At 37.6% G+C, this 144,179-nt stretch overlaps 1 protein-coding gene across 1 annotated transcript; it reads right to left on the bottom strand.

Annotated features, from left to right (window-relative positions):
* Positions 1-26,337: 26,337 nt before the first annotated feature.
* On the bottom strand, positions 26,338-117,563 carry LOC126082428 (uncharacterized). The gene is made up of 4 exons (XM_049894955.1): positions 117,342-117,563; positions 116,534-116,656; positions 30,716-30,827; positions 26,338-26,504 (listed from the first exon to the last, which is right to left on the bottom strand). Exons 1-4 carry the CDS (start codon positions 117,561-117,563, stop codon positions 26,338-26,340), a joined length of 624 nt encoding a protein of 207 aa, XP_049750912.1.
* Positions 117,564-144,179: the final 26,616 nt, after the last annotated feature.

The following is a 144,179-nucleotide window of genomic DNA, read 5'->3' on the forward strand; positions in this document are numbered from 1 at the left end:
AGTATAGTTAAACCGAAAAACCAACTCATAGTAACACTATAGGACAGAGTAGAACTGACCCATAGAGTTTTCAAGGAGCACCTGGTGGATTTGAACTGCCGACCTTTTGGTTAGCAGACGTAGCTCTTAACCTCTACACCACCAGGGTTTCCAAATGGATAGAGCGCGGCATGAACTTTGTAGTTTCCAGGACCTTAGCAGCCTGGGTATTAATACAGAGAAGGAAGATGTGTTCTATGGGAGAATCACTTATTTTTTTTTTTTTCTGCTTCTATAGACCACCCATACTCCTTGGCTCATGGCCTCTTTCCTCTGTGTTCAAAGCCAGCAATGTAGCATCTCTGTGATCCTTCTTCCATATCACATCTCCCTCTCTAAACACAGCCTTGAAAGATTCCTTACTGTTAAGGACACACATGGTAAGACTGGGCCTACACAAGTAATCCAAACCAGGTTCCCCATATCATGCAAGTCACATACCCTTAATCATATCTACAATGTCCCTTCTGCCATGTAAGGTAATATATTCACAAGCTCTGTTGATGAGACTATGGATATCTTTGGGTGACACCTACCATTTCATTTTGTATTGAGTGCCTTTCTGATAAAGGACATGTATTATAGAGGTTTCTTTTCCACCCCGAGATATAAGAGTCATTCTCTTTTAATAGGCGTCTTTATTTATTTTATTTATGTTGGCTCTTGTATCTGTCATCTTATTTCAGATTTTCTCCTTCTTCACCCAAGTGTATACACAAGACGATATTTGAAAATAAGCAAGAATATATCTTCAAGTGTTTTGTGGTTCTCATTATTGTGATAGTTGTGCCCAAGTTTCTGGTTTTTCTTTTTAATTTCAGAAAAATAATTGGATGATAAATATCCTGAGTCCTAATGTATTGTAGACTATATTTCTGTTAACTTCACATATGTACAGATGAGACTGGTTGGGAATTCTTGTATCAGAATTTTTCTTCCCAAAACTTGGTACAAATTATTACATTTTTTGGTTTCTAATATTAAAGTGGACACATTTAAACCCTGATTTTTATATTACATTTTATCTGTTTATTTTACTCAGATACTTGTGTGATTCTTTCTTGTCCTTAAAATTCAATAACCTTTTGACAATATGTATCTGCTTGATTGGTTTTCATTATGTGTACCTGTCACAAATAATTTTTATATGTGATTTTTATCTTCCATCACTTTAGGTATTGTTTTCTTCAGCTTTTGAATAGTGATAGTGTAGGTGAATTTTTTCTGATATATTTGATTTTTCCTTTGTAGTGATTAGTTTCTGAGAGCCTCATGAGAACTGAACCTAAGCCACAACCAGCCACTGCCCATACCCAGTGAACAGATCATGCCTAACTAACCATGCCTAGTCTTTCCCTATTTCCCAAACGATGATACTGTCGTAGGTGCAGTAGAATCAGTTCTGACTTATAGTGACCCTGTGTACAACAGAACAAACACTGCCCCATCCTCACAATCGTTGTTATGCATGAGCCCATTGTTGTAGCCACTGTGTCTGTCTCTCTTGTTGAGGGTCTCCCTCTTTTTCGCTGACCCTCTACAAAGCGTGATGTCCTCCTCCAGGGACTAGTCCATCCTGATTACATGTCCAAAGTACGAGAGATGAAGTCTCACCATTCTCACTTCAAAGAAGACTCTGGCTGTATTTTTCCCAAGACAGAATTGTTTGTATGGTAGTCCACTGTATATTCAATATTCTTCACCAACACCATAATTCAAAGGCTTCAATTTTTCTTTCGTCTTCCAAATTCGTTGTCCAGCTTTGGCATGAGTATGAGGCAATTGAAAATAATATGGCTTGGGTCAGGCTCACGTTAGTCCTCAAAGTGACATCTTTGCTTCTTAACACTTTAAAGAAGTCTTTTGCAGCAGATTTGCCAAATACAATGCATCCTTTCATTTCCTGACTGCTGCTTCCACGATTATTGATTATGAATCCAAGTAAAATGAAATCCTTTACAACGTCAGTCCTTTCTCCTTTTATTATGATGTTACTTATTGGTCCAGTTGTGAGGATTTTTGTCGTATGTTGAGGTGTAATCCATACTGAAGGCTGTAGTCTCTGATCTTCATCAGTAAATGCTTCAAGTCCTCCTCACTTTCAGCAAGCAAGGTTGTGTCATCTGCGTATCACAGGTTATCAATGAGTCTTCCACCAATACTAACACCACATTCTTCATATAGTTCAGCTTCTCAGATTATTTGCTCAGCATACAGACTGAATACTTATATTGAAAGGATACAACCCTGACACACAGCTGTTTTGATTTTAAACCATGCAGTATCCCCTTGCTCTGTTCCAACAACTGCCTCTTGGTCTATATACAGGTTCTACATGAGCACAATTAAATGTTCGGAATTCCCATTCTTCACAATGTGATCCATAATTTGTTATGATCTACAAAGGCCAATGCCTTTGCATAGTCAGTAAAACACAGGTAAACATCTTTTTTGGTATGCTCTTCTTTCAGCCAAGATTCATCTGACATCAGCAATGATATCTCTCCTTCCACATCTTCTTCTGAATCCAGCTTGAATTTCTGTCAGTTCCCCGTTGATGTACTGCTGCAACCACTTTTGAATGATCTTCAGCAGAATTTTATTTGTGTGTGATATTAATGATATTGTTCAGCAATTTCCGCATTCAGTGGGATCGCCTCTCTTTAGAATAGGCACAAATATAGATTTCTTCCAATTGGTTGGCCAGGTAGCTGTCTTCTAAATTTCTTGCACAGATGAGTGAGCACTTCCAGCTCTGCACTGGTTTGTTGAAACAGCTCAATTGGTATTCTGTCAATTACTGGAGCCTTTTTGTTATTGTTGTTGTTTTTTGCCAAGGCCTTCAGTGCAGCTTGGACTTCTTCCTTCAGTACCATCAGTTCTTGATCGTATGCTACCTCCTGAAATGGTTGAATGTCCATCAATTCTATTTGGTACAGTGACTCTGTGTATTCCTTACACCTTTTGATGCTTCCTGTGCCATTCGACATTTTGCCCCTAGAATTCTTTAAAATGGCAACTAGAGGCTTGAATTTTTTCTTCAATTCTTTCAGCTTGAGAAACGCCAAGTGCATTCTTCTCTTTTGGTTTTCTAGCTCCAGGTCTGTACATATTTCATGAAAATATTTTACTTTGTCTTCTAGAGCTGCCCTTTGGAATCTTCTGTTCAGCTCTTTTACTTCATTATTTCTTCCATTCGCTTTAGCTACTCGACATTCAAGAGCAAGTTTCAGATTCTCTTCTGACATCCATTTGGTCTTTTCTTTCTTCCCTGCCTTTTTAAGGATCTTTTACTTTCTTCATGTATGATATCCTTATGTCATCCCACAACTCATCTGGTCTTCAGTCACTAGTGTTCAATTTGTCAAATCTTTTCTTGAGATGGCCTACTAATTCAGGTCGGCTATACTCAGGGACCTATCTTAGCTCTTGTGGACTTGTTTTAATTTTCTTCAGCTTCAACTTGAACTTGCATCTGAGCAATTGATGAGCTGTTCTGCAGTTGGTCCCTGGTCTTGTTCTGACTGATGATATTGAGCTTTTTCATTGTCTCTTTCCACAGAAGTAGTCAATTTGATTTTTGGATATTCCATCTGATGAGGTCCACATGTATAGTTGCCGTTTATGTTGTTGAAAGAAGTCATTAGTCTTGCAAAATTCTATCATATGATCCCGGGTAAGTTTCTGTCATCAAGGCCATATTTTCCAACTACTGATCCTTCTTCGTTTCCAACTTTCACATTCCAATCACCAGTAATTATCACGCATCTCGATTTCAGACTGCAAAAGTTGGTAAAGCCTTCAATTTCCTCACCTTTGAAATTAATGTTTGGTGCATAAATTAGAATAATAGTCATATTAACTGATCTTCCTTATAGTTCTATGGATATTATCCTATCACTGGCAGCACTGTACTTCAAGATAGATCTTTGAAATTTTTTTTTTTTTTTTTTTTTTGACAATGAACGCGACACCGTTCCTCTTCAATTTGTCACTCCCGGCATAGTAGACCATATGATTGCCTGATTCAAAATGGCCAGTATAAGTCCATTTAACCTCCTAGGATCTTCATGCATTCCATTTCATTTTTGACAACTTCCAATATTTCTAGATTCATACTTTGTACATTCCATGTTCCAATTATTAATAGATGTTACAGCTGCTTCTTCTCATTTTGAGTAGCACCACATCAGAAAATGAAGGTCCTGAAAGTTTGATTCCATCCACGTCATTAAGATTGACTCTGCTTTGAGAAGGCAGCTTTTCCCCAGTTGTATTTTGAGTGCTTTCCAACCTGAAGGGGTCATCTTCTGGCACTATATCAGACAATGTTCCATTGCTATTCATAAAGTTTTTACTAGCCAGTTTTTCCAGAAGTAGACTGCCAGGTCCTTTTTCCTAGTCTGTCTTTTAACTTGGCTCAGCCACAATTAGATGGAGTATGTGGTTGGCACTATTTCATAATTTCAGCCCTGGTGAAGTCTTTTTTTTTTTTTTTTTCTCATTTCTCTTTAGTTGTTTTGATCAGTTTCTTCTATGTAACCTACTATACTATTATCTTTCTCATAATTCCTTTCTGCATGCTCTTTCATCTTTAAAATATGTATATAACCTACCAAGGCAACTCTGGGAAAACAAACAGGTCTAGAGGAAAGAAACTGGCAAGCTGCCTTAGTAACAGCATCTGGCAGTAGCAGCCAGCTGGGACTTACAATGTTCTGTCAGAGAACATATCAAGCAAACTTCGGAAAGCTGAGAGCACAGTGTTGGCTCGTGACTCCCTCACCCGGGGCCTAGGTAGTTTGTCTGAATCCCTGTGCTACTTTAGCGTCCTGTTGAATATGGGACAGAATGTGCTGTTTGACCTGAAACAGTTGTTCTTATTGCATCATCACATAAAGTTACTGCAGGGCCAAGAGAACAAATAGACTTGGGGAAGTGTAGTAAACCTTGGGTGAAGTAATTGTAAAGCTGCAAGGGCAGGCTAGAATAATAAACCGAGTCCTTCGATCATTTAACATTCTGCTATAATCACCTTTGCGGTGATCTATGATAATAAGTCATCAGAGCCGGCAAAGGCAGCTACTCCTAGGGTGAGACAAGATTAGTGTCAGGGCGTGACAAGTAAATGTGCTCATTTATGGGATGGAGACGACCCTCCTTCCACACTTGAAAACGATGGACATTCAAGAAATAAGGGAGCTATGCAAGTATTGTAGGAGACAAAGAGTGCACATTGGAGATTACTAAAAAAAAAGAAAAAAAGTCTTACTTTTTTTTAGAGAGAAAAACACATTCAGTCTATTTATCTTTCTGAAGGAATATGGTATCTCTTAGGTCCCCGGAATGTTGCCTGGTAAAAACCCCAGGTTTTGTTCCGTGTGACTTGTTACAGCCAATAAACAAAAGGCTGAGGTGGGAGATCAGAAAGATGCCTTTATTTCTTTGTACAAAGAAAGAAGCAATCAGGGTTTACATGGGCTAAAGACCTCTGCAAAATGGCTTGAGCTATCTCTATAGCACCCACTCAGGAAAGAGTCTTCCTGAGATGGGAACACCAGCTTAGGGAGGTGGGCTTTTACAGAGAGCAGGCAAGGAAGTGCAAATTCATCATGAATATTCAGGATTGACTTTCACCAGACACTCAGGGCTTGGGGATGATTATGCATTTTCTCCAGACAAGGGTTCGATTCTCCAGTGGGATGCTTGTATGTATTTTGCACTTATTAATGAGCTAATAGGTCACTTGAAGCTTTGAGATAGCATAGACAGCCTGCTAAGACTGGTTGGGCCCACTATGGCTGTTCTGTGGTTATCTTGTCAAGAACAGTTTCAGAAGAATGTATAGCCTATTTTGCTTAATGTAGGAGGATAAGCCAGAGCAGGTGTCTCTTAGAAGTGCTGAGCTCTGAGGCTGCCTGTCTCAGGAAGAGTAACCAAAAATTATAAAGTGAAACCATTAATACGATGGCTCTTGATGAAAATCATATTTTATGCAACTCTGCAAAAAATCCCAGTGTACATATACAGGTTCTTGGATGCTTTTTACCATGAAATTATCTAGTGAATAGACTTTATCATGCAGGGAAATAAAGTACGAAATGATCTTGGTTTTCCTAAGTAATTATTGTAAAATTAAATTTGATTGTTGAACCTTTTTGTATATTTAATTAAATCCAGGGAGTAATTTTCTTAATTTATTCATTAAAATTGATAACTATGTATTGAGTACCTACACTAATAACTCTCTTAGGAGTTTGGCATAGACAGTTGAATAAAAAATTTTCACAGTAGATGAGGCAAATGCTATCAACTAACAATTACAAGGGAATGCAGTAACTAGCTATCTAGGGCTTTTAAGGGAGACCTTGTAGAGATGACAAGTAGGCTGGGTATAGAAGGATAATTAGGAGTTCATGAGCAGAAGGGCATTTCAGGATTATAGCCAGAAGGAATAAAATGAACAACAACAAAAAAAAAAAACAAAGGCATAGATGAATTCACAGCTTAGGGAACAGTGAATCTTTCAGTGATACTGAAGTGCAGAGCACATGAGAAGTGCCACGAAATTAAAATGAAAAGAGATCTCATGCCTGATAATGGAGTGCTCTGTGCGCCATACTGAGGAGTGTTAATTTTGTAGAGAAGGCAAATGCCAACCATTGAATGTTTTTAAAATAAAGATAAGCATGAGCAGATTTTCATTTCATAATAATGTGAAGGCTAATGGAAGTAACAGAAGGAAACTTTTTATAAGTAAAGTCATACTTATTCAAATATTTTTTCTTGTTTTCCAAATTTAAGAAACAATATCCCTTCTATTTAACCAAATAATTTTCAAAGCTGGGTAATAATTCTACACCCAAAGACCAATCTGAAACACACGTATCTATACTGAACACTTTGGAGAGCCTCGTCACTTAAATATTCCTAACATCCTCTTTTGTATTAAAATACTTTACAATCTCCTTTTATGACTAAATGTTGTGCTAAGTCTCTGGGGGAGCAATTTTTTCTTCTGGAATCAAAATACAGAGAGTTTTCTGCTTTTGAGTTGATGGGCTAAAATTTGAAAGCTCACTATTATCCCGGGGAAGTTAAGTGAAAGCCGTAGGATGAACATGTCCTGTGTTTCCTGGAATTTGGAAGCATCCCATCTGTGAACATCAAGAAGATGTATCTGTCCCTTCTGAGGAATTCTTCAGGCAAAGCCTGGCTGAAGCGCACTAAATCATGGCAGGGTAGGAGAGGAGGGTAGTAGTGGAAGCAGGTTGATTCCCACCATGTTGGAGTTTACATGGGCTAAATGACCTCTCCAAAATGGCTTGAGCTGTCTCTATAGCACCCACCCAGGAAAGAGTCTTCCCGAGATGGAAACATCAGAAATAGGAAGCTGTGGATGTGCTATCAAGAGCAGAAACTAATGCAGGGATTCAGGGAGGTCACAAAAAATTGGCCAGTGATCGCTTCACCTGTATCAGAGAACTGTGCTATGTTGAAGCAACTGCAGAACTTCAAAGAAGCTGCACATTTGTGCTCAGTACCAAGCTAGGATCAAATTTCAGTAGCACAACGTTGAGTCAAAAATATGACTCAGAACATTATATTCACACAAGCTCCTTTTATGAAGTACAAAATTAAGCCAAACTAAACAATATGTCAATATACATTTATTTGTGATAACTATTTCCTTTCAAAAACGGCAAAAGAATAGCAAACATAAAATTAATATAGTAGTCACCTCCCGGAATGATGAAAGGAGACAAAATATCAGAGGACTACCTAGGTAGCCAGGAAAGGTTTGTGTCAGGGTAGAATCCTTTCATCGTCTGTATTCTATCTGTATCCTCAACAAATAATCCAAGAAGCTGGACAATATGAAGAAGAACATGACACCAGGATTGGAGTAAGAGATCCATATTTATGCCTATTCCAAACAAAAGTGATCCATTGGAATGCGGAAATTATAGAACAATATCATTAATATCACATGCAAGTATAATTTTGCTGAAGATCATGTAAAAGTGGCTGCAATAGTACATTGACAGGGAACTCACAGAAATTCAAGCCGAATTCAGAAGAAGACGTGGAATCAGGGATAGTACATGCTGCCTCCTTAATGATATGGACAGTGTCAAGTTTCGGGACCTTCATTTGCTTACGTGGAATGACTCAAAATGAGAAGAAACAGCTGCAAACATCCATTAACAACTGTAACATGGGATGTACAAAGTATGAATCTAGGAAAGTTGGAAGTCATCAAAATGAAATGGAATGCATAAAGATCGATATCCTAGGCATTAGTGAGATGAAATGGACTGGTATTGGCCATTTTGAATCAAAGAATCATATGGTCTACAATGCTGGGAATTGAAGGGGAATAACGTTGCCTTCATAGCCAAGAAGAACATTTCTAGATCTATTCTGAAGTACAGTGCTGTCAGTGATAAGATGGTATCCATATGCTTACAAGGAAGACCAGTTAATACGACTATTATTAAATTTACACACCGACCACTAATGCCAAACATGAGAAAATTGAAGATTATTACCAACTTCTGCAGTCTAAAATTGATCAAACATACAATCAAGAAGCATTGATAATTATGGGTGATTGGAACGTGAAAGTTGTAAACAAAGCAGAAAGATCAGTAGTTGGAAAATACGGCCTTGGTGGTAGAAATGATGCAAGAGATTGCTTGATAAAATTTTGCAAGACCAAGGACTTAATTTATCAAAAATAACTTTTTTCAACAGCATAAACAGTGACTATACACATGGACCTCACTGGATGGAAAACACAAGAATCAAGTTGGAAAAGACAACGGAGAAGCTCAATATTAGCAGTAAGAATAAGGCCAGAGGCCAGCTGCAGAACAGACCCTCAATTGCTCATGTGCAAGCTAAAGTTGAAGCTGAAGAAGTTGAAGTAAGTCCACAAGAGCCAAAGTATTACCTTGAGTATATTCCACTTGAATTTAGAGACCATCTCAAGAGAAGATTTGATGCATTGAACACTAATGGCCAAACACCAGAAGAGTTGTGGAATGACATCAGGGACATCGTACATGAAGAAAGCAAAAGATCATTAAAAAGACATGAAAGAAAGGAAAGATCAAATTGGATGTCAGAAAAGACTCTGAAACTTGCTCTTCAACATAGAGTAGCTGAAGTGAATGGAAGAAATAATGATGTAAAAGAGCTGACCAGAAGATTTCAAAGGGCTGCTTGAGAAGAAAAAGCAAAGTATTACAATGAAATGTTCAAAGACCTAGAGTTAGAAAACCAAAAGGGAAGAACACACACAGCACTTCTGAAACTGAAATAACAAAAGAAAAAATTCAAGCCTCAAGTTGCAATTTTGAAGGATTCTTGGGAAAAATATTGACTGACACAGGAAGCATTAAAAGAAGATGGAAGGCTCCCAGACACCATTTTAACTCAGTAATGAAGTCACTCCTGAGGTTCACCCTTCAGCCAAAGATTAGGCAGGCCTATAAAACAAACAATGAGATATGTAGTTCAGCCATGTATCTAAGACTACACAGGCACATCAGCCCAGGGGCATGGACAGGAAGTCAGGAGGGGACAGGAAAGCTGGGTGAATGGGAATGGGGAACCAGAGGTCAAGAAAAGGAGAGTGTTGACAGATTGGAGGGTTGGCATCAATCTCACAAAACAATATGTGTATTAATTGTTTAACATGAAACTAATTTGTTCTGTAAATCTTCACCGAAAGCACAATAAATAAAAATTTAAGAAAAGAAGATAGAAAGAATACACAGAATCACTGTACCAAAAAGAATTGGTCGACATTTAATTATTTTAGGAGTTAGCATATGATCACGAAGCAATGGTACTGAAGAAAGAAGTCCAAGAGGCACTAAAGGCATCGGCGAAAAACAAGGCTCCAGGAATTGACAGAATACCAATTGAGATGTTTCAGCAAACAGATGCAATGCTGGAGGTGCTCACTGGTCTATGCCAAGAAATTTGGAAGACAGCTACCAGCCAACAGGCTGGAAGAGATCCATGTTTGTGTCCATTCCAAAGAAAGGTGATCCAACAGAATGTGGAAACTATCGAGCAATATAATTAATATCACGCACACGTAAAATTTTGTTAAAGATCAAAAATGGTTGCAGCACCACAATGACAAGGAACGGCCAGTAATTCCAGCTGGATTCAGAAGAGGATGTGGAACAAGGGATACCACTGCTGATGTCAGATGGATCCTGGCTGAAAGCAGAGAATACCAGAAAGATGTTCACCTGAGTTTTACTGATTATGCAAAGGTATTTGACTGTGTGAATATTAACAAATTACAGACAACATTGCGAAGAATGGGAATTCCAGAACACTTAATTTTGCTCATGAGGAACCTGTACTTAGACCAAGAGGCAGTCATTAAAATAGAACAAGGAGATAACGAGTGGTTTAAAATCAGGAAAGGTGTACGTCAGGGTTGTATCTCTTCACCATACTTATTCAATCTGTATGCTGAGCAAATAACCCAAGAAGCTGTACTATATGAAGAAAACTCGGCATCGGGATTGCAGGAAGACTCATTAACAATCTGTGATATGCAGATGACACAACCTTGCGTTCTGTAACCTAGCATTACTGATGAAGACCAAAGACTACAGCCTTCAGTATGGATTACACCTCAACATGAAGAAAACAAAAATCCTCACAACTGGACCAATAAGCAACATCATGATAAATGGAGAAAAGATTAATGTTGAAAAGGATTTCATTTTACTTGATTCCACAATCAACGCCCATGGAAAGAGCACTCAAGATATCAAATGATGTCTTGCATTGGGCAAATCTCCTGCCAAAGACCTCTTTAAAGTGTTGAAAAGCAAAGATATCACTTTAAGGACTAAGGTGCACCTGACCCAAACCATGATGTTTTCAATTACCTCATATGCCTGAGAAAGCTGGACAACGAACAAGGAAGAGGGAAGAAGAATTGATGACTTTGAATTACTGTGTTGGCAATGAATATTGACTATACCATGGACTGCCAGAAGAATGAACAAATCTGTCTTGGAAGATGTACATCCAGACTGCTCCTTGGAAATGAGAATGGTGAGACTTTGTTTCACGTACTTTGGACATGTTATCAGAAGGGACCGGTCCTAGAGAAGGACATCATGCTTGGTAAAATAAAGGGTTATCAACAAAGAGGAAGACCCTTAACAAGACGGATTGACACAGTGGCTACAATAATGAGCTCAAGCATAGCAACAATTGTGAGGATGGCACAGGACCTGGTAGCGTTTCATTCTGTTGTACATAGGGTCACTGTGATTCAGAACCAATTGGACAGCACCTAACAACAACAACTATATGTTGAGACTGAGCACTGGGGCATTCAGAGGATGTGCTACCCACTAGCTGCCCCTCAGACAGCTTCAAACATAGAGTTATAATTGAAATATGCTAATTTCACTTATTTGCCTTATATAATTTGCATTTGATGAATATATGGGTTGCATGACTTTTCCTTAGAACCAATCTTGCCTGCTGTATGTCTTATAGAGTTCCTTCAAAAACTTTCACTGATTTTCAGTGCTGACATAGATGTCCTCATATTTCCTTGATCATTTATTGACATTTTGAAAGATGGAGTAAGTTGAAACCACGGGCTAAAATCACTATATTTGGAGCAGAAGTAATCTGGATGCAAGTTTTATTAATTTTAACATTTTCTTTCTTCATAAAGGCTCAGTTTCATAGATCCAAGAACTAATCAATTATTATTGAATTCTTATGAAAATAAGTAAGACATTTTCTATTCTGTCCTTCTTTTGAGTAAATCTATTTCAAAGGAGTTTTTTTTTTTAAACTAAATATGCTAAATACTGCTCTGATATTACTGTTGTTGCCTAGCACATGGTTCTATAACTTATGAAGGGTTAGCAGGTGTCCACTGGGTTCTTCTCCAATTATTTGTTTTGGGTTGGACAAGGAAAGTAGTGTGGTCAGTGTGTCCTCTTGTTTGGGCCATGGTATTAATTTATGAGAAAATCTTCAAATTAAAGTCCTGGGCTGCTAACCAGAAGGTTGACCATTTTAACGCACCAGCTGCTCCGTGGGAGAAAGATAAGCAGTCTGCTCCCATAAATTTTACAGTTTTGGAAACACTATGGGGGCAATTCTATGCTGTCCTACAGGGTCACTATGAGTTGGAATCAAGTTGATGGCAATGAATTTAAAAGCTTCAATCTAGCTAGTCCCTCTAGCTGGGGTGCATACCCTCCCCCACCACCCCCAGATACATTTGCCTAACTCCCTTTCCTCTTTTAAGTCTTGGCTTAATTTTTGCTTTCTCAGTGAAACCTACCATGGCCTCCCTATTTGATACGACAGATTGCCCAGGACTCCTGTTACCTCTTACCCTGCTCAAATTTCTCTCTTTTCCAAGGACTTACCACTTTCTAACATGATATATTATTTACTTATTTGTATGCTTACTTTTTTTCTGACTCCCCCACTAGAGCGTAAGCTCCATGAGGGCAGGAATTTGGGGCTCTTTTATTCTCTGATGTATCCCAAGCATTGAGAGATATCCCTAGCCTCTAGCGGGCACTTAAGTAGTTGGCATGGAATAAATAGATGAAGTTTGTAACATGTTCGTGGTAACTTTCCCAGTTCCTAATGCCTTTTTTTTAATTTTTTCATATTTTATATTGAATACTCATTTCAATAGGAGTCTAGAGTGGGATAGTTAGATCACTGAGTTTACATTACCATCTTACTAAAATGTCTCATAATTTTACAATGAGAATTATTAGTCCAGAAGAACCAACAAATCATCTGTCTTGGAAGAAGTACAGTCAGAATGCTCCTTAGAAGCAATTTTGGGCATGGTATCAGGAGGATCCAGTTCCTGGAAAAAGACATAGTGCTTGGTAAAGTAGGGGATCAGCAAAAAACAGGAAGACCCTCAGTGAGATGGACTGACACAGTGGCTGCAACAATAGGCTCCAGCCCAGCAACCACTGTGAGAACAGCTCAGGACTTGGCAGTATTTTGTCGTGTTGTACGAAGGGTCGCATGAATTGGAACCCACAAAATCAACAACATCATTCCTAAGCCTACTTAAAAGGTCTAAATGCCTGATAAGACCTTTCCCTTTCCATTGAAACATACAGGTTAAGCCAATTTATTATCGAAATAGGAGGCTATCTTGTTAGCATGAAAACAGAACCAGAGGTGTAAATTGAATGACTTTAATTGCCTGTCCATCAAACAATGTTAGCCTGATGCATCCAATCTTCCTCAAAGAGAGAGACAGAAGTAAATAATTGCACTGGTTCATCAGAAAAACCTCTTCCAGGCATAGTGGTACAAACATACTGTGATTTTCGGCTCGTCTGGCCATGCACTTAGAGATTCCATGCAGAACCTCACCTTGTTATCACAGTCTTGCTTAGTTAAAATCATGTTGTAGTCATGCCTTCTAGGGTGATGCAGACAGGGCACCTTTGATTAGCTTTTGAGTATTCTCTAAAGTCTTCAATCATACATTTACAGTCTTATGGATTGTGTCATTTCTGCAACCAGATGACCTCATCCATTGCATTTGTACTCTCTTCAATTTCATTTTTAGAGGGTAATCTTAACTTTTGTTTGGAAGAGGCATGTCACCATTGTCATTCTGATGTCATTTATCTACCTTAAGGGCTTGTATGAGGGTCAGGTCAACTAAAGTATAAAGAGATGTCCTAAAAAAATGCCGTCTAAATATAACATGGCATTTTACCTTCTGGTGTTAAACTTTTATTGATACATCTCCCAACTTCTATGATAGGAATGTTATGCCACCATGAGTCAGAATCAACTTGACAGCAACTAACAACAACATATAAGTTGGCAAATATTTGCAGAACCATCATTAATTAAGTCATACCAAATTCCGTATCATCTATTTTAATAACTTCAGTAAAATTCAATTAAAATGTTTATCATTTGGAGCAAATCACTGAATTTAAGAATAAGAAATATTTTATCAGCAAGATTTTCATCTTATAATAACCCTGTATCTAATATTAACCTTGGACTTTTCTGAGCAGAGGTAGTAACATTAAACCTCTTAAACTTTTCTTCTTTTTAAGCCAAAAGTTGTCCAAATTATTTATAATTCCTAGATTTTAATAAACAAGTCCAAATAAATCTCTCTGTGGTTTAATCACATTTTTCACACTATTTACTGCTTCCTGTTTTTTTTTTTTATTGTGTTTATTCTAGCTTTCAGATCTCAGTTACCTTATACATAATGATGTAAAATTCAGATATATAAATGACAGGATGTAAATTTCATAGGGGTAGGCATGGGGTTGAGAATAATTCCAGTTTTATATCTAAATTTATGGATCAACTTTTCACTGACAATAGAGATTAAAAATAAAAAAAACCTTCAGTGACAAAGTAGAATACTTTGTTCGCGTTTAGGAAACTGAAATCTTCAAGGCTTTCTGAAGTAAGGATGTTGGAAATTTCCCAAATAGCTAAAGAGTAATTTGTAAAATCAAGAATCATTTGTGAAGTTCGGTGGTAAGAGCTTTGAGATAAGATGGAAGCACAGTATTTTTCCAAACCTGGAAAAGTGTAAAAATGATCAAAGATATTTAGCAAATTATTTTCAGTATGAACTGTGGACCTCAAGAACACAACAGGAGATATGAAAAGTGCTGTGAGCAATATTATCTGTACCTCAGTGGATAAGCTGACATCAAAGTCGTCTCTAAAGTATTGATCCCTTACTGAAAGCCGTTACCTTAGTTGCTGTGCTATAATACTGCTTTAGGTCAGAAGGCTTGAACTTCTTGCTTTCAGAGGTTCTGAAGTGCAGTCATTAATAAAGATGTAGAAAGGTGTTCTTATCATATTCCCTATTAAACCTCATGAGAAATGTTATGCACAAATATAAATGTTTCCTGCTACTACTAAAGTGAAGTGGCGGATATTTAACTTTTTCTGTTATCATGATGTATTATTATAGCTGGCTCCACACACAGGACTATGTGCCTGGGGCCCATCTATACGCAAAGCGTCAGAAGAGCCTGACCCAAGTTCTGAGAGCTGCATAGGCCATTATTTCTAACCCGAGCACAGTGGTAAAGCACGCCCAAGGCGGTAAAACACGCCCGAGAAGGTAAACCACGCCCAAGGAAAAACCAATTTAACTCCTTTATGTTGCCTTTTAGATAAATCAAAACCAAGACTGCTAAACCTGAATCTCTTACAAGTAAAAAAAAATAAAAATTGTAAATAACATTTTGCACCTGAAAAGGACAAAACTGGAAGATGCAGTTGCCTTTACGGAACGCGTAGCTTTAAAAACACAGGAAAAAATTGTATGCGATTGTATGCAGCTGAGGCCGGTGGGGGGTTGGTTAGCACTGAAATTCATATTTGCTAGATATACACATCTTTTGGGTCACTTGAGTCATTTTTCTTGGCTTCTTTGACCTGATTTGCTTCCATTTAATTCTAGCCTAAAATTTAATGTAAAGAAATAGGTTTCTCTGTTGTCATAGAGTAAAATCAGTTTAAAAAAACCCCAGCGTCCTCGAGTTGATTCCGACTCATAGCGACCCTAGAGGACAGATTAGAACTGCCCCATAGAGCTTCCAAGGAGCGCCTTAAGGCAAACAAGAAATATCAGGGTCCAATAGATAGAGCATAAAATTAAGAGTGTGAAGGATTGGATTTAAATCTCACTGCTACAATGTTTAGTTGTGGGAAAAACAAGGTACTGAAATGAATTTCACCGATACTCGCATTTGTAAAAAATAAAGTTACACTCTAAATACAAGATTTTTAAAAAGTCTTTTAAAACCTTTAGTATTTCAATACTAACAATCTCTTCTCTTATTTTTATTTTTTTAACTATAGGACAATGTTTTGTTCTGTTGTACACAAGGTTGCCACGAGTTGGAGCTGACTCCATGACAGCTAACAACAACGTGGACAATACAGGTAGAAATATTCTGATACCCAATTGATAAAAGGATTTTATACTATGAAGTGAATTTTTTTTTTTAGAAAGAAGACAAGCAAAAAGTAAAATTAAAATACATATTTCTGACAAGTACAACACAGTGTATGTAGGTTATTTTAAAGGGCCAGATGCTTACAGAATGTTTTTTTTTTTTTTAATAATTTTTATTGAGCTTTAAGTGAACATTTACAGATCAAGTCAGTCTGTCACATATAAGCTTATATACACCTTACTCCATACTCCCACTTACTCTCCCCTTAATGAGTCAGCCCTTCCAGTCTCTCCTTTCATGACAATTTTGCCAGTTTCTAACCCCCTCTACCCTCCTATCTACCCTCCAGACAGGAGATGCCAACACAGTCTCAAGTGTCTACCTGATAGAAGTACCTCACTCTTCATCAGCATCTCCCTCCAACCCGTTGTCCAGTCCCTTCCATGTCTGATAAGTTGTCTTCGGGAATGGTTGCTGTCCTGGGCCAAGAGAAGGTTTGGGGACCATGACCGCTGGGATTCTTCTACTCTCGGTCAGACCATTAAGTCTGGTCTTTTTATGAGAATGTGGGGTCTGCATCCCACTGTTCTCCAGCTGCCTCAGGGGTTCTCTGTTGTGCTCCCTATCAGGGCAGTCTTCACTTGTGGCCGGGCACCATCTAGTTCTTCTGGTCTCAGGATGATGTAAGTCTCTGGTTCATGGGGCCCTTTCTGTCTCTTGGGCCCATAGTTATCATGTGACCTTGGTGTTCTTCATTCTCCTTTGATCCAGGTGGGTTGAGACCAATTGATGAGTCTTAGATGGCCACTTGTTAGCATTTAAGACCCCAGAAGCCTCATTTTAAAGTGGGATGCAGAATGTTTTCATAATAGAATTATTTTGCCAATTGACTTAGAAGTCCCCTTAAGCCATAGTCCCCAAACCCCCGCCCTTGTTCCCCTGACCTTTGAAGCATTCAGTTTATCCCAGAAACTTCTTTGCTTTTGGTCCAGTCCAGTTGAGCTGACCTTCCCTGTATTGAGTAGTGTCCTTCCCTTCACCTAAAGTAGTTCTTATCTACTAACTAATCAGTAAATAACCCTCTCCCACCTTCCCTCCCTCCCCCCCTTGTAATCACAAAAGTATGTGTTCTTCTCAGTTTATACTATTTCTCAAGATCTTATAATAGTGGTCTTATACAATATTTGTCCTTTTGTTTCTGACTAATTTCACTCAGCATAATGCCTTCCAGGTTCCTCCATGTTATGAAATGTTACACTGATTTGTCACTGTTCTTTATCGATGCATAGTATTCCATTGTGTGAATATACCACAATTTATTTAACCATTCATCCGTTGATGGACACCTTGGTTGCTTCCAGCTTTTTGCTATTGTTAACAGAGCTGCAATAAACATGGGTGTGCATATATCTGTTCGTGTGAAGGCTCTTATTTCTCTAGGGTATATTCCGAGGAGTGGGATTTCTGGGTTGTATGGTAGTTCTATTTCTAACTTTTTAAGAAAACGCCAGATAGATTTCCAAAGTGGTTGTACCATTTTACATTCCCACCAGCAGCACATAAGAGTTCCAATCTCTCCACAGCCTCTCCAACATTTATTATTTTGTGTTTTTTGGATTAATGCCAGCCTTGTTGGAGTGAGATGGAATCTCATCATAGTTTTAATTTGCATTTCTCTGACGGCTAATGATCGAGAGCATTTTCTCATGTATCTGTTAGCTGCCTGAATATCTTCTTTAGTGAAGTGCGTGTTCATATCCTTTGCCCACTTTTTTACTGGGTTGTTTGTCTTTCTGTAGCTGAGTTTTAACAGAATCATATAGATTTTAGAGATCAGGCGCTGGTCGGAGATGTCATAGCTGAAAATTCTTTCCCAGTCTGTAGGTGGTCTTTTTACTCTTTTGGTGAAGTCTTTAGATGAGCATAGGTGTTTGATTTTTAGGAGCTCCCAGTTATCTGGTTTCTCTTCGTCCTTTTTGATAATGTTTTGTATTCTGTTTATGCCTTGTATTAGGGCTCCTAACATTGTCCCTATTTTTTCTTCCATGATCTTTATCGTTTTAGTCTTTATGTTTAGGTCTTTGATCCACTTGGAGTTAGTTTTTGTGCATGGTGTGAGGTATGGGTCCTGTTTCATTCTTTTGCAAATGGATATCCAGTTATGCCAGCACCATTTGTTAAAAAGACTATCTTTTCCCCAATTAACTGACACTGGTCCTTTGTCAAATATCAGCTGCTCATATGTGGATGGATTTATATCTGGGTTCTCAATTCTGTTCCATTGGTCTATATGCCTGTTGTTGTACCAGTACTAGGCTGTTTTGACTACTGTGGCTGTATAATAGGTTCTAAAATCAGGTAGAGTGAGGCCTCCCACTTTCTTCTTCTTTTTCAGTAATGCTTTACTTATCCGAGGCTTCTTTCCCTTCCATATGAAGTTGGTGATTTGTTTCTCCATCACATTAAAAAAAGTCATTGGAATTTGAATCGGAAGTGCATTGTATGTATAGATGGCTTTTGGTAGAATAGACATTTTTACTATGTTGTCTTCCTATCCATGAGCAAGGTATGTTTTTCCACTTAAGTAGGGCCTTTTTAGTTTCTTGTAGTAGTACTTTGTAGTTTTCTTTATATAAATCTTTTACATCTTTGGTAAGATTTATTTGTAAGTATTTCATCTTCTTGGGGGCTACTGCCAATGGTCTTGATTTGGTTATTTCCTCTTCGATGTTCTTTTTGTTGACGTAGAGGAATCCAAGTGATTTTTGTATGTTTATATTACAACCTGAGACTCTGCCAAACTCCTCTATTAGTGTCAGTAGTTTTCTGAAGGATTCCTTAGGGTTTTCTGTGTATAAGATCATGTCATCTGCAAATGGAGATAATTTTACTTCCTCCTTGCCAATCCGGATGCCCTTTATTTCTTTGTCTAGCCTAATTGCTCTGGCTAGGACCTCTAGCACAATGTTGAATAAGAGCGGTGATAATGGGCATCCTTCTCTGGTTCCTGTTCTCAAGGGAAATGCTTTCAGGCTCTCTCCATTTAGAGTGATGTTGGCTGTTGGCTTTGTATATAATAAAAAATAGATGCCCTTTATTATGTTGAGGAATTTTCCTTCAATTCCTATTTTGCTGAGAGTTTTTATCATAAATGGGTGTTGGACTTTGTCAAATGCGTTTTCTGCATCAATTGATAAGACCATGTGCTTTTTGTCTTTTGTTTTATTTATATGGTGGATTATATTAATGGTTTTTCTAATATTAAACCAGCCTTGCATACCTGGTATAAATCCCACTTGGTCGTGGTGGATTATTTTTTTGATATGTTGTTCAATTCTATTGGCTGGAATTTTGTTGAGGATTTTTGCATCTATGTTCATGAGGGATATAGGTCTGTGATTTTCTTTTTTTGTGATGTCTTTACCTGGTTTGGGTATCAGGGAAATGGTGGCTTCACAGAATGAGTTAGGTAGTATTCCGTCATTTTCTATGCTTTGAAATACCTTTAGTAGTAGTGGTGTTAACTCTTCTCTGAAAGTTTGGTAGAACTCTGTAGTAAGGCCGTCTGGGCCAGGGCTTTTTTTGTTGGGAGTTTTTTGATTACCGTTTCAATCTCTTTTTTTGTTATGGGTCTATTTAGTTGTTCTACTTCTGATTGTGTTAGTTTAGGTAGGTAGTGTTTTTCTAGGAATTCATCCATTTCTTCTAGGTTTGCAAATTTGTTAGAGTACAATTTTTCATAATAATCTGATATGATTCTTTTAATTTCAGTTGGGTCTGTTGTGATGTGGCCCATCTCGTTTCTTATTCGGGTTATTTGTTTCCTTTCCTGTATTTCTTTAGTCAGCCTGGCCAATGGTTTATCGATTTTGTTACTTTTTTCAAAGAACCAGCTTTTGGCTTTGTTAATTCTTTCAATTGTTTTTCTGTTGTCTAATTCATTTAGTTCAGCTCTAATTTTTATTATTTGTTTTCTTCTGGTGCCTGATGGGTTCTTTTGTTGCTCACTTTCTATTTGTTCAAGTTGTTGGGACAGTTCTCTGATTTTGGCTCTTTCTTCTTTTTGTATGTGTGCATTTATCGATATAAATTGGCCTCTGAGCACTGCTTTTGCTGTGTCCCAGAGGTTTTGATAGGAAGTATTTTCATTCTTGTTGCATTCTATAAATTTCTTTATTCCCTCCTTAATGTCTTCTATAACCCAGTCTTTTTTCAGCAGAGTATTGTTCAGTTTCCAAGTTTTTGATTTCTTTTCCCTAATTTTCCTGTTATTGATTTCCACTTTTATGGCCTTATGGTCTGAGAAGATGCTTTGTAATATTTTGATGTTTTGGATTCTGCAGAGGTTTGTTTTATGACCTAATATGTGGTCTATTCTAGAGAATGTTCCATGTGCGTTAGAAAAAAAAGTATACTTTGCAGCAGTTGGGTGGAGTGTTCTGTATAAGTCACTGAGGTCAAGTTGGTTGATTGTAGCAATTAGGTCTTCCGTGTCTCTACTGAGCTTCTTACTGGATGTCATGTCCTTCTCCGAAAGTGGTGTGTTGAAGTCTCCTACTATAATTGTGGAGGTGTCTATCTCACTTTTCAGTTCTGTTAAAGTTTGTTTTACGTATCTTGCAGCCCTGTCATTGGGTGCATAAATATTTAGTATGGTTATATCTTCCTGGTCAATTGTCCCCTTTATCATTATGTAGTGTCCTTCTTTATCCTTTGTGGTGGATTTAAGTTTAAAGTCTATTTTGTCAGAAATTAATATTGCTACTCCTGCTCTTTTTCGCTTATTGTTTGCTTGATATATTTTTTTCCATCCTTTGAGTTTTAGTTTGTTTGTGTCTCTAAGTCTAAGGTGTGTCTCTTGTAGGCAGCATATAGACGGATCGTGTTTCTTTATCCAGTCCATGACTCTCTGTCTCTTTATGGGTGCATTTACTCCATTTACTTTTAGCATAATTATAGATAAGTATGTGTTTAGTGCTGTCATTTTGATGCCTTTTTATGTGTGTTGTTGACAATTTCATTTTTCCACTTACTTTTTTGTGGTGAGATGTTTTTCTTTGCAAATTGTGTGTTCCTCATTTCCATAGTATTTGACTTTATGTTTGCTGAGTCGTCATGTTTTTCTTGGTTTTTATTCTGAGTTATGGAGTTGTTATACCTTTTTGTGGTTACCTTAATATTTACCCCTATTTTTCTAAGTAAAAACCTAACTTGTCCTATATTGCCTTGTATCCCTCTCCATATGGCAGTTCTATGCCACCTGCATTTAGTCCCTCTTTTTGATTATTGTGATCTTTTACATATTGACTTCAATGATTCCCTGTTCTGAGCGTTTTTTTCTTTTTAAAATTAATCTTAATTTGTTTTTGTGATTTCCGTATTTGAGTTGATATCAGGATGCTCTGTTCTGTGACCATGTGTTGTGCTGGTATCTGATATTATTGGTTTTCTGACCAAAAAATTTCCTTTAGTATTTCTTGTAGCTTTGGTTTGGTTTTTGCAAATTCTCTAAGCTTGTGTTTATCTGTAAACGTCTTCATTTCGCCTTCATATTTCAGAGAGTTTTGTTGGATATATGATCTTTGTCTGGCAGTTTTTCTCCTTCAGTACTCTATATGTGTCATCCCATTGGCTTCTTGCCTGCATGGTTTCTGCTGAGTAGTCTGAACTTATTGATTCTCCTTTGTAGGAGACCTTTCTTTTATCCCTGGCTGCTTTTAAAATTTTCTCTTTATCTTTGGTTTTGGCAGGTTTGATGATAATATGTCTTGGTGATTTTCTTTTTGGATCAATCTTAAATGGGGTTCGATGAGCATCTTGGATAGATATCCTTTCATCTTTCATAATGTCAGGGAAGTTTTCTGCCAACAGATCTTCAAGTATTCTCTCTGTGTTTTCTGTTATCCCTCCCTGTTCTGGGACTCCAATCACACGCAAGTTATTCTTTTTGGTAGAGTCCCATATGATTCTTAGGGTTTCTTCATTTTTTTTAATTCTTTTATCTGATTTTTTTTTCAGCTATATTGGTGTCAATTCCCTGGTCCTCCAGATCTCCCACTCTGCATTCCAATTGCTCGAGTCTGCTCCTCTGACTTCCTATTGCATTGTCTAATTATGTAATTTTATTGTTAATCTCTTGGATTCCTGAATGCTGTCTCTCTACGGATTCTTGCAACTTATTCATTTTTCCAGTATGTTCTTGAATAATCTTTTTTAGTTCTTCAGCTGCTTTATCAGTGTGTTCCTTGGCTTTTTCTGTAGATTGCCTTATTTCATTTCTGAGGTCATCCCTGATGTCTTGAAGCATTCTGTAAATTAATTTTTTATATTCTATATCTGGCAATTCCAGGATCGTATCTTCATTTGGGAAAGATTTTGATTCTTTAGTTTGGGGAGTTGTAGAAGCAATCATGGTCTGCTTCTTTATGTGGCTTGATATTGACTGCTGTCTCTGAGCCATCACTAAGATATTGTAGTGATTTATTCTATATTTGCTCACTGAGTCTTATCTTGTTTTGTTTTCTTTCAATATATGTAGATGGGCTACTAGATTGTGCTATCTTGATTGTTGTAGCCCTTGAATCACTTATGTCCTATTACCAGCTGGTTTGGGCTGTTACCAGATATAAAAGCCTGAGTCCATTCACTATTCTTGAGTGAATCTGATTTGGGGTCATCAAGTGTGTGGTGCAGACTGTCACCTATCCACCTAGAGAAGTTGTGGTGATAGTTTGGTGCACCATATTCCAGTAGCAGCAGGGGTTCACACTCCAGGGGGGGCAGGACTCTGACAGGCTTCCCCCAAGTGCCAGTGAGGTAGGTGTGTCTCTATTCCTAAAGCACTTTGGTGGGTGGGCTCTGCAGCTGTACCTTAGGCCCCCAATGCAAGTACCTCTACAGATTGGTAGGTGTCACCCTCCTTAGACCCCTAAGGCAGGAGGCTGGGTGGTCTCGGGGGAGCTTCAGCCCTCAGTTTCCTGATGTGGTTCAGTGAGGGCTCTGTTGAATACGCAGAGATATCAGACCTGGGAAACTTATCTTTCCGGTAATCCACTAAAGCAATTACAGTCAGATCCCTATCAGAAATGCCTTTGCATTATAATAGCCACCTTGTTCCCTGTAGGGATGAAAGCCCAAGACTGTGGATCACATATGCTTGGCTAGAGCTGGTTCTGTGTTTTTAGTCCAATTAGGGAAGGATTTTTGGTCCCTGGGTATTTTGTAGCTGCTTCTCTCAGGCCAGGAGAATGAGTTAGGAAAAGACCAAAAAAAAAAAAAAAGAAAGGAAAACCACAGCACAGTTCACTCTCTGGCTCAGGAAATTCCAATGTTAATGAAGCCACCTGGGAAGGGGAGGGGAGGGTTCAGATAAATAGGAGAGAGTAGCACCCTGGAATATAGAGAAAGTTACTTATCTTGCTTGGGGTGACTGTTTTATCTGAGATTCCCGAGGGGTGCGTTGACTGTGTGTGCTGGCTGGGTAGAGATTGCCCCCAAGGGTCAGGCCCACGTCCCGTGCTTGCGCCGTCTCAGAAGCTGTGGTCAGTTCCTCCGCTCCCAGTCCAAAGCCCGGCGCCAAGGTTTCCTGACTGGGATGCTGGCTCCAGGCTCCAAAAACAGTCACTGCTTCCCCATGGTTGTTCGTTTTCAGTCTCTGTCACTCAGGTCAACTCTTTAGATCTGTGTTTGATGGTCAGGGTTTGTAGATTGTCATGTATGTGATCGATTTACTTGTTTTTCTGAGTCTTTGTTGCAAGAGGGATCCGAGGTAGCTTCTACCTAGTCAGCCATCTTGGCCCCACCTCCTTGTTTTCGTTTTAAGAAAATAAATCTACTTTTGGTCACCCAGGCTTGAGGTATTGCCTATAAGTTGCTCCAGGCATTCTGAGTAAATGTGAAAAGGGACAGGAAAACAGAGGGAATTCAATGAAAAAAGGCCTGCAAGAAACAAGGTGGGGGCAGTGATTTACACTTTCTAATGAGTTTGGAAGGGAAATTAAAGCTGTTGAAAAACAAAGCCATTTGCCAATGCTGTTGGAGTCCTGACACCTAAAGATATCAGAGGTACCAGCCACATTTCTTATGACAGAATATAGGATTAGGTACTGCTTGTGCATAACTGCAAACCCTTAGATGTCTGTGTTACCCACCCAACACTACAGTACCAAAGAGGCAGAATTTTATTATCACCTTATACTTGGTTTGCTCAATGTCAATCGCCCTGCTGGGATAATCAATTTCTACCAGCACTGCTGGATTCTGTTATGTGGCTATAGACAGCCCAAACTTCCACTTTCCTTTTTTCCCCATCAGTTTTTTAAAAGTGTTCATATCAGCTACTTCTATCATTCCTCTGGCAATTGAGGAGGTTTTGAGATGAAACTTTCAGGACAAAAAATCTCTTTTGCACTTACGGCAGAAAGCACTGAATTATCTTGTAGTGATCAAAGGGATCACCTGTTTGTCCATGGAGCCATCATAACTAAATTGTATAGTAATGTATAGTAATTTTTTAAAGGAGACGTCATTGTGGAGTAGAAGGAGTGTGTGGAGGTGGAGTCAGAACGTCTTCTGTTTGTGTCCTGGATCTTTATCTTGTTGTTGTTGTTGTTGTTAGATGCTCTTGACTCAATTCTGACTCATAGTGATGCCATGAGACACAATAGAATGGCCCCACATAGTTTGCTAGGCTGTAATCTTTATGGGAGTAGATCTCCTGGTCTTTCTCCCACAGAGCCACTGGGTGGGTTCAAACTACCAACCTTTTGGGTACCAGCTAAATGATTAACTGCTGTGCCATCACTTAAGCATTCTATTTTCATCTTTAAAATGCATATATTAATACAAATAATTTACAAGATTAGCGGAGCCTAAAATGAGGGCAAATGAAAAGGCTTTGTAAATGAAAAATCATGATAGAATCATTGTTTTGCAATATGACTAAATTTTATTTTATCTAGTTTATCTGTAAAATAATCCTTATTGCTCATAATTTATTGAATATTTTGTAGTGATCAATTGTATAACATAACACATTATATGCATCATCCTTAACTTTTAAGACTAACCCAAATACAGCCAACTAAAACACATATCCATTATTTTAAATTATGTGAGGAAGGTATTTTCTGCGTCTCACAATTGGCTCTGATAGAACTTGAATCCACGTCTTCCAACACCAAGACTGTTCTCTCCACTGACAGCATTGTACTTCCCCAGAGATGCTCTTCTACTGGCTGTTTTAGATAGGTGTGGAACAGAAACAAAGATTAAGGCCAAAGACCTACTAGTGTTCAGGTACAGAAGTGGGCACAAGCAGTCAGAAACTTCAGCTCTGTGGAATAATAAGGATGGGAAATGTCCCAATTTGATGGGAGACTGCAAGCAGTCTCGTTACAAAAAGCTGACGGATGAAGCAAAATTCTCCCATGTGGACTTACAAAAAACTGTAGTAAGAAGCAGGGATGGCCTTACCTCTGAACCACAGCCAAGCTGGCCACAGCCTTCTAACTCCTGAATTGACCCAATAATGCTAATTCTGTTTTTGATTAGTGGTCTCAGCAGACAATGTCAAAACCCAAATGCCACCAGATAGAGTAGCAGTTTCACTTCTACCTAGGATGTAGAAAACTAGAAATAGGTTTCTCTAACTCTAACAACAAGAAAAAGCCAGATAATCTACAAAATCCTCACTATTTTTAAACTCAACAGGTATCTGAGATAAAAAGACAACCAAGTGGCCTGAAATCGAACCCTCCAAAGACACAAGATGCATCGGTGTCTTCACCATGGCAAGCTATGGGAGGAAGGAATGTCAGGTGCCTTACTAAAAGACAAGATTTCAGCTAACATTTTTAACGTACTGCTAAAGGCTGGATGTGGGCTAACGTAAGAGTACAGAACCCCAGGGAGCTGTAGATGCAAGAATAGTTTGCACCCATTTGTAGGTTGTTCTCCACAGACTGCCACTAGGTGTTCACAAGAAGGTTGGGGAAAAGATGAGAGAGGCAGGAGAAAACCTACCACAAGGAGCAGGCCGAGAGGAAGAGAGTGATCAGCACTGTCATAAAGGCACAGAGCCCTGCCTGAACCTTGTTCTTCAAAAACAAACACATATCATGCCCCTGGGGAAATAACAGTGTTATGTATGGTTTCTGTATGCTCTCAGATCATATCTGATTCGCTAATGTTCTTAAAACACAGATTTGTAAGTTACTATTCTGTATGCTTCTATAATGCTTTTTACACTGTCATAATGTTTTTATAATGCTTTTAAACACCTATGCATACGTCACTTATAATGTAAAGTTCTAAATAGAGAATTTCTGAACTTGGAATTAGTCTCTTTTACCATTAACTGTAAGTCATTAGAAAGCTGTTCTAACCTTGAAATTAAGGTAACAAACATGTGAAGTGGGTCGTAAATAACTTCCTGATATTGGGCTGTGCACCTGCGGTCTATGATAACAAAATGTAACATTAGTCAAATTTCTATAAATTAACAAAACATAAATGTGTCACTAAACAATTCCCATAATTTTTAATTAATTAACTTGGCCTTGAAACATGCAGTAACAAGAATATAAATATGTCATACAATTCTTTAATTGGCAATAAAACATAATATAAATTAACAAAACATAAATCTGGCATACGACAATTCTTTAATTGGCAATGTCTGTTGCCGTCAAGTCGATTGCGACTTACAGTGACCCTACAAGAGAGTAGAATTTTCCCATAGGGTTTCCAAGAAAGGGCTGGTAGATTCAAACTGCCGACGTTTTGGTTAGCAGCCATGCTGTTAACCACTATGCTGCCCAATTATAGTTGAATATGACAGCATACAGGGTATATAAACCTGTAGATTTCTGCTCATTTTCAGAGAAGACAGGAGCAAGAGTTCTCTTGCTCTTTTTCTGAAGACTGAGAAGCCTGCTGAGATACTACACGTACAACTGACCTCTGGCCCTAGCTACAGGGGACCTCCTCTGAGTTCCAGGGGCAATCAAGTCTCCTTCCTGAGACCACTCATTGAAGGTAAAAGCCTGAAGTGTAAAGATTTGGACTCTAGCATTTAAACTAACATTGTAATTGTCAATTCTGATTCTCCAATGATAAATGAATGTCTTGAAGTCTTACCTGTGTGCCTTGACTACCTCGCAATAAACTGAATGAATTTATGCATGACGAACCTGAGCATTTCTTTATTTACCAAGATAAAATCCTCCAGGACAAACAGCAAACTCTTTCATAACCAGGGCATAGATGAAGAGCCATCGTGGCTGGAGGAAGGTTGAAAGAAAAACCCTCTATCCTTGAAAAAGGAGCAAGAAACTATCCTGTGTCTATAAAAAAAAAAAAATTTTTTTTTTTTTTTTAGAAAACCAAAAAAAGAGGGCTGGTCTAGAACATGGAGAAAAACCCTCAAGAAACATGTTGTTGTTAAGCTTAGAGAACCACCAAGCAGGATGAATACTCCTCCCCAAAATATACTTAACCAGTTACTGTCAAGTCTATTCCAACTCATAGTGACCCCACGTGTGTCAGATCAGAACTATGCTTTACTGGTCATGGCTGATTTTTTTTAAGTAGATTGATTGCCAAGCCTTTCTTCTGAGGTATTTCCGCGTAGACTCAAGCCTTGAACCTTTAGATAGCAGCCAGGTGTGTTAACTGTTTGTATCACCCTGGAACTCCAGTTTGAGATCTTGCTGTTCTCATTAAGGAACCTAGAACAATGGCTGTAAGAACTGATAAAAAAAATTGCCATGTTTATGTTCTAAATTTGTTGTGTCCTGTCTGTTTTTCCAGTAAAATTTTGTGTTAAAAACCTTTTGCCAGCCAGTTTTGGGAATATTACATGACGCAGCAGGTGGTGTTATGAATAAAAAAGAAAGGAAGACAGGCTTAGGCAATGGAACTCGCAGCAGGAAAGAAAGGGAGAAAACTCCACACTGGACTTGGTTTGCCCTGAGAAATACTCTAAGTTCAGGAACACAGAACTGTGCAAGTCCCCAACAGTAACTTATATTTTCCAAGGATGAGTTTTCTCTACTGTATCAGCAAAAATACAACAGCTGCTAGTACAAATTATCAGTAGGTACTATGAAAAAAAATTTTTTAGTCCCTCCCCCTCCCCCCCCAAAAAATATTGAGTCAGCATTGAATAGCAATGTGCACAGGTCAGCAGGTGCTCCCTAGGTTTTAATAGATTCATTTGCAAGAGAGAAGTATACAGTCTGAAATCAGCTTAGCATGTAACTTCCTTTTCACTCTGAGTTCCCCAGGGGAAAAGGAACAGTAAACAATAGCTTCCAGTGCTGTCCCTGGTTGAATCCACATTTCAAAAGGCATTTCCTCATGGTTGGTCATATGGTTGCCTCTATCGCTAGGGCAGTAAGGATGGTGCATGTGGCTTGGCTGACTAGTCCTGATGTACTCTCCCCAACATTTTCAGTGTTCATGAAAAAGAAAAGAAATATGGAGATTTTCATGGCAGGAAAAGTTAAGGATAGCCATAAAAATTTTTCTATCTTTTAAGGAAGTGTTTTTCAAACTAGAGTTTACAACCCAGTGATGAGTTGTGAAATCAATTTAGTGGCTTGCAACCAGAAGTTTTATTTTAATAAAATAGAATTAATTTGAGTTAAATTAGCAAAGAGACTGGACTAGAACAGAAATAAATCCCAAAGAGTAAGGGTTAGTATTATTTCTTAAAACCTTTGTTTCAGTTGTGAACATTTTTGAGTGTATATATGTGTGTATGTATGCTGCATAAGAAATGTAACATGTATTTTTACTATGCATTGTGATAAAAATATTTGAAGAACACTCTTTTAGAATGATTACCTTTAAATAAAGTATAGCTGGGGTAGATTAGTAAACATCTTTGACTAACTCATGTCTAGACCTCTAAAACAGCTACATGACCAGAAAGGAAAGGGACTGGAAAAGATTTCTGTTCTTTTTTAAAACCAACAAAAATTTTGCACTAGAATGTAGGCCCACAAAAAGAAGTCCTGTGTTTATCCACTACTGAGTACACAAATTGTAGCATAACGCATGGTTCATAGAAGGCTCTCAACAAATGTTATGTGAATAAATGAATAAATGATTGCCTAGCCTAATAGCAGATTCTTACAGCCTTCATCATGAATCTCAAACCCTGTAAACCTGTCATCATACTACAAAGGGGAAACAACTTGCACAGATATCTCCTCTCCAGGCTGCACCTGGTTCATCCCCAGTCCCACTCCATCTGGAGAGAACAGAGATGAGAAGAGGAGCATCAGATCAGCGGCCTGTAGGGGTAGAGGAATGTGCTGGGATTGTACCTTCTACTTGAGAAACACTAAGGATACATCAAATGACAGAAATTATCAGAGGATTTTTTTTTAAGTAAAACTCTGACTTTTACGCAAATAAAAACAAATACCTCTAAAAAATTCTCTTTAAACTATTATTATGAATGAACCATTGTGATATAAAAGCCAGTTCCAAGGAGAATTCAAAGAGTGGACACATATCAAAGCAAGCAGGGATACGAAGTAAAAAATTTTAATAGATGCAAAACTGGCTTCTTTTGGTGGAGGATCAATTGTACCTCCAAGGGACTAAACTTTATACGTGCTGCTATCAGGTTTTACAGAAACCCTGGTGGCATAGTGGTTAAGTGCTAGGGCTGCTAACCAAAGGGTCGGCAGTTTGAATCCATCAGGCGCTCCTTGGAAACTCTATGGGGCAGTTCTACTCTGTCCTATACGGTCGCTATGAGTCGGAATCGACTCGACGGCACTGGGTTTGGTTTCGTTTTTTTGGATAGGGTTTTGCAATTCCTAAAGTTTAAAATGGCTTAAAGACAATGAAAGGCTCAAATCCACATAACCAGTTGCCCTGAAAGGGTGCAATAGACAATGCTTAGTTTTCCATTGAAAAGGCAAACAGTAATCTTTTTGTTATGTTTTACTCATTTCATGCCCTTTTACTATTTCTTCGTGACAGTCTTCTCCTGACCCGTGATCATAATACTTTCAAAGATTATCCTTGATAACAACAACAAAAAAAGCTGATCTCATTAATTTCTCTGGAAGGACTTTCTAGGCATTTGTCTCCATATATAAAGCCAAACTCTTGCTTTATGAGTTGTCATACCTGATTAAAAGAGCATTGTCCTCAAATGTGACGCTCCAGGCAATGCCTCGGTTACAGAATTTATAGAAATACGATATGACACATTCTTAATGGAACTCTTAAAATACCTATAATGCCATAAAATTCTGAATTTGGGTGGAAGGGCTCAGTGAGAAACATATATTACCTAAAAATGTTTCAATTCAGTTTACCAAAATAGGCTTTACTAAATTGTAATGAGTTACAGATCACTTGAGAAGAAATAGCTTTCTCATACAGCTAGAAAATTAGAACAATAAAACAACATCAACAATATTTCAAACAAATAACTACAATAAAATTTTCCTTATTAGTTCATTTAGTCCTATGCAATTAATCCTTGTTCCCTGGATCTTAGATTAGCCGTCTGTGTTCATTAAACTGTTTGCTTTTGGTCTGAAATTCCTGACTTAGTCCACTGTTCTGAAAATTGTCTAAGCAAAATAAACTCAGAAACCTAAACCAAAATGTCCGTTTAAGTACCAAGAATTGAAATGTACCTGGCATAGTACTCCTCTGTGACACCGTGATGTTGAAGATACAGATCCTGTCCTGTTGCTCATGGCAAAGTCTTATGCAGCAAGGGTTGAAGTAAAACAAACAAAAAAAACCCTGTAGGTTACAGAGATATAATGGCTGCAGTTAATTTATTCCTGTAGGCAATAATATCACCATGTAGGAAAATAAAATTCTCTACTGAAGTACAATACATAACATAACTATTTCATAAGACGTTTGATGAGTGTTTCGCTGAGAATAAAAACATGTTATAGACAATGAGAAGCATTGACAAATCCCTAGGAATTTCCCATAAGATACACAGTTTCTGAACTATTTACGTTGAAAACATTCTACCTACACCCATTTAGCCTGGGAAAGCTGAAAATTTCTCCTAATCAAACAACTCTTGCAGTGCAATTCTTATGATAGTAACACAACAGACAAACTGAATTATTTTTAATATCTCTTTATGAAGTAAAAAAAGAAACAAAACTTTGTGAGTTTTCGGAAGTTCTCCAGGGAATAACAATGATAGTTTTATGTGTAAAAGAGACTCTGAATTTTTCTTTTTTCCTAAATTTAGAGCTTTATTTTGGGAAAGTGACATCAAAGGTACAATCACAGGAGATTTGGGCATTTGGTTAATTTAAGAGTGTACGTGACTGAGAAACTACTGGTCACCTGTTTAATCAACATGGCAGTAAAACATTTTAAAATAAACATAGAAGATAACACTATTGTAAAGTATCTTAGTCCTTACATAAGTGAAAAACCTTAGTTCTTTGTGAGGTTTTTTTTTTCTTTTTTTCCTCCTGAAATTTCAAGGACATAATAACTATGACATAAAGCATAATAGATTATTCTAGTTAAAAAAAAAAAAAGAAAGAAAAAACCCCAAAGAAAGTCTTTCCTATCCAGGCAGATTTCACAAAAGATAATAACAACCATCCATACTATAAGTGAATGCGTTAATTAGTAAACCAAATAAGTCATCCCAGCAAAACTGAACAACTTTTGCTAAAATTTTAATATATTTTGTAGTTTCTTTGTACACTCAGTTATTCTAAACCAAAGCAAATAAAATTCATTTCCAAATTGTTCTTCGTTGTGCCCTTTCATATTCTAGAACAAAACAGACACTTTAAAACTGCAATTCTTAGTGATCTGTACAGTCAACACCATTTTCATTACTGCACAAGGATATTTGCCTTTTCAACCCTTTTTCTCAAGAGCGTACAATGGAGGTTACAAGAGGCTACATGACTAGTGATATTGCAGAAAAACCAAATGCAGAAGCAGACATGAGAACCCAGCTCTCTTCTACTTGTAGCAAGTCGGGCTTTTAAGAGATTAGCAAAAACGATACTGCATTCATAATATTTTTGATTTTCAAAATAGTTATTTTTCTTGAAAATGTTACTATGTTAATATGAAATGTGTTTGTCTTGGTTATTTCTAAATGAATCGATAAATATTTTAAATATTCTCTCAATTTTAATTTTAAGCACTTGGCTGCTAACCATAAGATTGAGAGCCCACCAGCTGCTCTCGGGAGAAAGGTATGGCAGTCTGCTTCCTTAAAGATTTACAGCCTTGGAAACCGTGTGGGGCAGTTCTACCCTGTCCTACAGAGTCTCTATGAGTTGAAATCGACACTGCAGCAATGGCTTCATAATCCACATAATAACACACAAAAAACAAATTTTTTAGGAGTTCTCAATAATTTTTAATTTTATGAAGTAGTCCAGAGACCAAAAAAAAAAAAAGCCAAGACATTGTTGTTGTGTTACTTGCCATCGAGTCCCTTCCAACTCATAGCAACCCCGTGTACAACAAAACAAAACACTGCCTGACGCTGCACCATCCTCACAATCATTGCTATGTTTGAGCCCATTGTTACAGCCAACGTATCAATCCATCTTGTGAAGGGTCTTCCTCTTTTTTGCTGACCCTTCTACCTTACTAAACATGAAATGATGTCCTTCTCCAGGGATAGATCCCTCCTGATAACATGCCCAAAGTACATGAGTCAAAGTCTCGCCATCCTCGCTTCTAAGGAGCATTCTGCCTGTACTTCTTCCATGACAGACCTGTTCATCCTTCTGGCAGTATGTGGTATAGTCAAGATTCTTCACCAGCACCATAATTCAAAGACATCAGTTCTTCTTCGGTCTTCCTTATTCATTGTCTAGGTTTCACATGCAACCAGGACATATATAGTTGAATTTCTCTGTCACAGTTGCTTGTCTCAACTATTCATATTAATTATAACTTCTACCCAAAGTCACTAACTTCTATTTCCCAGAGAAAACTGGAGGGTAGATAATTGAGAACTGTTTGTCAAATATAAGCATAACAGTCAGTAAACCTCATGAAAACAATAACACATTTTCTACAGCTGTATACATTGTCTCTTCACATTCTTCAAGTAGCAAAACCAAATACATTCATTAACATGACCCAAAGATACAGCCTCTCTGTAGCATATAAAGGAGTCCTGGGGTGGTGCAACTGGTCTCCAGGTGAGGCAAACAGTTTGCACTGAACTACTTGCTGCAGAAGAAAGGCCTGGTGATCTGCTTCCATAAAGACTACAGCCAAAACCCTATGGAGCAGTTCTCCTCTGTAATACCTAGGAGAGCCATGGGCGGAATTGACTCCACGGCAACAGGTTTGGTTTTTGCTTTTGGGTGGTGCAAATGGCTAATGTCTTGGCTTCTGACTGAAATCTGAAAGGCTCTAATTCATCCAGAGGTACCTCAGAAGAAAGCCCTGCTCATCTACTTCTGAAGAATCAGTCACTGAAAGCCCTGTGGAGCACAACTCTACTCGGATACACATGGCGTTGCCATGAGTCAGAATCACGTCTATGGAAACTGGTTTTGGTTTAGGACTTAGAAAACCGTATGAGTCAAAAGTGGAAGGACTGCTCCTCAGAAGGACACATGATTAACCAACATTAGTCTCCTTGATGAGAATTTCAATAAAAATGTGGGGAAGTCGAGGCGAGATGCACACTGCTCTCAATTCCCTGGTGCCTGCCTTCATAAAATCTACCATCTATCAGGATTAGTACCAGAATGTGTGTGTGTCTAAATATCTGTATATAAATCTCACTCATAGGTTGGCTTTGAGTCAAAATTGACTCAATGGCACACAACAACAATCTTTCTACCTACCTACCTATATTTATGGAAACCAGGAACAGGGGAGTTGAAATGCACTAAGTAAATTCCAGTGGTCTCCTTATATAACAATCTGACTTCAATTAATAAATTTTAAGTGTCACTAAAATTTGTATTCCAGCCAACTAGTAGTTACTAAATACCATCAGGATAAGCCCCTTGGGCCTGTGACACAAAATGTAATGGTAAAAACATAAAGTACGTCTTTGGGTCTGACTTGGGGCTCTGGATTCAGCAGTAAAAGAGTCACCTATGGGGTTCACCACAGTGTTACCAATTATTTTAATTTGCCCAAGCCTTTATTCATCTGACAAAGTAAAAATTTTACCTAGGATAATATTAAAAACTGCTTTATAATATCATCATCAGCTTACGCTCCTTCCAAAATAGCTTTCTGCTATTTCACGTAAAACAGAGGAGTTTGCTCCTAATTTATATCATATGCATATTCCATCCTCCCATATTCCTGATTCTAATTGTCTGCTTGGGCAAAACACAATCTCTTGATTTTCTTGAAATCCTTATTCATGGCATAGCATCTCTTACGTTTATTTATTGATCACCTACACTGTGAAGGCATTTTCGGTTCTGAAGATGCAATGACGAACAAAAAAGAGCAAAGGTCCTACCTTCCTGGAGCTCACATCTCATGAGGGAACACATAATAAATCAAAGCAACACACAAATAAATGCCAAGTTACAACTGTTACGATTTGTGTAAAAGGAGCATAATGCTATGAGGAGAGAGAGGTTGATTTTAAGGGGTTGAGAAACTGATAAAAAAATGTTGTGAAGTGAACCAGCATTTGGATAGATATTTGAATGGACGTAAGAAAAAACACATTCCCTTAAAGTAGAAAACAAATAAGGCATTAAAAAAAAATCTATAATCAAATCTCAGCATTCTGCAACATGATCTTTTGTTAATATGATTGAAGCACATAATTTTATTAAACTAATTATAATAGCCTGGTTCGTCTTAAATAGCCATTACCATTTTTTTTTTTAATCTTGCTTTTTGATTATGTTTTACTCCTTCCAGGTTGTACTTACGTTGCTTCCTTATCTTCTGAAATTCTAATGTATATTATCAGCATTTAATAATAATTCCATCTGTTGGCTATGAATTCATAAATGTAAGTAATAGATTTATTTCCTTATATTAACGAGGTCAGTGAATAACATGAGGGATTGTAAACATCTGGATTGAAAATTCAAGACCTTTGAATCAAAGTGTTTAGTTTTTACTTGATGTAAATCTTAGTAAATCAGAACCCTAGGCTATTTGCACAAGTAACATGTCTCTGAACAAATTGATGGCATAAGTATGATAAACTGTTTGTATGCATAAAAGTTCTGAATATTTACTGGAATTAACTACAGCAGATGTCACATTAACATTTGGCAAGAAACAGCCCGTATGAATGATTGGAGAAAGTAAATAGTCTCCAGGGTTTTAATAGACTGTGTGTACAGACCAGAGACTTCAGAAAGCTATTGAATATGGAAATATATGAGCTGGCATTGTGCCTGTTAACTGTATCTTGAATGAATGAGTCAAAGTAAAAACCAATGATTCATGAAAGTTGGGGTTTTTCTTCTTCTTTATAAATCCCAGAAATATGTGTTTCATCAAAAAGATGTTAATATTTCTTTGGGATTTGTGGAAAATGTTAGAAAAATAATAGGAAAACAATCTAAATGCAGAAAAAAGTTATTAAATATCTGAGACACAAAGACCCATAATATACACAAATATTCCATATTTTTACTACCAATTGCTGTTGAGTTGATTCTGATTTGTGGGGACCCCCTATGTGTCAGAGTAGAACTGTGTTCCATAGGATTTTCAGTGGTTGACTTTTTAGAAGTAAATCGCCAGGCTTTTCTTTCAAAGTGCCTCTGGGTGGATTTGAACCACCTTTCAGTTACCAGCTGAGTACGTTAACCATTTGTACCACTCAGGGACCGTTCATTGTTTTTATCATTAGGAAATTTAAAATTCACCAAGAGTATCTGAAATGTTCTCCACATGGTTAAAGTAAACCATTATTAACATTTGGATGACATAAAAGCTGGATTAGATGAAGGGGGATAATACAGAAGTTGAAAGAATGCAGAATAAGGACTATAGAAGATAAAGACTTTATATCCATATTTCACTACTATGAAGTTGAACACACTTGGGTCAACTCTTTAACCCTTCTGATTTGTACTCAGTTATAAAATGGATTGTTATTGTTGTTAGGTACCATCGAGTCAGTTTCAACTCATAGTAGGTCCATGTGACGGAGTACAACTGCCCCATAGGGTTTTCTAGGTGGTAATCTTTATGGGAGCAAATCACCAGGTCTTTCCCTCACGGAGTCACTAGGTAGGTTTGAACTGCCAACCTTTCTGTGAGCAGCCAAGTGCTTAACTGTTGCACCACCAGGGCTCCTATAAAATGCATACCTTACAGGTTTTATTTTAATTTATTTTTAAGCAGTCAAGTTATATATGTGGTGTTTATAACAGTTATAGTAAAAATTTTATCAGTAATAGAGATATACAGAATTGGGAAGAGGTAACCTGACTAAATAAAATTACATTTGGAACTTTGATGCTATCCCATCTTAAAGAACCGATCCCACTACCTCCCTCCCCCACTAAAAAAAAAAAAAAAGAAAGAACATAGAACTTCAGAACTAAAATATTTGATGGTCACAGTAGTTTGTGGTTTAAGGTTAGGCTTTTTTTTTTTTTCTTCCTACTGATCTTAGGAGTAACAAATCCTACATATATTCAGGGTAAGAGTTAAAAGGTAAAAGCAATCGTGGAAAAACAAAACAAAACGGTTGGTCATCTAGACAAACTGAGCATGCGAGGAAGATCATTTCAACAGAACACGCATCTACCATAAACACACTCTTTTCTAGCACGTATGCACTATCAGTGTTAACAACATCTTCTAGAATTGTTATGGCTATATTGACTTGAAAAGATATCACTTGACAGTACAAATAACAAGGGTGAATAAAGCAAGCTAAAATTATTTATTTCCTCAAACCCTTTAGCCATACAGCTAACTAATCAGAATTCCTTGACGGGAAGATTTTAAGGGTAAGCTAGGGAAAGTGAAGCCTAAATATCACAAGAAAAAGAAGCAATAGGGAAGCTATCAGCTAACTTTTCTAATAAATTATAGAAAATGTACTCTGTTTTATTGTATGCAGACTTACAAATTAAGATCTCAGATCGTATTTCTCATTTTCACCTTTTCTATATTTCCAGGAGGAATATCTGGCATTTCTTCTCATTAATAGTAATGACTTCGTGTGAAAGACTTGGATTTTGAATTATCCAGTACTGTTAATGGTATCTTTGAGGGGGAGGGTATTCTCCATGTCTAATGATGTCAGCTTGTTTATTTAAAAAAAAAAAAATTGGTTTTCCATGTTAATATAAGAAGAAAACTTCTTTGAAAAATAATTTTGTCAGGCTAATGTGAAACTTTTTCCACAGTAAACTATTAGATTTCTGCCAGTCCTCCAAATCAGACTTAATCACCATATTCTCTCTAACATTTTGGTCATGCCCTCAGGGAACTTTTGTCCTTATTCTATATATATTTTTACATCTCACCCACTAGATTGTAAACTACTTAAAGGCTAGAATGAGTGTTACTCATCTTTGTCCATCATATTTCAGTAAGCACCAGAAATATTTTTGAATGAATGTGAAAGAATCTTAATAAAAAAAAATACGTAGCATTTTACAACTCCCCATAGAGGCAAAATGCAGTAACATATAGTTTGTCTTACCATTCCCACACATGCACAAATATGGCTATAGCATATAGGGATTCAGTACACTACGGAATCAAGAGAAGATACTGACCCTCAGAGACCTGTAAAAAATTAATGCACAGCTGGAGTATTAAATATGAGATCATGAATCTTGTTTTCCCTAGGCGAATATGAACCAAACCACCCAGGGAAGATAAGAGAAACATTAAACATAATGATGTTGAGGAACAAGTGAATATGAAACAAAGTCATGAGCAATTGCTTTAGGCTGGGAGCTATGTAGTCTTTTCTAACTGAAAATCAGCAAATGAGTACCCAGGGGAGAAAACTGTAGAGTCACGGGATACCTACTAGGAGGACTTCAGCTCATGAATAAATCAAAAGCCAAGATTTGAACCAATGTGATCGTAATTCAGCAGAGAATGAATCAATCAAGCTGCCCCTGGAAACTGGGTCTAGGATGTGGAAAGGAGGCCAAACACTATGATGCATATGGATGAGAATATAACCTCTATTGCCTCCTAGGGTGTCTTAAAATTATAAGAAGCCCCCAAAAGCACCTAATTGCCCCCTTAATATACAGTATTGCCATTAGTGGTAAGGTTACTGGGAAAAATCCCGAAACATGGGCTGAGAAGTCTAGTCTTTTTCTACTGGCACATATAAAAATAGATAGAAAAATCAAGGGCCATCTGCTACCAAGATCACATGGAGTCCTTCCCTATTGCATATGTGGGTATGGTGTAGCTGGAATACAGACTCATGTTAACATTACCCAATATTTTTTAGAAGAATAAATTAGCAATAGTGTCATCACTAATTAGGCAAATTAGAAAATGACCCTTAAAGTTTGAAGGGGGAAAGTTTCTCAGCACATTAAATTTGAAAACTCTGTTTTTTACACAATTAATAGTAACTGGATGACTCTTACAATGCTTTTATTGCCAAAAAGCATTTGCAGTACTAGTTGATGAATAAGGTCCCCTACTTCATCCTCAAAAAACATGGAATTAAAGTTTTCTGGTGAGAATAAAATATGAAATCAAAACAATGAATCAGAGCACAACTATAAACAGTACACCTAAAAAGAGAATGGCACTAAGGCTAAACTTGATAGCGAATTGACTTAAAAGTTTATGATGGCTGGTGAAAGTTAGCACTTCTTAACATAGGAATTATAGAGACAAACTTTGACACTGTCCGTCCATTCTTTTCTGTAAATTCTGTGCTAATATCCTGATCAACTTTTCCAATCTATTACAATTATGGATGGCAACATATGGATATCAACTCTGATGTCATTAAACCAAACATCTCAAATAAGGTAGGCTAATATGACCTGTAAAACATGTTGTATTTGGTTCACGCAACTTTCAAAATTGAACTTACATTCAAAAACTAGGATTTTTCACATAAATCTAAATTTTGAACTTCTCTTGAAAGATCAGATCTGACAACATTGGGGCAGCATTTCTGCATGATGTGACATCAATCTTGGTGATAGCTACAAAGTGGTTAACTCTTTAGATGGAGCATGCACCCTCCAGTTTGTTAGCCCCCACCATTCACACACAAAACCAATGTCATTCATTGATATTATCTGACTAAATCCATGAAGAAGTAGAAATTCAAATCCCTTGAACCAATCTGAAGTCCTAGAGGCTTTTGAATAAGGTCCAATTACCAGCAAATATTTTAAGTCTTGATTTTAAGACTTTAACAGATATAAATTATCAGTAATGTTTTTGTGGGCTCCTAAAGAATTTGCAAGTAAGTGAGCTGATACGTAATTTTGTGTTCAAACATAGCGTCTCTTAAATACAAAGTTTAATCTGTATGATAATTTAAGGATTTTGATAGTGTATAATCGTTGATAAAAAAATACTAAATCATTAATTTTCTATCAATAACTTCCTATTTTATATAGCACGATCTTTCATCCTAACAGATATGTTTAATGAGTAAGGCAGTGATATGTTAAGAACTTTTTTTTCATGCTCTTTATAATCAGAATAGATTCTTCATAGACAATCACATTAAGAGCTAATTTTGATTTAGGAGAGTGTGAAAACATTCAAAGGAAACCATAATTCTAGTAATGGACGTGGGGGGATTAGGGACAGATACGTTTTCTATTTGGGGGGGTGAGTGATGAGAGATTGAGAGATACAAGGTATTTGAGAGACAATCCATAATAGAGATATGCTTTATTTGAAAATTTTTTCATTCACTGGGAAAGTGTATGACTAAATAGTGAAAAATGGTATTATAATGTTCTGAATAGGGACACCTAATCACTGGTACCACTTTGTTTCTCTTCTATTCATACAGTCTTAAAGAAGTCCCACTCCTGGCCTATATAGTATACCCAATAGTTCTGATTCTTGTTCATCGTAATATAATCATTCACTTAAGGGAGGGGCACTTTTCTAGACCCTGCCACTTTGACTTCTTAACTGAGCTAGAATGAGACTGTGAGCTGTTTGATGACAATTATATTTAGCTATCAACCAAACTGCTAAGAGTAGCACAGCATTAGTTGAAATGCACCATTCCCCGTTAAACGCTTACACATCACCTTCCCTCAAATCTGCTTCTTCATCTCCATTACTAGGGATCTGGGGATTGGCATTATATATCCTATTCTGGCATTCTGTGATCAGTAGCACCCCAATGATACTATTTTCTCAGACTTCTCACAATTAACAAAATGTTCCAAATTATGTATGTCCTCTGAAATGTAAACATATATATATTTAAATACATATAAAATAAATCTAACATTCCAGAAAGAGAGAGCAATAAACTTGTAAAATTTTAGGAAATGTGGTACAAGGTAAGGCAGAAAGGCAAAGAACTAAGCAAGGAGAGAGAATTGTCAGTTTTCTATCACTGACATGGGAAAGGATGAGAGAAGCAGTTATCTGCTCTGCAAGTTGTGGTATTCATTCAACTATGGCTCAACTTTTTATTAAAATATGGCTTCTCAGGAAACATCAACATATAATCATACCAGTACTTTGTTCTTCAAAAATTTGAAGAAAAAAATGAGATGAAATTAAGAAAGACAAGAAACTTCCTGTTTCTTGTTCCCCCTACTTCTTACGTGCCTTGCAGCATTCTGTTTTGTATTACACTCATTTTTGTACTGTAAAGCATCCTGCTGGGAAACTTTTGAGGGCAGGACTATTCCTCTGCTCATCGCTGGTGCCTTACAGATTCATATTAGGTATTCCATAGATGCTTGTTGAGTTTATACAAATTAAAACTGGTGTGCACATTTGGATCTCTAGGCCGGAAAAACTTTCCCATTTCTGTCCCCCAAATCATCCTACATACTTCTAAAGTCTCAATTTGATGTCACCAGTGAGGGAGACTCACACCTGGCTCCCCAGGAAATCATGGCCTTACTCTCTAAAAACAACCCACTCCCTGAAACTTTTTCTTGTGTGATCCAGTTCTTAGTCACCATCTCCAAGAGAGGCAGGAAGTGTTGCCCAACCTCTGAGAATCTTTACACTGAGGGGGGACCTTCAAAAGACTGACGTGTTGCTTTCCTTTTAAGGCCTAGCTTCTCATGTAGATTACATCTGCTAGTTCCAAAGATTCACATTTTCTTGGATCCTAGAGCCTCCATTCCCAAATGACAAATTAAACATGAGCTGTTATCCCAGGCAGTTTTCCCTCGAAGCCGTAACTGCTAGAAATATAACAAAAGTACAAGAAGATAAATATTTAAGCATTTCTAAAAGGAATTCATGGACTTGACTCCAAAAAAAATTCATTCAATTTATACCCGAAATATTTTTGGCAAAATCATTATTAAATATAATTCTTTTGGGAACATATTTTCAGTTAGAACTCACAAAGCATTATTTTTTAAGTTTCTTTTTTAGATGGTACTACATTGCATTTATGATCAAGTTCAAACGTGCTCCACAACTGATATATGAGTATTTGAAAACACTTTCATATCTTTTGAATCGAGTAAGTCAATCATTCAGCCTAATGCACACGACAACCTTCCATGGAATTTAGCCTTGCTCGAGGGGGCGGCCATTTTCTACACCACATTACCCTGCTTCTCTGTCAGATGTGATTCCACCAGGGAGAAGGCACCTGGCTCAAGAGTTACCAATCCGTCATTTGAACAAAAGCCGAAAGCAAGAGAAGTGACCCAGTATAAAACTATTCCAAATAAGGTAATGATGCCCAAACTGGTCAGTCAAATTCTCTCTTTCTGGAATGTTAATGTGAAATAGAAGACAGCTAGAGAATTGTTAGCTAGAGAAGTTTTAAAAGGTCCAGAGAGGCAATGAGACAGCAAGGACCGTTAGGACCCATGAGTAAAGAGTAATTTTGACTAACCTCTTGGTACTGTTTCTTCAGCTATAAAGCGAGTCTGATAACAATAATGCCATCTTTACAGGTTTATTTTGATAATTAATGAGATAATGCAATCATTCCTAGGTGTCTGCAGGGGACAGGACCCCTCTGGATACCAAAATCCACAGATGCTTATGTCCCTTATATAAAATGGTATAGTATTTGCATATAACCTAGGCATATCCTCCTGTATACTTTAAATCATCTCAAGATAATTATAATACCTAACACAATGTAAGTGATATGTAAATAGCAGAACAAAGGGTAAACACAACACAAAAACCGTCCAGTAAATTCCAACTCATAGCGACCCTACAGGACAAGGTAGAACTGTCTCATAGGATTTCCAAAGAGCAGGTGGTGGGTTTGAACTGCTGACCTTTTGGTTAACAGCCATAGCACTTAACTACACACAACACAGATAGTGAACAATGCTCAAGGAGTGCTGGAGAGAGACTGAGGTCTGTGAAATGGCGGGAGGTTACAGCTGGGTATACCTACACATCATTTCATTCACTTGGATTCAGTGTAGGGCTCAGCTAGCAGCAAATTTTTTGCTTTTTGGAACTTACTTTGTTCTGCCTCCCCTCCCCCCCACCCCCAGTATTTTCAGTCCATGCTTGGTTGAATCTGTGGATGCAAAACCTGTAGACATGGAGAGCGGACTGTACTTATAAAGTTCTTAGCAAAGAATCTGGCATATAGTAAATGCTCATGAAAGTTAAATACTGCTCATTTATCACAATGTATTATAGTAATTGTTATTATAGTAATTGTTATTAGCTGTCTATTCTACCACTGGTATCCCTGGGAGGTGAAAATGGTTAATGCTCTTAGCTGCTAACCGAAAAGTTGAAGGCTCGAGTCCCCCCAGAGGAGACTCAGAAGAAAGACCTGGTGATCTACTTCTGAAAAATCAGCCATTGAAAACTCAGTACCAGACTATGGGCTTCTTGGGGGGAGGGACTGCCTTGTTTATCTCTGTATCCTGAATTACTAGGTCAGAACCTAGCATAATGCTCAGCACGTGGCAGACACTTCAGTAAACATCGATTAAAAAAAACACTGATTTAGATGAGTGAAATAAAGATCTTTTTACCCTTGAGCCATCTTCCTCATTTTTCCCTTCGCACCAATGCATCTGTCTCATCATACCTGAGGACCCAAAGAGAACTGGTATATTCCAATATCCACCCGAGGTTTAGTTCACTTTTAGATGGTGTAGGAACCAGCCCAATTTCTTACTTTTGTTCTATATTAAAAATTGCATATACTTCTAGCACTCTCAGTCAGATCTCTCAATAAATCTGACTCAAGCAGTTGAGTCAGATACTTAGAATGGAGGACAGATGGAGTGTAGGCGAGGTGAGTATAAGATGTAGTGTCAATGAGAAGGAGAAAGAATAATCTTCACTTATCAGTTAGATTACTGGTAGAGATTTGACTAAATAAATAAATAAAATCTCAGAATTTTGGGTCTGTAAATCATGTTAGAGTTCACCTAGTTCATAACGTTGGCTTTATAGATGAGGAAACTGAGATCTGGATAGGAGAAATAATTTAAAAGACATTAGAAATCTTCTCATTGACAGAGCTGGGACATAAATACATGACTCCTGATGGCCAATAGTCCTTCTTCTATGTCACACTGCCTAGCAGTATATTGTGCATGTTTATAATGTAATATGAGATGCTTGGGCTATTTTAATAGTAGGACAAAGTTGAAAACTCATGGTCTTAGGTTTAACTTTATTAGAGGTAAACAGCTATTTAGTGCATCCTTTGGGAGAAAATAATCCCAGCAGTAACGATGCTCTTTTCATCATTGTCTATAAATGTACTAAATTATTTATTAAAGAATATCATAGATGTCAACCTGAATGAAAAACTGATAGCTTAAAATGCTTTAATTGATTTGATTTACACATATTGTCAGAGACAACCTTTATGAAAGAATATTTAATAATTAAGTCCTTGTCAGAATGGCTAAATGTCACTATAAAATAAACTAGCAGTCCAAATCCCTTGGGACAGTTTTGATATGTCACCAGCTCTCCTGGGAAGGGAGACTTTTGAAGCACCATATTTGCAAAATGTAGCCAATGTAGCTGGTTAATAGAATCGATAAGTTTCACTTATGGAGCTGAGATTAATGGGCCAGGCAAAAATCCTAGCTAGTTACGGGAAGTAACAAGTAAGTGCGTTTCAGGGACAATATGGATAAAAATGGATTATTTTAGTGAAGAGTCAAAAGTGTAGTTAAATAGATGACCTAAAAATCCTTTTACTTTCCCCTCCCTCCTCTGCTTCTCCTGTCTGTCTCTTTCCTTTTTCTTCTCCCTTCCTTTCTTTGTCTTTATTTCTCCAAAGAACTCCAAGCATTATTAATCAATTGTGGTGCTTTAAGCACTCCTTGTTGTCTTTTTCCTTTCTACTTCTGACCATCAATGCTGCTAGATGAGCATTAATTTTATAAGAGAAAAATATTTCTTTGTAACATTTCCATCATTTTATGATTTATATCGTATTTTAGCTCACTGGACAGCTTTGTTCAAGGAACTTCAGTAGTAAATATCCTCTAGCTCTAAAGCTCTTTATAATAAATAAATAAATGCAGTTTATATTTGGAAGATCTTTTCTAGATGTCACATATCAGACCAATATCCATAATTTTACCTGTGTTTCAGCAAAACAATATGTTTGGGACCATCTCTAGAAAATACGCTGACATTGTCAATGTTAGTATGTCAGTGTTAGATCTGTACCCAAACCAAACCAAACCAAACCCATTGCTGCTGAGTCGATTCTGACTCATAGCAACTGTATAAGACCCCCAAAATGAGGAAGGCCAATATAAAGATGCCCCCTAGTCATTGTATTATATCATCCTGATTTCTTAGTATAAGTTTTCATTATCTGTTTTCTCATGTTTGTTTATTTATTTATGATCTGCCATTTACAATAGAACAGACTGTTGCATTTTTCACTACTCTATCAGTTTTAAAAGATTGCTGGCAAATAAACACTCAATAAACATTTGTGAAAGGAAAATATTGGCAATGCTTAATAAACTCAGAAAAGGAATGTTATGGAGGTAGATGGGAAAATAGACATACCGACAGCAGTAGCTTGTAACCACCTACAATGGCCCAAAGATAACTTGTTCATATTATTATGAATAACATAACTTCCTCCTTTTACTTACTAATTATGGGTTCTCATTCAGTCATATCTGAAGATTTCTCAGTCCAGAGAGTCTGCACTGCTGGAAGACATAACTGTGAATTTAAGACTTTTGACTGAGTTTATATAGAAATCTATTGTGAGATGGTGGTGTTTTAGGGTAAGTTTTTTTTCCTGGGTTCTCGCCATTCTTTGTCACATATAAGACTAATTGTTCTGGACAAGTAGGACTGAGAATGAGTACCTGAACCATGGTAAATTCTGTAAGTTAATGCCCTCCTATGGAGTAACTGAGGACAGCCAGATGGTCTCACCTGGCAACAACCTCCACTTGTGGGAATAATTGTTGAAGCTCTGTTAAAGCTTACTTAGGAAAACCATTGCTTTTAAGTAGGTTGAGAATAAGCCTAGTGAAAACAATTTATACATTTTTCCCAAAAAATATATAAGTAGGTTGAGAATAAGCCTAGTGAAAACAATTTATACATTTTTCCCAAAAAATATACAATATTGGTATAAGTGAGTTGAAATGTTATAGAATGCAAACTAAAAATGTTTAAGCAAAAAAGTTTTCATTGTATAAGGAAATACATGATCAGGGCATGCTAGTCTAAGTGGGGGCAAGAGGAGTATAAAATGCTAAAAAAAAAAAAAAAGTTGCCAAAACAGGGTCTACTGAAAAAGACCACAAATGCATAAACGACAAGACAGCATCTTATCCTTTAAAGAATAAAGGACATTTTTTTAAGGAGTGGTCACATTCAAGACTAGGACTGTAACACAATGGGCAAAGGATTTGAAGAAATACAGAGCTCATAAACTCATGAAAAGTGCTTAACAGTATGAGTCATTGGGGGGAATGCAAATCAAAATTACAACGAGGTACTACTTCATACCCACTTGCATAGCTAAAATAAATAAATAAAACAAAATAAAAAGTGTTTAAGAGGATATGGGAAATTTGGAACCCTTCTATATTTTTGCTGGCACTGGAAAATGTTATGGCCCCTTTGGAAAACAGTATAGCAGTTCCTCAAAATATTAAACTTAGAGATACCATGTGACCCACAATTCCAGTCCTCAGTATATATCCAAGAGAACTGAAATATATGTCCACAAAAAACTTGTGCACACGTGTTCATAACAGCATTACTCGTAATAGCCAAAGAGTGGAAACAACCCAAATGTTCATGAACTGATGAACGGAAAAACAAAATGTTACATATTTATACAATGTAATATTATTCAGCCATAAAATGAAGTATTGATCCATGTTACAATATGGATAATATAGGAAACAGCATGTTAAGTGAAACAAGACATACATAAGAGACAATACTTTGTAGGAATCCATCTATATGAAATGTCCAGAATAGGCAAATCCATGGAGGCTGAAAGTAGATTAGTTGCCGGATGTTGGGAGAAGGAAGAAATAGGATATGACTGCTAAAAGGGATGCTGTTTCTTTTTGGAGTGATGAAAACATTCTAAAATTATATTGTGGTGATGGTTTCACAACTTTGAATAAACTAAAACTCACTAATTATACGTATTCAAGAGGTGAATTTTAAGGTATATGAATTATATCTCTATACAGCTGTTACTGACTATGCAAAGGCATTTGACTATGTGGATCATAACAAATTATGGATAACATTGAGAAGAATGGGAATTCCAGAACACTTAATTGTGTTCATGAGGAACCTTTACATAGATCAAGAGGCAGTTGTTCAGACAGAACAAGGGAATACTGATTGGTTTAAATTCAGGAAATATGTGCGTCAGGGTTGTATTCTTTCACCATACCTATTCAACCTGTATGCTAAGCAAATAATACAAGAACCTGGACTATATGAAGAAGAATGGGGCATCAGGATTGGAGGAAGACTCATTAACAACCTGAGTTATGCAGATGACACAACCTTGCTTGCTGAAAGTGAAGAGGACTTGAAGCACTTACTAATGAAGATCAAAGATCACAGACTTCAGTATGGATTGCACCTCAACAGAAAGAAAACAAAAATCCTCACAACTGGACCAATGAGCAACATCGTGATAAATGGAGAAAAGATTGAAGTTGTCAAGGATTTCATTTTACTTGGATCCACAATCAACAGCCATGGAAGCAGCAGTCAAGAAATCAAAAGACGCATTGCATTGGGTAAATCTGCTGCAAAGGACCTCTTTAAAGTGTCAAAGAGCAAAGACGTCACCTTGAAGACTAAGGTGCGCCTGACCCAAGCCATGGTATTTTCAATTGCATCATATGCATGTGAAAGCTGGACAATGAATAAGGAAGACTGAAGAAGAATTGAAGCCTTTGAATTGTGGTGTTGGCAAAGAACATTGAATATACCGTGGGCTGCCAAAAGAACGAACAAATCTGTCTTGGAAGAAGTAAAACCAGAATGCTCCTCAGAAGCAAGGATGGTGAGACTGGGTCTTACATACTTTGGACATGTTGTCAGGAGGGATCAGTCTCATCATGCTTGGCAGAGGACAGGGTCAGCGGAAAAGAGGAAGACCCTCAATGAGGTGTATTGACACAGTGGCTGCAACAATGAGCTCAAGCATAACAACAATTGTGAGAATGGCTCAGGGCTGGGCAGTGTTTCGTTTTCTGTTGTGCATAAGGTCACTATGAGTGGGAATCGACTCGATGGCACCTAACAACTAACAACAACAGAGCTGTTATCAAAAACAAAAGGATACTGATGATGCATAATGTTGATGAAAATTAGGGACAAATGAGGAAAAGGCTGGAGTCAAGCTCATTTATTAAGAATTACAACTAGTTTCCTAGCAAGGAAGACTAGGAAATTGATAACAGAATGAACTCTGATTCTGGCCCTTATCCTAGCCCTTATACACAAATATGCTTAATGAACTTTGTAGTTTTCATTACAGAATACAGTCTCAATTTCTTCCTACTGTCTTTTTAAGTTCTATAGTGGAAGAACCCTTTTAGGCATTGCCATAATTCAATACTGGCCAGAGAGCACTCAGGCATGACTATATTCTGTGCCAAGAGTAGACAAATATAGGTAAATACCAAGTAGCAAATGCTGGCATAAAATAAGAATTATTTATCTCTGGATCTTTGAACCATCACAAAGTCATGTGATTTAGCTTATACACAATGTCAAAAGGTAAGAAATATTTTCAAGCTGTAGCATCAAAAATATGCTGAATTCAGAAAAAAAAAAAAAAAAAAAACATTGCCATTGAACAGATTCCAACTCATAGTGACTCTATAGGACGGAGTAGAACTGCCCTATAGGGTTTCCAAGGAGTGGCTGGTGATTCAAACTGCAAAACTTTTGGTTAGCAGCCAGACTCTTTAACCAATATGCCACCAGGGCTGCAATTCAGAAAAAGATGATAGAATACTATCTTAGTATAGGTTCTCTAGAGAAGCAAAATCAGTGAGACATATGTATATAGAGAGAGAGAGATTTATCTCAAGGAAATGGCTCATATGGTTTTAGAGGCTGGCAAGTCCCAAGTCTGTGGGTCAGGGGTCAGGCTGGAGGCTTCTTCTAACTCACATAGATGCAGGACTGATGAATCCAAGATTGGCAGAAAAAACAGCAGGCTGCTGGGTCACAGGCTACAGAGGCTGATTAATCCTGAGATGGGCAGGAAAGACAGCAGGCCTCTGGCTCAAGTCCCAAGACCTGGAGGTCAGATGATGACAAGCCTGATGCAGGATTCAGACCAAACAAGCTTTGCCAGATGTCCATACATATATTGGATGCAGGCCATACCCACGAGGAAACTCCCTTTAAGACTGGCTGATGACATTATATCACATCATGGAGATTGACTACATCATTATATAATTGCCAAATTCCATCATTACATAACTTCCGAACTGCATCATTACATGACCGCCAAACTACATTATTACATAACTGCCAAACCACTGAGAATCCTGGCCCAGCCAAGTTGGCACACAACCTTAATCATCACAAATACAAAAGAAAATGCAATGGCAGAAGGAGGAAGCAGCTTCATTTCTACATTATACAGACAGATGGGACAGAGAAAACATAACTATAATTTGAGGCACTTGTGAGAAAGCGTGAGCAACAAAGAGTGCCTGATGCAAAATCTGGCTAAGAAAGGCCTACTTTCACTCATCCCTTATATTCATCCTGATGTGGCATATTGCATACTTGTGCAACTGGCTTGAAATAATTTTTAATCCATTCACCATTTTATGTTAGCTCTACAGAGTTTGCCTAATAACTTGAGCATGCTGTGTTTGGTAGTTGTTATACAGCCTACTTGTAGAAATAACATGTTATGAATTAAGTTATTTTCCCAGAGAGTTTTAAACAACAGTCTCATTGACTGGTACTGGAATCCAAATGTAACAACTTACTTGCACTGGTTCTTCTCAAAACTTCACAAAAAATGAGCTGTTCCCTGCTAGATTTTAAAAAAGGGCAGTAATAGGTACACTCTTAATTCTCCAGCAAGTAAAAATTAAGATATTAGCATACTTCTCAATATAGTGGCTCCAGAGTTCAACATAGTGCCTGGCCCAGAGCAGACTCTCATCAATATGTCTGTTCGAACAAATATGATTGCATATACATTTGTTAGTACTTACATTAGTAGTGGGAACCTTGTATAGGATCTTTTTGAGCATGTCCCCTGAAAATATCATGGGGTTGTCATGTAGTTTTTAAATTTATAAATTGTAAACATCTTGTGAAAAAAGGAGTGGGGGTGGTGTCTGACCCCCTCTAGCATCACAAGAGGGGAGAAGAATCAAGATCAACAGCCCAAGATTGATTCTTATGAGGCAGAGGTCAGACATGCCTCCTTTCTCCATCATCTTTACCAATTCCGACACCAACCATCCCTCCTATGGCACTCTCTACTTTTCTTCTGAGTTTGATAAGTCATTGTAATGGCCACACAGAACCCACTCACAGACAATACACATGATTATAGGATTTATTAGGGAAGTAACAGGTTACAATTTAGGTTTAGGAATGCTCAGGATACAGTCCTTCCATCAGGACAGCCTCTTCCCAACCGAGCTCACAGGCATACCTCTCCCTGGTCCTCCGCCTCTGTCCAAAGGCACTCAATTTTCTCACTCCATTGGCCAGGAAGCCCACTGTGCTGTCTCCTGTGGCTCTCTCCTGCTGTCTCTCCTGCAGTTTCTCCTTCATTGGTGGTGGTGGGATCTTCTTTTTCCTGCCTCTGGGATAGTTCACCTCAAGCCCAGCGGGATGGCAAAACTGACCAATCCCTTTGGCAGGCTACAAATACCATATCTGCATAGTCCTGCCCAATCACTTGGATGAGAGTTACAAGACCATGGCTAAAAAGGCCATACAAAAGTGATCCATCACACTTCACATCTACTCAAAGCAAAATAAAAACCTAAATGTTCCACAAGATAATTTTAAAACAAAGTATGGCATAACCCACAATGAAAAATCACACATAAATTAAAATAATTTAAACCTTAAATCTGTATTTATTTACTCCAAAACTTATTAATGATATATTGTGCAAACAGTGGGTAAAACACAGGATACTTTAAAAAAGTAGAATTTTTAAAATAATCTTAGCATGAGGTTTTTATAAATATGAAACAAAACTCAGAAGTTTTAAATTAGATTATATACAAATTTGGTAATCTACATATAATGTAAAATTACTCCATGGAAAAAAATAACAGAAGCAAGTCAAAAAGATAAGTGACAAGCTGTGAAAAATATTTGCAACTTTTATTTCAGAGGAGATAATTTATCTATTATGCAAAAAGCTATTTTCAATCACAAGTGACAAAAAATAGAAAACTGGACAAAGGATATATAAAATTCACAGAAGAAATGACACAAATGTTTTGTAAACCTGTGAAAATTGCTTATTTTTATTGACAAGCAAGTAAAAACTACACTGAGATGCAAGTTTTACCTTTCAAAATGGCAAACATAAAAAAGCTTGAAAACACACTGTATTAATGAAAAGGTGAAGAAATGGAAATTTTCCATAGATCATTAAAAGCTGATAACCTGGCAAACATTTGTGAAAACCAGTTAATATACCTACCAAAGTTATAAATACACATGCCATTTAACCCAACGATTTTGTTTCTAAATAATTTATTCTACAGATACACACATTTAATCATGTAAGAAATTACATATTTACAAGGATTTTTATTGCAGCATTAATTGTAATAATAAAAGAATAGAAACATCATGAATACTTATTAAGAGAGAACTACTTATATAAACTATGGTACATATATCCATACAATGAAAATCAATAAAACCATTATAAAAAATGAGGAAGAGCTTTATTAACTTATCTGAAAAAAGTCTTCAAGATATATTGTTAGGTGAAAAAAAAAATCACAGTTCAGTACATATGGTATACTACATTTGTATACAAGTACGTTAGAAAAACCAAACCAAACCCACTGCCGTCAAATCGATTCTGACTCCTAGCGACCCTATAGAACAGAGTAGAACTGCCCCATAGGGCTTCCAAGGAGCATCTGGTGGATTTGAACTGCACACCTTTCGGCTAGCACCCATAGCTCTTAACCACTATGCCACCAGGGTTTCCAAGTATGTTAGAGGGAAGCAAATATATACCAGCTGCTGACAAGTCAACTTTGACTCATGGCAATCCCATGTGTGTCAGAGCAGAATTGTGCTCCATAGGGTTTTCAATGACTGATTTTTAGGAAGTAGATCACCAGGCCTTTCTTCCAAGGCTCCTCTAGGTAGACTCAAACTTCTAACCTTTCAGTTAGCAGCCAAGCACTTTACCCATTTGCACTACCCAGGTACACTCACACACACACATACACACACACACAAATATGTATATAAGTGGATCCAACTTCATTCTTCTGCATGTGGAATCCAGTTGTTCCAGCACCATTTGTTGAAGAGAATATTCTTTTCCCATTAATGGTCTTGGCACTTTTGTCAAAAATCAGTTGACCAGAAATGTATGTACGAATAGATTTCTGGACTCTTGATTCTATTCCGTTGGTCTATATGTTTATTCTTATGCCAATACCACACTGTTTTTTGTTTTTTTTTTTTTACTATCATTTTTCAGTAAGTTTTGAAATCAGGAAATGTGAGGCCTCCATCTCTGTTCTACCCTTTCAAAATTGTTTCGGCTATTCAGTGCTCCTTGCCATTCACCAGTCAATTCACTCCTCCAGTATTACTTTAACTAATCACATCTGCAAAGACCCTATTTCCAAAAAGGTTACATTTACAGGTACCAGGAGTTAGGACTTCAACATACCTTTTTGGGGGGATACAATTCAATTCATCACCAAAAAACCCACTCCCATCGAGTCGATTCCAACTCACATTGACCCTATAGGACAGAGTAGAACTGTCCCATAGAGTTTCCAAGGAGCATCTGGTGGATTCGAACTGACGACCTCTTGGTTAGCAGCTGTAGCACTTAACCGCTACACCAACAGGGTTTCCCAATTCTTAACATATATATATATAAACACTTCCCCAGTGAAAATGTAAGGACATTGAGGAGAAGGAACATGTGCTGCACACTTTTCAATAGTAAACACAAGACCCATGGAGACCCTTCTTTCATTGTATAATGTTTCATTTTAAACCCATATTAAGTTGCTAATATGTTACAGGTATCAGATTTATGTGGTATCAAGAGACATGCTCCCTGAAAACCAAAAAAAAAAAAAAAAAATCCATTGCCGAGGAGTCAATTCCAACTCTTAGCGACCCTATAGGACAGAGTAGAACTGCCCCATAGGGTTTCCAAGGAGTGGCTGGCGTGTTCAAACTGCTGATCTTTTGGTTAGCAGCCAATCTGTTAACTGCTGCACCACCAGGGCTCACTAAACTTTGGAAATATTATTTCTTTTCTATTTGTCAACCTATGGTACATTATACGTTCTAAGATGTCAGAGACCTTATCTTAGTAAATTTTTTAGTCTTCATACTTAGTTCTGTGCCTAGGACATGCAAATGAATTGTGTGTAGATGAGTGGGGAGTGTATATATATACATATATATATATATATATGTATATATATATATAAAACCAAACCAAACCTGTTGTCATCAAATCGATTCTGACTCATAGCAGCCCTATAGGACAGAGTAGGACTGCTCCATAGGGTTTACAAGGAGTGCCTGGTGGATTCGAACTACTGACACCTAAATTAATTAATTAAATATAAATTTAAACTTTCTAGATAACAGTAAACCTATAAGGAAATTATGTTCCAAGGTCAAACTTCACATACTGGTAGTACTAATTATAATACTACAACTTGCTAACATTTTTGGAGTACTTATTATGAGTAATGAACTGTTTTAAAAGGTTTTTATGTATTAACTTATGTAACCCTCAGAACAATCTTCAAATGAAGCATACCAGAGACTGGTGTTGACTGAAGATAATTTATGAAAACCTGAAGGAACTGCACCAGTTCCACTGAGCAGTGCCTGGGCTGCAGCTGCTGAAGAAGCCCCGACTTTACCCAGGCTTCAAGAACCACCCCTCGGTGATACTGAGCAAAATAAGAATTTGGAGATGACTTTAATTTGGGAGAATATATTCATAAGGGCAACCTAATTTGATTTTAGGCTTCAAAATTTTATTTGCAAGGGTATCTAATTTTTAGACTTCAAGAATTTGATAATTTGAAACTGTTCAATTACCAACTTCCAATATTTACAGCTCACTGCCTCTATTACTCAGATGCCAATAAAACGTCAGCCCTTTCAGGATGACCAATCCATCAATACAATAAAACCTGCAAAAGCCAGAACCTGTGTAAGGCAGAAGCCTGTCAGAGAAGGGAAACCCAAATATTTCCCACTAATAGAAAATGTTAGAAAAGTGATAAGACTGCACCTGTCAAAGCCAGAAAGTTTGCAAAACCCAGAAAAACAAGGAAGTCCTGTTTAGTTCTGGCTTTCACAGGTTTCACTCGTCATTCTTCTCTTCTTAACCAGCTGAAATTCCATGAGCACTCATGGTAATCATTCCCCTGATTTTAACCAACACCATGCTCCTCTCTCTCTTCCTCAAACTTGCTAGCCAAAGCCATCTCTATGATACATATGTTGTGTGCCATCAAGTAGATTCCAACCGTCAGCGACCCTATAAGACATAGGGTTTGCAGGGAAGGAAGCGTATCGCCACATCTTTCTCCCACAGAGCAGCTAGTGGATTTGAACTGCCAACCTTCTGGTTAGCAGCCAAGCGCACAACCACTGCGCCACAAGGGCTTCTTATTTCATATATATATATGGTATTTGCTATTCAAAAAGTGTATTCTGATTGCATTCAGTTTTCTGCCTATTCAAAACTGGCATCATCCAAAATGACACTGGCTGAAAAAAAGAAAAGGAAAAAGAAGAAAAAAGAGAGGGAGGAAGGGAGAGAGAGAGTAGGGAAAGAAAGAAGCAAGAAAAAATCCTCTGCGTATTCTTCTCAATTTAAATTTTTTACCTTAAACTTCAAGTGCTTCCTTGTTTGTGACCAAAATATACTTTAAAGATGCAGGTCACATCCAGAACTATTTCTGTAAGAATCATATAAGTGAAGGGAATTACACAATATACTTAAAAAAAATACAAAGTCCAAATCAGAAAGCCAATAAGGAATTTATATTTTAAGGAATTTAATTTTCTTGAAAGGGAACTAGTGAAGTACTGAAAATTTTACATTAGGTTCATGTTAATGTAGAAAGCTACCTGCAGTGCTCCCAATCTGCTATTAAAGAGAAACCTAGTGACATTTTCATTTAAGGCTTAGCTATAGTTTTTTATACTATGCTCGAAATAGAATATCCGTCAACTGTTAACATTGCATCTATGAAAAAGTGAATTAAAATACCTCAACTTACTGAAACACTGTATATAGCCTTTTCCTTGCTTTATTTTTTATGTCTTTAAAAGGGTAACTACAGCCAGCTAAAGAAGAATCATGCGACTTTGCTAATATGTTTTCTTACCTCGGTAATTCAGTCTCACTAGTGACTACAACCTTAATAAAGCTATAAACATTTTTCTGAATCAAATTTAGACCTTCGATAAATTACAGTCATATGTACATGCCCAGCCAATACACTTCCATTTTTAGGTACAAAGTTGTCTTAAAAGTTAACTTCTTTTCTCATTCTTCCTCTAAGGATTTCTGCTCTAAAATTTAGTCATGGGTGGTAAAATGGTAACTAACACAAGTTGCTTTTTTTCTTCCCTGGAAGGAAAACTTTTGATCTGTCTCACAAGAAAAGGTGAGTTAGATGTAAGAAACTGAGAAAGAAAAAGAAGAAAAATTCCCTGACAGCCGACAACTGTTAGCTGGCCTGGAAGCCAACAGTTAGGTTATGGTGTTCCTTGTTGAACATAAAAAAATTTCACAGAATATCAACATCAGATGAGGTTATTCTCTGACCTTAATGGAACAAGACAAAAACAAGAAACTATGCAACCCACATCTCCCTCTCACAGCTAATACCAGGGACGAATGTTTCTTTGGAGTCCTGGGTTGGTGCAAATGGTTTAACACGGTAGACTGCTAACCAAAAGGTTGGAAGTTTAAGTCCATCCAGAAGTGCCTTGGAAGAAATGTCTGGTGATCTGCTTCCAAAAAATCAGCCACTGAAAACCTATAGAGCACAGTTCTACTCTGACATACTTGGGATCACCATGAGTTGGGATAGCAACCGGTTAATGCTTCTTCACCAATGACAGCTCTGCTTTCTTCCTCGTACTTGCTAAATTAAAATTATTAAGGTATTCAATCATAAAATTTCCCTAGTTTCCTGATAGTCCAGTCCACAGAACACCTCCAAATCATCCAGCACAAATCCCAATCCTACAACAAGACTATTCTAATTCCGTGTTATTCAGTTCCCCGTGGGATTCTACAGCAAATGAATAAGCCTAACTTGGGCTACAGGCGTGTTCCTGGTAGCCCTTGAGCACTGTGCTTAAACAAAACAAATGTAAAAATTGTAGAAAAATTCTGGAAAGACAGCGGTTTTGGTGTTGTTTTTGTTTATTTGTTGTTTGTTGTGACATATGTGTATGGTGGCCAGGGTGGAAAGAAGAACAGAAGAGAGTTACGTATCATGGATGAAGGTTAGGTTAGATGAGAAAATTTAGTGTTGCTGTTTTTCTTCCCTTTCTTTCCCTGACTCTTGCATTGCCCATATTGCCATCATTACCCTCTGCTTTCCCTTCTCCACTGTGAACCAGAAAAAGAATGTCATCAGCATTGTTGTTTAAATGAGTCCATTAATAACACTCCTCTCTTTAACACCTAACCTCTAAACCAATTGAGAAATAAACACAAGAATCAGATAGATAGAGATCAAAATATCAGCTTTATTACTAATAAGGTATAGACTAAGGGTTGTGACTAAGGCATATGACCACACTGGCTTGCTAATGCTCTCTGCTCACTCTTTCCCAGCCTAGACCTCGAGACAGCCAAACCAAGAGCAAGTCTGGTTTGCAGAGCAGGCATACCTACTTAGGATTTCTACCTTATGTGGGTGGAAAATGAAGAATGGAGAAGAGAGACCAGACTCCTTGCGCTTACATAAACTTTTAAATAGATTTTCTTCATTCAGTTGGGAAATGTGTACCAATTACATGACCCAAAAATCTAATAGCTTACTCAAGAAGGGCTTCTCCAAATGTAGGCCCTGGTGTTTGGAAATACATGTGGTAGCTTATAAGAGGTCCATCTAATATTCCCCAGTTATTTTTATTCACCTAATCCATTGAGCTTACTTATTAAGCCTCTGATCATCCACAACTGTGACAATCAACCTGGGAGAGGCAAGGACAGGCTCCATTCCATCTTTATGAGACTACTCCTCCAATATCAATTATTGCTCTCTTGTGGATATTCTTCATATCACCGATGGGGCAGTATAAATTTTTCCCCTCAGAAGCTCTGAAATGGATAGGAACAAGTATACTAAATTAACTCCTGTCACACTGATTCAAGACTGAAATTCGCTCCCTACTTTTAGATCTGAAATTATGTCCAGCCACATTGTCTTCTATAGGTCATCAGGGACTCTGTAATATATAAGACAGAACATTAATATACTCCAATAATGAAAAAAAAATCAAAATTCCCCAAGACTGAATATAAACTCCTCCTATTATTAAATTTCTGAGAGAAATTAAATTTTAATATTATACCTTTTTATAAGTGTACAGACTCTGAACCAGACCCCTGACTTCAAATTCTAGCTCTTACACTTACTAGGTTTGTGATCTTGGTCAAGTTAATTAACTTCTCAGTGCCTCAGTTCCTGCCCCTATAGGTCAGTTCCTGCAGTAGTTCTTATTCACTGGGTTGTTGTGAGAATTAAATGAATTAATGTATGTGAAGCTCTTAAAGTCATGTTTTGCTGATAGGAATTGTTTTATAAAAGTTGTAATTTAAGGTCAACTATCCTTAATTTGGGAACCCTGGTGGCATAGTGGTTAAGCGCTATGGCTGCTAAACAAAACATCGGCAGTTTGAATTCACCAGGTGCTCCTTGGAAACCCTGTGAGAATCCACCAAGGTACTCCTTGGAAACCCTGTGAGGCAGTTCTATCCTGTGCTATCAGGTCACTGTGAGTCAGAATCGTCTCGACGGAGAGTTTGTTTGTTTTTTGGTTTTATCCTTAATTTAAATCCCCAAAGTACATTTAAGTCCCCAAAATCCTAGCCCCTCTCCACACACACACACAAACAATTTCATAATCTGCCCAGAGTCAGGCAAAGTGGTTCTCCATTAGATGCTTGGGGAAGTCCATTTAGTGTCTCATCCTGGATGATTTTATTGGAAAGACTATTGTTCCTTTAGCACCTCTGTACCTAACTTGTTGCAACTTAAAGATTCTGATGCACCTCACCTTTGTTGTCAGTTTTATTAAGGTGCCATATAATAAATTTAATGAGTTCTGGGAACTATTTACAGTCTTTTAGTCACCACCACAATCATGCTATATAACATTTTCATCATCCCCTAAAGTTTCCTCATGCCCCTTTGTAGTCAGTATTCTTTATCCAACTCCTGGCTCTGGCAACCACTGATGTGCTTTCTATCACTATAGCTTTGTCTTTTCTAGAATTTCATATAAATGGAATCATACATTATCATCTATTCTCTCTAGCTTCTTTCTAGGATGACACTTTTGAAATGTATCCATTTTAATCAGTGTATCAGTAGTTCATTTCTTTTTATTACTAAGTAGTGTTCCATTGCACCAATCTTTTTCACTTCAAGAGAAACAGAAAATGATAATTTTTCAGGCAACTGGAATAAAGGGACAAAGTTACTCAAAGGTTCTGTCTAGCTGTACTGAGAGCTGAGGAATTCAAGGTCTCATCACACCTGTAACCTTTTTGTGAAGACAAATTTCTTGTCCGTGACATCTACATTTCTGCCTACATTAAAATACACTCTAATCCTAGACTGTATGCCCATCTTCCACTACTTACCCAAAAGCAACCTCACAAAACCAACTATGATTGCCTCCAAACACCCTTGTTTCTACACATATGGCTCCCGAGCCAGGAATTCCCTCCCCTCACTTGCCAGCCTATCAAATTCCTTCCTGCTTATTACCCACTATGGCTCAGCTCATGTATCACTTTATGACCAAATTCAGGTATGTCTCTCTTGAGGAAAAAGACAGTGTTGTTCAACTTTGCCCAGCTTTAAGTTCGGTGCTCAGCATCAAAGTAGATATTTAAGGAATGCTTGTTGAAAGAAAGAAAATGAAATAATGAATGGATAAAAGTGTCTTCCTGTAGATACACATCTGTCATAGATAATGCAAGTATGCGAACACAACTCACTAATTGCCAGGAAAACTATATCTTTGCTCCCCAGTATACTCTGATAAATCTTGCTGAATTTTAAGGAAACCACTGCTACCCACTGAAAAGTGCACTTAATTATTCACAGTGCATAAATATTCCTGTGACTTGACTAGCAACAAGCTCGTGGCCCTTCAGGCAGAAGGGATGCATTCGTAATTAAAATGTGACCCATGCTGTCTCCTGCCGCCAGATTTCCTAGAGTAGTCACTGGAGATGAAATTCTAATTATGACATTTGAAGAAATAAAGTTCTCTAGGGAAAGCAGCCTCCAAAGACAGACTGTATGTCGACGGCTGTTGTAGAAATTACTTATTTTAACCTTTGCCATAAAAACTGTAAAAACGACCCAGCTCCTTCTCTGTGGCAGACATTTTGGGAGATAGATCTGCAGGTGTGTTTTGGGGATTAGCCTAAAGCCAAGACAGCATCATTTTGCAACAGAAGTTCCATTAAAGTTTCTTAAACTTCAGTGAACTTCTGTTCAGGAAGTCCTTTTAAATTCTGATGAGCTGACATTTGAATGTTTCTGTAGCAGATGGCTATCAGCTAAAAGAAGTATGTAATATTTTATTCTTTCTACCTGAAATCAAATTTGGAGGATATGATAGATATTGTTTGTTTGCTTCCAATTAAAACTCTGAGAAGGGTGGGTCATAGATTTCAGATATTAAAAAATGGGAATTCAAACTGACCTGGACTTCAACTCAAGTTTCCAAGTGTAATGTGTTTGTGTAATCGCAGCATCACAAGGTAAGAGTCTCCAAGCCACCCGTATTATAAACTTTTAGAACATTTCTTTTTAATCATTATATTATATATATATGATATATATATATGCTAAAGTCATGGTCGGAGCCCTGGTGGCATAAACAGTTAAGTGCTTGGCTGCTAACTGAAAAGTTGGCTGTTCAAACCCACTTAGTGGCTCCTCAGGATAAAGACCTGGCAATCTTCTTCCATAAATATTACAGCCAAGAAAACCCTCTGGGACAGTTCTATACTGTCACATGCGGTCACTATGAGTTGAAATCGACTTGATGGCACCTAACGATGTCACGGTAGTAGTTCCTGGGTGGAACAAACAATTAAGTGCTGGACTACTAGCTGAAAGGTTGAAGGTTCAAACCCACATAGGGGAGCCTTGGAAGGTAGGTCTGGCAATCTGCTTCCGAAAGGTCACAGCCTTGAAAACCCTATGGAGTAGTTCTACTCTGAACACATGGGGTCACCATGAGTCAGAACAGACTCTACAGAAGCTGTTATGGATTGAATTGTGTCCTCCAAAAATATATGTTATAAATTCTAACCACTCTGCCTGTGATTATAATCCATTTTGGGAATGGGTTGTCTTTGTTATGTTAATGAGACAGGATTAGTATAGGTATGTCAAGTCAATCTCTTTTAAGCTATAAAAGAGATTAAATAGGCAAGTGAAAGAAGCAGAGATGGGAGAGGATAGACGCCATGCTTCATGGAGATCACCAAGGAGCCAAGGAATAAGGGCCTTCCTCCAGGGCCAACAGAGACTTACATAGAGCTGACACACTTAATTAGGACTTCTAGCCTCCTAAACTGTGAGAAAATAAATTCCTCTGTGTTAAAGCCACCCACTGTGGTATTTCTGTTACAGCAGCACTAGGTAATCAAGCAACTAACAACAACAACGTCATAGTAAACCATCTGAAAACTGGTTTATCCATTAATTATACCTCTGAAAATCTTGGTTCAAATATTTTTCTTTGTTTTAGTAAATAGCTATTGTTTACCACATCTTTTATATATTCTGAAAGGGATTTAGAAGAATTGGTCAGGAATTCTGAACTACAGGAATTCCACAACCCTGGTAAGAAGAAACAGTTAAAATGCAAACAGAATCACATACGGTTAAAACAGAAAAGAAACATTCGAAATATGTCTTGCCAAATCTCAGTATCTTCCAGATAATGGCAAAGAATGGAGATGCTACGTTTTTTGCCCAAAGATATACAAAAAAAAAAAATTAGTAGTAGAGCCTAGGATATCCTCCTATTAGTTCCTATCACAAAGTGTATAATGATTTCTTTCCTTCCTCTATGAATTTCTCTTGTTTATCATTTAGCATTTGGGAGATGCAAACTGCTGTCAGATATAAACTTAAAGAAAGGAGGATCATGAATCTAAAACAGTCATGCAGGATTTCATAGGGAAGGGATGTCCCTAAACTGGACAAGCACATGTACTTTGAGGAAGATCAACATTCTTTGACTGAATTGGTCTCTTCTTTTTATATGAAATCCAAGTTATTTTATAAGATGAGCATCAAATTTTATTGCTTTATCATTAGTCAATGTATTTCAAAAAAATAAAAGATTTTAATAAAAGTTTCTAAAGCTCCTGTTTCATAGACCCCTGTCCTATTTAGGTGGTAAAATATTCTTTCTACTATGCCCTACTGTCTTTCCTATTGCATGGTTTATTAGTTTCTAGGTCTGCCTGTAATAAAATATCATAAATTGGCTGGCTTATAAGAACAAAAATTGATTTTCTCATAGTTCTAGAAGCTAGAAGTCCAAATCAGGGCATTGGCATGTAGAATCTCTCTGAGGACTCTGAGGTAGAAACAGTTCCATGCCTCTCTCATAGCTTCTGGTAGCTCCAGGCATTCCTCGGCTTGCAGTTGCAGCATCGCATGGGATTGTACCTCTGTCTCTGTGTACCTTCTCTTCTTTTATAAGGACACCAGTCATATAGGATTAAAACCCACCCTAGTCCAGTACAACCTCATGTTAACCTAACTGATAACATCTTCAAAGACTACATTTCCAAACAGACTCATGTTCACAGGTACCAACCAAATGAAACCTGTTGCTGAGTCGACAGGGGTTAGGATTTCAACATATCTTTTTGGGGTTAAGTGCTTGATTACTAGCACAATTCAGTCCATAACACATAGAAAATTTCTAGCAACTGTGCCACCATTTCCCATTCCCTACTCGTGGCACACACTAGTTATCAACATAGCACTTCCTCATGCAGAGTACATGTCTCAGCCCACCATTCGAGATAGCTACTTTCCATAACAGTACTTGCTTTCTATGGTTGTTATGAATCTTAAATGAGTTAATTAAGAACAATGTCTGGTAATTATAAATGCTCAGTAATTAATAGTGATTATTATTAGTATTATCATTACCTATTAATGCTCGATGGAAATAAAACCTGTTGCCACCCCTGCTTTAGCCTTCTCTTTAGTGTGGAGGTATTAATACATCCTCAAATCACAAGAAAAATTATTAATGAATTGGACATCTCTACAAGAGTTTTTGTCCAATATATTCTGAATCAGATTAGTTTCTATCTGATGCAAAGTTAATATGTTTTATACTAAAAATTCTATCATAAATCAGGCAGTGAAGGAATAAGATATACCATAGCTAATCTTCTAAAAACTTGACAAGAAGTATAGCTGAATTTATGCAATGAAAAAAGAAAAAAGCAAGGAAACCATTTATTAAGATGTAGATAGCCTCCAATATCACCCAGCTCAGAAACGGCACAGTTGTAATTTGAACCTGTGATGTGACATCTTGTCGACTTTGCGAGGCTGAACTACATTTCCCAGAATCCTGTTTCATGTATGTTTCCAATTAAGGTGGGCCACAAGAGAGAGTCTTGGTGAAGTGAAGCAGCAGTCATTTTGAAGCTCACATACGTTATCAGTTATTTACTGGTTCACCTCAATGGACTGAGACAATGCCAAGCCTTCAACTGTTCTACTTTCCCTAGTTCCCTTGGATTCTCCTTCACCTTCTCCAAATCTTGGTCCAGGTCTGTGAGGTTTAGCTTTGTGCTGAAAGGAGCCAGCTTTTGCAGAACACCCCTACCATCAAAGTCAGAGGTAACAAAAACTGACAAGGGTTTAATTCTGTCCTTATAGGCTCCAGATCACGCTTGTGCATTCCAGCTTGTTCTGGCCCTCCTTCACTTTTAATGTATCTTCTCTTCCTGCCTACAGACCTTGGAGATGTCAAGCTCCAGCATCAGAGGGGAAGAGAATGGCTTTACAGAGACTGCTTAACTAGTTCCCAAAATTGTGTGAGGTCAAATCTTAGTTTTAAAAAAAATCCTTCGTATATACACACACACATACAAAGACATATATATGTGTGTGTGTGTACGTATATGTGTATGTGTATGTGTATGTGTATGTGTATGTGTATGTGTATGTATATGTATATATATGGAGCCCTGGTGGTGCAGTGGTTAAGAGTTTGGTTGCTAACCAAAAGGTCAGCAGTTTGAATACACCAGCCATTCCTTGGAAACGCTATGGGTCTGTTACACTCTGTCCTATAGGGTTGCTATGAGTCAGGTTTGACTGAATGGCAATGGGTTATGGGGTTATAGCTCTTGTGGCACGGTAGTTAAGAGCTCAGTTGCAAACCAAAAGGTCAGCAGTTCAAATCCACCAGTCACTCCTTTGAAATTCCATGGGACAGTCCAACTCTGTCCTACAGGGTCGCTATGAGTTGGAATCTACTTGATGACAATGGGTTTGGTTTTTTGGTTGTATGTGTATATATATATATATATATATATATATATATACACACACACACATACAAACACTTACGTGTGCATATATATATACTTATACACACAGTGTTATAGACATATGTATGTGTGTATATATATACATCTGATTGAACATTGATACAGAATAAAAGTTTTTAAAACACCAGAGATTGAGCTTCTTCTAAAAATCATTGTTGTCTATTTTAGCAATGTACTAAAGACCTTACAATTTCAATGACCTTCTCATTGAAACAGAGAGCCAAGGAGTCTCATAAGCTTCTCTCTCATTCAACTGTGTCATCATCAACACTGGTAAATAACTCCAGACAAGTAAAGTGCTAGCTGTTTCAAAGCTTGATGAATAGCTTTATGGGCCCCTTCTTAAAGCTGTCATTGTCTTGACAGTATGACTGAATACAACTCTTGCACCATACCAAGGGGGGCTGCCCACAAAGGGCACCACATGTTTCTGAGTGCTTCTGGATGGGGTGCTGCCCACAAAGGGCGCCACATGTTTCTGAGTGCTTCTGGTTGCATGCATTTGAGACAACACTGCAGTACTCAAAATCAGGAACCTGTTACTCAAAGGGGAGAGTAAACTCTGATATCCTAGAACTACACTCAGGTCTTCCATAAAAGACTCATCAATCAAAACTCATCTCTTCAAATGGCATGCACATATATCCCTACAGAATTAGGTAATGCATGTCCTCTAAAATCTAATCACACCAAATGATTGCTGAGCAATGTTTTAATTCATTCCAGTTAAGCACTTAAAAAGTTAAGAAGGAGAGAGTACAGCATTAAGAGACAGCTTCTTTTAATTCAAAAGATTATCTGTCAATCTTGTCTTGCTTTTCTCTGTAGCTGCGTTAGGTCCTCATACCTCAGTCTACGGGTCCCCCCACTTGCCTGCAAACTCCTTCCTGTTGCAGTTTCTGTGCTAATCCTGATATATGCAAGAAGTGGATAGGTATCCTCTATCTCCTTCCTCCATAGTCTGGTCTGGTATGATTTAGATATAACATTCAATGAGACTCTGAATCTGATGTTCCAGTCAAAGTTGCTGGCTTCCCACTTTGGTATTTGATCTTCACAATGAAATTCTCAATTAATTGACCACAGATAAACTCCCCAATATGCTATTTGCCTTCTAGCCAAAGTGCTCTCCTTTTCCTTCTGTTGCTTCAATTCATAAGGCTAAAGTGCTGCCCTAATTCTTCCTCCTAGTTAAGCATAGCCTGCCTATGTAGCTCCCTCTCTAGGTCTAGATGCCCCAGACACATCACTTTCCAAGGTACTGCCCAACCCAACTGTCCTGCCTCCAAATTTGGTCGTGATAAGTATGGATGGATTTATGGAGCAATCTCTTAAACACAGACAATAACTTCTTAAATCTCAGACACTGACTTCCATCTTTATTCCCTGCTATAGTGCTTTCTCCCACCAGTCCAGTAGGTACTAGATTCATAACTGAGAATTTTATGGCACTTTAGACAACAATAGTAAGCTAACTACTTCCTCCAATCACTATTCCTGTCTTGCTATGCACTCTAATGTTTTGAATTGACTCACTTCATGACTTCACTCTATAACTGAGTAACTAAACTACCTATAAAAGACATGTGCAGGAGATGGATATGTAAGAAATACACAATTTTGTGCTGGATGCAATCCTTAACAAGATTCAGCCCTTTATTTTTGTAGCATCCGTGTACTGGCACAGTGCTAGGATCCACATCTGTTAGAGGAAATGGTCTTATTTCATAAATATACGAAAGCCTTATTTGCCAGACCATAGCAACCTAAAGTGTAAATAGGAGCATCTTACCAAAACTCTCTCTCTGACTTCACCACCCTCTGCTCTACAGGAATTGAATTCACCCTCAAAGACTTCCCCTGTGGTTCAGGGAATCTTCAGTAATCTTCTTGTTTACTACAATGGCATGTACTGTTTTCTTCCTCTTCGGTCCTAGCTCACTGTAATGCTATGCCCTGTCAATAATGATTCACAAAGCATGAACCCTGCTACTGATGTCTGCTGGCACCCACTGAAGTCGATGCCAACAGAAGTCTCAGATGTTTGTGCTGAGGCAGCTGATGACAGAGGTTAAGAGCATTGATGCTAAAGAGATCGCAGCCTGATATATGTTTGCTCTAGTTCTTATGTCTATCTGTCTTAGTTATCTAGTGCTGCCTTAACAGAAATACCGCAAGTGGATGGCTTTAACAAAGAGAAGTTTTTTTTTTTTCTCACAGTCTAGTAGGTTAAAAAAAAAATGCCCAAATTCAGGGTGTCGGCTCCGGAGGAAGGCTTCCTCTGGTTGAGGAGCTTCTCAGGCACAATGACCCCGTGTCCAAAGAACGCACTCTGCTCCTGGTGCTGCTTTCCTGGTGGTATGAGATCCCCAATTCTGTTTGCTGCCCTGTCCTTTTATCTCTTGAGAGATAAAAGGTGGTGCAGGCCACATCCCAAGGAAACTCCCTTCACATTGGATCAGGGAGGTGACCTGAGTAAGGGTGGTGTTACGATCCCACCCTAATCCTCTTAACATAGAATTACAACCACAAAATGGAGGACAATGACAGAATACTGGGAATCATGGTCTAACCAAGTTGGTACACACATTTTTGGGGGGACATAATTCAATCCATGACACCATCCATCAGTCCTTTCTTTTACCTCTGGAAATATTACCTCTCTTCTGCAGATAAATGTTCCTCCCCCAGCATTAAACATGATATCTGAAAGGTTACATATTCTTAAAGTTATGAACACCCCCCATACACCCATCTACATGATTAGTTCGGTGCTGGATGCCTAACTCAGATAACTTTCTGTCTTAGTTACCTAATGCTGCCATAACAGGAACATCACAAAGTGGATGGCTTTAAAAAACAAAAATTTATTTTCTCACAGCTCAAGAGGCTAGAAGTCTGAATTCAAGGCATTGGCTCTAGAAGAAGGTCCTTCTCTGTCTCTTTGGGATTTAATAGTTGCTGGCTATCATTGGCATTCCTGGGCTTGTAGATTCATCTGCCTGCATCTTAACATGGTCTCTTCTGTCATTTATGTCTCTTGTCTATTTTGCTCTTTTTATACCTCCAAAGTGACTAGGTTTAGGACCCATACTACTTTGGTATGATCTCATTAACGTAGCAAAGGAAAAACCCTATTTCCAAACAGAATTACAGGTACAAGGATCAGAACATCAATACATATTTTGGCAAGATACAATTCAATCCACAATACCCTCTATTTGGATTTTTAACTCGACACTGTTGTTATTGCTATTAGTTTCTTTCAATTTGATTTGGACTTATGGTAACCCCATGTGTGCAGGGTAGAACTGCATAGGGTTTTTAAGGCTATGAGTTTTCAGAAGTAGATCGCCAGGCCTTACTTCAGAGACACTTGACACTAGATTAAGCAAAGGTCAGTTTATTCTTAGGAATAGCTGGACATTTCAACAGTCACAGTGTCTGCTAGATGGAAGGCACCCATTTGCAGGAAGAGAGAATGAAGACAGAATAGAGAAAGAGGAAGAGACCAGCGGAGATTCCTGACTTCATTAGCTGCTGCAGTAAGAGTTGTTTCCAAAGCCTTTCTTCATTTCTGCCTTACCTTTAATTTGATTACTTAGCTTACTTCACAGAGATACTTTCCTGTACATTTTTTCCTTTTGCCTAAGTTAATTCAATTGGGTTTCTATTACTTCCACGGCGGTGGGGGGGGAGAGGAAGAACCTTTAGTAATATGTTTCTGCTGATGTCAGAAGTAGGCATTACCTCCTGCCAGTGTCAGTTCTGAGCTATTTGTTGCTAGAGGTACAAAATACTAATATCTGCCCTATGGCCTTTATCCCCTGAATGTTTTTAGTTCTTACTGAAGAATTTAAGTTATCAATAGTGCTAACACACTGGGATCTCATTTAACAGCTACTTTTTTCTTTTTTTTTTAACGTTTTCACTTACTTATTTTAATGCTCCTCACTCCAGGTTTCAATTATGAATGTTCGCAATCTGTAATACATTCAGAATCATGCACTCTGTTTTCTCCCATCAAAAACACTCAAATCACATTTCTGTGTCTTGATTCACTCTTACCTTAGGACAAGTTGTTTTCCAGAAGGCTCTCCAGTTTGTGATAAAAATTTCTCGAATCTCTGTCTTATCAGTAAAAGTAGGTTACCTGCTCAGTGGTATTAGCCTACCTGGAGTAGGATAGAATTAGGCAGGGCTTTGCAGAAGAGGTAGTAGTGGAGAGGGTCGTGAAGGATGAATGAGACTTTGAACACAGAAATAAAATCTGTGATTTACTAGTTTAAAAAAAAAATGGTTAAGAATGTGCGTACTCCTTTGGTGTGTCTCATATCCACTTCTTAGAGGAACAAAAAGTATGTTTTAAACCTGGCTAGCTAGACAAAATTCAATAAAACTTTTCACATCGTTTCATCCACTTTATTTGGAGCTTGTCCTAGTTTTGCAATAAATAACTTAAGTTCTGCCAGGAAAAATAATAACAAAATAAAAACTCTCAATTGTCTGATTTCTGTTAAACTTGGAGTTTTTATCAGCATTATAGATTTCCTGTAACATTCTTCGCATATGTTGTTTTACCACATCTTTATTTCATTTGCAGAGCAAAACTGGAATATAGATCTGCCTCTAGTTCCAAGGATGGATGGACAAGTGAAAATAATATATCATTGTGTTTTTTGTGAATGAAACATAGATATAAAACAGACAAAGCCTGAAAAGAAATGTGCAAATTGTGTAAGATTATAAAACACATTGCCCAAGATACATCTCTTTTTAGGAAAGGAGTCAAGAAGTGGAAATAATGGGAATTTCATTTTTCTAGCTGTGTGCAGACAACTGTAATAAGTAATTTCTGCAAAGACTTCTTACTTGATATCACCTCATATTCTCAATGTTTAATTTATCTAGAGAAGTCTTACAAACATGCTAGTGAAACAAAACCAGGGCTTTGAAGCAGTTTCTTCTGGTTCAAACCTCTGCTGAGAGTTTGGATTTCTACCCCCAGGTATACTGAATCAGAATCTACTTTCTTATGTATCCCCTGGGGATCTTGTTAAAAAGTAGATTCTGATTCAGCGTATCTGGAGTGGAAATGCAAATTCCAACTGAAACAAACCTGTTGGAAGCCCTGAACGAAACCCACAGGTAACAAGGCACTTTCCTGGTTTAAAGATCTGTAAATCCTCTTGCTAATAGGACCAAGTCCCCATCTCCTCAGAATGGCATATGCAGCCCGTTCCAATCTGGACCCTGTTTCTCTTTCCCGCCTTTTCTCTGTTTTCAGTTTCCCCAAGGTGCCTTGCTCTTTCATGTTTCCATGATTTTACACTGTCTGTTCCTTATTTTTGTTCCTTATTCCCAGAATACCTTTTCCCAATTTTCCTCCTAAGAAGTTCTGAATTATCCTTCCTTACTTTACTCGTGTGTTACTTCCTCTGGGTAATCTTCCTGATGCCCTTCTCCAACAGGTAAAGTGTTACATCTTTCCTTTTTTGTTCTCATTCCGTGTTAATCACTTCTCTATTGTAGAATTATCAGACTGCCTGTAGGCATCTCTTCATCATTAGCCTTTAAGCTCTTTCAAGGCAGGAACAGAGTCAGCTCAATTAATTCCAAGCATTACTAACACTTATTTCAACATGTGCAGTATCCTCAAATCTTCCAGTTTATTGGAATCAACATGTCCTTTTTTAACTTTAAGAAAAATTGTTCCAAACTCCACCCTACATAAAAACAAAAAGTAAGCAACTCCCACTGAGAATTTTTGGGGCTGGAGAGGGTCTTATATGTCTTCTTAGTACCTCCTGTAGTGACTTTCTGTTTCCATTGAGTTCTCCATCTCGTTTCTACCTTTTATCTCCCATGCATGCTGCCCATTTGCAGCATTACACCCTAATACACATGGCCCTTACATCTTTATTCCCCAGAATACACTGTTTCAAATCAAGTGGTTAACTTTACTAAAGAATTGGGGATTGGGGAGTGGGATATTGCATTACCGTAGAGAAAATATTAAAACATAAATATTTTGCATAACTAATTCTTCAGAGCCTCCGGGCCATTCCCACTACCTCCATGAAAATTCCACAAGTCATGTCTTCTATTTAGGTCCAACATTCTGTCTTATTTTGGGGTCCCCCGTCCTCCTTGCTTTCATTTTTTCTCTTCCCTAGCTTTAAGCACCCTCCAACTAGAAAGTGGTTGCCTATTCCTTACACAGAGCTATGTCTTTGACTCCTTCTTGGTTGAATCCTCAGAACTATCAACCCACAGTCACAACTGGCCATCAAGGCATTTTACTAAAGAAAGGCAGTCTCTCTCCCAAGGGAAATTCTACAACCATTTTTACATATCTTTCTTCCACCCAACAACATATATGATGAATATCTCATTATCAGATCCTATGCAAGGCTCCAGGAATACAGAGATGAGTAAAACATTGTCCTGCTCACAAGGGTTGAATAATCTAATGGGGTCTCATTCATTTTTGATAACCACAATACCTAGCACATAGTAGGCAAACAACTAAAAGGCAGTGCAGGAAATAAGGAAAGTAATGGAGTCCTCTTTGCAGGTGGATTCTATTGGGGATCCTGTGTTACATGACTAAAGGCAGAATAGGATGATTAATGAGCTTTCTGAGCACTTAATCCACCGATTCTTTTTTCACCAGTCCTTCTAGAAACAAATTTGACCTCATAAACATTTTTAAACATAGAGTAACTTAGGATTAGACACATTTTCAGTAGTGAGTTACACATGAACACTGTGGGACTATGGAAAAGACAGTATCCTTGAGAAGCATTTTAACGTATTAAAACAATTAACTGAAATAGTTTCAAAAGTTACTTTTTCCTGAGGGATTAAAAAGCATAAACTGCCTTATGAAAAGAATCTGAAAGGATGGTCATATAATGCCTAAGATGATACTTACATTATTTAATAATAGTGTAAATCATTCCTTGAAAGATTTTATGCTTTTGAAAAGAGGTTTCACTGAAAATGAATTAAGTCTTAAATGAACTCAATTGATTTAAGAAATAGTTAATGATTTCTATTGTGGCTATATATTTGAGAAAAGACATGTAGCATTCCATTCTGGGTATTTCATTAAGAGTTTTCATTATCACTGCCATAATACTAATTGGCTTTTTAGTATCTGACACCTTTCATAGTAATTTGGGATTCTTATTTGAAAAGTGCATTTATACCTTTGTCCTTGCTATTATTATCTGTCCAAGGGATATGACAAAGTTTCGCTGACTCTCCTTCTTCTTAAAGGTAATTACAGGCCACAGGTGACTATTTACCTACCCACTGCCATCGAGTCAACTCATAACAAGCCTATAGGACAGAGTAGAACTGCCCCATAGTGTTTCCAAGGAGTGGCTGGTCGATTCAAACTACCTACCTTTTACCATAAAGCAAAAAACTTAAGCCTCAGGAACCCTCACTTGAAGGGGGCCCTTTCAAGACACTGGGAGGGGCCCTAGCACTAAGTTCACATGATGTTTTTTTAAAGTTTGTAAACTTTTCAAAAATAGGATATTGTAACCACAACTAAGAATTCCATTCCAATCTCCCTCCTGGAATAGCCAGGACATTTTTGGAGTTTGGCTAAAAGGAAGTTGAACCAGTGATATGTTTAGTTTGGGTTTAGTGGGACAGATTTACGTAGTGCACAGTCACTTCTGCTTATATCTAAGGTACAACTAGTTGTCTTGTGTAGAAATGGATTTCAGGATTATCCCTACTGTACACTGTGACAACCTGCCCAGGTTGTGTCCCAAAGATTTAGGACCAGAATCAGATTGCAATAAAAGTGTTAACCTGTGACACCCCATAGCAGAAGTAAATGGGCTTGAGGAGGAAAAAGGTTTCATACGTGTGGAGCCAGAAATGTGTCTGGGGAAAATGCTTCCAGTCACCATTCATGTAAAATGTTAAACAGTGGATTAGAGTCTCATCAAAGCTTAGCCAAACAGAAGTTCTCTCTTAATCAGGAATAAACTTGGTAATTCAGCTTATATGATTAAACACAGTTTACTCTTTCTTTTTCTTCATTGATGGGAATCATGCAAATACAATTTACTAGAATTCCTGCATTTATAGGGCACAAATCTGTAGTAGTACTGTTGTTGCTGTTGTTAGATGCCGTCTAGTTGGTTTGGACTCATAGCGACCCTTTGCACAATAGAACGAAACACTGCCTGTTCCTGAGCCATCCTCACAATCGTTGTTATGCTTGAGTTCACTGTTGCAGCCACTGTGTTAATCCACCTCCTTGAGGGTCTTCCTCTTTTCCACTGACCCTGTACTTTGCCAAGCATGATGTCCTTCTCCAGGGACTGATCCCTCCTGACAACATGTCCAAAGTATGTAAGAAACAGTCTTGCCATCCTTGCTTCTAAGGAGCATTCCAGTTGTACTTCTTCTAAGACAGATTTGTTCATTCTTTTGGCAGTCCATGGTATACCCAACATTCTTCACCAACACCACAATTCAAAGGTGTCAGTTTTTTTTCGGTCTTCCTTATTCATTGTCCAGCTTTCACATGCATGTGATGCGATTGAAAATACCATGGCATGGGTCAGGTGCACCTTAGTTTTCAAGGTGACATCTGCTTTTCAACACTTTAAAGAGGTCCTTAGCAGCAGATTTACTCAACGCAATGCATTGTTTGATTTCTTGACTGCTGCTTCCATGGCTGTTGATTGTGGCTGCAATTAAAATGAGATCCTTGACAACATCAATCTTTTCTCTGTTTATCATGATGGTGCTCATTGGTCCAGTTGTGAGGATTTTTGTTTTCTTTATGTTGAGGTGCAATCCATACTGAAGGCTGTGGTCTTTGATCATCTAGTAAGTGCTTCAAGTCCTTTTCACTTTCATCAAGCAAGGTTGTGTCATCTACATAATGCAGGTTGTTAATGAGTCTTCCTCCAATCCTGATGCCCCTATTCTTCTTCATATAGTCCAGCTTCTCGGATTATTTGCTCAGCATACAGATTCAATAGGTATGGTGAAAGAATACAATCCTGATGCACAACTTTCCTGACTTTAAACCAATCAGTTTCCCCTTGTTCTGTCCGAACAACTGCCTCTTGATCTATGTAAAGCTTCCTCGTGAGCACAATTAAGTGTTCTGGAATTCCCATCCTTCACAATGCTATTCATAATTTGTTATGATCCACACAGTCAAATGCCTTTGCATAGTCAATAAAACACAGGTAAACAACCTTCTGGTATCCTCTGCTTTCAGCCAGGATCCATCTGACATCAGCAATGATAACCCTGGTTCCACATCCTCTTCTGAAACCAGCCTGAATTTCTGGCAGTTCCCGGTTGATATACCACCAGGCGCTCCTTGGAAACTCTACTCCATCCTATAGGGCCGGTAGGAGTTGGAATCGACTCGAGGGCACTGGGTGTTTTTTTTTATACTGCTGCAGCCACTTTTGAATGATCTTCAGCAAAATTTTGCTTGTGTGTGATATTAATGATATTGTTCTATAATTTCCACATTTGGTTGGATCACCTTTCTTGGAAATAGGCATAAATATGGATCTCTTCCAGTCAGTTGATCAGGAAGCTGTCTTCCATATTTCTTGGCATAGACGAGTGAGCACCTCCAGTGCTGCATCTGTTTGTTGAAACATCTCAATTGATATTCCATTAATTCCTGCAGCCTTGTTTTTGCCAATGCCTTCAGAGCAGCTAGTAGTACTAGAACCAGTAATTATATCATAACAATTCATATATGGAAAAAACTCAATAGAGATTTTCCAAAATTTGACAACAATTCTAATGATGAGTGTGAAGCTGGAACTTCTCTAAACAATCAATAATAGAGAAATTTTTAAATAATCTTGCTAGTGAAAGATGTGTTACCTATTCCCATGGATTGAATTGTGTCCCCCAAAACATATGTGTCAACTTGGTTAGGCCATGATTCCCAGTATTGTGTGGCTGTCCTCTATTTTGTGGTTGTAATTTTATGTTGAGAGGATTAGGGTGGGATCGTAACACCACCCCTACACATGTCATCTCCCTGATCCAAGGTAAAGGGAGTTTCCCTGGGATATGGCCTGCACCACCTTTTATCTCTCAAGAGATGAAAGGAAAGCAAGCAGAGTTGGGGACCTCATACCACCAAAAAAGCAGCACCAGAAACAGGGTACGTCCTTTGGACACAGGGTCCCTTTGCCTGAGAAACTCCTTGACCAGGGGAAGATTGAGGACAAGGACCTCCCTCCAGAGCCAACAGAGAAAGAAAGCCTTCCCCTGGAGCCGACACCCTGAATTTGGACTTGTAACCTACTAGACTATGAGAAAATAAATGTCTCTTTGTTAAAGGCATCCACTTGTGGTATCTCTGTTATAGCAGCACTAGATAACTAAGACACCTGTCTATTCTTCCTATAGAAAATAGTATTATAAAATCGTTGAGATCAGAGAAAATGGAGACAAAAATACAAAGGCAAATACATTATGGAGGTGTCAAAAAAAAATTGTTGTTGAGTCAATTCCGACTCATACCAACCCTATACGACAGAGTAGAACTGCCCCTGCCCCACAGGGTTTCCAAGGAGCAGCTGGTGGATTCGAACTGCTGAACTTTTGGTTAGCACCCAAGCTCTTAACCACTGCACCACCAGGGATCCTATAGAGGTATAGAGGCAGTCATCAGTTAATTTTAAAATATTAAGTTTATTTTTTGTTTTGTGATAGTTTTATTGTCAATTTTTGAAAAATCTTTGAAAAATCATTACTGTGATTTTTCTTATTCAAAATAAATATCAAGTTCTTATAATAATCTATAATTATATAATTCATATCTGCAATGATTTTCATTCTTTTGCTTGAAAGAGGGGCCCCAAACTTTATGTTTCAGGGCCTACAAACCCTGGTCTGTCAAAGGGGCAGTTTTGGAACTAGAACTGCCTCCTGTTTGCTAAACTCCAGTCTCCTTTCCAAATTTAGACAGGTCCCTACACACTTCACCCTATCTTCTTTTGGTTTTTAAAGCAGCTGTCACCAACTATGTTCCTGTCCTTTGGGAATCCTATTCCCAGGTGTTTATATCAAGTGGGTAATAGACATTCAACCCTTACTTGTTGCTCTGGTGTTATACTTGGACAAAGAAATAGTAAAATTATCCATATCTCATTGAATCTAAGATGCTTCAATGGTAGTGCTTTCTTGATCTTAAAGAAAATATCAACAGGTTTTCCAACAACTATGCTAAAATGATTAGAACTCACCATTGACTATAGGTAAGAAACCTCAAGTTTGATTAAGTTAAAATGTAAAGAAAAAAATCTTAGCCTGAAACAGAAAAGAAGCATAAAGCAGTTATCAGTGTAGTAAGAGAAAATTATGCTGATTTAGTAGTACTACAAGAAATACATAAAATGTTGTTAGCACAGGACCCTTTGATTTTTTTAGCCCTCCTCTCCCTTGAAAGGTACATGTTCCTGCCACTGGAAGCTATACAATAGGTAAATGTCATAGGTTTAGGAAAAATGCCTGAAATAGCCCCAAGATTTTTATGCAGGGGCAGCTATGTACACAGTTACTCTATGGTATACAAAGCCATTCAGAGCCCTTGTATGAGAGGAGAAAGTGAAGTTCTGGGATGATTTGTTCCATATCATCTCAAAGGCTCAGTTTTGTGTCCTCTTAACATTGTCTCCTAAAACACCAGCAGGAAAGGTATGCACCTTGCTCACTTTAAAGGTAAAAACCGTGGAAAATAGAAAAAGGGAAGCTAAAAATAGCAAATGTAAGGAACCTGTTTAAGAAATTCTATGTAGTTCTCCTACTTACTTAGTCCTGATCTGAATTACCACACTCCCTTGCTAGACGTAATCTAAAACCCAATGTTCATTTGGACAACATATACCTGTCATATTCTCTCTCACAATCTGCATATTTTTTGCCAATTTATCAATGGGATACAAGTCTCATACCGCATTCTTTCTGTTTGTTTAATGCTTTATGTATGTCTGAGGATGCACATTTTTCTAATTTATTTTATTTTTGCCCATTTGTATTTGTTGTTGGATGAATTGCTAGTTTATATTTGTTTGTCCGTTTTTCCATTAAATTTTCAGTGGTATCTTTTTACTGATTTAAAACAATTTCTAAAATGAATATGAACTCTCATGTTTCATCAATGAGTTTGCACGACTTTGAGCAAAGTTGGGAAAATAGCCTCAAAGGTAGAGCGACTCATGCCCTTTTAAGTTGGAACCTCTGCATTTTCTGGTGGATTATTGGCTTCTCTGTATCCTTCTGATGAAATGACACACAATCTAATGGGGACGGGCTTTTCCCTGTCAAGAAATGGTTTTCTTCACTTTATTTTTCTACAGAGTCACGGATAGTGAGAAAAGAAGGAAAAGGCAGAATAAATTAACCTCAACTAAAAACATTTCCAAAAGGACCATATTCACCCTTTTCAATAAACTAAACACAAACAGATTTCAAACTAAAAAATAAATTACTATTTTTTCTTATACCTCAGCTACTTCAGTTAGTTAGTATTTGTCTTAGGGATTAGGGATTATTCACAATTTCTGCAGATAAGAATAAAGTTTGTGGAAAGTCATAAACAGTCTCTATTTAGAGTGCATATTAAATGAATCAATTACACTTCAATTCTAAAACTATATTCATCATTCTTTCAAAAAGTGCTTCAATTTTCATTATTAAATCATCATTTATCTCATAATAAATAAAAATCTAGTTTTTCATAATTGGAATTGTACTTCTAAAAGTGTCAACTGTCTAGCAAACAAGTGTTTTTGTTGTTGGGGAAGGAGAATGACAATTTAAGTTATAAGACAATTAAGTTATATGACAGTTATAAGAAGTATTTGTTTTCAAAATAGTCCATTTCACTCTGGGGCACAGAGGACAAAGATCTAGCAGACCCAACCATCAATCTCCTGATAAAATACCCAACCCTTCTGCTGGTGGGTTTATGAGTTGCATGGCTGGGAAAGTACTGGTCTCTCTCCTGCATGGTCAGGGCCAAAGATCTAAGAGTTTTGTTTTTAGCTGAAGACATGGTTAAATCTTGTCAGCCTCCAACTCTCTTCTGTCACTGCAATGTTCTATCAAAATAATTAACTTGAACACCAGACTGTAGAAAAACTTATGTCTTTTGGCTTCAGTCCCCAAATGATTCTGCTTTTTAGGGGGCCAGCTCCCTTCTTAGGTAGCTGGTTTGCAGATAAGCCTTGTTGATGATAAATCTTGTAGGGTCCGTGACCCAAAGCAGTTGAGCCAATGAAACGTACTCCAAGTCAGAAAGAAAGTTTATTTAGGAGGTGGCACCAAGGCAAATCTGACAGCAATGCAGGCTGTCTCTGTGGAGTTCCAAAAGGCAATTTTACATTAGAGTTTATACAAGATTTTTTATAAAGGTTAGAAGTGTCTTTGTAGCCTGCAGATGGCATGGCCGGGTGAGTTATTCGTTACAAGATAATTACATGAGATTCTTTATCAGACTTAAGAGATACATGCTGGACATCTCCTTATCAGGCTAAAGATATACATGCCAGACATTTGGGTTCTAATCTTCCTGTGGGGGGGTCGTAAGTCAGGGTTGGCCGGACAGAGCAAAACAAAGTCAGTAACAAAGGTATGTGAAACAGAGGAGGCAGGCAAAAAAAAAAAAAATCAAGCTTATAGGTTCATCATGGCACTAGTTATGTCAAGCTCTCATTTGCCCATTTTGAAAGGGAGAAAACATGCTGGCGAGTATTAGGGTCACAGTCTCAAAAGTTAATCCTCACCTCTCAGTTCATCCCCATTCTAAAAGATGTTCTTGCTGCTTTATTCAACCCTTGTAAACAACCCATGCAATTTTAAACCATAAAGCCCCTAAAGCTACTTCTGCCATTATTTAGAGATAATGGAGGACAGTTAAAACAGTCCATGAAACACATCAGGAGTTCTCACTTAAATCAGGCTGGGAGAACCATGACCCATTTAAAAGAACATGAGCCAGGGTGCCAACTGAGATACCAAGAACCATTCTGCCTGCTCCCTTATGTGAAAGACTGACTGTCATATCTGGTGTGGACCTATATCAAAAAGCCAAGGCATCAGCTCCTTCTTCGCTGGCTAACAGAGTCAAGAATCAATCTGTGGTCTAAAACTAATCTGGCCAATGTGGGCTGAAACTAACCTAGGCTAATTAGCTGAAACTCTTAATTTTGGGTAATTTTACTCCCTATTTAGCCTAATATGGTTGCCACAGTCTGTATCTTTGTTGTTAGTTTATCACTACCCATCTCTACCCCAAGTATGAATGAGATTACAAACAGAGTTGTAGAATGCTGTCTCTACTATTACCCTTCCCCTTCAACCCTGAAGGTTTGCTTCTTTGCACCTATGTGAGAGTATACTTTTAGGGGCCTAGAAGAAAATCCTGAAAAACCTCAAATGCCAAGTTAACACCCTATCTTAGTTATCTAGTGTTGCTATAATAGAAATACCACAGATGGATGGCTTTAAATAAACAGAAATTTATTGTCTCACAGTTTAGGAGGCTAGAAGTCCAAATTCAGGGCTCCAGCTCTAGGGAAAGGCTTTCTCTCTCTATCAGTTCTGGGGGAACGACCTTGTCTCCTTTCAACATCTGTGGGCCAGGCATTCCTTGGAGATCTCCATGTGTCTTGGCATCAATCTTTCCCTGGGTCTAGTAGGTTCTTAGTGCAAGGACTCCAGGTCCAAAGGACACACTCCATTCCTGGCTCTCCTTTCTTGGTGATAGAGAGGTCCCTCTTCCTCTCTTCTCGTTTCTTTTTTCTTTTATCCCTTGTAAGACAAAAGGCATGACTCAAGCAATGGTGTGGCTTCAGTAAGGCGGTGACTTGAGTAAAGGTGCAACTTGACTAAGGGTGTGGTATGACTCACCCTAATCCCACTTCATTCAGGTTTTAGGATTTACAACACATAAAATTGAGGATAGTTACATAATATCATAAAATGGAGGATAATTACATTTGAATGGGAATCATGGCCTAGCCAAGTTGACACATATTTTTGGAGGACACAATTCAATCCATGCCACATCCCCAAGGTGAACGTCATGAAGCAGACAGGGAAAGAGAAGGGGTGGCACACTGTTCAGTCCTTGGAAAATGCCATTCATTATTCCAAGGCATAATAATCAGTGGCTATCCCTTCCATTGGTGGGCATAAGAGTCATGTGAAACTTCTAAGGCTTACATCTCCAGCTGTAGCCAGAGAGTAGAGAAAAGTTTACCCAGACCCATATCGTTGTTCCTAAGTCTCCTCTAGTATCAGAGAGCCTGGCTGTATTAGAAAGAAGAGATGCCCTGCTAGGCCCACTTGCCTCGGTTCAGTTGACACTCAGTTTCATCAGCTGACAGGGGATGGTGCCAAAAGACCTGGAAGTGTCAGGAGATGCTGGCATAGCTTCCAGCTTTTCCCTTGCTACATCCATAATCATGACTGAATCATAAAAGGAGATAAATTTGTGAGAGACATTCCAAAGGGATTCCGACAGTCTAGCTGACAATCCTCTAAGAAAGTGACAATTCTCCTGTATCCTCTTTTCCACACTTTGAGGTTTCAGAAGTTTTTCTACCAGGTGAGTGGCTTAATCTTCCTCTAGTGGCATCAAGTATTCATTACTATCACACTCCTCTGCCTCCATACTGCTATGGCACAGTGTTGTAAGACAGGATACAACATCACATGGAAGAGAGTGAAGGTAATGAATATGCCCACCAACAGCCATCTAGGACATAGCAGTGACCATTCACTGACACAGAATGGAGTCTAATCTTCCCAACAACTCAGGAGAATTAGAATAGAGAGTAAAAAAAAAAAAAAAAGGAAAGGTATGGAAAGTTGTGGCACTTTCATATCTCCAATCATATCCCATCTTCCAAACTGTTAGAAAGATTCAGATGGACTCTTGTAGAAGATGGTTCTATTAAGAGTTTGTTTACATTAGGCAAGTGGACTTGAGCTTCCTATTTGAGCTTTCTATTAATAAGGGATGTAGAATAACCCTCAAGTCTAATGCTGAGAAGCCCATCATTTTGTTGACTTAATGTGAAGATTCTGTTGTTTGATTGGATGAAGTCTGAGTATTTTAATAGTAAAAGGAATAATTCCTTGAATGTTTAAATTCTGAGTGGAGTATCTGTATTAAACCAAAAAAACCAAACCCAATGCCATCGAGTCAGTTCTGACCCATAGCAACCGTATAGGACAGAGTAGAACTGCCCCATAAAGTTTCCAAGGAGAGCCTGGCAGATTCGAACTGCCGACCATTTGGTTAGCAGCCATAGCACTTAACCGCTACGCCACCAGGGTTTCTGGTGTTATATCAAGACTAATCAAGAATAACCATTATTCACAAAAGAAAACATTCTTTGATGGTTATAAGGGTGGAGAGGAGTATTCACTAATTAGGTAGTAAATTAGGTAGTAGACAAGTATTATTTTAGGTAAAGGGAAGGACAATACACAATATTGTGTAGTCAGCACAACTGGACTAATCCAAAAGCTAAGAAGTTTCCTGAATACAACCAAACACTTCAAGGGACAAAGTAGCAGGGCCAGGGGTCTCGGGACCATGGTTTCAGAGGACATCTAGGTCAAACGGTACAACAAAGTGTGTTAAGAAAACTTTCTGCATCCCACATTGGTGAGTGTTGTCTGGGGTCTTAAAAGCTAGCAAGCAGCCATCTAAGATGAATCAATTGGTCTCAAACCACCTGGAGCAAAGGAGCGTGAAGAACACCAAAGATACAAGGAAAATATGAGCCCAAGAGAAAGAAAGGGCCACATAAGGCAGAGACTCCATCAGCCTGAGACTGGAAGAACTAGATGATGCCTGGCTACCACCAATGACTGCCCTGACAGGAAACACAACAGAGAATCCCTGATGGAGTAGGAGATAAGTGGGATGCAGACTTCATATTCTGGTAAAAATACCAAACTTAATGGTTTGAGTGACACTAGAGGGACCCCACAGGTCGTGGTCCCAGGACTCTTTGTTAGCCCAAAACTACATTCCCAAAGCCAACTCTTCAGACAAAGATTAGACTGGACTATGAGACATAAAATGATACTGGTGAGGAATGTGCTTCTTAGCTCAAGTAGACACATGAGACTATATGGGCAGCTCTGTCTGGAGGTGAGATTAGAAGGCACAGGGGGACAGGAGTTGGTTGAATGGACACAGGAAATACAGGGTGGAGAGAAGGAGTGTGCTGTCACATTGTAGGGAGAGTAACTAGGGTCACATAACAATGTGTGCACAAGTTTTTGTATAGGAAACTGACTAAAACTGTAAACTCTCACTTAAAGCACAATTAAAAAAAAGAGAAAACAGTTATTAATGGTCAGTATATATGTCAGGCCATATTGGGTATTAATGGCCCAATGATTTCAATGTACCAATTTTGGGCTGCACCAATTCCCTGATGAATGCAGCCTAGACCTCTATTCATCTGTGCAACTGTCAGGAAAACTTTTTTTTAGTGTTAGACAATTCTTCATAGGTGATTATGGTTTGCCTCAGGCAGGACGGTTATGTTTGGCACAAGCATGCACCCAAGTGAGCAATGGGAATAGCTCCAAATTGACTGGCCTTTCCATTCTGAATTACAGCAACTGCTCAGTAAACATTTGTCATATGAATAACCTTTTGGTTGGAACAATCCTCTCCCAGAGTCTCAAAAGTAGATAATCTTGGAAGAGAAAAAGAACTAGTATAGCAAATGAATTCCAAGTTTTGACTATCAATTTGTTGTCTGACTTATACTGAGAAGATCAGAGGTATGGGAAAATATGTTTGGATTGTGTTAGGGAATTTTGGAAGACAATGTCCTGAAGTAAGGACTCAGTAACATGCTATAGGGTCGCTATGAATCAGAATCGACTCGGTGGCAGTGAGTTTGGTTTTGGTTTTGTAACACGCTAAGGAAAGCAAAATTTTGGGCACAAAGGCCTCTGAAAGCCCTCAAATCACATGCTGCCTAGTACAAACCCAAGTATCTCCTCATACTTAAGGTTATCTCTAGAAAAGGTATGATTTTCCAGAAATTCTAGTAAGCCATAAAGATGGGGTCTACAAATAGGGATCATTGAAATAAGATAAATATATGTGTAGTAAATCCCTTTTTGCTTACTGCAGTAGTTTCCGTCTTGGCTGTTGACAGGGCAGTATTTCGCCTGATGCGTGCCCTTCTAAGAAAAAAAAATAGAGCTTAACTAGTTAGGCTATAAATTCAAAATTAATAGAAAAATGGATCATTCATCCATATTTATAGCCTGTGTATAAGTATCCAGCCTTTCCCATCACAGCTGTTTCTCTTATGTGAATTAATAATGGATAAGAACCTAGTTTCTTTCAAATGCCAGGGCTTTTGCTTGGGTAATTTTTTTTAGCCCAGAATTAAAAAAAAAAAAAAAAGTATTCTCAAGACTGGTGTGTTGTGTATTACCACTAATACTGAGATTCCTGGGGCTGTAAGATCTCAAAACTCTTCATCTGAAATACCACTAGTCTGTGATGTTGTTAATTTCTATAAGGGAGATAACAATTAGCTTTGGTGCAGTGTTATCCTCCTGACTAGAAGTGGTCATTGAATATAAGATTTATACCAAAAACCCAGTGCCATCGAGTCGATTCTGGCTCATAGCGACCCTATAGGACAGAATAGAACTGCCCCATAGGGTTTCCAAGGAGTGCCTGGCAGATTTGAACTGCCGACCCTTTGGATTTATAGGAATATAAATTGTCTGAACATTGCTGTTACAGATAAAAATCAATAATTTTGGAGTTGTTTGTAATACTTTATAATTGAGAGCGATGTACAGTGAAACAGTTCATGATGCATTAGCTACTCATCCTTAGGATTTCAAATCATAGTTATTTTAAAATAATAGTTGCAAAAATCTGCATTTAGTTATTTGCATCTGCCTCCTTGTCTACCTAATAGTCAAGATGTGATGGAAAGGATCTGTGCTTTCTAGACCCCCATTTAAATCTTGAACCTCTCATCAGTTAGATGTATGGCTATGATCAAGTAATATAATATCTATAATACAATTTTTCTTAACTGAAAATGTGTATTAAAATGAATAACTTGAAGACTTTATGCAGAACATATATATATATATATAATACAGCAATTAACTATATTATTAGTCTCAGCCCTATTCCCTCTTTTTGCAAGAACATACTCTCTTCCTTCCATTTCTATCTCTGCCAAATAGGGATAAATACCTCCTCTTAGCCCCTTCTAAAATTAGTCTTTATTTATGACTTCAGTTTATTTGAGGAAACTTTGTAGGAAACAGTCTATTTATTATAAAATGTGCTGAACAGTTGTTATTTAGAATACTTTTCATGAGATTATCCAGTATCTCCTCTATGAGGACCCATAAGAGAAACTTATCTCTGGCTTCTCTTCCAGAAATAGTTAAGTTCATTCTAAACAACTGGTTGCATTTTTATCTTATAAACCAGTCGCCATCAAGTAGACTCCTACTCATGGCAACCTCATGTGTGTCAGAATAGAAGAACTGTGCTCCACGGACTGCCAAAGGAAGGAACAAATCCGTTTTGGAAGAAGTACAGTCAGAATATTCATTAGAAGCAAGGATGGTGAGACTTTGTCTCACATACTTTGGACATGTTATCAGGTGGGACCAGTCCTGGAAAAGGACATCATGCTTCGTAAAGTAGAGGGGCAACAAAAAAAAAGAGGAAGACCCCCAATGAGATGGATTGACACAGTGGCTGTAGCCCTGGGCTCAAGCGTAAGAACGACTATGAGGATAGCACAGGACTGGGCAATGTTTCAGTCTATTGTACATATTGTCACTATGAGTCGGAACCCACTGGAAGGTACTTAACAACAACATAAATTAATGCTATGGATCTGGACTTCATTTTCAAATCTATTTTATTTTCAAGCCTCAAGTCTCATCAACTGCTTAAATAATTTTATCTTTCATTACTTGCTTAATTCAGCCACCCTAATTCATTTTAATAGGAAAGTAGAATATAACAAATAATAAATATGACCTTGCCAACTTCAAAGTTGCTGACAGGATTGAGAAACAGTATATTTGGTGACTCTGTGTTTTGTTATTTGTCAAGTCTTAAACAAGAGCTCAGTAGTATCTGCTTGAATGATCTTTGTGGTTTTTATATGCATTTTGTCTCATTCTTTAATTTTTCACGTGTATTCATCTCATTTTTTCTTGTGGGGATAGGAGTGATGACATCCAAGATCTTTAAATGTTGGGCCAGAAACCAGAGTGTTTGGGGTTTTTTATCAATTTTTTTTTTCTCTTTTTCAGATTGGATAATTCCTGGCAGAAATTATTAATTAACTATGGCCCACTCTCCTATTGAATCTGAACACTTCTTCAGAATCTTTCTCAACAGTGTCCAAGAAAGCTACTATAAATCTCTTGGAATTGAAACTTTAAGTAAAATCTTCTTAGCCATTTAAACCAGTTTAGTTTGCTGTTATCTGATTACAAAAGCAGAAGAAGAAATAGAAGGAAGAAGGAGAGGAGGCAGGGAAATTATTAAAAGTAGAGACAGAACTGAAACACCAATCTTTCTGCAATGTATTCTATTGTGCCCAAGGGCTCCCCCAAACTCTAAAAATATCCATAGGCCAGACTGTAGGGATGGCTGATGGCAAAATGTTCAGCCAGACCAGGAACATGGGTATGTGGTTCAAATGGGTGGTAAATCCATAAGCTAGAAATTGAAGCCTTTAAATCTTTAAAATCAATAATGCATTCTATTTGATATGAATATTAATTTAACAAGCAAATTTCTGATCAAGGAAAAGTAAGAAAGTATAGCCTTCTTATTAGACAGCTAAATTTTTTATCACAAAAATAATTGCTGTTCTTGTTTAAATATTCAATAATTGTGTGTGTGTGTTTGTGTGTTTGTGAATGGGTTTGACAAAAACATTCCATTCAGTGCTTCTGTGAAAAAAACAGTATGGAGGCCCTATGTGATTTATGAAGAAAAAAATATAAAAATGGGGCATTTTTTTTTTTTATCTGTAAGTTGAGATAGACACTTAATGGAATCTTGAACAGTTTTTCTCTCATGTTGTGACCAAATTAACATGTTATTGTTCAACTGCATAATCAAAGACTAAAGAGTATAGGAAATGTCTTCTACAAAATGATATTTATTTTTGGCACAAATGAACACAGCTGAATAAATATATTTGAAGCCCCCCCCAAAAAAACCCTTGCTGTTGAGTCAATTTCGACTCATAGCGACCCTATAGGACAGAGTAGAACTGCCCCATGGGTTTTGAAGGAGCACCTGATGGATTTGAACTGCTGATCTTTTGGTTAGCAGCCATAGCTCTTAACCACTATGCCACGAGGGTTTCCATTTGTTCCCAAAGCAATTACCAATGCAAGAAGTGATTTTTCTAAGAAAATACATTCATCAATTTCCAATATTTATTCTTCCTTACATAAATATTAACTGTGTACACTGGTAAACTGAGAAAAACAAAATAGTTAAATTTTCCCATTAATGTATAGTATAAGAAGGTCGTTTCACCTACTAGTCTCAAGACAACATTTAGACAAAAATTTAACACTGCTTAGTCCAAATAAACACATCTAAAACAGCTTATGAATTGCTGTTCCCTTAAGGCAACCAGGAGCACAGTGGTTAAGAGCTTGATTAGGTCGGAGGTTTGAACCCACCACCTGCTCAGCGGGAGAAAGATGTGGAGTCTGCTTCAGTAAAGATTTACAGCCTTGGAAGCTGGTCCAGTTCTACTTGGTGCTATAGGGTCACTATGAATCAGAATTGACCTGACGACAATGGTTTTGTTTTGGGTTTAAGGCAACAAAGAACTTAATCTTAGAGAGTGAAAAGAAATTCTGATTTAATTTATTAAGGAATCCATATATTTGTTAGAAAAATGTGGGCTGGACCAAATTTTATGAGTGTTTATTTAGAGAATGCATTTAGAAATTGCCCAGATCAGTAGAAATACATTAACTGTGACCAACTAGGGTTTTACCAACTCATTATCAAGCATTGAGTTGACTGTTGATTCATCTAAACTGAAAAATTACTGTGAAAGGCAAAGCATCAAGGAATTGTTTGGGTAAGATGGTGAGGTACTCTATTCTCTTCTGGTTTTCTAAGTAATAGGATTTGCTATTTTAGTGCAGAAGAAAACTTCTGTGCCTTTTGGTATTTGACTGAACTTTAAATACTAAATCTAACCTAGCATAGCTGAGCCAGTCTGTTCAATCTGTATTCTCAAAGCCATGTCTATATTGGAACAGTGAAAAAGTAAAATCTGCTATTAAGAAGATTTGAAGGTCTGCTACTGCCCTCACCTGTCACACTTAGTAACATTAACTTCAAACTTCAGAATCTGTAATTGCCTTATTGAACAGAGATTGGCCAAAAGTTTGCAATATTTATGAAAAAGGATGCTAAACAGATCAATTATTTTAACAGAGTTTCCAAGGTAAGTGTTTAAATGACTTCAGAAATAAGGCTAATTTCAAACAACTTTCAAACCGTATGTTTTTGCACGTGAGGTGCTAATTGCTAGTCACTAATCAACTTGGCTCAAATATTTTTTGCTTCCTCTTTGTAAGGAAGACTAACGTTCACACAAAGATAAGGACAGAATTACCACCAGGATATATGGTGATACTGACATGTTTATACAGATGTTATTAAAGCCAAATTTTTAGTTAAATGATAAAATGTAAACATTTCCGTGAAGTTATCATTAAAGGTGATAACATACAATGCCAAAGATATACTGTGGTTAAATAGCTGCATTCATATTCTCATGTCAACATAGATTAATACAATACTTCTGAAAGAAATACAGTAATATGCAGCAAAAACAAACAAAGATTTTCATGCCTTTTGATATAGTAATTCCACTTTTGGAAACTTCTCCTAAGGGAACAATTCAACAACAGAAGACGCGTGCACAACAAACGTTCTGTGCGGCATCATCCGTAATGGAATAATTGTTCCACAATAGACACATGCTTACTAAATTAAAAAAAAAAAAAAATTTTTTTAAATTAGGGTACATTAAAGTAATGGGATATTGCACGGCTATGAAAAACGGTCATTGTGAAGACTAATGGGAGACAACTATTTGTGGTACAATTTCAAGTGAAAAAAAAAAAAGGAAACCATTGACTGTAATTTATACTTGACTCCAACTGTGTAAAATAAGCCACTTGCAAATAACAACGGGAAAGAAATAAGAAAAATGAAAAACAACTGTATATTAGGAGTGACAGAATCATGGATAACTGCCTTTCATTTGTTTCCACTGCATTTTACTAGTAGTACAAATAGTGAACTTGGCAATAAAAACAAAAACACCAAGAATATATCTAAGGTGAAAAACCACACTGTAGCCAGAAAAGCCAAAAGAGTTTTAAGGATTTTAAGCCAGGTGTGTACAGCTGCTAAGACCACACCTTGTAGGTTAGCCTCAAAAAGAATATATTCACTATAATCATCTCAGCCACATGCAGAAAGGAAACAGAAGACATGGGTTACATCACCCACTCTAACCCTAACTTAGTTTGTGAGTTTTCGTAAGTCACTTAAAATCTGACTTGATCCCATACAGAAATAAGTTCAAGAATTGGTAATAATGAGAACTCTAACACACAAATCTCATACAAATTACAGTCTACTAAGAAAAGCTTATGGGATTTAATTGCTAGCAAACGACATGTGAGCACAGCTTTCCAATTCTGTCTCAGCTTTGTCATATGACACACTAAAATGGTGGCAATGGTTGGTTATATGCCTATCGAAGGTGAAGTTCAGACAGATCTTGCAAACTGTGAGTGGGGGCTTAAAGCTTTTTATACCCCTACTTATAAACCAAGGGTCGGCAGTTCGAATCTACCAGGTGCTCCTTGGAAACCCTATGGGGTAGTTCTACTCTGCCCTATAGGGTCGCTATGAGTTGGAATCGACTTGATGGCACTGGGTTTGGTTTTTGGTGGCTCATAAACCCCTGAAATCTCAACACAACTATTTTAAAACTTGAGAAAGCTGGAACCTGTAAAGTGGAAACCCGTCAGAACAGGAAAAGGCAAATATTTTCCACTAAGATGAGCGATAGAAAAGTGGTAGGACTGCATCCTGTCAAAGGCAGAAAACTTGTGTGACATGGAAAACTTGTGAGACCAGCCAGTCTCATCAGTTCCAGCTCTCACAGATTTCACTGTAGTTGGAAAAAAAAAAAGCCTTTAGTATTTTACATCAGTTTTCTACTACCTAGCTTCCAAATATGATTTCTTAAGAAGCAACTAACACCATATTGCTACACTGTCCACAAGTTACATAATACTGAATAGTCATCACAGGTGCACAGTTGTTTTGGAACCATATAAAGGAGACTGACCTGAGGGCAAGTAAATCACTTACCTCAAATTTCACAGAGCCTAAGAGGGATTGGTAACGACAAGCAGGGCATGATTTAACATATCACCTGTCAAAGTTTTATTATTTATGAAATAAGTTTGGATAAAATGGTCCCTCTTAACATTAATATTGAATCAAAAACTTAAAATTCATTTCTGTAAGAAGATTCACTGAGACTTGTTCACTGTTTTAATTACTGTGTTAATTATTACAGACAGTACAGTGTTAGCTGCACTGCATTTACTGTGTTAACTACCACACAGAAATGTTTAAAAAAAAATTTTTAAAGAGGGTAGATTCAGAACATACATGAGAAGAAAATAGTGGAAATCTATATATGATGGACAAAATAAAATTTAAAAAAAAACCTTCCTAAGTAGAATTTTATAACAAATTAAAATATTATTCAAGAATGAAGGTTAAAATAAAATAGTTTCAGGAGAACAAAGTCATGATAATTTGCCACAAGCTGAGCCTACCAAATAAAATTCTAAACTTACTAATGGGTGATCTTAAAGAAGGAAACATTCCATGGGGAAAAATAAAGATGTAGAAAGAAGTGAACCAAGAAAATGGAGTCATATCAGCAAATTTAAATAAGCACTGATTATAGAAAACAATAATGATATTTTTATGTTTAAAATATACAGATATATTTAAAATACAAAATAACAGAATATAAAAAAGGAGGAAAAAAACCTATAAAGTGCTCTAAGTTCCTCGTATTGGGTAAGCAGATAGTAAAAGTACTAAATAATATTAAACTGTGATAAATCAGGGATATGTGTTAGTATATAATCCCTAAAGGAGTAGAAAAACCATTCCTTTCCTAAAATAGGAAAAAAATCGAATGACAAAAGATAATTAACATTAAAGAAGGCAAGAAAGGAGAGAAACAGGAGGCCAGGAATAGGCAGGAGAACTAGAAAACACAGATAGCATATTTAAAACCAAATATACGAATAACTAAATTAGAATTAAATGCAATAAATGACTCAGTTAAAAGATAAAGTTTGTCATAGTAAATTAAAGAAAGATCAACTACATGAACACTTACAGGAGACATTTATAACATAAGGATACAGGAAGCTTGAAAGTAAAGGGATGGAAAAATAGAGCATGAAAATAACTGAAAGAAAGAAGATGCAGCTGTATTAATACATATCAAAATACACTTTAAGGTATAAAAAGGCATTGCCAGAGATGAAATGGGTCACTTGTGTGCCATCGAGTCAATTCTAACTCATAGTGACCCTATAGGACAGAGTAGAACTGCCCCATAGGGTTAAAAAGGCTGGAAATCTTTAAGGTCTTTTCTCCTGCTGAGCTGCTGGTAGGTTTGAACCGTTGACCTTTTGGTTAGCAACTGAGTGCTTAACCATTGTTCCACCAGATCTCCTTAAAAGGGTCACTAATAATGAGAAAAGTTTCATTTTACCAGAAACATGTAACAATTCTAATTTTTTGCTTCAAGTAGTAAAGAAAAAACTTGCCAGAATTAGAAGGAAAACCAGACAAATCCTACAATAATAATACATGCATTTCAATAATTGATAAAATATCAGTGTCTTAGTTTCCTAGAGCTGCCGTAACAAAATACCACAAAATGGGTGGCTTTAAAGAACAGAAAGTTACTGGCTCACAGTTCTGGAAGCTAGAAGTCCTAACAGGTTGGCAGCAGGACATGCTCTCTCTCCGTCCACTCTAGGGGAAGATCCTTCCTCGTTTCCTCCAGCTTCTTGTAACCATACCATAACCATAACCTGTTGCCATTGAGTCAATTCCGACTCACAGCAACCCTAAAGGACAGAGTAGAACTGCCCGCTAAGGTTTCCAAGGAGTGCCTGGTGGATTCGAGCTGCCAACCTTTTGCTTAGTAGCCAAGCTCTTAACCGCTGTGCCACCAGGGGTCCAATTACACATTAAACACTTAAAAAATTGATCATGCTTTAGGACATAGAACAAGTCTCATGCACATTCAGTGTGATTTTCACCCTAGGTATTCCCCTAGGAAATTCCACAACTTCGTGAAAGTCATGTATAATAATATTCATGGAAACATTGTTTGTTATAACAAAACACTGGAAACAAATTCATAGACAGGAGAAAAGAAATTGTGGTCTACTCATCTGCTGGAAATTGGATATAGCATTCAAAAATGGATACAACTAAACTGTACCTCAACATGGGTGAATTCTCAAATATAATGCTGAGTAAAAGGAAAAAAAAAAAAAAGCAAGTCATAGAGGAATGTACTGGTTTTCTTGACTGGATACCAATTTCCATAACTGAAAATAGACTTAATAAAACCAAACAGAGTTGCTGTGAACATTAAACAAGACAACATTATGAAGGTAAAATATATACTTAAAAAGATTTCTTTCTAACTTCATATTCTGAAGTATGAAAAATAATAAAAATTTTATATGAACTATTCAAACTAATAAATTGTTTTGAAGAAATATAACTTTAGAATCACTTTAGAAGTAAATCCTCATGTGCCTGATTGATGTGCCAATTCTAAAAAGCTCTTACTCTCAGATTAATATAATCCTATAAGTACCTTTACTTGTCAAAGGAATAAGTGTACTTAAAAGAAATGAAATTGTATTTCCTTCAGAAAATACAACTATTAAATTTTTTTACTTATCCCTGTAAATCTACTCTTCTTTTAGTCCAAATTCTATGTCTCATTAAATCTGAAAGTCTACTACATATTTAGTGAGTATATTCTATGATAAGATCAAAAAAATATTAAATATAAGAACATGATCATAGGACATAAGATTTTGGATGGATATTTAGAAAAACTTCTTTATTCAACAGTCTGAAGATTTAGAAAGAAGGATCAGATATTCATCTTGCCACAGTGGATTATCCATGGAAAGTATGTACACACTGGAATAATTTTAAGAAGCTTTACATTTGGGGGGAAAAAAACCTGAACACTTATCTGTACCATTAGAGTGGCAAATAGTAGTACCTAGAGAAAATGAGAACCTTTTTTTTTTTTCCCACTTTAAATAATAATGAAGGAGGTAGTATTACAGAGTAGGTAAGAGCATGGACTTTGCTATCAGAGAGACTCGAATTTAAATCCTGACTCTGTCCTCATTAATAGAAAACTATGGACTAGTTATTTAACTTATCTGAGCCTCAGTCTCTGAATTTGGGAAAAAAAAATGCTGAGAGAAGGGAATTTAGCATAATATCGAGCATATAACTGATATTCAGTCAATAAAAGATGTTTAAACAAAGAATAAAAGAATGATTGGTCCATGTAATAATAATAGCTCTTTCTAATAGCACATTTACTGTGCATGATACTTTAATAAGCAATTTGCCAACTATTACTTCAGTAAATCTTGGAAATAACTCTATGATACAGCTAGTTATTATATACATTATACAAATAAGCAAACTAAGTCTTAAAAAATGCATTGTTAAATAAAATAAATAAAAATATGTTTATCTTCCAAATATAACCACTGATAGAATTTCAAAGCTGTTTCTTCAAAACTTTTGCTTTCACTCACTATTATCACAAAATCATTTTTAATGCTAATTAACATCCCTCTAAACATATTTTAAATTATTTAATTCAATTAATGTTGGATATTTAAGGTTTCCGAAAACTGTAGTCACTAGAAGTAATGTTGCAATGGCTATCTCTGAGGAAAAATCTTTATTTTTTATTAGATTTCAGATGACAAGCATAGGATAGTTTATGTAGTTTATGAGAAAAGAAATTTCTGGATTGAAGTATATATTTTCATATTTAAGATGCTTGATCTATATGAGCAACTTGTCCATAAACTCTGTACCAACTTATATTATTATCAGATGTACATTAATATAAATGTTAATATGTTATATGTTAATATAAATTCATATTTAACATTTAAGATCAGTCCAATATGCTTGTAATGTTTATCTTTTGAAATGAGATTAGAAGACTAAGAGTCATTTGGTATATGTGAATGAGAATTTCAGAAATCACTGCTAACGTCACCTTACAAGAAACAAGCTTTCAACTCTCTGCTGGGATAAAAAACACTGAAGCAAATAACATTTCTCCATGCATAGATTAGAAAAGCAAATTGGTCCAAAGGAATAAAAAAAGCATCAAAGCTAATGGAAGAGACAGATGCTAGATAAGAAGATGAGTGTGTTGAATTGAAGACTAACGTTTGATAAGAAGATGAGTGTGTTGAATTGAAGACTAACGTTTGTTAGGTTTTAAGAAACAGATGACAAGAAAATACAAGATTCCTTTTTCAGTGATCTCAGGGTGAAAGGGCTTATCAATGATCAATTTTATCTTTTGTAATGTTAGAAAAGTTAGAAACAAAGGATTACTTCAGCTGACAGCCAAAGAAAAGAAAGATTATTTGGAAAGAAGGGGAGCAGATCGCTAATGGTAAATAACAATAAAAAACAAATGTTTAAGGAAAATGTTAAGACTTCAAGAAAATGAAATAAAAAACAAATACTTAACTAGAGAATGAAGAGTAAGAGGTAACACGTGTTATATGGCAACCCATAAATCAACATATCCTTCTCTTCATTCAATTCACTAATTGTATTCTGATTACCTAGTAGATGCTGAACACTGAGTTACGTCATGGAAAATAAAAAATAAATTAGTGTCACTGTACTAAGGAAGTCAGGAGAATATTTTCGAAGTAAATGAAGGCAATTATAATAACATGTAATACCTCATTAATAATAATAGTAATCTACATATTCAAACAAGGAAATGCCCTTCTTTAAACTAGAAATTGACAAAGTTGATTTTGTTAATTTTATAATTATTTTATTTTATAATAATAACCAGTAGTGTCAAAAGTGAGTAGATACACTGAATGAGGGTCAAGTGTACACAGCTTGATGAAGACAAATGATGTTACTAAAATGTACACATAAAAAAAGGACCTTGGAAATTGCTATGGCATATGTGATTCTGAAACAACAGGGAAAAAAATATATATGCATGTAGATATGTATATATGTAGGCATGTATGTGTTTGGGTACGTATATGTGTGGAGCCCTGATGCACAATGGTTAAGAGCTCGGCTGCTAACCAAAGGTTGGCAGTTTGAATCCACCAGCTAGCTGCTCCTTGGAAAACCTATGGCGCAGTTCTACTCTGCCCTGTAGAGTTGCTATGAGTCGGAATTGACTCGAAGGCAAAGGATATGTATGTATGTATGTGTGAGTATATATTTGTGTATGTATGGGTATATGCATATGTAAATGTATATGCATCTATGTGACTATATGCACATATATTCACATACATAATAAAGTACATAGGAGACATACTTACAGATACTTCTTACACATAACCAAACACCTTGTGGGATTGGTTATCTGGGTTTGAAGGATTAGAACCACAGTCTTGTGAAACATCTCAGTCAATTGGCATAATATAGTTCATAAAGTCAAGTTCTACCTCCTATTTTGGTGAGTAGTGTCTGAGGTCTTAAAAGTTTGTGAGCAGCCATATAATATACAACTATTGTTCTCTATCATCTGGAGAAAAAGAAAAAGAAGGAAACCAAAAACTCAAGAAGAAACTAGTCTACAGGACAGTCTGCACGAACCATGGCCCCATCTACCCTGAGATCAGAAGAACTAGATAGTGCCAGTCTACCACCACCAACAATTCTAATCAGGGCCATAATGAATGGACCTTTACAGAATGAGAGAAGAATGTGGAACAGAACCTCAAATTCCTAAAAACAAAACAAGAAATAGACTTACTGAATTGGTTGAGACTAAAGGACTCCCAAAGACTACTGCCCTGAGACACTTTTCAAAGCTTAAACCAAAACTGACCCCTGAGGTCACCTGGTTGCTAAATAACAGGCTCACAAAATAGTGAATGTCACCAGTAAGTACTGTTCTCCTTTAAAAAGTCCCATATGTGAGACCAAATGGACAACAATTACTTTAAACAAAGATGAGAATGTAAGGAGGCGGAGAAACTAGATTAATGGAAACGGAACAACCATAGAAGAGAAATAATGAAAAGGGTCACACATTGCGAAGAATGTAATCAATGTCATTGAATAGTTTGTGTAGAAATTGTTGAATGGAAACTTAAACTGCTATGTAAACCTTCACAGAAAATGCAATAAAATGTCATTTAAAAAAAGAATAAAATCTAACAAGAACACTTACACTTCCGATGGTAATATCAATTAGCATAACCACTTTGGCAAGTAATTTATAATACTCAATGCATATATCAGGGTACGTACTAAGTGTCCCAGAAATTCCATTCTTTGGTATCAGTCTTAGAAAATCACCAGGATATATGTACAAGAATGTTCATAAAAAGCCTATTTTCAATACAAAAATGCCCAAATGCCCATCAACAGGAAAGTGAATAAACTGCAGGATGTTTTATAATAAAATTCCTTATGCCAAAAAAAAAAAAAAAGCCAGTACACAGCCTCATCCACTATCATGACATTGTAAACTGATACCACCTTTCTGAAGCGAATTTTGATCACACTGAAAAGTATAAAGGGTCTGAGATCTTAACTTCTTCTCTGCAAGCCAAAAATGTAGCCTGACATGGTTTCATGGAGGCTGGCAGAAGATACTAGACTCCAGGGTCAGAGACAAAGAATTTTATTACTCATAGGAGTAGCAGTTGCCAGAGTATCATTATTTTCTTGTTTCACTTTCTGGAGCCCCAATTTCCACAGAGGGAAGCAAAGAAGGCCAGGTGACACATGCATATATGACAGGCTGCAATTCCAGAGAGGAACTCTAAGCTTAAGGAGCCTGATTATTTTACAGTGGACAGTAAACATGTCTGTCCATTGTTCTGGAGAGAGAAATTATCTCTACCTTCCACAGTTGTTTGCTATAAACATCCCTAAAAAATTGTTTGGAACAAAGACAAGCAATGCCTCTGCTTATAAGATGTAGAGAAATGTGAGTGACTCATGGAGAATCATCTCCAACAAAGCCTAAATACCAAAAGTCTTAAAAATATCTGATATCACATGAAACATTGAATTGTCAAATTAGACTCAAATTAATAAAATATTTAATTCAGTACAGAGGTAATAATTTCAAGTATAGCAAGGCACAGGCAAAGAAGGGAGACGTTTGAGACCACCAACATAATTCCCCAGGTCCTTTATGGTCACATTAGTGCATAGGCATATCACTTACAAAGAAGGGGGCTGTTTCAGTCAAGAAACAGCACAATTTCATACTCAGATATTTACATAGCATATGTGACATATTGCAGGGATCCATCCCCTATAAACACAGGTTTGTTTACTGCAAGCAGTTCTAGACAGACTGGGTATATTCTGCTAAAAGCATTTCATAAAAAATACTTCTCTGCTAGTGAATACCATTCAGGGGTGCTACCATCAGGTTTGTCATTAGCATGCTTATAAGATGATAGGTGAGGTCGGTGCTCTTAAGATTCTCAGCTCGTTTAAATTCTTGGCACCTCAGTTCCCTCATCCATAAAATAAGAAAAATAAGAGCACCTACCTCATAGGTCTACTGTGAGGATTAAATGAGCCAATACATGGAAAGTGCTTAGAACAGTGCTTGGCAAATAGCAAGAACCTATACCAGTTAACAATAATGATGATGAAAGAATGTAACCCGATGGGAATGGGTCCTGCCCATTGCGACCCCTTGAGAAAACCGAGAGGCATGAGGCCTTTGAGAAAGAGAAAAAGGACTTTATTGCAAACCAGTCAAGCAAGGAGCCCCAGAAACTAAGTCTCAAATCAAGCTCCCCGAAGCTGGGGATCTTAGGACAGTTACGGGGTTCTAGATAGGGAACTTATGCATAATTCATGAAGTTTCTGGGAATAGGCAGGCAACTTCAGGAACTAATTAACATGTATGGGGGTGCAATAAGACAGCTGGTGGGGAGTAGTGTGACACATGAAATTCCTCTAAGGCCAGCTTTGCACCTTATTGCTCATGTCCGAATAGAGGGGAAGGAGGGAGCAGTTGACTAGTAGTGAAGCAGCCTGGAGCAGAGAAAGCAGTAAGAAGACCTTATGTTGTTACCCAGACAACACAGAAATGTCTTATCAGGAACTCAGAGAGCCTGGCTGGGAAGGAGAAGGAGAGGGGAATAGTTTAGCCCTATTGGTTACATTTCAGAAGAAGGAATAGTTAAGCCCTGTTAGTTACAAGAATAAAGTCTGTTTTAGGCAAATGTTGAAAATTTTTCTAGATCCGTAGGATAATGTATAATACAATCTTCTTTTTGCTTTTGAGAACTACTTAATGCAATAGCAAAATGCTCATAATACACGGTTAAGTAAAACTAGCTTCACTCAAAACCGTATTCCTGTATTATACCAATTTTGCAAACTACATACACATGCATACACACACACATAAAAAAAAAAAAAGAAGAAACATCCCCACTGTCAGTGTCCGCTAAGGAACTATACTATCGCAGATAGAACTGCAAAGCTAGAATTATATAAAAAGCTCAAGACTCCATATTAACTACTGAGTTACATAAAAAACCTGCTTGATTGTAAAAATCAGTTGGTTATATTCATAAACTAAATTTATTATTTGACTTTGTGTTTTCCTGACAAAAGTAAGTAAATCATCGACTTGGAATTGAAGGATACTTTAGGACTCACCTAATCTAACTAATGCAGAACTGAGGGTAATTCAGCTACCATGCGATTAAATTCAGCTGATCCAGCTAGACAGCATCTCCTTTCTCTCTCATTGTATGAAGCATTTTCTTTGGGAGTGTGAATGCAGAAGTTGAGGAGGACAATCTCAGACATGAGAGAACCACCCTTTCATTCTGTGGTGAGGAGTAACTGAGTAGCTCAACTTCTTATCTCCTCCAAATAGGCTCTGAAAACCCATCTCGTTCATTTTACTGATGTGAACATTGAGATTTAGGGTAGCTAGGTGGTTCCTTTTTTTTTTTTTTTTTTTAGGTGGTTCCTTAAGACAAAATCATTAATTAATGATAGAATTAGATCAAGCACCAAGGTTTTGACATCCAAGTCCCTATTCTTCTTAATAAACCAAACCGACTCTGTTTAAACCACTGCCTATCAAAAAAAAAAAAAAAAGGCTATTAAAATCAATTACAGTAGATATGCATGCCAGGCTTTTTTCCTGGGGAAGGGATCTGGAATGGAATTCCAAAAAAACCCAAACCCATTGCTGTCGAGTTGATTTCAACTCATAGCGACCCTATAAGACAGAGCAGGACAGCACCATAGGGTTTCCAAGGAGTGGCTGGTGGGCTCGAACTGCTGACCTTTTGGTAGCAGCCAAGCTCTTAACCACTGTACCATCAGGGCTCCTGGGATGGGATATGCAGTTGTAAATACCATAACCAAATGGACTAGTTTTCCTGTAAATGGAAAACGTAAAGCAGAAGTGAATCTGTGAAATGAGTCAACGTGGTACGTGGGACCAGAGATAGGAGATATTACAATTCCGACAGTTCACATGGACTAGAATTTCATTCATGGCATACTGTCCACTGAGTCTACAAGAAGCAACATAAATTCAAGGTCTGCAGAAATGGTGAATAGAAGTCATTATTTTGATCAACTTGACCTCAGGTTATTGTTGAGTTTGTAGATGTAGGGTCACCAGTGATGCCAAACCTGTAAGATTGGGAAAGGCAGAGGATGACTATACAACATTAAGAAGGAGAAGAAATAGTTTGGAAAACATATAATTTTGCATTTAAAGATTTTTTCATAGATTCCATTAATGAGTGAGGAATATTAAAATATACACATAATTTTTTTGCAGTTTATCATTAATACTGATCACTAGGACTTCTTCAGAAAACTTTGATAGGCAATTCACTTAGCCTAACTAGTAAAATGCATGGAATGGCATTGCCTAAGGGCTTTATACAGAGAAAAAAATGGAAAACATAGCCAGCTGCCAGATGGAAGTTGTGTTTGCAGAGCTCAGGGAATGCTGCAGAGCAAACATACTGAACAATAGCAATTGGGGCCTGCCTTGGCACTTGTTATCTATTTGCAGTCATTCATAAAAATTTAATGTTTGGGCATTAAACAGAGCACAGAAAAGATACTGCTATGGTCTGCTAAGTGTTAATGCTGGGTTAAGACCTATAGTTAGGGTTATCAAAAACACAACAGCACAAGCAGCTATGATTTAGGGAATATGACCACTGCTGCTCTTTCTTCTAAGATGGAGCTAACTGATAAATATATGAATTACTTGATATGATTTATTCATGATCTGTTTGGAATCATACAACAGCATCATGCTATCATGTTCTGTGATGACATATATTATTATTTTCCAGGTTTATTGAGGTAGTCTCAGAAATTATCTTTCCTCGGGGTATCAATATGTAAGAATCTAGGACCCTTGCTTGAGCTTAATTTGCCTAATTACAATAGATTACATTTCCAAGGGTTATTTCTCAAGTCAGTTTATGAAGATGCTTTGTGTGATATGGGAGATATAAAAAGAATGGCTCCAAAATAAGATATGTAAAAGAAGGACCACAAAACTTGGAGTCAAACACGAGAAAGGTATTTACCTCTCTGAGCCTTAATATTATTTTCATCCATGAAAACTGACAATACCTAGTTCAGATAGTTGTTGGGAGAATTTAATAACATACCACAAATGAATGTGCTGATCATACTCTGGTTTACCAAGGTAATAACCATGATAAAGAATATTTTATTTTGTTTACCAGGTCCCTTAAGACCTGGAATTATAAGTGTGAGGAGGGACTAACAGTATCTTCAACAGAATACCCTGGGAGGAAGATTGCCACTTTTCATCTTTACCCATCCCCTAAACCCATGTCCCTTATACTTCTCAATATCAGTTATGACTTATTTAACCTCATTTCAGGAATGATCTATACATACCTGCAGACTAAACCCCAACCAGTCTGGGAACTAGCCAGAAATGTATTAATAGTTCTCTTCCTAGCGAGTGGAGTCTGGAAATAGTTCATGCCTGCCATATGTGATGAATGAGATTCAGGAAGTATTCAAAACCCTTGGTGCCTGCGAACGCATCATGCTGAAGCTCCTTGACCTACACTAATACTGTGTAGTGTCTGTGCTTGTCTGGCTGCAGACTAAACTCTCTCTGATAGGCTGGAGGTACTGAGTCTCTGACCTGGCCCTATCAGTCCCTTTCTTGGCTTTGGCCTTGGCTGCTGGTCATTACTCATACTCATCACCAGGGACCCCTGTGCTCTCAAATATATGATGCCATGCAAAATGCCTGGCCTATTTAGAATGTAATTTTTGAAAGAGATGTCTCCCAAGCTTAGATTTGAGTTTGGCCAGTGTTGTTAGGGCTTATGCTACTGAACTTATACCACCATTCACCCCTTCCCCACCATGTGATTGTACTCTCTGTCTTGGTTACATTCTCAAACCCACATAAACTGGTTCCAGTTTGCATGCAGCTTCTTATTGGCTTTCCATTTTGGGAAGAGCTCCAAGTGTCAATAATGCAGCCCAGGCATACAGTTTAAGATACTCTTGGTTGCTTTATAAAGGCTCCTTTAGCATAAAATTCATGCAACAGAGGAAGTTAATTTGTGGCTTCTGTTTCTATTGAAGTTTTTAGATCAAGTATTTTTAACAAACTGGTTATCTACTGAGATTAATTTTTTTCATTTCTATCATATGCTGTATATACAACAATGACAACAATTTAAATGAAAAGAACCACGGTGTAGCTCAAGAAGTATTATAAGAATTCACCCTGGACTTTGTAAGAGGGAGTGGTATACTTTACAATACAACAGCTTGGGAAGAATGAAAGAATGCATTCTAACTCAAAAGAGAATAGGTATCTGTCTGTCCTGTTTCTGGAAAAATAAGAGATTCAAAAACAGGGTATTGTGTTTCATTATAGAAAAATGTTGGGAGGACAGTCCGCCTTTACATTTCCCATCTGGGGTGCCTAAGCAGAGGCCTTGGGCCCAGAACACTCTCTGATAAGAAAGCTGGGAATCCGGTCTTCTCTCTCCCAGTCCCTTCTCGTTATCAAAGAAGACTTCCTCCCTGTTCTGGACACACAGTAACTTTATTTCTTTCTTGCTCATGTGCAGGTACCATGTGGTACCTGGCTAATCCCACTTTTATATCTGTTCCCAGCAGGAGGAAATGGGGTATCTCCTTTACCACGGCACAATAGGGAAGAGCTGCCATAAATTTGACGGTGCACAGTAGTACTCCAACAATAAATTAAATGGAAGTGGTATATACAAGATTGGGCCCGAGTAGGACCTGAAGGCACAAGTAAGTTTCATGAGAAAGAGGGCCCAACTCCTGTCACATTACTTTCCATCTCCCAGTCTGCACCTATGGCCTCAGGAGGAGTTCCTTACGATCGGTTGACTAAGGAAGAAAGACTCGTGCGCGGTTTACAGATAGTTCTGTACAATATGAAGGTAACACTCGAAAGTGGACAGTGACAGCACTACAGTGCCTTTCTGGGACCTCCCTGAAGCACAGTGCTGAAGTGATTCTTCCGATGGAGAGAACTTCGAGCAGTGTACCTGGTTGTTCATTTTACTTGGAAGGAAAAGTGGCCATACATGCAATTGTAAGCTGATTCATGGGCCAATGGTTTGGCTGGATGGTCAGGTACTTGGAAGGAACATGATTGGAAAATTAGAGACAAGGAAGTATGAGGAAGAAGTATGTGGATATACTTCCCCGAATGGGCCAAAAAAGTGAAGAAATTTGTGTTTCATGTGAATGCTCACCAAAGGATGACCTCAACAGGGGAAAATTTTAACAATCAAGTGGATAGGATGACACCTTCTTTGGAAAGATGTCTCTTTCCCTAGCCACTCCTGTCATTGCCCAATGAACTCATGAACAAAGTGGCCATGGTGGCAAGGATGGAGGTTATACATGGTATCAGCAACACGGACTCCCACTCACCAAGGTCGACATGGCTAGAGCCACTGCCGAGTGCCCAATCTGTTAGCAGCAGAGACCAAGACTGAGTCCTCAATATGGCAACACTCCTCAAGGCGATCAACCAACAACCTGGTGGCAGGTTGATCTCATCGTACAGCTTCCAGCATGGAAAGGGCCGTGTTTTCTCCTTACGGGAATAGACACTTACACTAGATACGGATTTGCCTTCCTGCATGCAATGCTTCTGCCAAAACTACCATCCGTGGACTTACAGAATGCCTTATCCACCATCATGGTATCCCACACAACATTGCCTTCAATCAAGGGGCTCACTTCACAGCAAATGAAGTACAGCAATGGGCCCACACACAAGGAATTCACTGGTCTAACCACATTCCCCATCATCCTGATGCAGCTGACTTGACAGAATGATGGAATGCACTTCTAAAGACACAATTACAGCAGCAGCTAGGTGGCAATACCTTGCAGTGTTGGGGCAATGTTCTCCAGGAGGCTGTATGTGCTCTAAACCACGTCCAATACGCAGCGTGATTTCTCCCAAATCCAGGATTCATGGGTCCAGGAATCAAGGGGTGGAAATGGGAGTCTCACTCCCAAAATTTTTTGCTTTCTGTCCCCATGACCCTCTGCTCTGCAGGTCTAGAGGTCTTAGTTGCAAAGGGAGGAACAGTCCCACCTGGAGGCACAATACCGAGTCCATTGAACTGGATGTTAAAAGTGCCACCTGGCTTCTGGATCAATAGGCAAAGAAGGGAGTTACCATATCAGTGAATTGTGATTGATCCTGGTTGCCTTACCAAGACGAAGGTGGATTAATATTACATAATAGATGTAAAGAAGAATGTCTGGAATGCAGGTGTTTCCTTAGGGTGTCTCTTAGCACTACTATTCCCTGTGATTAAAGTCAATGAAAAACTATAGAAATCCAATTCTGACATGACTACTAATTGCCCAGACCCTTCAAGAATGAAGGTTTGAGTCGCCCCACCAGGCAAAGAACCACAACCAGCTGAGGTACTTTCTGAGGGCAAAGGGAATACGGAATGAGTGGTGGAAGAAGGTTGTTCTGAATACCAGTTACAGCCACAAGACCAGTTGCAGAAATGAGGACTGTAAATGTTATGGGTATTTCTGCCTTGTATGTGTTTTCTTCACTTATAAAATATAAGATATAATCAGGGCCTGTGTGTTTTCGGTTGTATGTGTGTTAGTTGTATCATGTTAGGTGCAAGTATAACTTTATAATTGTCTTTATTCAGAGATTATGTATGGTTTAAGGAGATGTGTGCAGGCGCCAGGTTGAAAAGGAGTGGACTGTGATCATTCAGATTGTGTGTCAATTTTGCTGGGCCATGGTTCTTAGTGGTTTGGCAGTTATGCTGTAGTTTGGCATTTGGGTATTCAGGTGATCTCTTCCATGATAAGATATGATATAATGTGATCACCTCCATGATGGGATCTGCTGTGAGTAGCCAATCAGTTGAAAGGACTTTTCCTCGGGGGTGTGGCCTGCATCCAATATAGGTAGACTTTTGGACAAAGCTCGAGGGCTTTTGCTAGCAGTTGGCTCCTGTTCGTCTGACCTCCAGTTCTTGGGACTTGAGCCAGCAGCTTAATTGCCGTCTTGTCTGCTGATCTTGAGATTCTTTCGGTCTCCACAGCCTGTGATCCAGAGGAACTGCTGTCTGACCTGCCAGTCTTGGTTCACCAGCCCCTGCAGCTACATGTGTCAGGGGAAGCCCTCAGCCTGACCCACAACGTGGGACTTTCCAGCATCTACAACTACATAAGCCATTTCCTTGATATAAATCTCTCTCTATATATATATGTGTGTATATTATTTATACACTTTACTGGTTTTGCTTCTCTAGAAAACTCAGCCTAAGGCAAGTGTTCATCACCATGAACGTGCCAAAAAGTTCTGTACTTTTGTCAACACGCCATAAAAGATATGAATGAAAAAATTAAAAAAATATTTTTTTTTAAAGAAAGGATTAAATAAAGCTGAAAGGGAGAACTAATATTATAATGAGTCATAGTTTATTGTCATGATGAAAAAAGAATGAGGAAGAAAAAGGAAGAAAAAGAGAAAACATTTTTCTCTTTTTCCTCAGTAATATCACAAATTTTCCCTATTCTTTTCTTGTCTCCATATGTCTTCTCCATTTTCTCTTCCATCTGCACAATCAAGATTTATTTTTTCTCAAACAGAATAAAGAAAATGGAAAATTTAACAGGAATAAATATAAAATTTAGTATGTCCCCAGGCCCCTCCGAAAAATTTTTTTTAGAGTCTGTTTCGAGAAGACTGTGGTTAGCGGTAGTTCATGCAAGGAATATTTAAAAATTATGTTGTTGTTAGGTGTCGTCCAGTCAGTTCCAACTTATAGCAACCTTGAGTACAACAGAACAAAACAACGCCCTGGTCCTGCGCCATTCACACAATCATTATGCTTAAGCCCATTGTTGCAGCCACCATGTCAATCCATCTTATTGAAGGTCTTCCTCTTTTTCACTGACCCTCTACTTTACCAAGTATGATGTCCCTCTCCAGAGATTGATCCCTCCTGATAGCATGTCCAAAGTATGTGAAACGTAGCCTTCTTAGAAACAAGCCATCCTTGTTTCTAAGAAGCATTCTGGTTGTACTTCTTCCAAGACAGATTTGTTTGTTCTTTTGGCAGTCCGTGGTATATTCAGTATTCTTCGTCAACACTACAATTCAAAGGTGTCAAATCTTCTCTCATCTTCCTTATTCATTGTCCAGCTTTTGTAGGCATATGAAGCAATAGAAAACACCATGGCTTGGGTCATGCGCACCATAGTCTTCAAGGTGACGTCTTTGCTTTTCAGCACTGTAAAGAGGTCTTTTGCAGCAGATTTGCCCAAGGCAATGTGTCTTTTGATTTCTTGACTGCTGCTTCCATGGGGGAAACCCTGGTGGTGTAATGGTTAAGAGCTACCACTGCAAACCAAAAGGTCAGCAGTTCCAATCCACCAGGTGCTCCTTGGAAACCTTATGGGGCAGTTCTCTGTCCTGCAGGTTTGCTATGAGTCAGAATTGCCTTGTGTTGATTGTGGATACACGTAAAATAAAATCCTTGACAACTTCAATCTTTTCTCTGTTTATCATGACGTTGCTTATTGGTCCACTTGTGAGGATTTTTGTTTTCTTTATGTTGAGGTATAATCCATAATGAAGGCTGTGGTCTATGATCTTTATCAGTAAGTGCTTCAAGTCCTCCTCACTATCAGCAAGCAAGGTTGTGTCATCTGCATAACGCAGGTTGTTAATGAGTCTTCCTCCAAACCTGATGCCCCGTTCTTCTTCATATAATCCAGCTTCTCAGATTATTTGCTCAGCAAACATATTGAATAAGTATAGTAAAAGAATACAACCCTGACACACACCTTTCTTGACTTTAAACCATGCAGTATTCCCTTGTTCTGTTCCAACAACTGCCTCTTAATCTATGTACAGGTTCCTCATGAGCACAATTAAGTGTTCTGGAATTCCCATTCTTCAGAATGTTATCCATAATTTGTTATGACCCACACAATCAAATGCTTTGCGTAGTCAATAAAACACAGGTAAACATCTTTCTGGTATTCTCTGCTTTCAGCCAGGATGCATCTGACACCAGCAATGAAATCCGTTGTTCCACAACCTCTTCTGATTCAGCTTAAATTTCTGGCAGTTCCTTATCAATGTACTGCTGCAGCTGCTTTTGAATAATCTTCAGCAAAATTTTGCTTGGTGTGATATTAATGATATTGTTTGATAATTTCCATATCCTGTTGGACCACCTTTATTGGGAATTGACATAAATATGGATCTCTTCCAGTCAGTTGGCCAGGTAGCAGTATTCCAAATTTCTTGGCGTATGTGAGTGAGCACTTCCAGCACTGCATCTTTTTGTTGAAACAGCTCCGTCAATTCCTGGAGCCTTGTTTTCTGTCAACGCCTTCAATGTACCTTGGACTTCTCCTTCAGTATACTACCTCCTAAAATGATTGCATGTTTATCTTCCACCTTCTTTTGATGCTTCCTGGGTAGTTTAATATTTTCCCTGTAGAATCCTTCAATATTGCAGCTCGAGGCTTGAATTTTTTTCTTCAGTTCTTTCAGCTTGAGAAATGCCAAGTATGTTCTTCCCTTTTAGTTTTCTATCTCCAGGCCTTTTTACATGTCATTATAATACTTTACTTTGTCTTCTTGAGTTGCAATTTGAAATCTTCTGTTCAGCTCTTCTATCATTTCTTCCTTTTGTTTTAGTTACTCAATGTTCAAGAGCAAGTTTCAGAGTCTCTTCTAACATCCATTTCGGTCTTTTCTTTCTTTACTGTCTTTTTAATGATCTCTCATTTTCTTCATATATGATGACCCTGATGTCATTCCACAACTTGTCTGGTCTTTGATTATTAGTGTTCAACGTGTCAAATCTAGTCTTGAAATGGTCTCTAAGTTCAGGTGGAATATGCTCAAGGTTGTACTTTGGCTCTCAAGGACTTGTCCAAATTTTCTTCAACTTCAACTTGAACTTGCATATGAGCAGTGAATGGTCTGTTCTGCAGTTGGCCCCTGGCCTTGTTCTGACTGATGATACTGAGCTTTTCCATCATCTCTTTCCATAGATATAGTCAATTTGATTCCAGTGTATTCCATCTGGTGAGGTCCACGTGTATACCCACTGCTGTTGAGTTAATTCTGACTTGTAGTAACCCTATAGGACAGAGTAGAACTGCCCCATAGGGTTTCCAAGGAGCACCTGGTGGATTTGAACTGCCAACCTTTTGGTTAGCAGCCTTAGCTCTTAACCACTATGCCACCAGGGTTTACTCCACATGCGTAGTAGCTGTTTATGTTTTTGAAAAAAGGTGTTCACAATGAAGAAGTAGTTGGTCTTGCAAAATTCTATCATGTGATCTCCAGCATCGTTTCTGTTACTAAGGCCATATTTTCCAACTACAAATCTTTCTTATTTATTTCCAAATTTGCATTCCAATCACCAGTAATTATCAATGCATTTTGATTGCACGTTTGATCAATTTCAGACTCCAGAAGTTAGTAAAAATCTTCAATTTCTTCTTCTTTGGCCTTAGTGGTTGGTGTGTAAATTTGAAGAATAGTCATATTAACCTGTCTTCTTGTAGGCTGATGGATATTATCCTATCACTGACAGCGTTGTACTTCAGGATAGATCTTAAAATGTTCTTTTTGATAATAAGTGCAATGCCGTTCCTCTTGAAGTTATTCCCAGCATAGTAGATGATATGATTATCCAATTCAAAATGGCCAATACCAGTCCATTTCAGCTCATTAATGCCCAGGATATCAATATTTATGCATTTCATTTCATTTTTGATGATTTCCAATTTTCCTAGATTCATATTTCATATATTTCACATTCTGATTACTAATGGATGTTTACTGCTGTTTCTTCTCATTTTGAGTCAAGTCACATCAGCAAATGAAGGTGCCAAAAGCTTGACTCCAACCACATCATTAAGGTCTACTCTACTCTGAGGATGCAGCTCTTCCCCAGTCGTATTCTGAGTGCCTTCCAACCTGAAGGGTTCAACTTCCAGCACTATATCAGACAGTGCTCCACTGCTATTCAGAAGGTTTTCACTGGCTAATTCTTTTCAAAAGTAGACCTCCAGGTCTTTCTTCCTAAAGATTATATTTGACACAAATTTAGTATGACCTAGTAACCTGATGAAAAATAGGATTAAATAATTGGAAGAACTCTGAGTACCAATCTCAAAGCACATTATGAAAATATGTTGGATTGTGTACATAGTATGAGAGATGCTAGCAAATCAAGACAAAGCCAAGAGTCAATCACCAAGGTGATGATACATAACTCCATGATATATCTTTACTGTATGAGAAATTACCAAAGTAATCGAGGGCTTTTAGCTTGGAGAAATAGAAGCTAAGTAGATATTTAAGAGCTGTCATCTTGAAGAAAAGACAAGTTTGACAATATTCAAGATTCTTCCATTCTCATAATGTGGTCCATGGTCCAACAGCACTAGTATCACTTGAGAGCTAATTAGAAATGTAGAATCTCAGCTTCTATCCCAGACTCAGTGAATTAGAATCTGCTTTTTAACAAGATCCCTAGATGATTCTTATATACACATTTGTGTCTGAGAAGTGGTTAGAGAAATGTGTCCTAAACTTGTCTGGAGGGAATAATCCCTTGAAGTATGTGATAAAATGCAGATCCCCAGGCCCAAGGTAAGACTTTCTGATTCAGAATTTCCCAGCATAAAAGGTCAGGTAATCTGTAGGTTTACTAAGTGACCCAGGTAAATCCAATCAGGCAAGTTTGGGAAACCCTGTCCCAATTCACAGAATTAGAACTAAGTAGACTATTAAAATCAGCTGTATTTTGTTTATTTGTTTGTTTGCATTTTGACTAAATTTTCTAAAACTTTTGTTCTATCCAAAGAATAAACTGCTTTGGGAAGTAATGAGCCCTGGTCATAGAGCTTTGTAAGTAGAGTCTGATCATCTGTCGGAGATGACAAAGAAGGGAGTTTTCTTCTCTGTGCAAGGTAGAACTAGATGATTCTACACTTCCTTCCAAATATAAAATGTAGATTCTTCTAAATCCAGTGTGATTTCTCAAACCAATTTGTAGAGACACAGTTAGTAATAAAAGCCAGAGGCGAAACAAAGAATAAAAAAATTTAACCCCCATTTCTGTGGTCCATTCCTGCTGCTGCCTTTCATGAGCATTTGCTGGTAATTCATCTAAACTGTGATCCCAATGGCACCAAGAACTGAAAATATATCCATAGGTTCCAGAAAGTAATTAAAGGTTTTTCTACTGAGCTCAGCTTGAATTCACTTCCAGTAGTCTTACAGCTGCCTAGATTTTTCACACCAAGTCATGTCATGGTACATAATTTGATGCTGTAATTTATTCACAGTTAATTCTTATTAAATGAAGCCCAGTGGCAGTTTTATCGTAATAAGGGAAGAAAGTACTGCTTGTTTTATTGCCAGAAAAATGTTCACTGAGGTGAAAAATTGAGACTCACCTATGATCTGTTAATATACAGGTAATTGTTATATGGAGTTTTCAAATTGAGCAGCAACAAGAGTTCTCAAATTGAACTGCTATGAAATTCCACTCTTATTACTCTTTTATTACTCTGCTTATTTGAAGATGAGATTCAGTTAGAGCTTTAGCCTTCTGTTTCAAACGCTAGCACCAAGTTTCACCACTCACTCAGGATTTTTCAGGAGATATTATAACAAAATCAGACAGCCATCATTTCATTCAGGAGTCTCTTTCTTGTTTTCGTGTATTAAAGTTAAGAAAGAGAAACTTGTTGCTCTGCATGAGGAGGGAGAATGGAGCAAAGGGGAGAGGACCAGACAGTTGTGAAAATTGGCTTTGCCAGTCTAAGGCTCGGTAGAATGAAAGGAAGAGGTAGTTATTGTGAAAGGGCACAGAAGTGGGAAGGGTAGTATTTGGGGTGCTGATGATTTTCTTCAATTTCTTGACCTGGTGATGATTAAACAGATGTATTTGCTTTATGATAATTCATTAAGTTATACACTTAAGATTTATGTGCATTTCGTGTGTTTTACTTAATAAGAAATGTAAAAGACGGAAGATAAAATAATCTACAATAGTGGGGATGTACCCACAGTTCAAACTCAGAAGGAGAATATCTGGCTACTATTCTCTCTTCTGCAATATCACTTTGGCCTCAGCCACCTCTTTTAGAGAAGGTGAGTTCTGTATTTCTCTGCCATGTAGGCCTATTGGAGACACGTTTATCAAATAGAATCATGGGATTTTTTAAATAGTTCTTGACAGACTAGTGTGTCTTTTAAAATATGGAGAATCAGATTACCTTTAAATGATCTGAAATAATGAAAATAGACCTCGGAGTCAAAAATTCTGATTTCTGGTGTTGTATATCTAAGGTGTACCTGACCCAAGCCATTGTATATTCAGTTGCCTCAAATGCATGTGAAAGCTGGACAATGAATAAGTAAGACTGAAAAATTGACGCCTTTGAATTATGGTGTTGGCAAAGAATATGGAATATACTATGGACTTCCAGAATAACAAACAAACCTATCTTGGAAGAATTACAGCCAGAATGTTCCTTAGAAGCAAGGGTGGCAAGACTTCGTCTCACATACTTTGCACATGTTATCAAGAGGGACCAGCTCCTGGAAAAGGACATCATGCTTGGTAGAGGGCCAGCAAAAGAGAGAAAGACCCTCAAATGAAGTGGATTTATACAGTGGCTGCAACAATGGGCTCAAACATAGCAACAATTGTGAGGATGGCACAGGACCAGGCAGTGTTTTGTTCTGTTGTACATGGATCACTATGAGTCAGAACCAACACGATGGCATGTAACAACAAGAACAACATATCTCCACTAGTAACTGGGTATTTCAAACATGTTATTCTATGCTTTTGATACCCAGGTTATCATAAAATGAAATATATATTTTTATTCATTAAGGGTACTATACACTAGACTCTGGGTTCAGCACTGGCAATGAAACAAGCTTTTTGGCCTCAAGATGCTTGCAGACTATTGGGAAGTTGGACAACCACAATATAATATGAGAAGTACTATAAAGGGTCCCTGGGGAGGATGCATCAGCGTCAGGAAAGTTTAATACCTCCTGTCCAATCAGCGTCACTTCAGAGTCCTATTCTAAAGCATTAATAAGATATATCACTTGGTCCCACCTGGGTAACAACAAAGGAAGGGAGGAGGAATACAAATTACAGAAGGGAAAGCACAAACTGCAAACATTAAAGTCTTAAGCAAGATATGTTGTTCCTTTTATTGGTTTTTATGACTGGTGTTGTCTCTTACAGTGGGCATTCATTAACTCAACTAATATTTACTGAATCCCAACTGAGTGTAAAGCACTATGTTAAAGGCTAAAAATAAACAAGACAGAGTTCATCTCTGCCTTTGAAAGATCACAGGAAGGACAGGAATTAAAGGAATTAAAATAATGGGACAAGTACTACTCTGGGGAATTATGTATTGTTATGTCAGCACATTCCTGCCTGGGAGGAAGGGGAGATGGAAACTGACCTAAACTTAGTAAATTGGGAAGATTTTCCAGACCTGAGAGATAAAGAAGAACTATCCAAGAAAGCAGGGCAGAATGAAGTCCTAAGACAAAGATTTGGCCAGAGCAAACCACACAAGCAAAGGTCTGGAGGCAAAAGAATATGACAGACTCACGGAATTAAGAAAAACTTAGGATGTACGTGAGGAAATAAATAGTAACTGCTGAGACTGAAGAGGTGATAGGGGACAATGTGTGAAGACCTCTCCTGAACTTTGTATACTGGGTTTCAGAGTATGAGCATTATTCTGGAGGTAAACAGAGATATCAGAATACCTTTGAAGTATTGTAAGCAATGGAATGACATTATAAGAGTTAAATTTCAGGGAAAAAAATCATTACCATAATTCCTATTCGTGAAACTTCCTGTGGGGAGGGCCAGATTGGGGCAGGGAGACAAAGCCAAACTTCTCAGCAGGGTAAGCGCACACTTTGGGGATGGTGTGCTGGGGCAACATGAAGGTATGGAATAAGCATGGTGCTTTTTCAAGAGGTAAAAATTTTACTTAGAACTTGGGATAAAATAAGTTCTGTGTTCTGTACTCTTAAGAGACTTTTACACACACTTTTGCAAACAAAGCTGGCAGAACCCAGCTTTTCTCAGGCAGCCAAGCTCATGATTTATCACAAAAATCCCAGGAAGCAGAAACATTTTTATTTGTAGCAATAGATTAGGAAATGTGGCACCTTGTTGTAGTCTCTACGGCTTCTCACAAAAAGCTTGAAAGCACAATGATAGCACTTCTCAGCCACAATTAGAAACTCAGTACTAAGCAGCAATCGTCAGTATAAAAAACATAGGATGTACTTAGATGTTTATTTAAAGTGTAGGTTTTAGTATTGGGAAGATGCAAATTAGCCTACATTTCAGTGCCTGTTGTGTGAAAAAAAGAAACTCAACAATTACTGCATGAAACCATCTCTTTTTCAGCAACATTTAAAGCCAATCATGCAAATTTTGAAGGAAAATCATACGTTTTGGAGATAAAAAGAGAAACATCTTGACTAGGAGCAAAACAAAAATAACAATCAAACAAGCAACTAAAAAATGTTTGAAACTGCCTTCAAGATCAGTTTCAAAATCATCTTGGAAGGAAATCTCGCGTTTAGAAGAATATTTAGAAAAATGCTGTGCCAATCTGTTTGGGTCAGAAAGGGGCAAACAGTTCCCTCAGAGATCTTATCAACCAGTACATTTCAGTGTACTCTAAAAATAAGAACAAGTTGTTAAGAGACCGAGATATTTTTAGAATTGGATAAAGGCATGTATCATATTGATTTTGGCTGTAGTTTTGGTCTGGAAGATGAAATAGTTCAAAAAGTACTCAGTAATTATAAAGAGAATTCCCACAATTTTAGTGGGTTTTCTAGTAAGAGCGGAATTTAAATGTAGAAGTTTCCTGAATGAATACAGGGAGATTAGTTGTAACAGGTGTGAGTGAGTGAGGGAGTGTGTGTGTGTGTGTGCGCGCGCGTGCGCGGATGTAGTGTTGTATGCTATCCAGGTGATTCTGACTCAGAGCGACCCGCAGGACAGAGTAGAACTGCCCCACAGGGTTTCCAAGGAGCGGCTGGAGGAACTGAACTGCCACCCTTTTTGTTAGCAACCAAACTGTTAACCACTGCACCACCAGGGCTCCTGTGTGTTTATACCAAAAACTAAACCCACTGCCATGGAATCAATTCTGACTCATAGCAACTCCATAAGGTTTCCAAGGCTGTAAATCTCTACAGAAGCAAACTGCCACATCTTTCTCCCACGGAGCTGCTGGTGGTTTCAAACCACTGACCCTTCAGTTAGCAGTCGATCACTTTAACCCCTGTGCCACCAGGGCTCCTATAAATTACTACAGATTACTTGAAGGCATTTTTTTTTTTTTTTTTTTGTCTCCTGGCAGGTCTGGCAAAGAGTTGCCAGTATATATTGATAAGCGAATAAATGAAAGAAAAAATAATTAATAAGAGAAACATCTCAAAGTATTGCTGAGTTAATGAAATTGTATATGGGAAAGTTCTTTGATGTACAATTTCGCTATTATAACGCACATTAGGAAGTGTACCAAGGATATCATTTTTCCTAGTGGTTAATATGCTTGTCTTTTATGAAATTATCTTTAAAAAATAAATTGTGATTATCATACTTAAATGACTCAAAAGCACCACAGATATTACTGGCAGGAAGGGAGAGGGTTCACATGAGTAAAGAATAAAGAAACAAAACCCAAAATTCTGGCTCAAGAAAAATATATTTATAGAATAATGCCTGAAAACAAAAAAAACATAAACTGTGTCCTGATTTCTGCTGTCAAGAGTCTTTATATTTCAATATATACAATAACTTGTACATACAGGCATTTATTTCTCTGTCAAACAGATTATGGAGTTCTTAAAGAATTTTCAAACACTGTCAAATTGTTAAGGCTCTGCTATCAAAAATATATATTTATTAGCACAAGAAATGAGGCTCCCAAATAGTCTTAAGCTTTATCTCTGATACCTTTTTATGCCAAAACTCTCTTCTTACTTGTCAGAATCTCCTCCCCTAGATTGTGGGCTCTTAAGTCTAAAAACCAAGTCACATTTTCTAGAAACTAGCCAAATGTCTAGCTCACAAGGGGTAGAGTCAGAAAATAACTATGGAATAAATACATGAAGGAATGAATGAACAAAAACACGGCTCCAAAATACCTGTAGAATACTAATTTCAAGTCTATACACTACCAGACTGTCAGTATTAATCAGAAATGAAAACTATACTACCACGGCTAGAATTTAAGAAAATCACTAGGATTCACATAGGCTTCCTGTCTCATTTCTCTACTATTCAGATTTCTATGGCAAATGAAAATTGAATACTTAGAGGATACAAGGAGGCTGGATCTGCGCAATAATAAAACTGCAAAATGAAGAAAGAAAATTTAAGCCACTTTATCTAAAAATTACTACAATATAAGTAAAAATTTTGACTAAATACAACATGCTACTTTTAATGGGAAAAATTGACAGAAACTAGATTTATATTATAATTACATAACACTTTCAAGTTAATAAATCTTTAAAACTAATGCTTTAAACATCTATCATATATAAATAAAGGCAGAGAAACAAAAGGACATAGGAAAGAGACACAGTGAGAGAGATTTCATCTATGCTTTATAAATGTTATGCCATTTGAACCTCATAACATTTTTTGTGGTAGCTAAGACATTGAACTCACCCAGTGGTATCATGGAAGGAAAGGCCTCGTGATCTACTTCTGCTAAGATTACAGCCCCGTAGATATCATTCTCCTAAACCTGGAAACCGGGATACACAGAGATTATCCTGGCTTCCTAGCTCCTCAAGGACTATCTTGCCTGCTACAATACTGCTGAACAATGAGTCACAACATTTGCAAAGGGGATGGAACCATTGAATAATACGACTACCTTTGTTCAAACACTTGCCCTCCAGGGCTTTACCTGTGTCTCTTGATAAACTCCTTGGATTGTAGTACTTGGCCCTCTACTACCTCTACCCAGCACTCTGAACCTCAGCCAGAGGGTTTTTTTCTATCCTTGTATTAAGGACAGAGGCCAACCGATTCTAAAGCCAGACCGTACATGGGAGCCTTGGGTAGCACTGTGACAACTTTATAAGTTATAACATCTCTACTTATTTTTTAGATTAATTTTTCATTTCATTTTTGTCTTCGGTTGGATAGTATCTCCCCAAAATTCATGTACTTCCTGGAACCACAGAATGTGACCTTATTTGCAAAAAGGGTCGCTGCAGATGATACTGGTTAAGATGAGTTCATACTAGAGTAGGATGAGTCCTTCACCCAATATGACTCTTGTACTTATAAGAAGAGGAGAACACGTTCAGAGGGAAGAGGCTGAAATTGGAGATATGCTGACACAAGCCAAGGAAATGGCTGGAGTTACCAGAAGCTAGAAAATCCAAGGAAGGATTCTCCCCTAGAGGCACAGGAGGGAGCATGGCCCAGCCAACACCTTTGCTCCGGCAGCCCTAAGAAACCAAAACAGTTCCCCAATGACATGTAGTGAGTTTTCAATACAAAAATCACAATTCTCATGATCTCACAGAGGAGAAAAGTGAGGTTCAGAGAAATTAGGATTGACAGCATCACAAAACCAGTTTGTTTCAGAGCCTGAATTTAAATATTGACACTTTGATTCTTGCTCTGGGGACAGTGAGCAGAGTGGAAGAAGGAGTGAAGTAGGGGTACAAAGAGTGAAGACTTTAACTCCACATGTTGCTGCTCTGATACTGGCTGGCCTGGGCAGTGGTGCACGCTGAGGAGCCTTTTATTGCCACAGGGGTTAAAGATAAATGATGCTGAATTAGAAGCTACCTACAAGTAATGTCAAAAAGCAGCAAGTCATCTATTAGACATTTTTTAATCCCAGTTGTTTTAAGCCTGGTGGATGTTTAGTGGAACCACATGGGGAGCAACCATATATCAAAGGACTTCAGATGGGCATACTTGAGAAATTTTGCTTTTCTCTCCAACAGCCACCTATTGTAGGATACATTCTCAAAGGCTTTGTGACAGGATTTTTGCAAGAAGCAGAGCATGTTCAGCACCTTCCCATTACCCTAAACCCTTGAGTCCCCAATATGGCTTCCAAGACCTTTGTGCTCTGCCTCTGCTCACCTCCCCACTGCATCTTTCACCTCTACCCCTTCAACTCCACGCTCCCTGCATGAACTATGTACAGTTCCACAAATAAGTCATGTTTTCTCTTACTTCCAGATCTTTGGTCATACTATCATTTCTGTCTGGAAGAGACTTCCTCCACTCCCTTTTTTTTTTTTTTGTCATATTCCAGAAATCAGCATAGCCATTATTACATTTGGAAGAACTTTCTGAATTCTCCTAAGTATGGATTAGCAGCCCCAACATGTCTTTCCTTTATAACACCGTACGGTGCTGTCTTTGTAATGATATCACTCATGAAAACTTACGCTCCTGAAGGTCAGAGACCATTTCCAGCTGTCAGAAATATGTCCGGCACATAGGGTGTGCTTTCCAAAGGAGCATTTTATTTCCAGAATGATCTACATTTACAGGAATTGGAATAGTAGCAAATAGGAACAGAAATACAGGAGTAGATCTGTAATAAATGGTAAGTTAAGTTCAGCTAGATTTGGAGTGGCCTTTGTGCTGGATATTCTGTTTGCTTCTTTCCTGATCCAAACTCCATCCTAATGTCCCCTGCTCTGATCTCCAGGAGGCTGAACTTTGGGGGCCACAAGTATCAAGTTCCCTTTTGTTGTGGCTTCTTGTTGGTTTCTGCCAATGGATGCGTCAAATGGAGAGTAGAGGACAGGAGGAGTGAGAAGTTGAGGCATTTGTCTCCATGGGTCCCCCCCTGCTGGGCTAAATTCCATGCATTTCGCTACCAAAGTGCTCATCTCCTATATGGTGACTCTCTCCTTCAGCTCCAACTCTCACTGAATTCTGTGTATAGGGATAAAGCTTTAGCATTGCTTGTAAATTCCCTTTACTCTTCCCTACACATACCTTTGTAAACAGTCTCTGTGGAGTACGCTGTCTTCCTGCAAAGACTCTAATCCATATAGCTTTATATACCATTTGTTGAAGATTAGACTTAATTCTGCAGGAAATGAGAATCAAACACTTTCAGAATATCAAGACACCCATACAGCTCAAAATAATAGCAGCAGAAAACCACCTATTGCATTAGAAGTTCCATGGAAGCAAGGCTCTTGCCTTATCTGACCCCATCACCAGTGCCTAGCAGAGCATATATGTATGGCCCACAATACATATTTTTTAAGTCAAATAATAAGTAATCCTCAAAAACAATTAAATCTGTGAGTTAAAAGCCTGAACTTTAAACAAGTACAAAGCAAATGCATTTTCTTAAAGAGTCCCTTAATTATAGGAAAGAAGGAGTGACAAAACAAATTGATTCCAGAAGAATCCTATAGCTCAGAGAGGGCAACCTAGATGAATAATTTCCTGAGAGAGCAGAAACTAAAAAATGTCTTCCCAAATAGGGGGTGTACCAGTTATTATTCCCGGTCATTTTACTGTGACCAAAGCTGATTTCTTCTCAATGACTAACTACAGTAGGACAATGCTGCAGAAGTCAATTATTGCTTCACAATACATAATGACAGACAAGAGTACCTGCAACCGAAGGCAGCACTGTCAGCAAGGCATCACTTACCTCATCCTGCAGACATCGCTCTGAGATCAAGAGGTGTTTGACTTTGATAAACTTTCCAAGTATAGAGCGTATGATGGTATTTTTAGAATCAGAAAGCCTGCAAGACAAGTACAAGATGCCAAACTGAAGTGAAGTAGTAAGGGAGAAAATTGAGAAAGAGAAATTAAACAAAAGGAAAACACTGCTGGATTTTCACGAGCAAGTTGTTATACTTCCCCCTTGTGGCCAAATTTCCATAGAACTAGGATTTTTTTTTTTTTTCTCCTCAAAATAACGCATTATTATTTCAGTCAGATTATGAGAATAAAATTTATCCACTGAAAAAGCATGAAAAATGCGTTGCAATGAATAAGTAGGATGCTGTGGGAATGTGTAAATTCTGCAACTGAGTTTTGAAATGAAGTAATGTTTCTACAAAGGTGTCAAATTGGGATAACTAAGAACAAAGAGATCTTTCCAGGAGTTTGATTTGTACAGAGTGGTGAATTCCATCTTCGAATCACTCTCTTGTTTGTGGAGAGTGATTGAGAAGTGAAGGCACACTATGGAATGCTAGAATAGTGCCAAAATTGCTACTGACGGACACCATGCTGCAATTGCTATGGAAATGGTTGTTGAAGTCCAGGGATGTGGGCTGTAAATTAATACTATTTGTGACTGGGCTGTTGAAGAAGAGGCCTGCAGGGGGTGGAATTATCAGAAATGCTAAATACGGTGTAGGAGAGAGGAAGAAATTAGAGAGTTTTTTGGGTACCCAGGTGAGTAGAAGTAGCTGAAATGTCCTGCTAAGATGGCAGCTCCGAGTCACCTGTGAGAAGACTGTGGATCTTGTACTCTCGGTCAGACTTATGATACTGGTGTTGGGGGGTGGTTCTAAACTACTAATATCATTCCCTGCAATTATTTCATTGGCCTCTACTATGAAAGCCACCTTGGTCTGGATAATGGCTATGGCCTTCAGTGCAAAGTCCAAGACATTTACTGTGACATTTATAGTCATATGCAGTCTAGCCCCAACCAACTTTGCCATCATCATTTCTTCCCACTTGCTTCATTCTGTGCTTCAGCTACCTTAGGCTGGTAGCTTTTACCCAGATAAGTCCTCCACCTCCTGCTAAATTCATTACAATATTTGTTCAGATTTCCAGAGAAATTTAGTGGTTAATAAAATGTGTACACATTCATTATCCCATCTAATCCTAATGATAACACTATAAGGTAAATGTCATTACCCCCAAATGAGTAAGACAGGATGGATATGAGAACTATCATATATTTAATGGCTACTGTGTTTAGCATTTTACTCACAAACTCATTTAACCTCCAAATATCCCTTTGGGGTTAGGTCTTATTATTAGTTCTGTTTTTATAAGTTAAAATCCAACTTTTATTGTACTTCCCAAGGTAATTTCTTACACATGGCAGAGATAGAATATTAACCTTATCTTTAAAGTACAAATCCAATAGTATTTCCACTATTCCATATTTTGCATCATTTTCTTTCACCAAAGTTGGTCTTGAACAAGGCACAACCAGGATCTCCACAAGGAGGTTATCCCACCTTAATGCTGCTCCAGATATCTTCTACTTACCAACCAAAGACGAGAGACTCTTTCCTTGTTCTTATGCATTAATGCATATCCATATTAATAATTAGTGGGAAATTTTCCAGACTAGAAAACACACTTTGTTCTTCAATCCACCCTGCTCCTAGGTAGGGGATACTCAATGGAGATAATACCAAAACTAAAGCAAACCCGTTGTCATTGAGTCACTTCCAACTCATAGTGACCCCATAAGACAGAATAGAACTGTCCCATAGGGTTTCCAAGGAGCAGCTGGTGGATGTGGACTGCCAATCCTTTGGATAGCAGCGAGCTCTTAACCACCGCACCACCAGGGCTCCATGGACATAATAGTGCAGCATTATTTCCTTTAAAATGATAACAGCCATATTTAGATTCTGGGGACAGCAAACAGTGACAACAATTTTTTTTTTTTTTAGTTGAAAGTGAAATAATAGAGAGGTGCAGGACTTGTGAACTATTTGGGGAATATTTGAGAAAAAACACAAAATCACATAGAACTATTCAAAACACTATATAAAAGAGAGGAATGCATTATCTGCTGATATATATATATATATTTGATATCTCTTTTATCCACACCAGAGAATTCTAATTCTCATTTTCCAAAACTGCTGGATGTGTTTAATTCAACCCAATTATCTCATGAGTTTTAAATTATAACTATAAAACACACACTTATTAGTAAATTTAAAATATGTCATATAGGGTATTGGAGGAGTTGTTAGAGAGTAGATGGATAGCAGGAAGCCTTGATGGCACAATAGCTAAGTGTTTGGCTGCTAACTAAAATGTTGGCAGTTCTAATCCACAAGCTACTCTGTGGAAGAAAAGAACCTGGCATTCTGCTCCCCCTAAAGATTACAGCCTAGGAAATCCTATGGGGCAGTTCTACTCTGTCCTTTACAATTGCTATGGGTCAGAATTGACTCAATGCCACACAGCAACAACAGCAACGGGTAGTAGTAGAAGCAGAAGGCATGAAAGAAATGGTTATCAAATTCCAAATGTTTAATATTTTACTTTCTTCAGTGCAATATTTAGTATTTTAAGGGTCCAATTGCTGCTTGGGTTCAAATCTTGGCTTTACAACTCACAGTGTTTGAGTAACATTTGGAATGATGACAATAAAAATACCTACATCAGAGAGCTGTTTTGAGGCTCAAATGAGTAATACCCTTAAGCACTTAGTACAAGGAAGCATTCAGTCAATGTTTGCTCTTTTTATCAGAACCTGAATCATAGTACCTAAAATTTACCTTCAAAAGAGGATTTATTAACGACTGGTTAACAGTGGTAATACTGCCTATAAAAAAAGCCAGAAACACTCTGGGTGGTACTATTTCTATGATAATTTTTCTGCTAATAAAACTCTTCCATACTTTCAGCGCTTGATAACACATTTTGTATTTACATAGCAATTACTTGTTTTGAGATGCAATTGTATATATATTCTCATTTGATTTGCAACCAACACTTAGCTCCCGGGCCATTGTGCTGCTTTTGTGGCTAGTCCTGCCATTGTGCTTTGACTAAGTTCTCCCAGGACAGACCACTATGAAACCACTCACACTCAGTGTAGTGTAGACAGAAAAGTTTCAAACACTCATGTCATATATAAGAATGATGAGGCCAACATGAATTCCCAGGATGCAAAAGGTCAGGATGTAAACCTTTTGTTTATGGGAAGAATGTGTCAAGATGTAAACAATTTTTTCCTGGGAAAAATGTGCTCATGACTGCAACCATGTATAACCGAACCAGCTGGTGTCATCCACCTAGGTGGTAACTTACTCCCTCCTAGCCAAGTGGCCGACCTTTACATTTCAAAGAACTGCAAGCTGAAGCTGCTCTTATCTATAATAAATCATTAACCCTCTATCTTTCCTTTGTTCTCTATGTATATAGGCCCCTCTCTCCTCTTGAATGGTAAAGTTCTTTGCATTTTTACTTAGTGCTGCCCAGCTAGAGCTGTACTGTTCCTTAATAAAACTTTTCTTTCACTTCTAACAGGGTATGAGATTTTCTTCTTTGGCATTTCTGGTGTCAAAAGTAGAACTTCGAAGATGCTTTATCTTTGACCATCCCTGGGGCATCCAAACACAAGCACAGCACCTGCAGAGCTGCTTTGGGCTATCTGCTTGCACAAATTTTCAGGGATCATTTAAGGTAAAAAAATCTTTCACATCTGAACTCCACTCCTTTGTGGTGATAGCTCTTCAATTTTTATTGTGGATTTGTTGTTTCTTGCAAGTAAAAGTTTTTTTGTTTGTTTGTTTTGTTTTTATTGTTACTGTTGTTATAAAATGGGGAATGCTGTGTCTAAAGGAGTTTTGAAGCCACCTTCTGGGACTCCTGCTTACTACATGGATAAGCATTATGGTCCCTTATTGTGCATGTTCTTGTCTGCCTGGCATAAACTCACTTAAGACAGTTTGGAAAATCAGTGGCTACATTGGGGTTCTTTTGATACGTTCAAATTAACTTTTCTGCACAGTAAATTACAGAATCGAGGCTCCCAGATTAAACAGTCCCAGTGTGATGCCTATTTTGATTTGTATATTGAGGTCTCTAAAAGACAAGACAGTAAAATTGTTTACCTACAGGACACTATCTCTAAACTAAGTAGTATAAAGAATTATAACGTCAAATTTCAGCTTCTACCCCTTCTGCTCCCCTGCTGGCTGCTACTTCTTTATACCTTTCTTTGCCTTCCTACTCTTCTGATAACATTTTATCTGAATTTTTTTTTTTACCTAAAAAAAAAAAAAAAAAGCAAATAAACCCTTGCCTGAAATGCCCTTTAAAATTTGCCCCAGCAGTGGTGCTGAAGACTCCCCTCATATCTGGGCTCCCCAACTTATATCAGCTTTCTCACCTGATTGCTGGCCCAGAGGAAGCCCAATCATGGCTAGAACAGGCAGAATGGAATGACCCCAATGACAATTTTGCCTTAAATATTGATAAAACAGACACTGAGCTGTTGGAATAAACTCACGCCATGAGTAAAAAATTTCTAGAGGCTATCCCAATGGCCTTTCCTCCACTAATTGTTTGGACTACAATTCACTCTTTAGGCAAAATAAAGATGAAAATGTTTACGATTATCAGACTTGGCTGCTTTAGAAGTTTTCTGAACACTCTGGTCTCATTTTGACCACACCTGGTACATCTGGCACTTTCAATGCTGTTTTCATATCCTAGCTTAAACCTGAGATCTCAGTCTTAGTAAACTGACATCAATTAGACTGCAAGACAACTCCTATTTTGGAGCTAACCAACTTACAGAACAAACTTTCTGAGACTCTTTAAGTTAAAAGGGTTCCTAAGGCTAATAAGTTAATGGCTCTTCAGTTGCAACAATTAAAATCTCCTAGTCAAAAGGAAATGCTAAACTTTCCAGTGGCATAAAGGTGGGTATTTTGCATTATTGTAATATACCTGGCCATTGGAAAAATGAATGCTATAAGTTAAAAAATAAACAAGAGCCTGAAATAGCTCCCCTTAAAAAAATTCTACAATCTGATTCAGAATGAAGGGGTTCTGGGGACAAAATAGGAATTTTTCCTGTGGTGGCTCTTAATTTTCAAGGAGAAACTACTTTATTTATTAACAGAGAAACTTGCTTGTTTTTAATTGACACTGGAGTGACATGGTCTGCTATTAACCTCACCTGTTTACAAAAGCCCCTGCCCAGAGTACTAAAACCTCAAAAGTAGTGGGGTCACCAACTAGAACAAATGTTGATTCACTACCAACCTGTCCTGATATCTCTTTGTCCTATTGAACATTTATATATTTTTTTGCTCAATTCTGGCACCCTTGCCAATCTATTGGAAACCTTGGTGGTGTAGTGGCTAAGTGCTACAGTTGCTAACCAAAAGGTTGGCAGTTCAAATTCATCAGGAACTCCTTGGAAACTCTATGAGGCAGTTTTACTCTGTCCTATAGGGTCGCTATGAGTCAGAATTGACTCGACAGCAATGGGTTTGGCTTTGGTTTTGTCAGTCTATTGGGAAGAGATCTTGCATCCAAATGGAATTTCCATTTACAATTTAATGCAAAGTGGGAAATATTATTGAGTCTGCCTGATGTCCCTAGTCAACAAAGACAGGCTCTGAATTAGACAATATTCAGGAAGAAGAAGGCATTCATTGTATGCAAGCACTTGTTGTGCCTCTCCAAAATTCAACTCAGCCTAGTCCTCTGCCTTTTGACACCTTTTCCTTAGTTCCTGAAACCTAATGGGCCACCACATCCACAGATGTAGGTCGAATTTTGTCACTTGAGCTGATTAAAATTCAAATAGATTTATCTGAACCTCTGCCAAATATTCTCTCCCCATATCCACTCAAATGAGAAGTGAAAGAAGGACTACCTCCCATCATACAAGATTTTCTTCCTAAAGGTTTAATTGTTCCTTGTACCAGTCCTTGTAATGCTACTGTTCTTCCAGTTAAAAAACCAAATAACAGGGACGGGAGATTTGGTCAAGATTTGTGTGCAATTAACCATACTGTTATTCCTATATTTCCAGTAGTTCCTAATCCTCATTATTACCTTCCAATGCCCTTTCAGATGCAACTCATTTCATGGTTGTGCATCTTTGCAGCGCCTTTTTCAGTATTCCTGTACATTCTGAAAGTCGGTATTTGTTTACTTTTACCTGGGAAAATCAACAATTTACCTGGTCTGTAATGCCCAAGAATTTACTGAATCTTCCACCTATTTTTCTAAGATTCTGCAAGCAGATTTGCAGTCTTTACAGTTTAAAAACAAATCAACATTACCACAATCTGTTGGTGATTTGCTAGTTTGCTCAACCTCCCAGCAAGCTTGCCTTGATGACAGTATAGTTTTATTAAAACATCTGGCTGTTTGTAGATATAAGGCATCCAAAGAAAAATTACAGACGACTCAGCCTTCTATTAAATATCTGAGCCACTTAATTTCTACAGAAAAAAATCTCTATTGATCCAAAATGGAAAGAAGCTATTCTTGTCTTTCCTATACCCAAAACAAAGAAACAGTTACAGGGGTTTCTAGGACTCTGCAGCTATTGTTAAACCTGGATTCCCAATTTTTCTTTGTTGGCTATACCTTTATACAAATATTTAAAAGCCTCTTAGCCAGATTCATCCCAAATTGTACCAGAAGATCAAAGGCCATAGATCAATTAAAAGGGGCTTTAATGAGCACACCTGTTCTAGGTTTTCCTGATTACCACCTAGATTTTTCCTTATTTGTACATGAACTATTTTGAAATGCTTTACGTGTACTATCTCAAAAACATGGAAGACAACAAAGACCTATGAGTTATTATAGCCTACTCTTTGACCTTGTAGACAGGGGATACACTCCCTGCCTTAGGGCTGTGGCTGCTACTGCCGAAATAGTAGAAACCACAGCAGATGTGGTGCTTGGAAATTTTTTAGATGTCTACTCAGCTCGAGGGCACTGGGTTTATGTACCCCATACTATTTAATTCTGCCTTGACACAATATCTTTCTGCCAGCAGGCTCATTCCTATGAAGTTCTCCTCCTGGTTGTGTCTAACATTAGACTATCTCTGTGGCTACTTAAAACCAGCCACTCTTCTCCTCACAACTAATGAGAACAACTATGCCACACTTGTCTAGACTTGACTGAGAAAGTTTTAACCCCTCAGAAAGACTTAAAAGAGACCACTTTAACTAATCCTGATATAGTTTTGTTTGTGGTGGTTCCTATTTAAAACCTAATCCTATGAGTCCTCACTATCAGACTGGATATGCTGTTACAACTTCTACTGAAGTCCTTGAAAGTCACGCTCTCCCTGAAGCCCTTTAGCCCAACAAACTGAATTAATTGCCCACACTACAGCTTGAAGAATTGCTTCAGAAAAATCTCTTAATATATTTACGGGCAGTAGATGTTGTTTTAGAATTGCATATGATTTGAGCATGTTATAAAACAGAGGATTTTTAACCTCTTCTGGAAATGTCATAAAAAATGGGGCTTTAGTAGCAGAACTTCTAGATGCTCTATTACTCCACTCTGAAATTGCTGTGATAAAAATTCAAGCTCCCCAACCAAAAGGAGTACCTCAGACTGAAAAAAATTTGAGGCTGAATAAAATCTAGCTGCCATTCAAGCTGACGTGACAGCCAAACAAGCAGCCTCCAAGTTATTTCTGAACTTAGGATAAATAAAGGGATTCCCCAAATGTGTCTATTGATAACACCAACCTTCATGAATTAACTTTAGAAAAACTTGTGAAACACCAAAAATTAGCCCAAACAGATGAAATTAAGGCACGGAAAAAGGCAGGCTGTTCCCAATACCCAGCCACTAAACTGTGGTCTGGGCCTAATAAGAAAATTGTCTTACCCAATTTCTTGCATGTTCCTATGAATTGAGCCTTAAATGAAGGTTCCCACATTGGGCAAGATAAAATTATTGAGACCTTAAAATATATTGATGGGGAAATTTTTAGAGGCTGCCAAACATGTTGCCACTCATTGCCCTATTTGCTTTCTCTACAATCCCAGAAAATACCATAATGTCCTAGCTGGACAATACCTTTTACCTTCCATGCCTATTCTTGAATGGCAGCTAGATTTTATTCAGCTTCTACCCTCAAATGGTCACAAATATGCATTAGTAATGATTTGTAAATTTTCACATTGGATAGAAGCCTTCCCCTACCATCATGCTACTGTAGCCTTTGTAGTGAAAAAACTTCTTGAAAACATCATACTCATCTGGGAAGCACCAAAAACTCTGTGTAGTGATCTGGGAACTCATTTCACTGGTCAAACCATCCAAGAACTGTGTCGGGTTTTTCCTATTTATCAAAGGCTACATTGTCCCTATTATCTTCAGTCTTCTGGTATAGTAGAAAGGACTAATAGAATAATAAAGACCCAAACAACAAAGCTTTGTGAAATTTTAAATTTATCCTCAACTAAGGCCCTTCCGTTAGTTCTTTTAAATCTGAGGTCCACGCCATTCAGATCTCACAAACTTATTGCCTAGTAAATAATTACTAGGAGACCCACGTCCGTCCTTATGTTGCCTGCATTGACCCTAATGAATTACTGAAGTATTGCCAGTCTTTAATCCAATAGTCTAAAGAATATATTTCACAGGTTAGAGAAGCCTTTGATGAACAGAAACTAGACCCCCAAAGTCCTATTAACAACACCCCAGGAGAATATGTATATTGGAATAGACACCAAACAAATGACTCATTAGAACCTTGTTGGAAGGGACTATACTTAGTCCTCCTCGCCAATCCATGTCCAGCCAAATTAGAGTAAATAATACCTTGGATCCATTTGTCACAGTTAAAAAAAGGCTGATTCCTCTTTGGGCTACCCAACCCATGGAATAACTGAAGGTTACATTTAAACATAAGCAAACAACATCTGAAGCAGACGGCTGATTCAAGACTCTGGACTAGGCCTGAAAATGCTCCTCTTTATCTTTTTACCTTTGTTACAGTCATGCTTCTACTGTTTTCCTAGGTTGCTAAAATGCTTATGGTCACCATTTTAAAAGGTTTAATTGTTGGATATGTGGTGTCCTCCCAACCTCGAGTCACTCTGGCCTTCACTGGTGGGTCTCTCCACTACAGGGATTTAATTTTCTCTTTATCTATGGATACAAGAACAATGGAGAAATAGTTCATTACTATAGGAAATCACTATTACTAGATTATCCATTGATAAATGTCCTCTTTTGGGATCTGAATGTTAACCTTTAGTCTTAACACAGCCCTTACTTTATTAAATAAAGTCGCCCAAGAAGAGCTAGCTAAAGAATCTTCCAAACCCACAAAAAGTACTCTTTGTATTGTAGGTCCATATCACCAACTGTGGGAAGGATGGACCTGGTTATCTTCCTCAGAGGGTAGGCTAAGTCAGGCTGCTCCCCTTTGCTGGGAACAATCTAACCACACCCATATATATAACTCATCTGTCACCACACCAATGAGATGGCTTCCAATATCTAAATGTGTATCAGTTATAACCTTACAAGCTACTGACTGGTTCACCACCAACTGGCTACAACACTCTGGTATTTATTAGGTAGCCCTTAATGGCACCTTTGGCTGTGTGGAACCAATCTTTGGCTCTGGCTCTCGCCAGGCTGCACTGGAATAAGCACTCTGGGCCTGAGCTGGAATTAAGGATGTATTTTAACTAAACTTCCTTTACCTGCTAATGTACCCATAGTAAGAGCTCAATGATCTCGATCAGTGTTTCATTGGCTTGATCATTTAGCAGCAGTATTCACACCTCAAATAGGACTTGAAGATGTTACAGCACATGAAGAAATATTAACCAAAATATTTTCAAACTGCCCTAAATGACAGTGCCCATGGTCTTAAAGAGGCCAATACCAAAAAATACAATGATGAGAAAAGTAAACCCAAAATAGTACTCCAAAATAGAATGGCCCTTGACATTCTCACTGCAGCCCAAGGACGTACCTGTGCCATAATAAAATCTGATCATTGTGTCTCTATTCCTGATAATAGTGCTAATATTACACTCTATGTTAATCATATCCAACATGTAGTATCTCACCTTAATAATCCTGTTCCTTCCTTAACTAATATTATACATAATTGGCTTTCCTCTTCGGGTGGATGCTGGAAAATACTGCTACTTTATTTTGAAATATCTTATCAAAATGAGGATCATTATTTTTAAAATGATTTATCGGGGTTTTTTTTTTTAATATATATTTCTTAGTTTTTTTTAGAGTTGCTTTGTTTTTGTTTTGTTTCTTTTTCCTTTTGGTTACTGTTGAAGTTATGCTTTTCAGTTGTTTACATGTTTATTGCCAATTTGTATTTTATGCTTGTTTGTATACTTTCTCTTCATTTCCTTTGTACTTTTTTTTATAGGTTCGTTCAACATTTCCTTGTCAATGTGTAATACTCCATTCCATATTAAGGCTATATTAACTTGATGTTATATTTTTTTAATAATTCCTTTGTTGAAGTTACCAGCATAACAACAAATACAAACTATAACAGAATACACTAAACCATAAAACTCTTAACAAAATATTAACTTTTTGTTACTTTTCAAAATAAATTCTAAAATCCTAAGTACACACAAAATTTAGACTTATAAAACTCATTTCTCTTGGCCCTTATACGCTCTAGAGTTTATTGCACTGTACTTATAACCATTATCTCATTAGGAAAGTGGAAAACTTCTGGGGCATTCATGAAAAATTGCATGAAGAAGAGCTTTAAAATTGTAAAATTTTAAAGCCATCACATTACTTAAAAATAGTCTGGTTGCTTGAGTGAGTTCTCACTGATTAGCTTTTAGAACCTCTTAAAAAATTTAAGGAACCAAAACTGTTGCTCAAATATTAAACACCCCCTCAGTAAATCTTAAATAAGTTTAGTATTGAACCAAAAGAACTTTTTTCTTTTCTTCAAATTCAGACAACCACTCACTTTAAGTGCATATTAAAAGGTTTTGAAACATTTTCACAAAAATAGGATTAGTTTTCTTTTTTCCTTAGGGTTAACAAAAAACAAACAAACAAACAAAACCTTCATTTATAAAGAGAACATTTTGTCTTTTTTTTTTTAAACCATTTAGTAATTGATCTACTTACTCCTGAAAGGCTTCTGTTAATGCTTTCTGTTTTTGTTTTTTTTAGTCTTTAGTTCAGTGCTATTAGCATTATGTACACCTTTCATTGTTGCCAGAACACCTGTGTTTATGTGTTTATTATGCCACAGTGTCCCCTAGGGTTGGGAACAAGTATTAGTCTTTGTATGCCCATAGCCAGCACAGTTCTTGGCCCATAATAGGTATTAAGTAATTTTACTGAATAAGGGTGAAGACATACGCAAGATCCCATGCATAAATTTAACTTCTTCCTACTGACTATGGACAGAAAAATACAATTTAAAAAAAAATGTTTAGCCTACATTTTTCAAATTGGAATTCCATGGAATAGTGTTGCAGGAGATTTTCATAGGCTCTCCACATACTCTTTTTTTTTTTTTCCCCCACATACTCAGAAAAAAAAAAAAAATGGTAGTTAAGTGTTTGGAGAACATTGCCTATTCTCAGAGATGAGCAATGCACCTATGTACCTAAGAAGCCTATGAAGAGATGATGCAACATAAAGAAAGGGATTATTTCACAACCATACATCTTTCAGTTTCTAAAAAAAAAAACCAAACCCATTGCCGTCGAGTCAATTCCAACTCATAGCAACCCTATAGGACAGAGTAGAACTGCCCCATAGAGTTTCCAAGGAGCACCTGGTGGGTTCAAACTGCCAACCTTTAGATTAGCTGCTGTAGCACTTAGCCACTATGCCACCAGGGTTTCTAAAATAAAATAAAAGAAAAAAAAGGAGAAGGTAATTAGTCTGATGGTTTATGAAAGAGGAACAGGGAGTTACAAGGACAGAGTCAATAGAAACTATAGGCTAAGAAGAAAATGAGCTACTTAAAATAATAAAAGGAGCCCTAAAATTTCAAGAATAAGATTTCAATTTGCAGTGGGTGCAATAACTAGTAAAAATGACATACATAAAATAAAATCAGTAATATGGCAAATAAGCTTGAGAAACTCTAAAAATGCAAAGGAAAAAAGATATAGAGATGATAACAATGAGGTAATGTGAACAGAATAACAGATTCAGCCTATGAATTAAGTATACTATTCTTGAAAACAAAATAAGATTAACAGCAGAAACAAAAGATAATTTTAAATATTCTTGAAAAAAATGAATTAAAAAAACCAAAACTACACATTGAATGACTTACCAAGTTATGTAAAAAAAAGAAAAAAAAATACCCACGCATAGATTTATCCTGGATTCTGACACTTTTAACTCTTTGTTTTGGAAATGTTCAAACATATACACAAAGAAAGGAAAGAGTATAATGAACCTCCATGCACCCACCACCCACCTTCAACCATTACAACCATAATGTTAGTTTTGTTTCATTGTATCCCTCACTTTTTTTGCTCCCCTTTTTGGGGGAATGTTCCAGACTTTGTGTCATTTTACCTATAATATCGAGTGCACAACTTTAACTATTAAGAACATATTTTTCATATAACCATCATAACATTAGCACACCTAATAATTTTAATAATATCTCAACTTTCCTTTGGCTGGATCATAAAGATACATGAAATATATCAAGGCCATTTAAAGTCTCAATAATTTGACTGAAAGGAAATAAGTGTCATTTTTCTTGCACAACTAAGGATAGGATTCATACCAACTTTGGTATGAATAACTGTTACATTTATATTGAGTGTCTATATTATGCATGGTATTGTCCTATGCATAATTTAATTTAATCTTATAATGGTCCATTGAGTCTACTTACTGTATGTAGAGGTTAGAAGCTCAGATTTTGGTCTCAGACAGACTAATTTCAAATACTGTCTCTTCCATTTGTTAATGCATAACCTGGGGGAATGTGCATAACAGCTATAATCTTAGGTTTCCTCATCTGCAAAATGTGAATATTGCTAGCATCTGTATCATAAGCTTACTGCTATGAAGATGAAATAAGATAGCATACAGTAAATTCTCAATATATATTAGCTATGGTTTTTATTATACACTATGATATACATTTTACTAAAGAAAAAACTGATAGAGAAAATAACTTACTAAAAATAGAAATGTATTGAAAAAAATTAAACGTGGGCTTTTAGCTCCTATAACTAGCCCTCTTTCCAAAGCTCTTAAAAATAACTCCATCTTAACAGTTGCATTTTAAGACTGCCAACATTTGATATTTCTAATTCTCTGCATTTTCATTTAGAATTCTGTTGTTACATATTTTTTCCAAATGTGATCACTGAGATAAATTTTATTACAATCCAAATTTTCAGTCATGTCTCTCTCCCCCTTCCTTCATCTAAATGTTGAGTTATTTTATCTCTAGTCTCTTTTTCTAATTGCTTTAGGAGATAAAACAAAAACATTGTGAATAGATTTTCTGAGAATCAAGGCTGGAGAGTAGAGCTGTTCAACAATGTTGTTCATGGTCACTATATACTGTCGTACTTCATTTTTCTATGAAGCAATCACCACATTTGCTTCTGGCTCACCTTACCCTTCCCAAATCAAGTTTCAAAAAGAATTAAACTGAAATGAGCTCTTCTGAACATTCTATTTCAGCACCTAAGATAGCTCGTCAGTTCTTAATAGATCAAGTACAAGTTTTAATGTGTCTTCATAAAAGAGATGTCTCAAAGTTAACTATGCCTTCAGAAATACCCTCTAGGCCTTTTAGCAATCCTCACAATTTATCTGGAGAAACAGCTGGCTAATAGTAGCAAAACTGTTTCCTAAGAAAATAATCAGTCATTAAAGTATTTAATAGCAAGTGGTTGGTTTCTATGGACCACATTCAAATTCTCTTGAGAATTTTAGATGCCTTAAAATGTGCATACTTATCTGAAACAGATTGATGCCCCTCATAAGACTCTTCCAATACACAAAAGAGTCCATTGGGATCATACATGGCAATACAGAATCAGAGGTCTCATCCCAAATCTAACATATCAGTATTTATATAAATTAAGCTTAGATTTCTTTTAATATTTTTACACATAAATTAATGGCAGGTTCTACTCTTAAAAAACCATGGGTAATTTCTCAAATATTAATTATAGAGCCATTGTTGTCAAGTTGATGCCAACTTATAGCGACCCTACAGGGTAGAGTGGACCTGCTCCATTGGTTTCCAAGGAGCGGCTGGTAGATTCTAACTGCTGACTTTTAGGTTAGCAGACAAGCTCTTAACCACTGCGCCACCAGGATGTTTTCTTGTTTATTTTCTGTTCCTCCCTACCTCCCACCACCACCACCTAACATTATGTTCCATGAGGGTAGGAAATATGTTTGTCTTATTGTTGCTTTTTACTCTTTATCTTGAACAGGGCTTGATATTTAGAGGGTATTTAATAAATACTAAATGAATGAACAAGCAAGTATAGGTCCTGTAATCTTTCCTAAATCCCTCTGACTTAAGGTTGTCTGTTCTAATAAGTCACTGGTAGACAACAACCACATTCATTTTTGATACCAATTGATTTTCAAAATAGATTGTTCTAAAAATAAACCTATAAAACAATGTTTCCTGTGAGAAAAAGGGGAATATGAGCTAGACAGTTTCAGAGTCAAAATTAAAATATTTTTCTGACAGGAATTTCAATAATAGTGTTTTTGTACTATAAAACTTAGCATTTCTGTTTAAATTCTCTTGGGCTAAGCTGGGATCATAACATACAGGGGCTTTCAGGCAATGTAAGGGGTTTATATTTTCTGCCTGCAATGAGAAGAAATTGAAGAGATTTACATGGGGGCAAAACTGCAGTTTTACATTTTTGAAAAAAAAACACCTCTCTGGCTTCACTATGGGAAACAGATTAAAGAGGGAAGAGTAAGTGGATGTAATCCCAAATTTGACATTTACCAAAGAAGTGGAATTGCTTCTAAAGGAAATACAGGGTTAGGCTCCTGTGAGCCTCTGGTCGCAATATTTTCATCAACAATCAATATGTAACCTTATTTCATGTGTATTCCTATTTAAAGACACTTTAATACATACTGTCGACTTATTAACGTTGAACTCTCAGCCAGCAGCACTATAGCTCATGCCTGAATGAAGCTTATTTAACATATGTATTTTCTCCAGAAGATACTTCACAGCCTTCTTCAGTTTACGAACACTAGACAGCCCTTCAGCACTACTCTTGGAAGACATGTTAAACAGCAAAATCACCGACAAAAATGCAAAACATGTGGCACTAATTAGACTGTGTAAAGAACACTGTGTTATAGCATGAGAGTTGAAACAAGAAGGCAGAACATGATTTTGTGATGTGCCGGGAATGTGCACATTGGACAACATACATTTTTTGCCATTCTGTGCATGTCTCTGGATAACAATGACAGTACTAGGAGTATTGATTTGGGAGCTACAAATAAATTTTAGCAAGTAGGAAAATTCACAAATAAGGAGTCTTCGAATCATGAGAATTAACTGTCATAAAGGCATATCAGGCGAGAGAAGTTTATATGTTGGAAGTTGATGCATTAGCCTATGTTTTTAGCTCTGTTCCATATCTTTTGTGTTATTATCCCTACTTCTAGATTATTTTTCCCATGCACACATCCTTGAATTATCTTTGTTTATCTTTGGTATTGCTGCCAAGAAATCTTGAGAGCCTACTTCCAAAATGCATTCATAACTGTATGGTTGATCACAGATGTCTTACCTAGTCTTGACCTGAAGAGTAGGAAGGAAGAGGGAATTACTTTTAAAAATCCTAAGTCACAGAGAGTACCATAACGTCAATAAAAATTCTGGAACAGGGAAAGTGAGGAACTGGATATATACCTCATTAAAATGAGTTGATAATGGCCATCTTACCCAAAACCATAGAAAGGGTGGAGACTGGCAATAAAAGTTCTTTCCTACTTAGGTTTTGAATTAATCAATAAATAAGACCAGAAGTCAGCAGATGAATATCAAATTATTGATGTTATTACTAACTAGGCTGAAATTTGACAATGTGAATTTTTTGTGTGTGTGAGAAAGTAAGCTTCCTTATATTTAATCCCTGAAATCGGAAAAACATCCTAACAATAATCTGGGGCAGACCTCACCACATGGGGTTCTTGCATCTAGAAGAGAATATAACATGTTTGCCCTGTGGTTAGTCCTCTCATAAAAGAATGAGAAAGTACCTAGACTGTTTGTGTGCTAGTTTTTCTCCAAAACTAAACAATTAGCTATGTCTTTCCATCCCGACCCCTCCAATTCCCCCCTTAATGCAAGTAATGGAGAATAGACTTATGCCATGAGTGGCACACTAATGGATGTCCCTCTACATGAAAGGAAGCATCAGGAGAATGGAAAATATTCCCCTTTAACAGTACCAAAGTATTCCATTATACTTTTTTTGAAGAAGAAGAGAACTCCTTTTTATTCTTTTTTTTCATTTCCTTCTTGTATGTCACTGGCCTCCATAATTGTCTTGTCCAATCTACTGTAACGGACATTTGGATTGCTTCCAATTTGGGGCCATTATGAAGAATGCTACTTTATACGTTATTGTACATGTATTGTTGTACACAGGTTCCCCAATTTCTTAGAGTAGAATCTCTAGGAGTACATTTCTAGGTAAAAAGGTATGAACATGTTCAATTTGAATAGACAAGCTAAAAGTTTTCATGTAAAAAAATCGAACCAATTTATACACCCACCAGTAGTGGATGGGAGTTTCCATTGTTCCGCATCCTTGCCAACAAATGGTATATTCAATCACTTTCTCCTAGCATCTCTAGCTAGTGTGTGGTAGTGTCCCAATCTTGGCAGTTTTATTTATTTATTTTTTTCTTGTGAATTTTCTCTGGTTCCTTTTATAGTTTTCATTGTGTACTTAATTGTTCATATTCTCTTTCAAAAATAGAGATAATGTCTCTTCCCCCTCCCCTCTATTTTAATGCTTTCCTCAGGGTTAGAAGTACTCCTACAGATATATATCACAAGACACAATATTTCAGCTTTTACTTTTCATGCTTCCTGTGCCACCCACACTTCACAGGATATTAACATAAACCAATGTAAAACGTAATCAATAAACAAAATGGTGAGACGTCACACTGCTGAATTCAGCATTGTCCCTACCCTTGAATTTCCGATAAGGTAACAGCTTCTCTGGATGGTTTTCTCTTCCCTTAGGATAAGCTCTCTTATTAGGAAAATAAGAAATACCAGGGAATAATATCCATAACTAGCATACAGAGCTTAAGAAACTGGAACATTATTCAGAAACTGTCAGTAGTAACAGTTATGCCTCCGTATCTCTGGTGGCACAAGTACCAGCCCAGCACTTGTTCCACCAGAAACTCATATCCGTTACTTCTTACACAAGTGACTTCCATGCTTCAGCATATCACTTTCAATTATGTCAATGGTATCTTTTCTTTTAACACATATGATCATTTGAAACCTTGTTTTAGAACAATTCTCAGATAAATTACGTAAGTATAAAGAAGCAGAAATATTCATTATCCCTCTACTCAAAACAGAATTTTAAAAATAAAATAGAATAGAATTTTAAAAATATTTTATTATTGACTTCTTTATACATTTTGACCCCCTATCTACATGTTTATACACCAAACATACTTTTATAGTGCCTTTTTTCACTTAACATTTTGAGCATAAACCTTTTACATGTAATTAAAACTTTTTCATAAATACTATCTTAAAGGGTATATGTTATTTAATTCAGTATATATTTTACCATATATTTAATCATGCCAAATCATCCCATTTTGGGGGGACATTTAAATTATTCCCAATTTTCTCTGTTATACCTAATGCTGTAATATGGATAAAATTTAACCCTTAATCAGATCGTGTTATTGATACAAGCCATTTTAAGGATTTTGAAACATGATGGTGAAAAATTTTCCATGTGTTTTATAACCTTTAAAGTTTCCCTTCATATACATATGTCTGTCTTACCCTGTACTCACCAGAATTCAGTAGATTAGAAATCGAAACTTAATTTACAGTATTGTATTGTTAATGGTGAATGTTTTGTGGAGGGAGGGTCAAATGTATGATATCTGTTCGTATTTATACTGTCATAATTATCTGCACTACTGGACTAATAAATTTCCTCTTGGAAAATCTATAACCTAGGACCACAGATCTAAGTTAGAGTTCTGGAATACAGGGCTAGGGATTGGATAGTCTGAATCTAGCTATCGGTTATATCATCTGGAGGCAAAAGAAGCTTGAAAGACAGCCTTCAAGGATAAAGCTTAGGTTGAGAAGTCAAGTAAAGTATAGAACCAAATAGAGGCCAGGCAAAGAATTATGCTTGTGCTCTCTTGGATCATTTCCTTTGGGGAAAGCCAGCTGCCATGTCATGAGGACATTCAAACAGTTCTATGGAGAGGTCCATGCAGTGAAGAGCTGCCAACTGCCATATGAGTAAACATCTTGGAAACAAATCCTCCAGCCCCAGACAAGCCCTAAGATGACTGCAGACCTTGTCAACATCTTGACTGAAATTTCATGACAGACCCTGAGCCAGAACCACCCGGCTAATCTATGCCTGAATTCCTGACTCACAGAAACTAAACTAGAAGGCAATAAATCTATGTTGTTCTAAGATATTAAGCTTTGGGATAATTTGTTATGCAGCAATGGATACCTATGTCATCTGCTTTATCTTTCTTCATAGCATTTGTCATCTACTAACATGCTATAACCAAAGGAAAAAACCGAAACCTGTTGCCCTCAAGTTGATTACAACTCATAGGGTTTCCGAGGAGTGGCAGGTGGATTCAAACTGCCGACCTTTTGGTTAGCACGCAAACTTTTAACCACTGTGCTACCAGGGCTCCTCTAACATGCTATATAGTTTATTTATTTTAATTATTGTCTATTTCTCCATCTCTAGAAAAGGAATATATAGACAGGGAATTCTATCTGCTTTTTCTACTGATACATCCTCAGCATCTACAATTACTGTAGGTACCCAATCAATAATTATTTAATAAATAAAAAGTCTATTAGTTATCCAAAAATTGATTTCAAATAGGCACTTGTATACACAAATCCAGAGTTATTGGAGCAAGTCATTGCTGGAGATATAAATATACAAACACACACACACTGGGAACATTTGTTCTTAAAACTGAATGAGGTCAACTAGCATGTACAGAGAACAAAAGGTGTCCTAGCTGATACCTCAGTAATACTCCAATATTCAGCAAGAGAGCTGTGACATTGAGAAATTGAGAATAAGCAGCCTGTGATGGAATGAAGAAAAAAAAAAACCAAAATGACAGAAAAAATGAAAATAATAATTACAGAATATCTTCTATTTGCCTAGCTAGCATTTTAATTACTTTATCTCATTTAATTCTCCAAATAACCCTAGGAGGTAGATTTCATTATCCACAATCTGTAGGAGAAAACTATGGTTCTTAAAGGCTAAGTATTTGCCTAGGTCACACTGCCAGAAAGTAACAGGCTAGGAGTTGATTCCAGATCAGACTAGCATCACGCCTTCCCACTAAATCATTCCTGTAGTTAGTGTTTAGAATCCATCTATTCTGGGCATGTGACACTTGTGTTTTCCATTTTACAATTACATTCCATTGTTTTTTCAGTTAATATGTTAAAATTACATTTAGAAAAATGTTCAAAGCATATTGAGGTTATCACTTATAAGCGAATTGTGAAATGTTACTTGTCAAAAAATACCAGGTTCTCCCAGAAGGGAGACTTTAAAGACAGGTACTGCTTGACCTTCTTACTTACCTTGACATATTCTGTGACTTTACCTACATGCTAGAGTAGACCTGAGTAAGCATCATAAACTTTATTTGGTGAAGGAGAAAGCCCTAGTTATAAGTAATGATTATATCACGCTAAAAGTGTAGTCAAGCATGATGTTTCTTGGATGAGTAGCAATTGAAATTATTAATCATTTAATTGAAGAGTTCACTTCAGAGAAACTTGTGAACAGAGCTCATGCTAATATTGTGCTGAAGGTTCCAATTCATTTTCTCTAATAGAAGAAAATAAACTGTTACTTATCATCCTAATGAAAACTCATCATAGCCTAAGATGTCAATAACAGTGAGATAGACTTTTGGTATAAAATACTATGAAATTTTCAATCTAGTTATTTGCAAAGAAGCATGCTTCAAGTACCCATGCGTGTTTTCAACTGGGTGTCAGGATGTTAGAAATATGTTAGAAATAACTTCTGCAATGCAAAATTCACAGGGCTGCCCTGTTGCCATTCTTAAGCCCATCCAACTATCCTGATCCAGCTTCCCAAGAAACTCAGATATGCCTGTATTTTCAAAACAATTCCATATATGCATAGCCCACATATAATATGGGAGAAAGTGAGTCTCTGCTTAAAAAGAATATGTATATGTATATACGTATGTATTTATAATTCTTATTTAATATGTAATATAGTATTTGATTATATTATATGTAAAAAAAAGATGCTAAATTGTATATGTAGTAAATGCTAAATTCTCAAATTCTATTCCAACCTGAATTATTACTGCAAGGGCCTACTAAATGATTTCCGGTCATGTTCTTCTCAAATTTACCCAGTGCACTGCTGCCAAATATTTTTTCCGAAATCTCAAATATGACTATGCCATAGTACCTGCTCAAAACCCTTGAACAGTTCCCCTTTGAGTACAGGAAAAATTCAAGTTCCTCACATGGCATAAACCCTCCTTTATATATTCCTGCCTGTGTTCAAGCTGCATCTTTCACTATTCTCCACCTTGCACTATAAAAAAAAAAAAAAAATGCTCCCGAAATTTCAAACTACTAACAATTTTTTATTCATACAACATCATGCATTTATTCTTGCTGCCCCTCTACCTGAAACAAATTCTAACATGTGGTAGAGTGTCAGCAAAAACAAGGGAAACCCTCAATGAAGTAGATTGATGCAACAGGCACCATAAGGACTCAAACATAACAATCATGAAGATGGCACGGGACTTGGCAACGTTTTGTTCTGTTATACGTAACTTCACCATGAATCAGAGACAACTCAATAGCAACTTACAACAACAGCTAACTCCTGCTTACCCTTTAAGATTCAACTCACGCATCTCTCATTCTGGATCCCTTCCTAATATTTCCAGACTTCGTTGCTGCAAAATACAGTTTGCACATCGTTATCACTTTGTTTTATGATGTTATAACTATTCGTTTAGACGTTTATCTCCCCTACTAGAAGGTGACCTCCAGGAGCGATACATCCTTTGTCTATATCCTCAGCCTGTCGTTAGAAGTTTGGGATATGGTTTTGGTGCTGAAATACTCAGTCTTCCTTCTTTCAGGGCCTCTTTGCCCAAAGAGATGAATGCAAAACTCAAACCAAACCAAACTAGCTGCAATGGGACTGATTCCAACTCATGGAAGCCCAATATGTGTCAGAGTAGGACTGTGCTACATAAGGTTTTCAATGGCGGTTTTTTTGGAGTGAGATCACCAGGCCTTTCTTTCGAGGCACCTCTGGGTAAATTCCAACCTCCAACATTTCAGTTAGCAGCTGAGTGCATTAACCATCTGTACCACCCAGGGACTCCAAATGCAAAAATAGCAATAACCTAGAAGGCAATAAAGAATAAGTGTTACTAATCCTTAGGTGATTTTTGATTCTTCCAAATTTAGAGGTTCTCTCAGGTGATATTAAAGGATTATGCCTGGAAGAATGTGTGAAACTTCCTTTGTTCAATTTCTCTGAGTGTGAAATAGTCAGCACTATGGATGAGAATGGTACCCACTTAATCCCTAACAGAACACAGAGAACCAGATGACAGCTAGGTGACTGCCTGCTGAGATAAACTTTGCCAGGTACACTTACCAATTCAAGAAATACAAAACGGGAAGTAGAACTCGAGACCCTATATTTTACATATATTAACCTTATATACCAAAGTCCCTGGGTGGTGCAAATGGTTAACTTGCTTGGCTGCTAACCAAAACGTTAGATGTTCAAGTCTTCCCGGAGGCACCTTGGAAGAAAGTCCGGGTGATCTAATTCTGAAAATATCAAATATTTTGAAAACCCTATGGAGCATAATTCTACACTGACACACATGGGGTTAACATGAGTTGGAATCGACTCCACAGCAGTATGATTTTTACTAGTCAGTAAAATGACTCCCAGTGAATGTCTCAGGCTTTGACCAATTTAGTAATTCATTGTCTCTCAGGAAGGCTCTAGTAAGATGGTTAGACAAAGTGATCTTATATGTTCCCTCCTGCTTCCTCCCCTATAAATTCCTATCCCAGTACTCACCAAATAATAATACAACCTCATATTTCTATAACAATTTACAGTTTTCTATATACTACATTCTATAGTCTTCAATAAAACTTAGTAAACTTATTTACAAGTAGAAAAATTGAGGATGATAAGTGAAAAATAATTAGCTATGTCCATAAAGCTAAGGAGCAGCAGAACCAGGACAAGATTTTAGATCTTCTGAACATAAAGCTGTGATATTTTCAACCTAGTAATTAGCAATGAAGCATGTTTCAAGTGTCTGCACATGGATGATTCTCCACTGGGGTGACAGGATGACTAAATATGTTAGAAATGCCTCTAGTGTTCCGAAAATGCACATGGCCATCCCTGCTGCCATTTTTGAGCCCATCTAGATATCCTGCTACAGTTCCCCGAGGAACTCAGATATGCCTTTATTCCGAAAACTCCATGTATGTATAGTACATATATAGTATGGGAGAAAAAGAATGTAAGAGGAACTGAATAGTATAAAATTATTTATTTAACTATTCATTTATGTCAAGAATCCCATGCGTAGCTTAGTAGTTTCAACCTAGGATTCAGGCATGTTCCTGTCTGCCTGTAGGACTAAAGTAATGAGTCTAACATGCTATTTACACGAGGGATTGAGATGTCCTTAAAATCTCAGGAGGGGAAAATCTCAGTGTTCTCTCTTCCTGAGAAAAGACAAAGTTCAAACAGGATTGGGTCTCAAGAGAAAAAGGGCTTGCCACTTTTGTTGACCTCAGAAGAGAAGGGAAAGTAGGATTTGGGGTTGCTTTCATGATGTTTATCCTAGTCCGCCAGGGCATGAAAGAAGCTAGCAATTCAGAGTAGAAGCTTTGGTCATAAATAAAAGATACATTTGAGGCGAGAACACGTTCTTTGGTTGTGTTTCAGGAACCTGAGTGTAGTGAACATGATGTAAGATAATAAGGCCCTTTCACATTTAGTAATAACTTCCAAGTCATCTTATGAAAAAGGGAACTTTAAAAATTTAAGGGCAAACATTTCAGGAAACCAGAAAAACATATAATGCTGCCTTTGATATATTCCTACCAAAATGAGTAAACTTTTAAATGGCACTTAGAAGAGATCATTTCAATTAACAAGAAATAAGTTTTGTGGAAACCCTTATTCTATAATATACTTGATAAATAGGTGTAGGAGTAATGAAAAAGGAAACTTTAATACTCTCTACCTCAGGCCTTTGATGCTCAGCTCTGCACGGGCATCATTCTGACATAAAAAATAAGTTGAAGCTTTGAGAATCTTGTAGGCCTATTAAAAACAATTGTGAACTGAGAGGCGGGGCCAAGATGGCGGACTACGTGGACGCTACCGCGGATCCCTCTTGCAACAAAGACTCCGAAAAACAAGTGAATCGATCACATACATAACAATCTACAAACTCTGAACAACAAAAACAGATTTAGAGATGGAAAGCGAACAAATACGGGGAGGCAGTGATTGTTTTCAGAGCCTGGAGCCAGCGTACCAGTCAGGTGACCCTCGGAGCCCGATTTGGGGCAGAGCCCAGGGGGGCAGACGGCACAGAAAAGGGGCCCAGCCCTAGCCCCCGAACTCATTCTGGGAGGGGGCCCAGCTGGTTCGAGTGGGCGGCGTGGCAGCGCAGCCGGTGGGAGAAGTCCCTGGGGGGCAGTGACTGGTCTTGGAGCAGGGAGTGCAGCGTCCCAGCTGGGGAGCCGTCCCGCCGGGATTTTGGCAGGGCACGGGCGTGGCATGAGCGCAGGGAGCAGCTCCATCCCCCTGAATTGACCCCGGGGGTGCCCAGCTGGTTCGCGCAGGCGGTGTGGCGGCGCAGCCGGTGGGAGAAGTCCCAGGGAGGCAGTGGCTGGTCTTGGAGCGGGGAGAGCGGCGTTCCAGCCGGGACGCGCAGTCGCGGCACAGGCGTGGGGAGCTGCTCCGCTCTCCTGAGCTGACCCCGGGTGAGGGGCCAAGCCGGTTCGCAGGGGCGGCGCGGTGACGCGGCTGGCGGGATGGGGAGTCCCCGGGAGGCAGCTTCTGATTTTGGAGTCAGGAGTGCACCGTCCTAGTAGGGGAACCTTAACCTTGGGGGTGGGGCTGATAGCGGAGGATCTGACTGTGACTCCAGTGGGCCAGACCCCCCGGGGGCAATCTCCACACAGCCAGCACACACAGGCGATGCGCCCCGCAGAAATCTCAGATATAATAGTCATTCCAAGCAAGACAAGCAACTCTGGCTATATTCTGAGGTGCTACTCTCCTATCTCTCTGATCCATCCCCCACCCTCCCCAGGCGGCTCCATTAACATCCGAATAGCCTGAGCCAGAGGGAGAACCCTGATAGGGATCTGACTGCATTTTTTTTAACGGATTTTCTGGAAAAACAAGTTTCCCAGTGATGGCTCAGAGACAGCAGTCCATATCAAACCACATAAAGAAGCAGACCATGACAGCTTCGCCAACCCCCCAAAAAAAAGAATCAAAATCTTTCCCAAAGGAAGATACAATCCTGGAATTATCAGATACAGAATATAAAAAACTAATTTACAGAATGCTTCAAGACATCAAAAACGAAATAAGGCAAACTGCAGAAAAAGCCAAGGAACACACTGATAAAACTGTTGAAGAACTCAAAAAGATTATTCAAGAACATAGTGGAAAAATTAATAAGTTGCAAGAATCCATAGAGAGACAGCATGTAGAAATCCAAAAGATTAACAATAAAATTACAGAATTAGACAACGCAATAGGAAGTCAGAGGAGCAGACTCGAGCAATTAGAATGCAGACTGGGACATCTGGAGGACCAGGGAATCAACACCAACATAGCTGAAAAAAAATCAGATAAAAGAATTAAAAAAAATGAAGAAACCCTAAGAATCATGTGGGACTCTATCAAGAAGGATAACTTGCAAGTGATTGGAGTCCCAGAACAGGGAGGGGGGACAGAAAACACAGAGAAAATAGTTGAAGAACTCCTGACACAAAACTTCCCTGACATCAAGAAAGACGAAAGGATATCTATCCAAGATGCTCATCCAACCCCATTTAAGATTGATACAAAAAGAAAAACACCAAGACATATTATCATCAAACTTGCCAAAACCAAAGATAAACAGAAAATTTTAAAAGCAGCCAGGGAGAAAAGAAAGGTTTCCTTCAAGGGAGAATCAATAACAATAAGTTCAGAATACTCAGCAGAAACCATGCAGGCAAGAAGGGAATGGGACGACATATACAGAGCACTGAAGGAGAAAAACTGCCAGCCAAGGATCATATATCCAGCAAAACTCTCTCTGAAATATGAAGGCGAAATTAAGATATTTACAGATAAACACAAGTTTAGAGAATTTGCAAAAACCAAACCAAAGCTACAAGAAATGCTAAAGGAGATTGTTTGGTCAGAAAACCAATAATATCAGGTACCAGCACAATACAAGGTCACAAAACAGAACGTCCTGATATCAACTCAAGTAGGGAAATCACAAAAACAAACAAATTAAGATTAATTAAAAATAAATAAATAAAATAATACACATAACAGGGAATCATGGAAGTCAATAGGTAAAAGCTCACAATAATCAAAAAGAGGGACTAAATACAGGAGGCATAGAACTGCCAGATGGAGAGTGATACAAGGCGATATAGAACAATACAAGTTAGGTTTTTACTTAGAAAAATAGGGGTAAATAATAAGGTAACCACAAAAAGGAATATCAACTCCATAACTCAAGATAAAAGCCAAGAAAAATGTAACAACTCAACTAACATAAAGTCAAACACTATGAAAATGAGGATCTCACAATTTACTAAGAAAAACGTCTCAGCACAAAAAAGTATGTGGAAAAATGAAATGGCCAACAACACACATGAAACGGCATCAAAATGACAGCACTAAAAGCTTATTTATCTATAATTACGCTGAATGTAAATGGACTAAATGCACCAATAAAGAGACAGAGAGTCATGGACTGGATAAAGAAACACGATCCATCTATATGCTGCCTACAAGAGACACACCTTAGACTTAGAGACACAAACTAAAACTCAAAGGATGGAAAAAAATATATCAAGCAAACAATAAGCAAAAAAGAAGAGGAGTAGCAATATTAATTTCTGACAAAATAGACTTTAGACTTAAATCCACCACAAAGGACAAAGAAGGACACTATATAATGAGAAAAGGGACAATTGATCAGGAAGACATAGCCATATTAAATATTTATGCACCCAATGACAGGGCTGCAAGATACATAAATCAAATTTTAACAGAATTGAAAAGTGAGATAGACACCTCCACAATTATAGTAGGAGACTTCAACACACCACTTTCGGAGAAGGACAGGACATCCAGTAAGAAGCTCAATAGAGACACGGAAGACCTACTTACAACAATCAACCAACTTGACCTCATTGACTTATACAGAACTCTCCACCCAACTGCTGCAAAATATACTTTCTTTTCTAGCGCACATGGAACATTCTCTAGAATAGACCACATATTAGGTCATAAAACAAACCTTTGCAGAGTCCAAAACATCGAAATATTACAAAGCATCTTCTCAGACCACAAGGCAATGAAACTAGAGATCAATAACAGAAAAACTAGGGAAAAGAAATCAAATACTTGGAAAATGAACAATACCCTCCTGAAAAAAGACTGGGTTATAGAAGACATCAAGGAGGGAATAAGGAAATTCATAGAAAGCAACGAGAATGAAAATACTTCCTATCAAAACCTCTGGGACACAGCAAAAGCAGTGCTCAGAGGCCAATTTATATCGATAAATGCACACATACAAAAAGAAGAAAGAGCCAAAATCAGAGAACTGTCCCGACAACTTGAACAAATAGAAAGTGAGCAACAAAAGAACCCATCAGGCACCAGAAGAAAACAAATAATAAAAATTAGAGCTGAACTAAAGGAATTAGAGAACAGAAAAACAATTGAAAGAATTAACAAAGCCAAAAGCTGGTTCTTCGAAAAAATTAACAAAATTGATAAATCATTGGCTAGACTGACTAAAGAAAAACAGGAAAGGAAACAAATAACCTGAATAAGAAACGAGAAGGACCACATCACAACAGAGCCAAATGAAACTAAAAGAATCATTTCAGATTACTACGTAAAATTGTACTCTAACAAATTTGAAAACCTAGAAGAAATGGATAAATTCTTGGAACAATACTACCTACCTAAACTAAC

Source organism: Elephas maximus, chromosome 9 (assembly GCF_024166365.1).
Source record: "Elephas maximus indicus isolate mEleMax1 chromosome 9, mEleMax1 primary haplotype, whole genome shotgun sequence".
Classification (NCBI taxonomy): Eukaryota; Metazoa; Chordata; class Mammalia; order Proboscidea; family Elephantidae; genus Elephas; species Elephas maximus.

Coding starts and splice junctions, on each gene's coding strand:
- LOC126082428 (XM_049894955.1), bottom strand. CDS start 117,563: ATGGCAAAGTTGGTTGGGGCTAGACTGCATATGACTATAAATGTCACA. Junction 30,828..116,533: donor AGCGATGTCTGCAGGATGAG/GTAAGTGATGCC, acceptor TGTAACCTACAG/GGTTTTTTTTGTTTGTTTTA. Junction 26,505..30,715: donor ACAGAGGAGTACTATGCCAG/GTACATTTCAAT, acceptor TTGTTATCATAG/ACCGCAGGTGCACAGCCCAA.